Raw genomic sequence first — 125,000 nt, forward strand, 5'->3', positions numbered from 1 at the left:
CCCTAACCCTAACCCTAACCCTAACCCTAGCTCCAACCCTAACCCTAACCCTAACCCTAACCGTAACCCTAACCCTAACCCTAACCCTAACCCTAACCCTAGCTCCAACCCTAACCCTAACCCTAACCCTAACCCTAACACTAACCCTAACCCTAACCCTAACCCTAACCCTAGCTCCAACCCTAACCCTAACCCTAACCCTAACCCTAACCCTAACCCTAACCCTAGCTCCAACCCTAACCCTAACCCTAACCCTAACCCTAACCCTAACCCTAGCTCCAACCCTAACCCTAACCCTAACCCTAACCCTAACCCTAACCCTAACCCTAACCCTAACCCTAACCCTAACCCTAACCCTAACCCTAACCCTAGCTCCAACCCTAACCCTAACCCTAACCCTAACCCTAGCTCCAACCCTAACCCTAACCCTAACCCTAACCCTAACCCTAACCCTAACACTAACCCTAACCCTAACCCTAGCTCCAACCCTAACCCTAACCCTAACCCTAACCCTAACCCTAACCCTAACCCTAACCCTAGCTCCAACCCTAACCCTAACCCTAACCCTAACCCTAACCCTAACCCTAGCTCCAACCCTAACCCTAACCCTAACCCTAACCCTAACCCTAACCCTAACCCTAACCCTAACCCTAGCTCCAACCCTAACCCTAACCCTAACCCTAACCCTAACCCTAACCCTAACCCTAACCCTAACCCTAACCCTAGCTCCAACCCTAAGCCTAACCCTAACCCTAACCCTAACCCTAGCTCCAACCCTAACCCTAACCCTAACCCTAACCCTAACCCTAGCTCCAACCCTAACCCTAACCCTAACCCTAACCCTAACCCTAGCTCCAACCCTAACCCTAACCCTAACCCTAACCCTAACCCTAACCCTAACCCTAACCCTAACCCTAACCCGAACCCTAACCCGAACCCTAACCCTAACCCTAACCCTAACCCTAACCCTAACCCTAACCCTAGCTCCAACCCTAACCCTAACCCTAACCCTAACCCTAACCTAACCCTAACCCTAACCCTAGCTCCAACCCTAACCCTAACCCTAACCCTAGCTCCAACCCTAACCCTAACCCTAACCCTAACCCTAACCCTAACCCTAACCTGGACCCTAACCCTAGCTCCAACCCTAACCCTAACCCTAACCCTAACCCTAACCCTAACCCTAACCCGAACCCTAACCCTAATCCTAACCCTAACCCTAACCCTAACCCTAACCCTAGCTCCAACCCTAACCCTAACCCTAACCCTAACCCTAGCTCCAACCCTAACCCTAACCCTAACCCTAGCTCCAATCCTAACCCTAACCCTAACCCTAACCCTAACCCTAACCCTAACCCTAACCCTAACCCTAGCTCCAACCCTAACCCTAACCCTAACCCTAGCTCCAACCCTAACCCTAACCCTAACCCTAACCCGAACCCTAACCCTAACCCTAACCCTAACCCTAACCCTAGCTCCAACCCTAACCCTAACCCTAACCCTAACCCTAACCCTAACCCGAACCCTAACCCTAACCCTAACCCGAACCCTAACCCTAACCCTAACCCTAACCCTAACCCTAACCCTAACCCTAGCTCCAACCCTAACCCTAACCCTAACCCTAACCCTAGCTCCAACCCTAACCCTAACCCTAACCCTAACCCTAACCCTAACCCTAGCTCCAACCCTAACCCTAACCCTAACCCTAGCTCCAACCCTAACCCTAACCCTAACCCTAACCCTAACCCTAACCCTAACCCTAGCTCCAACCCTAACCCTAACCCTAACCCTAACCCTAACCCTAGCTCCAACCCTAACCCTAACCTTAACCCTAACCCTAACCCTAACCCTAACCCTAACCCTAACCCTAACCCTAACCCTAACCCTAACCCAGCATACCTGCAGTTCATAAAACATTCCACATGGTGGCAGCAGAGGACCACTTACAAATGCATTGTTCCCATGCGATGACCGTTTGGCCGTGTAGAGTGTAATAAACCAGCATACCTGCAGTTCATAAAGCATTCCACAGGGTGGCAGCAGACGACCACTTATAAATTAATTGTTCCCATGTGATGACCGTTTGGCCGTGTAGAGTGTAATAAACCAGCATACCTGCAGTTCATAAAACATTCCACAGGGTGGCAGCAGACGACCACTTATAAATTAATTGTTCCCATGTGATGACCGTTTGGCTGTGTAGAGTGTGATAAGCCAGCGTACCTGCAGTTCATAAAACATTCCACAGGGTGGCAGCAGACGACCACTTATAAATTAATCGTTCCCATATGAAGAACGTACGGCCATGTAGAGCACGGCATGAAATGACACGTCTTTTCTATTTTAAGGAATCCATATTAACACAGCGATCGTCAGCCAAATGGCTGATATAACTATATCGATGGATCGCTACAACTTGTTCCCATTTGTATTGAAAGATAGAAATCTACATTAACAACGTGCTCCACAAACGTTCGACATAGGCTATAGCTAGCGTCGCAGCTAAGCGAAGTGCAATATTTGTAGTTAGCATAGCCGCACAGTCACAAATAATATTGTGGCGATCCTGACAAAGACTAAGCAAGCTAGCTAGCTAGCTAGCTAGCTGGGCTGCAAAGCAATGTGGGGGGGGGGGGGGTTGCATGAAATGTATATTATTGTTGTAAATAGCCAGCGTCGCAGCTAAGCGAAGTGCAATATTTGGGGTTAACATAGCCTCACAGTCATAAATAATATTGTGGCGATCCTGACAAAGACTAAGCTAGCTAGCTAGCTAGCTGGGCTGCAAAGCAATGTGGGGGGGGGGGGGGGGGTTTGCATGAAATGTATATTATTGTTGTAAATAGCCAGCGTCGTAACTAAGCGAAGTGCAATATTTGTAGTTGGGTCATTCTACAGAAACGGTGGCATTCCTGTGTCTCACCTTTAGAGCAAGCAAAATACTTTATATTTATCAAAAATATATATTACATGTGATCATTAAGTCCATTTAGACTGTTCTTATAATAGTAAAACATATTTGAGTCATGTAATGAGCAATTCTTGTTTTTTAATCATTTATATAAAATAGCAAGTGCAAGTGTAACCCAGGGTTCCAAGACACATACTGAATAGATAGTGAAACAAAGAAAAATAGTAAATAACTAGTAGCAAGTAAATAAGTAAATTATAATTCAAAATGGAGACAAAAGAAAAAGACTTTTAATAAGGAAAAATACACTTTCTTTATGTGCAGAAAGATAAGTTGATAGAAGGATTAGACAACCAATGCGGATAATGATACTTGTTGTACATTTGTTGATTGGTCATGTCAGATGACAAGCCCGCCCTAACTTCCTCTGGTCAAGATGGCTTGAGCGACAGCAGACATGCGAAAATTTCTCTGAACAGATTAAGCTAATTCGAAGTGAATTACAAGTGAATTTAGGATACAATTGCAGATATTTTATTGAGGAGTGACAGTAACTTGAAAAGAAACAGATTTATAAAGAAATAACGAAGATTTGCAACGTTCTTCTATCGCCCTGTGTGACGACCGCGTGAAAGAAAATTTTCTGCATTCGCCATTAAGATCGTTGAAAACCGAACTTTGTACAACTTTGAAAATATTCCTTGGTGAGTCCGCATTCTAAGACTATCTATCTTATTTCACTGCCGTAGTATCAGTTAGCTTGGGTGTCTTCAGAAACGAAAATGTTAAACGTAGTCGTAATAAAAAAAGATCCGAAAATGACGGTTGCTAAGTAGCTAGCTTCATGTGATTTAAAGCTCTGGTAGTAGCAGCTAGCTAACTTGGCTAGCTATAGCAACTCGCGGCTAAACCGGCAAATGTGTATAATTGATGTGTGGGGTGTAGGCCGGGCTAACAGCAGGGCTGTTTCCTGCTTTGTGACTGGAGGTAGACGAACCAGGCAGTTCGCCACATAGCAAGCTGAAAATATATTGAAGCGGGGACAATGTGATGTAACGTTAGCTAGAAGAAGGACATTTGAAAATTCTCCGGTTGTGTTCTGAAAGTGTATCTCCTGTGTAATCGCATATCGCAGCCACATGGGCGTACTCTTTGTTAAATGTTATTTAAAACCAGGGGTCCTCAATCTTTTCCAGAAAGGGCCGGTGTGCGTGCAGGCTTTTGTTCCAACCAAGCAGTAACACACCTGATTCCACTAATCAACCACAAGAATCTCTGCTAAGAATTTTGATTAGTGGAATCAGGTGTGTAACCGCTTGGTTGGAATGAAAGCCTGCATGTTGTGGTACCTTTTATTAGAAAGCTAACGTAACTAGCTAGCTAGTTAGTGCTGCGAGGAAACGTCAGTGGGTGAGTTTGGAAGCACTGCAAGATATGAGTAGTGAATTGAGTGAGCTAATGGTGGCTAATTCTACTTCCAGTTAATCAGAATCTAGATATGCTGACAGAATGAGAACAGATTGACAATTGATATAAGCTTTATCCAAGTTTATTTCACAGAGTAAATGGAAGGTTACAAGTGTTATACAATTTAGATGTTCACAGTGTATACTATGTCTTAATCTGAATGTACAGACTACTGATGAGTCTTTGGCTTTGTGTTGCAAGGCCGGGTTTTTTTTTTGTTGGATTTGAACTGCTGTGCTGGATCCTGGATTCGTCTGCCCTGCTTGCCTTCCCTGGAGAGCTACAGCGGCGCGCGGACTGGCGAGCCACCCATGTGATCGACCTGAAATCTTAAAGAGAAGGAAAGAGTTCAATTGTGCTTTCTAAGATGGTGGTAGGACAAGAGTTTGAATTCTACAAACTGGAACTCAGCAACAAGTGGTCCAACAACCACACGGACTAAACTGATTTGCACAGATAGTGTTTTAGAAAAGTGTTTTGGTGTTATAGTGTGATAAGTTACCTTTGCATAGGTACTTTCAGTAGTACTACATAAGGGTCTTGGTTTCAAAATAAAAGTCCTAAAATCTAATTAGACAAATCATACTAGAACCAAATAACTAATAATAGGGATTAACTGAAACACATCAAAGAAATACTAAAAGTATGGTTAAGGTATAAAGATAGGAAAAATAGTCAAATTAGTGGAACCAGAGAAAATATAAATACAGACACAAAGTAAAAGGGCTTGGGACCAACTTGTATTTTTTTCCTTTCCCCATTTTGTAGATATGTGTACTGTTGTTGTTTAATGCTTTCTACTTTGTAATAAAAACAAAGGGTACAGAGAACCAAAAAGGGAAAATTTAAATTTAAAAGAAAAAAAATCATTCTCTTACCTTTGAAATATAGATCCTGCTTCCGTGTGCTTCATTCTTGATGTGCAAACCGCCTCTCTCACGCGAATCGAATCTGTTGTCTTCTGATCTGGTCCATACTTACCTGATTTTATCCATTCTAGTAACGGTGTTAATATTGAAGCACTTGTTACAGAGGAGAACCCCCTTACACAAGCAATTTGCTTGTCACTCAGACCATGTATCGAAGTTTAGTGCCATATTTTCAGTTAAAAATTTTTATTTTTCTCCAATTTAAATGTCATAAAGTAAACACAAATGTTACATTCATGGAATGGAGAACTTAAAAAGCTGAAATACAAATGAAATTATAAATAATATAACGGTAATAGTGGTCACCCCATATCATGTCATTGGTGTTGCTGCCTCACAACTTTTATTTTGAAAAAAATGAAATGACTTTTATAAGTAATTTTTGGTTCAAGAGGTCATTGGAAGAAGTGTGATCAACATATGCACATGGTGAGTCTGCTGTCTCTCTTCATTTGTTATAAATTTGATGATTTATGTGTTAATTCTACATGAGGCTTTTAAATATGTCATTGGTGTTAGTCATTTCATAGGAAGGGGAATTAGAAATATATAATTTAATCCATTTCTATTATCTATTTGAATGATTTTAATATGATTGAAGACATGTGGTTTGAGGTACTGCGGTGTCCATTTTGTAAAAAACCATTTGTTCGACAAATTGTCATTGGTGTTACCGTCATTGGTGTTACTACTCCTCCTGGTAACACCAATGACAATCAGTAACATCAATGACATTCTTGTGTAAATGAGCTTTTATAAAAGCTTCAACATAAGTGTTTAAAGCAAAATAGCACATTGTTTCTTTTTCATAACTTCCTATTATTATTATTTTTGTCAGGTATGGCGAAATTGAGTGCAGCTGAGAAGCAGAGGTTTTATAGACAGCGCAGGGATGCTGACCCTACACATAGAGCAGAGTATTTAGTGAAAAGGCAACAGGGTTATGCTAATGATATAGCAACAGGAAAAAGACAGAACATAAATGATCTCAGTGAAAGGGCAAAGAGAGGTCAGCGCAAGGCATGGCGAGTCAACCAGGCAAGACACAGGCAACACATGAGAGCAGGAGAGACAGTCTTGACCCCCCCCATCATCTCCAGGGAGTTAACCCAGCATCTCAAGGTAGAACTGAAGATATTGGGTCTCATTCACTATTATTGTAAAGTGGTTTGCATGTGCAGGTCATTTTCAATTAGCATAATACACGCTCCAGAAAAGCCCATATAAGGGCTTCTTGCTTAACCAAGATTCAAAATCAAAAGATAAACCAAAATAAACAATTGAATATCTTTGCATATACACCGTTAGTGAATGAAACCCATTATGTATATAGGAAATTACAAGCGTATTCAAACAAACCTGGAATTCAGATATCAGGACTGAAATATGTCACAGTACAAGGATTTATTTAAGCATAGTATGCATAGTACACAGTGTAGCTTTGAATAAAAAAAAATAAGCTGCAAGCTGCAATAATGTGGCCAAGCAGCTTATTATCATTATTATTATTATTATTATTATTATTATAATAATAAAGCTCTACACTGTGTAGTTTGGGGATTAACTGCCATGATTATGAACTTTGTATATCTATATTAAAGATATTGCTTTAATAAATACAGTGCTCCCTGACTACATTACATTACATTACATTACATTACAGGCATTTGGCAGACGCTCTTATCCAGAGCGACGTACAACAAAGTGTATAACCATAACCAGGAACAAGTATGACGAAACCCCTAGAGAGAAGTACCGGTCCAAGTACAGGGAACAACCGCATAGTTCAACTTGGACCCTGATGGTTAAACTGATTAACACTAACAACGAGAACGGCAACAACGCAATCTATGGAAAAATAAAAATAAATAAAAATACAAGTAGTCGTTAAGACGGGCGCATCAACTAAGTCACCTATGAAACAGCTGCCTAGTTACAACCCTAAGTTTAGTCATTTACAGGGGGGAAGGGAGGGATGGGGAGAGGTGCAGCCTGAAGAGGTGGGTCTTCAGTCGTCGTTTGAAATGGGTCACAGTCTCAGCTGTTCTGACCTCCACAGGGAGGTCATTCCACCATCGTGGGGCCAGAACAGACAGGATACGTGTTCTGGAAGTGCAGGTGCGAAGAGGGGGAGGTGCTAGGCGTCCTGAGGTAGCAGAACGGAGGGATCTGGCTGGCATGTAGGGTTTGAATATCTTCTGAAGGTATGCTGGGGCTGATCCCTTGACTGCCTGGTATGCTAGGACCAATGTTTTGAATTTGATGCCAGCTATAACAGGCAGCCAGTGGAGGGTAGTGAGCAGGGGAGTTACGCTGGAGTGTCTGGGGAGGTTGAAGACCAGACGAGCCGCAGCATTCTGAATGAGCTGCAGGGGTCTGGTGGCAGATGCCGGTAGTCCAGCCAGAAGAGAGTTGCAGTAGTCCAGGCGGGATAGAACCATTGCTTGGACCAGGAGCTGGGTTGAGTAGGTGGTGAGAAAGGGGCGGATTCTGCAGATGTTGTATAGGAAAAATCTGCATGCCCGGGTTACTGCTGCAATGTTCTTGGAGAGGGACAGCCTGTTGTCCATCATCACTCCGAGATTCTTGGCGCAGGGTGATGATGTCACTACGGTGTCCCCTAAGGAAATGGAAAAGTCGAGGAGGGGAGAGGTTGGAGCAGGAATAAAGATTAGCTCCGTCTTTCCCGGGTTGAGCTTCAGGTGGTGATTGTCCATCCAGCTCTGTATGTCCCTCAGGCAAGCGGAGATGCGGGCAGGGACCTGTGTGTCCGATGGGGAGAAGGAGAGAAAGAGTTGCGTGTCGTCGGCATAGGAATGATAGGACAAGCCATGGGCAGATATTACAGGGCCAAGGGATCTGGTGTACATGGAGAAGAGAAGGGAACCAAGGACTGAGCCCTGGGGAACTCCGGTGGTGAGGGGACGGGGTGGTGATACCTTACCCGCCCAGGCAACCTGGAAGGAGTGGTCAGAGAGGTAGGACTCAATCCAGTCAAGGACTGTGCCGCGGATCCCTGTTGCTGCCAGGGAGGACAGGAGGGTAGAGTGGTCCACAGTGTCAAATGCAGCGGAGAGGTCTAGAAGAATCAGGACAGAAGAGAGGGAGGCTGCTCGTGCGGCATGGAGTGACTCACTGACCCAGAGGAGTGCAGTCTCGGTCGAGTGGCCAGGCCTGAAGCCAGACTGGTGGGGATCAAGCAGGTTGTTCTCAGAGAAGAAAGCAGAGAGCTGGCTAGATGCAGCATGTTCAAGTGTTTTGGATAGGAAAGGGAGGAGAGATACCGGGCGGTAGTTCTGAATGACTGAAGGATCTAGTGTGGGTTTCTTCAGCAGCGGGGTGATGTGGGCCTTCTTGAAGGATGAGGGGAAACATCCAGAAGATAGGGATGAGTTCACGAGGGAGGCCACAAAAGGGAGGATGTCTGGTGTGATTGCTTGAAGGAGAGATGAGGGGATGGGGTCGAGGGCGCAGGTGGTAGGGCGGTGGGTGAGCAGAAGCTGGGAGACTTCAGTGTCTGAGAGGAGAGAAAATGTGGAGAAACGGGGCGGAGGACGCAGAGGGGGTGAGGGGGCAGAGGACGCAGAGGGGGCAAAGGAGCTGCGGATGTCTGCAATCTTTTCCTCAAAGAATGCTGCAAAGTCATCTGCAGTGAAGGAAGACTGGGGTGGAGGAGGTGGCACGCTGAGGAGAGAAGAGAAAATAGAGTTCTCTTCTTTTGTCACTGCCGCTAAGGCAAAATTCTACCAAACCAAAATTCATAACTCCATTTCTAACCCTCGTCAACTCTTCTCTGTCAGGAGAGACTGATAGGCTCAGAGGTCAGATGGGTCCCTGGATTTGGCCCACTTCCTCTCAGCAGCGCGGAGGCTGGCCCTGGAGGTGCGTAGGATGTCAGACATCCATGGACTGGGAGGGGATGAACGTGCTGGCCTAGGGACGAAGGGGCATAGGGAGTCGAGTGTTGAGGAGAGAGATGACGTCAGGGTGGAGGATGCAGAGTTAGTGGGGAGCTTGGAAAATGATTGAAGAGGGGGGAGGGAAGCAGTCACTCTGGGAGCAAGAGAAGAGGCTGATAGGGAGCGCAGGTTACGGCGGACAGTGACAGTGGGGATGGGAGGGGGAGAGGGAGGGTGTGGGGAGAGGGGGAGGGAGAAGGAGATGAAATGATGCTCAGACGTATGCAGGGGGGTAACCGTAAGATTGGAGCTGGAGCAGGTCCTCAGGAAGATCAGGTCTAGGAGGTTGCCTGCCTTGTGGGTTGGAGGAGAGTGTTGTAGGGAGAGGTCAAAGGAGTGAAGTAGTGCTAGGAAGGCAGCAGACTGGGAGGCTTCTAGGTGGATGACTATACCAAGTCATTGGTCTTATAATGTGTCACTGGTGTTACTGCATGTTTGTTTGCTGATTTGATATTAAAGGGGCCGTTTTTGACTTTATAATAATTTTGTGTTTGTTGATTGTTGCTTTATTTATGAGTTGGCATTTTAAGGATAGTATCATTCCATTTTGAGACTGTCCTTCGGTTATTGTTGATATTATAGCAAAAACCTGATGGCGTAAATGAAAACATGTCACAATATAACTTTACACATACCTGATTGAAATAAATAAATAAATGATAAAACATTTTTCTTTAAATTATTATCAACCTACTATGTCTTTGAGTATATGTGCAGATTGAATAGAGAAATACTATTCTGATAAGCTTTTAATGTTGTTTTTGGTATGAGTAATACCAATGACAAAAAGATGGCACAAGCATTCTTTGAGTCAATGTATAAAAATAATTAAAATACATTAAGCTTTCATTTTTGTGGATTGTTAAAGGCAAGAGGTTAATTCATATTGTACAATAAGTTTTGATTAAGTAAAATTAAATGCATTTCAAGACATGTTGCAATTCCAAATGCCACCGTTTCTGTAGAATGACCCAGTTAGCATAGCCTCACAGTCACAAATAATATTGTGGCGATCCTGACAAAGACTAAGCTAGCTAGCTAGCTAGCTAGCGGGGCTGCAAAGCAATGTGGGGGGGGGGGGGGGGTTTGCATGAAATGTATATTATTGTTGTAAATAGCCAAACTGTTTGCATGTAGGCCTACATAGCGCTGCTTAACTGTAAATAGCCTGTGGGATTTTGTACAGTAGTCTTGTGAATAATCATGTTCAAACGCACTTATGTATACCCTTATGTATAAACTGCTAAACAGCACACATTCATCAGGCAATACACATTCACACAACGACAGTCATAATCCACAACCGTTTCTTACGGGGACACATTTCTCACTTCCATAATAAAACTCTTTGCAAAAACACATGATATCTCATAAAAAACACGTTCTCAACATTCAAAAATGCCAAGTTACTCAAAACTACTGATATCACAATGACGCCATGTTACAGTACTACAAACAATATAGGCTACCTTGCCTCACACAAATGACATAACATGTATTTCAAAGTATTTCAATTTTTTCCTAGTCAATTGGCCCTGTGTTTTGTAATCTTACCGTTTCACAATGTCATGCAAACTTTGTAAACCCTAACCCAGCGCACCTGCAGTTCATGAAACATTCCACAGGGTGGCAGCAGAGGACCACTTACAAATGCATTGTTCCCATGTGATGACCGTTTGGCCATTTAGAGTGTAATAAGCCAGCGTACCTGCAGTTCATAAAACATTCCACAGGGTGGCAGCAGAGGACCACTTACAAATGCATTGTTCCCATGCGATGACCGTTTGGCCGTCTAGAGTGCAATAAGCCAGCTTACCTGCAGTTCATAAAACATTCCACAGGGTGGCAGCAGAGGACCACTTATAAATTAATCGTTCCCATATCAAGAACGTACGGCCATGTAGAGTATGGCATGAAATGACACGTCTTTTCTATTGTAAGGAATCCATATTAACACAGCGATCGTCAGCCAAATGGCTGATATAACTACATCGATGGATCGCTACAACTTGTTCCCACTTGCATTGAAAGATAGAAATCTACATTAACAACGTGCTCCACAAACGTTCGACATAGGCCATAGCTAGCGTCGCAGCTAAGCGAAGTGCAATATTTGTAGTTAGCATAGCCTCACAGTCACAAATAATATTGTGGCGATCCTGACAAAGACTAAGCAAGCTAGCTAGCTAGCTAGCGGGGCTGCAAAGCAATGTGGGGGGGGGGTTGCATGAAATGTATATTATTGTTGTAAATAGCCAAACTGTTTGCATGTAGGCCTACATAGCGCTGCTTAACTGTAAATAGCCTGTGGGATTTTGTACAGTAGTCTTGTAAATAATCATGTTCAAACGCACTTATGTATACCCAACTTTAGCATGAATGAGTGTCTCTGTCAGCTTGCTGGCTAGCACCGAAGCACCAAGCCGTTACCCTCAGTTCACCTGCTATTCTGTTGCAGTGAGTCACGTTGTTACAAAACACAGGGCCAAGTGACTTGAAAGAATTCAGGAAATATTGGGTAGCATTGCTTTCAAATACATCTTATGTATACAAACAGTGGCTGTCACAAAGCGTCTAAACGCAACAGAAACGCAGGTCAAATATGTTGTACTCACGGATTTGCCGGCCATCCAACGAGCCTTGATAGAGAAAACAATCAGCAAGCCCGTAGAATTAAAGCTTCCTAGGTCGCAATTTCTGTAGCCTGTTGTCCTGCTCCGTTGTCTGTTATTTCCTGGAGATGCACTTTCAGTCTTCCTAAGGTTTATAAGCCATTTTCATAGGCTTATCTGCAGGTGGGAATCCTCTTCGCTGTTTTGCTAAGCTACAACCGGAAAACTTGATTGTGGAGAATAGGAGCAGACGCATATGTCCCAGCAGGCTTTGCATATGAGGAAATAACAACAGTGTGAGAGAAATTAGGGCGAAATGATCAAATTGCGTAGTTGAAACAATATGTTTTCAGCAGGATGGGTATGTAGGTGAAGGTTGACATGATCACGGAGCATAGTGCCAAGTTAATGGAGTAGGCCTAATCTAACCATGAGCGAGCTTTTAATCCTTATCGAGCGGTATATATAACAGTCGCTATTGTCTCCAGTTGTTAAGTGGAAGGTTAAGTAACAAGAGAGATGTGTTTTTCTCATGTTCAGCACTAGTAGCTATACTTTTGGGTGAAACTTGATTTTAAATGTAATGTTTTAATGGGGAGTTGCAGAACGTACAGATAGATAGAGAACAGGGCGAGGTGACATAAATATAGAAACGTGGCGTTTGCCGATAAGGTTTTGTACGGTAGCCAAGTGAAGAAATGTAGTTAGTAGAAATGGCAGAGTGGTGAACTGGTAACTTTTTAATAAAAGGAATACGTTTGCCGTCATGAAATGCATATGGGTGGCCGTGAGTGAGTTTTGCTAAATCAAATATAAGCGTAAGAAAACCTTAGTGTAAAAGAGGAAATTATCTGCCTGAGTGCGAGGCGGGATTCAATCCTTCAACCGGAGGTTCACCAGACTGTCACTTTCTTATTTCAGCACCATGACATAGCTATGCAATGCGTCAAATATCATTAGCAAACCTGTCCGTGGTATTAAAGAACAACACAGGCCGGCCGGTAAGCGCACAAGAACTCCCGTTCAATCCACATGCCTTTGCAATATTGTAGCCGGTTAATAAGTCAACGCAATAAACATATCGTCTGCACGTCTCGCGTTCGCTGGGAAGTATGGCAAACACCTCATAGACACACAATAAACACGGATCTAGACTATGTCTATTATGGATCTATTTCAAATTACAACGACCCTACCTTATCTACCGTACCTCAGCAAGATGGCTGGGGGGGGACTACCCCAGCTTGTTCTGAGCGAGGGGCAGGAATACACTCAAAGTGTATTCCTGCCTCTAACTCACAACCGTGGCCGATTTAGTATCTCCGATTAACCTGTATGCATGTCTTTGGGATTGGGGAAACCTAGGTGGACACGGGGAGAACATGCAAACTCCGCACAGAGCCGAGATTCGATATCACGACCTTCATACTGTGAGGCGACAGCGCTACCCACTGAGCCACCGTGCCACCGATTACAATGCTTGCTTGGTAAACTATCAAGGATGATCAACGATGACGTGCCCTTAGCCTCATAGCTCCAGGCTAGCTCCCGTAATTAGTACTGCTCGGTTGTTCCCCGTTTAGCAATGGCGACCTTCTACACCCGCTGTCAATAGGAGCTCCCAAAGATAAACATCACTCGCCTTCATAGGATTTTCACAACGACTAAAGACTCAACCGGCAAATTGGAGAAAGGCTATTCATTACATGCCATGTGTATTTTTGCAACTACCAAGGTAAGGAAACAACTCTTAACTGACTCACTAGCTAATGCTAATTAACCTCAAATACTAGCCTCCGTTGTACATGGTCGCTAACATTAACTATCTGTCTAACGTTGGGTAATGCTGTGTGCTTCATCTGCTCTTCATTCTCTACCTACAACATTGTAACATGCTTTCTTAACCGCCGTTATATATCAGCCTTAGCTGTCCTTCAAGTTTTTGCTTAACTACGTAGTCAAAATTCCCTTCCGATATTGCTTGTGTCGACAGTGCTGCCACGGAAACCACGATAGATTTAGCTAGTCTAGCCACATCTATTCAAAATGTAAACGAGTAAGGCGTTCTTCACGGTCGGGAAAAATTTTATGACCACCTTAGTCTTGTTGTTAGCCACTCCTATGCATAACACTTACTAGGTAGCTACCTAACGTTATTTGCTACGCCAAAATTATCATGGATGTGTAAGATGTGTTCACCTAAGTAATACAGACATAACCCTAACGAGACTTTTCATTGCATCTCTTATTTTATTTATTCGGTGTCCAATAAAGACACACTGTCAGGGAGGTCGGCATGAGAGCGTGACAGTCTGTGTACTTTCCAGTAATGCACGCATTCACAAGGAGTCTGTTGCACACAGCTACAATTTCACTCAATCAACATGTCATATGCACCATTTTAAAGAAGAATCTTGCCGCCTAGGAGAACTTCGTCAATGTGGTCCAGGGTGTGCCTGTTGCAAGCTTTATATTGTATTGTAGCTGTCTGTCACAGTTATTGCTTTATAAAATGTCTTGATAATCAGAATGATTGTTAACAGCCTGATTGTTGACAGGATGCAGGAGAGATGTGACCCCTGAGATCGCAATTTCCACTATCTCTCTCTCTCTCTCTCTCTGCAGCAATCCGCCAGGCCGTCTCCAGATCTCTTGTGGCACGCTACCAGAAATGTGAGCCGCCCTTACATTTACTCATTTTTTTGTCATTCTGTATCTGTCTGTGTTTTTCATGTTCGCTTATGCCCGTGAGAGCTTCAAAGAGAATATTGCTATTGCTCGGCCTTTAAAATACTTCAATATTTTCATGCTGAAGGTTTACACAACAGGCATGGAATGTTGTCTGATACCTCCCTGGTTTGACAGTCAGGAGGTGGGCTTCCCTGGTTACAGAGTCAGGAGATGGGGCTCCCTGGTTAGAGCTGGTTTGCTGACTTGCTCTGGTCTGTTTCCAGATGTGGATGAAGCCTCTAGGAAGTAGATCTGACATCCTGATCCGGTACCGCGGGACCTTGTTGGTGGCCGACTCCCGCCGCTCCTGGTCCGACGAGTTTGCTGGACCCGGAGCTCGCCCTCGCTACCAAAAGTCTTACTGTTAAAAATGTTGTCTTTGCTTTTATATACAATAAAAATGGAAAATGACCTAAATCAGCTTCAGGCTCACTGTTTGTACTGGTCTTTTACTCTGCTTGCTTTTTATTTTCCAACCAGCCTTTTACTAAAGGTAGACTTAACATTCCTGATTTACTTTTCTGTTAGTTTGCTTTATTTTCTCTATGATTGCACCTGCACCTGACGTGTCAGATCTGGGCCCATCCTCAGAGCGCACGTTACTTTGGCAGAAAAAAATTATTTTAATCGTGCTTCGGACTGCTGTAATCAATGTTCTGTCTTTATGAACCTGCAAAGTGCTTCTCTGCTTGTTTCAGTGGTAATGTGGGGATGATGATGTTGAATTAAGAATGCAGTGATTGCTTGCTACTGATGTTGCAGACCAGTGCTTTTCAAACTCTATCCTGTCCGGTTAGGCACGTTGTTTGCAAAGCTCAAATGCAATACCGCAATTCTAACAAACTGTTCATTTTTATGTCAATATGTGGCTTTTTCTTCATCTACAGCCCTTTCTTGTCAGGATAACGAATCCCTCAGACCAACAAATGCACAATTAAGAAAAATTAACAATCCGTTAAAATTCTCCTACTGCAATTGTGGTTACTCTGGGAGCCAGGAAGTCAAGAGACTTTGTTTCGGCTAATATAAGATAGACTTTATTAATCCCCAGGTGGGGAAATTTGGGTGTTACAGCAGCAGATAAAAACAACATATCACACATATAGACATAAAAGGCAGTAATGAAGTCAGCTTTCGGGACAGCTGACTGACAGTTCCATAGTCCACCCACAACAGTGAGTTCCTGAGATGTGGACAGGGGTGGGTAGACCAGGTTAGATATGTTGCGCCTACGGTAGATGGCCCGTCTGGAGCGAGGCAATGCACACAAGGGAATCAGGATTAAACACATGACAAACTGACGACCAGATTGCGTACGCCTCTCAAATTCTTGCTATTAGCAAGACAATACAGGGCTATTTAGCAGTATCACGTGACTGCATACACTGTTCAACTAAAGCGCAATTATGTTCTCTAACTGACAACAACTGAGACAAATTAAAGAGCGATTATCTGAACTAACGCACAATTATGTTCTCTAACTAGCAACAACTGAGACAAATTAACGAGCGATTATCTGAACTAACGCACAACTATGTTCTCTAACTGGCAACAGCCGAGACAAATTAAAGAGAGACTATCTGAACTAACGCACAACTATGTTCTCTAACTAACAACAGCAGGAACAAATTAAGTAAAGATACGCTTACCTGAAACGCGAAGTAGTAGCGACGACACAATCAGATGCACAGTTCAGGAAAAGTTAGGAGAAGCGAAGTTCAGAATCTGCAGCATCCATTGTTGAATATTAGAAATATTGCTGTTCTCGGTGAAGTATTGCACAGCGTCAGTCAGAGACCCGTGTGCGTGCATCAGTATGTGAGTTTACTTCTATTCTAGACTAATGATTCGAATATAAGTTCGCGTTTATACGTTACGTTTATTCATTGTTGTCAGTTACTCTGATTATTATCTTAAACTGAGAGTGTTACTCGCTGATAATTGTGATCCATTGTACTGGTTAGTTTCAGAGCTTCATATTGCTTGTGTGTAATATTGGAGTTCACTGTTAATTAAATGTATGAATGACATGTAATATTCCCTTTATGTATGTTAATAGTAATTCTGGTAATGGAGCATTATTATTATAGTACATTTTTGATTGATGTAATGCCATTGTTTTGTATGTTTATAGAACCACACACACATACCATCTCTGAGGACAAAGGAAGCAGGTTGTATTCAACTTTATTGAAGAGACGTTTTTTTTTTTTTTTTTACATTTTTACCCCAGCCATTTAATTCAGCACAAAAGAATAATTTCCACATCTTGTCCACCTCAACAATCATTGTGTGCAGTGGCTAAAAAGATATGTCGGGAAGTAATATGCTCTTGCACCCCCCCCCCCCCCCCCCCCCCCCCCCTTTACCCACTGATTGTTTTGTTTTAATTCCCTAATCGCCCCCATCTCTAGGTTAACCCAGACTGGTACGTATCGCTCGTATCTGATCTGGGGGAGACTGGAGCAGGCCCCAAGATGTAGACCCTTCTCAGGCTTGACTCGGGTGGTTGGGCTACCTAGCGGTGTTAACAAAAACCACTTGGGTCTAGCAAGGTAAGTATCCAGCCCCCCTGGGTCCACTTGGACAGCACACAGGGTGTGGTGGTCTGGGGCCACAGACCTTAAATGGTGCCCAATTTTCTATCAGTGACTAGCACCACCCACACACCAGACCATCTTGCACTACACACGTGAATCTGACTAACCAAAACCAGTTTGGATTCTTTCAAATTTCTGCACCCCTCTAAATTGTCGCATTCGAATAGATGGTGTAATATATTGACTATTTTCTAGTTTTGTGCCTAATTAGGTGGTAAGTTATACTCAACTGTATGTGGCGCTTCCGTTTTTTTAGTTCTTTCAATCCAGCATAGAGTACAAAGAATCACGGAAGTTCAAGAGCTAGCTCAAATGCAGCAGCAACATGGACCCTGTAAAAGAAACAAAGAAATGTTAATAAAAACGCCTTAAATAGCTAACTAGTTGAGTGCGGTGAATACACAAGATTCAACAGATGGTTCTAAACACAGGTGGTTCAGTTAATGTAAAACAAGCTATTAAAACATTAAAGCTAAGAGAGCGCGGACAAGACTTGCAATATACTTAGACATAAACACAGTAGGATCTAGGCACATACAGTTAGTACGTGACGGGGAGCCGTGCATGCAAAGGGATAGAGGATGGGTCTTTGACTTCACCGATAGAGGATACGGCAACACTGACTTAAACCTCTAGCCGGCATTTATACAAGTAGCTATCACTCGGCCCACTTGTTCCAGCCACCATCTTTGTTGAAACAAAACCGTAAAGCCCTACCGCAGTGTATTGTGGGATTTTGGGCTCCCGGATAGTGTACAGAGCTTGTACACAACATTTTGCAGTGCATTGTGGGGTGGATGCAGTTCACTATTGTGTGCTACAATTTTGTTTCTCAAATGGGACACTTCAATAATGGCTGATACTAAAAGTAGTGCGCTATAAAGAGATTAGAGTGATTTGGGACGCAGCCATAGTTGTCGGTCTAGGGCTGCTGAGCACCACCCAACTCGCGTTACATTACAGGCATTTAGCAGATGCTCTTATCCAAGCGACTTGCACAACATTTACATAGCATTTTTTACATTGTATCCATTTATACAGCTGGATATATACTGAAGCAATGCAGGTTAAGTACCTTGCTCAAAGGTACAACAGCAGTGGCCTACCCAGGAATCGAATCTATGACCATTTGGTCACAAGCCCAGTTCCTTACCCATTGCTACACTGCTGCCCCGCATTTCCAACTGATATTCCCCACTCAATAACACACCTAATGAGAACTTTTAACATAGCGGATAGTATTTTGAGAAACGTGAAGCTAGAGACACCACCGACCGTAGTGCAGTGTATGCCTGGTGCTTGATCTACAGACGTTGAGGCTGATCTTTGTATTGGTGTGTGCAGTGGCTAAAATGATGTGTCGGTAAGTAATATGCTCTGGCCCGCTTCCAGCTAGTAGGAGCGACGAGGTCTACAGTAGGCTATCGTCGCTAAATCACTGGCTGTCGGAGTGGTGCTCGTCTTGTGATGTAGGGTTTATTAATAATTGGCCCGATTTCTGGGGAAAGGTCTGGTCTACTGAAGAGAGACAGACTCCACCCGAGGTGGAGAGATTCTTGTGTCCTATCTAGTAACACAGCTACTAGTCTTAGTAAGGCCAGATCCTGACACTCCATCAGGGCGCCAGCCAGGCCGCAGGCTTCTAACCCTACGTGTTTGCCTGCTCGTTTCTCTCTGCCCGTGTCTCAGACATATGGCCCTACGTCTTTGTCTGCAAGGTGCGTTTCAGAGCTAACTAACAGAAATAGCATGTTATCCAAAAGCCCCTTTAACTAATACTTCTGAACTAGAAAGTAGTATTTATTATATTGAGACCGTCTGCTTCACGCATCCATGCCAAATGAAAAGCTAACTGTGGTATTAATGTGGACAATATCACTGTTATAAAAACATGTCACATTGCTACTTACTGTAGTGAATCATTCTTGAAAATTGGACTATTAAATGTTAGATCACTCACTCATAAATTAGATCTTCTAAACATTGATCACAGACCATAATCTCACTGTACTGTGTCTGACTGAAACTTTGTTAAGACCTGATGAATATGTTGCACTTAATGAAGTGTCTCCTGTGGGTTTTATAAGTATTCAGGTATCACGTCCATCAGGCAGAGGGGGAGGCGTTGCAGCTATTTATCAGTCCATATCAGACTTGGGTCAAATACATATTTGTTTTGGATTCAAATACTTTTCTATGCTTTACTGGTCTTGTCTGGTGTATTGGAACAAATTAAATACTCTCAAAGTGCAAACCCCGCCTTCTGATCATATTGGCTGCTTCAATTACACCAGGCAAGATCAATAGAGCACAGAAAAGTATTTGAATCCAAAACAAATATGTATTTGACCCAGGCCTGGTCCATATTGAGTTGAACGCCTAAGCGTGGAAATACTTTTTCCTCTTTTGAAGTTCTTACTATGAACTCTCTACAGCCTGATCTTGCTAAAATAAGTGGTTGCAGGCAGTCCTTTTTTCTCGTGTCTGTTTACAGGCCAACTGGGCCTTATTCTGATTTTTTTAACCTGACAAAATGGAAAACTACAGACCTATTTCAAACCATCCATTTTTATCGAAATTATTGGAGAGAAATGTTGCTAAGCAACTTAGTGCATACCTTAGCTCTAACAGTATCCTTGAAATATTCCAATCAGGGTTTAGACCCTACCACAGCACAGAAACTGCACTTATCAAGGTTGCTAATGATCTACTGTTGTCAGCCAACTGTAAGTCTGTGTCGGTTCTTGTACTCCTCAACCTGACTGCAGCTTCTGATACAATAGATCATGAAATTCTACTGGACAGACTCCAGGCCCGTGTTGGACTTTATGGACAGGCACTCACATAGTTCAGATCATACTTATGTGACAGGAAACATTTGGTTAAATTAAAAGAAGAGTACAGCTACTCAACAATGAAATACGGTATTCCACAAAGATCAGTGCTTGGACCAGTACTGTTCTCACTATATATGCTACGACTTGGCAATATTATCCAGGCACATGATTTAGATTTCCACTGCTATGCGTACGATACACAGATTTATATTTCTATGAAACCTTGCGAAGCACTGCCACTTTCACAGTTAGAGGCCTGTATTGTAGATATCATGGTTTGGATGCTTTCTATTATGCTCCTGAACTTGGATAAGACCGAAATGTTGGTTTTAGGTCCCAAAATATTAAGGGAGAAAATGTCTACTCATACCCTAAACTGTGATGGTTGTTCTGCTGAACCAAACATGGTTTGTTAAAGACCTTGGTGTTACCATTGATCCTGATTTAACCTGTGACAAACAAACATATCCAGAATTGCTTTCTTCCAGTTATGCAACATGGCTAAAATCAGACATTTCCTGTCAGTGGGGGACGCAAAGAAATTGATCCATGCTTTCGTTATGTCTAGGCTAGATTACTGTAATGCCCTGCTATCTGGCTGCCCTAAAAACCTGTTAAAGATTCTCCATCTTGTGCAGAATGCAGCTGCTCGTATCTTGACCAGAACTAAGAAGTGAGCACATTACTCCAGTGCTAGCATCGCTTCACTGGCCACCTGGCTAAGCATAGGATAGATTTCAAGGTTTTGCTCCTGACCTTTAAAGCTCTGCATGGACGTGTACTAGTGTACATAACCAACCTACTCCTACTTTATAAGCCCACAAGGTCACTCCGTTATCAAGAGGCAGGCTACTTGGTAGTCCCAAGAATTTCTAAAAACCTAAAAGGTGGTAGAGCTTTCTCCTACAGAGCCCCACTACTGTAGAACACGCTTCCAAAATTTATAAGGGAGTCAGACACAGTCTCAATGTTTAAATCTAGATTAAAAACGTACCTTTATGCTCAGGCTTATAATCAGTTATAGTCTGGAGACAGGGTGGGAGAAGGCTGTAGTCATAGAGCGTTGTGGGGTGGCATCCTTTCCTTACTGTCACCTGTCAATCAGCTGTGACCCCACTTTACATGTGCTGGCTCTTGATAGGCAGGTATGGTTGTCCCCCCCTCATGACTGCATGGGTGCTTGATTCCTGGGTTGTTGCATGTAAACCTACCAGGAAAATCAACCAATGGTTATAATTTAGTCATAGAAAATCATGGAGGATTGTTTCAGACACACATTAAGATTGTTCTGATTGATTTAGCTCTGATCATGCTCTCACAATGTGTTTGCTTGAAGGTAATTCCATTTCCAACCACCAGGAGGCAGATGGAAATCAGACAGTACTCTGTATATTTCTACCAAGCACTTTTACTTGGACTCCTTGTCATATAATTGTGCTTTGTGAGTGCCAGGATGTATACAATTCAACACAATGTGTAGTAATTTTGTAATAATAATAATAATAATACTCAAGTATACTTGAGTTGTCATTCTAAGAGTGCAACACTCGCATTTGAGACTCTTAAACATTGGAAAAACCATGTTTCTTGTCTGCAGTGCTATCTGTTTTATATATTGTTCAATAAGAAAACACATCTCAATCATGGTTAACATGCTTTCTTTGTAGAATAGACTGTGCTTATGTCAAACTTAGTCTATATGCCCATTCTACAGAAAATTGATTGTTTGAACTATTCAATGAAAATTTGGTCATTTCTTTGGTGCTAGTGTTATTTTCTGATATGCAATGATTGCTGGGAAATATGTCTGTGTATTCTGTTGTCCATTGTCAAGTGTATATTGGTCATAACAGTTGGTGAGGTTTTGTGGTGAATTTTAATTCCTGTTAGCTAGATCAGGAAGAGAGCAAATAGTAGTCCTAGCTACAACTAAAAGTATCAAAATGCGTTATAAACACAAAAAGTGGATCTCAGAAGAGAAAAGAGAAAATGGAACTGGAGAGAAAAAGCCAAGTTGCCAAAGTTGGATGGCTTTTTAAAAAAGCAATCGCCAAACTTGCAACTTAAACATGTCAAACAGTCTGTCTGACCACGGATATATCAACAACCTTTCCTGCTCAATTGCTGTCCTTCAAGACATGTTTTAAAATTGAGTCAACAAGCACCTCAGTCTCCTAACTTGCGAGTGCTTAATGTGGAACATCATCATTAGGGGGCGATATGGCTCAGGAGGTAAGAGGGGTTGTCTGGCAGTCGGAGGGTTGCCGGTTCGATCCCCGCCCTGGGCATGTCGAAGTGTCTCTGAGCAAGACACCTAACCCCTAACTGCTCTGGTGAATGAAAGGCATCAATTGTAAAGCGCTTTGGATAAAAGCGCTATATAAATGCAGTCAATTTACCATTTACCATCATCTGTTAGCCTTTGGTGAATGTATAGACTACTGGGGTTGTTAAGACATCGCCTCTCACAGTTGCAAGAGCAAAATGCTTTAATAAATGAATAACTTCTCTTTTTTGACAGACACGGTAACTTTGGATGTTCCAGTTATAACTGGCAACAAAACCATACCAGCTAGCTAGAGAGCATGACATGATGTCATTTTCCACTTTTCATTCAAATTAAGACTCTTTGATTCTCGCAATGCTACCAACGGCTGTATGAATATTATAATCAATAACCAACACAAATGTCAGACAAGTATGTGTGCATCTATAGAATGCAGTGTATTTTTTCCCATGTGTTTGGCTCTTCTTATCCAAAACAAATGGCAGAATCCTGCCTAGCACATAATTGGGATCAAAATTAAACAGAAAAAATTGAGTTAATGCAGGCCTGTAAAAACACTGTGCCTTGAATAAAAGTTGCTCTCCCAAAATCTGTCTGCCTCCCCTAATCACTGCAGTCTATATCCGGGACTGCTCTCCACAAATGTGACGTGAAAACCTAGGATCGACTGTAAACTAGTGAGCCATTTTGAAAAAATACACAAGGACCACATAAATAATACAACAGAATACAGCTTAGCAAAATAACAAGACTACTGTGCAAAGAATATCAATAAGCACTATAAACAAAAAACGGAAGTGTAATCAGTTGTATGCAGGAGCACATCGGAAGCCTGAAGACCCAGCCGGCCTCCAGAATCACACATGATCATGATTTTGTTCTTCAAGGATTACTTTGTAAAGTATATGATTGGTCTGTTCCGGCATTGTTGTGAATTAATGCAGGGATTAGCATTAATGGTCAGTTAAAATACAAAGTGCAAGTGTTTTGCTTGTTCTTCATTGCTCACATAAATACATCTATGTTTTTCAAAGACTGGATTGATGGAAAGAGATAAAAGATGAACTGTTTGAATGTTCTAAATTTGATTATACATTTTAACATAATTATCCATTGTGAGGTCATTATTCATAATTGCATTGTTTTACGCATACTGTGGTCTTGGTCAATGTATTGGCTGTCTCATTAGTGCACTGCTTTATTACCTTGCATTCACTTGCTCTAATACATTCTGCCAGTACTTTGGAAAGGATGGTGAAATACAATAAGTAATGCTTCTTTGATTGATGCACTGTCATTGACTTCTGTATTTGTCTGCATAGTGCTTTGAACACTGCTGGCCTGATTTCTATATAGTTGAAAGGGAATTATTGTCTTGAGAGAACAGTTCATTGCTGACATGCTCAATAAAGGGAGATTAAGGGAACTTGTATGATTTTTTTTTCCCCTATTCATTAAAGTGATTGACAAAGTGAATTACAATACCTGTTTCTTTTTCAGTTCAGTCTGAGCAAGGGGTCATGCTGTAGGTGGAAATGAGCAAAAGGTAAATTTCACACATGGCAGGATGCAGTTCTTAACACGGCATTGCCAATGTGCAGAGAAGCTTGCCAGGGCAGAGAACCCCGTGCTCTTCATGCCCAGGTCTGCTGCAGTGAGCATGAATGGCATGTTCTAGGTGGGCCGAATGGCATGTTCTAGGTGGGCCGAATGGCATGTTCTAGGTGGGCCGAATGGCATGTTCTCCTCATTATGCATTCTGCTGTTCTAGGTGGGCTGAATGGCATATTCTCCTCATTATGCATTCTGCTGTTCTAGATGGGCTGAATGGCATGTTCTAGATGGGCTGAATGGCATATTCTCCTCATTATGCATTCTGCTGTTCTAGGTGGGCCGAATGGCATATTCTCCTCATTATGCATTCTGCTGTTCTAGGTGGGCCGAATGGCATATTCTCCTCATTATGCATTCTGCTGTTCTAGATGGGCCGAATGGCATGTTCTCCTCATTATGCATTCTGCTGTTCTAGGTGGGCCGAATGGCATGTTCTAGATGGGCAGAATGGCATGTTCAGCTCATTATGCATTCTGCTGTTCTAGGTGGGCCGAATGGCATGTTCTAGATGGGCAGAATGGCATGTTCAGCTCATTATGCATTCTGCTGTTCTAGATGGGCTGAAAGGCCCAGACTCATTATATACCATGTAGTGTTACTGTGGCTCTGAGGGTTAGGGTGCTCTGAAAATGCACTTATAAATGGGTCATTTGTGCATGATCCCCTTCATTTCCACTGACAGACCTTGGCTTGTTCATACTGGGCATCAAGGTCCCCCCTCAGACATTTAACAAAATAACATTTTCAAAATGGCAGGATATGAACTGGCTGCCTAATTTGGATTTGTGATCTTTTTTTTTTATACAGAAAACTCTAACAATCCTTAGAATATACATGGCAAATTTTACTCTTCACTATTTTCTTAAGTACCACATTTAACCAGAAAAATTGTGCTGGATGCTATAAATCTTTGGCTTTACATAGCCAATTAGAATACATTTAATACAGTATTCCCATACTGTATCGCTGCTTTTATATTAGGACACCTTAAGGTGCTTCTTTATATTGATTATACCTGTAATGGTAATGAGTACCAGACTGCTGCCCCTTCAACAGGTTTCCTATAAAAGACATTTTAATCTGAGACAACTTGCATAAATAAAGGGTGATAATAATAATGTTATTGTTGATTAAATACTTTACCTGATGAACATAATGACACAAGACTATTCTTTTTCATGACCAGCTGTGCATATATTTTTTAGGCAGAGGTGTACACTGGGATATGTGCCAGGAGACTGCTGGGGACTGGTCTGTGTTGTGCAACTGCAGTCTTTTAGGGCGGCACACTGGTGCATCGGCTTAGCCTTGGAATACCAAGTAAGGTATTTTCACCTGGATTGTTCTCAGAAGAACAGTGTTTTTCGGTGAAGGCGGACAGGCAGACTGTGGTGAAGTGTAATTGTTAGGGTTTAGGTTCTGTGCTGGTTGCCCCACCCACTGCTGTGAAAGAGGTGGATGTTTGGGCTGCACTTTTAAAAACAATATTAAATCGTCTTCATTTCTAGCGTTTCTTTCTCCTTTTGTATTATTTCTGAATTTTTTCAGCTCCATGAGCTTCTGCGGGAGTTTACTGAAGTGCTCCCTCTGTCTAATTCCAGGATGGTCAGTACACATGACTCTCACAAGATCGAGCTCCAGCCTTCTGTCTGGGTTTCTTTCCTCTTCTTGACAATACTAATGGATGCAACTATTACCATCATCTTGGAGCAGTCTTTAGATGCACCCCAGGCAGTGGCTGGTCCTGTGTCAAACATCTGCTGACCCATGGGGAAGAAGGCACTGTCACTGATTTGGGTTCCAGCCGCTGGTGGTGCTATGTCCAATCATGCTGTATATGGAGGTAATGTCTGGCCAAAGAGAGCCAATCAGAATCAGGGCCATTCCCTCCCTCATTCGCTCTGTGCTGCATGTTGAGGGGGTGGGGAAACAGGCAGCAGTGCACTGCTCCTCCTCCCATGGGTGTGTACTTATCTCAGCTCTGCTCCGTCACACACGCTAGCAGGTCTGGCTGAACGAGCAGCGTCTGACTCACCGCTGGGGGGGTGGGACGGCACACTTGCCCCTGGGGAGGGAGGGGGCGGGACGGCACACCGGCCGCTGGGGAGGAAGGGAGCGGGACGGCACACTCACCCCTGGGGAGGGAAGGTTTGGGACGGCACACTCGCCCCTGGGGAGGGAAGGTTTGGGACGGCACACTCGCCCCTGGGGAGGGAGGGGGCGGGACGGCACACTCGCCCCTGGGGAGGGAGGGGGCGGGACGGCACACTCGCCCCTGGGGAGGGAAGGTTTGGGACGGCACACTCGCCCCTGGGGAGGGAAGGTTTGGGACGGCACACTCGCCCCTGGGGAGGGAGGGGGCGGGACGGCACACTCGCCGCTGGGGAGGGAAGGTTTGGGACGGCACACTCGCCCCTGGGGAGGGAAGGTTTGGGACGGCACACTCGCCGCTGGGGAGGGAGGGAGTGGGACGGCACACTCACCGCTGGGGAGGGAAGGTTTGGGACGGCATAATTCAGATTGTCAGCTGCTCTTTCTGGCAGCAGTTAGTGTGTTTGTTACGGTGAGGCTTTTTCTTACAGCTGCAGTCTTGGAGTACTACTGGGCACAGCGTTACTCATTTAGAGAATCTATGGAGCAAATTTCCGTGTTTTAAAAATGTACATTATTTGTAGGGGAGGTCAACAGGGCTGAGTAACACAATCTTTTTAACTACTTGAGGATTTTAAATACATCTGGTGTGACTTCCTGAATGACTTGGAACTCAAAAAATTGCATTGAACAAAGTGTGTATGCAGGTTATTAATTTATTAATGCAGGTCATTAATGATTAATTTATGCAGGCGAAAAAGACATGAGATGATTAACATATGAATGCCACATTACCGGAATTTCTGCCATCCATTCCAGGACTAAGAGCAATAGCTGAATGGTTTTTGAAGCTTTTCAAAAATTTCAGAGAAATTGTCACATTATACCATTTATCAAGTATAAAATGCTAGTTGGGTGTGGCACACTGTACATGCACTATATATGACCAATTCATGCATTGTTGACTTGCAGTATTTACAGAAGTACATGCATCTTAACAAATTGTAATTTATTGAATTGTTTTTGGGATATTTCTTGGGACTATGCCCAAGAATTATACATTCTAGAAACCATGCAGCTTGGCCTAACAGTCCAGGAGAAGTTTGAAGTTCACTTTTACAACTGCTAGCAGAGCAAGGGTCCCCTGCCAATTCAGCTGGAAGTGTGCTAACCGTGCGCTCACAGTGCAGATTTGAGCCGTCTCAGTCCTGTCTAACCGTGCGCTCGCAGTGCAGATTTGAGCCGCCTCAGTCCTGTCTAACCGTGCGCTCGCAGTGCAGATTTGAGCCGTCTCAGTCCTGTCTAACCGTGCGCTCACAGTGCAGATTTGAGCCGTCTCAGTCCTGTCTAACCGTGCGCTCGCAGTGCAGATTTGAGCCGTCTCAGTCCTGTCTAACCGTGCGCTCACAGTGCAGATTTGAGCCGTCTCAGTCCTGTCTAACCGTGCGCTCGCAGTGCAGATTTGAGCCGTCTCAGTCCTGTCTAACCGTGCGCTCACAGTGCAGATTTGAGCCGTCTCAGTCCTGTCTAACCGTGCGCTCACAGTGCAGATTTGAGCCGCCTCAGTCCTGTCTAACCGTGCGCTCGCAGTGCAGATTTGAGCCGTCTCAGTCCTGTCTAACTGCGCTCACAGTGCAGATTTGAGCCTCGTCAGTCACGTCTTATGCCGAATAAGACTGAAAGTTTACAGCCTTGCACGGGCAGAGGGTTTTAAGCCTGCTAAAGTCCTTGCCGCTAAATTAGTTTTCACATTAACGCAGCACCTGCTCAGAGGCTACCAGCTATGTTCAGTGAAAGGAAAATCTCTAGGCTTCACCTATAGGCCTGCGCCGCCTGTTGGTAGGGAGGGCAAAACGGAGCTTTAGAATGTCGCCAGCAGTGTATGCGCGTGAGCTTGACAATACATTTCTCACAGAAAAGGTCATTTGTCGCTTTTTTTAGTTCATTACAGTGGTGATAGAAGTGACTAGAATTAAGTGGTACTGTGCTGTTAGCCTTTATTGATCGCCATCCAAGGTTGATGTGAAGTAGCTAGCACAATCTGACAGTACTAACCAATAAAAATGTACTTTGAATGGTACTTGGTCAATCAAACGGTAAATGTGAAAAACATTCGATTATAGTCAGCGGCACTGAAATTTTCTGTCACAGCCTCAATAAACGGCAAAAGTCCCAGTAGAAGATTGAATTAAATCTTTAAAAGTTATATATTTTCTGAAACCTTATCGATTCCGCTTGGCCATAGTGAGTGAAACTAGGCGAACTGAGCATACAGTCGCTATGTAAATGGTAAATGGACTGCATTTATATAGCGCTTTTATCCAAAGCGCTTTACAATTGATGCCTCTCATTCGCCAGAGCAGTTAGGGGTTAGGGATTAGGTGTCTTGCTCAAGGACACTTCGACATGCCCAGGGTGGGGTTTGAACCGGCAACCCTCCGACTGCCAGACAATCGGTCTTACCTCCTGAGCTATGTCGCCGCCAGCTATGTAAATTACGTCAGAAGGATTCAGCCCTGTTTGCTACCAAAACTTCACAGCACACTCATTTCCGTTAGCATGCTTGTAACATGAAGTGTCTACTTTCAAAATCCATTGAAACCATTCACAAATGACTTGGGACTTTGAAGTTATAAAGCGGGATGTATCAAGTGTCCACTGAAAATACTGACCTGGTTATCAGTCAGAATTCTGAGAGAACCAACTGCCATAAATGACTGCGTAAAATCAACCAGTAAGAGTTATGATCTCACTGGTTCAGAACCCCATAAATGTAAACAGTTGAATGTTCAGTGAAATCTATCAGTTTTCGGGGCCGTCGGAGTCCCGATCTTATCATTGATGGAATTTTGGGAAAGTGCGAGCTAAAAGGCCACAAAAACAGCCAATGTATCACATTAATATTCCATATGTACGATCGCTGTTCACTATGTTAATTTAAGGCTAAACTGGTATTTTAATCACAATACTTATGTTAATGTCCGGAAATACATTTTCCGATTGTTCTCTCCACTGTTGGGTTTAAAATGGTGACTTGCTCTCAGGTACGTGCTTTTGGTGAGTACACACACTTCTGCTGTAGAGTTCATTTTGGGCATATATGATGGTGCATTGACTTCAAACACCATGGGATTCCAAATACAGGGGCCAGATGGTGTCTGGTCTTTCTACAATCATCCATTTTCAAAACAAATTGAATATGGCCATTAAATGCGGAGTTGCAATAAAATTGTGTCACCAATTTCTAAAGTGTAGTGTGTTGGCCACAGTCAGGTGAGCATTACCAGTTAATACCTTTGTAGATTTTACAGCCATATGAAAACTTTAGTTTGAGCTTATAAAAGGCAGAGCTTGTGTCTCTGCACGTAAATGGATATCTGAATCTTGCATGGTTTGATAAAGCAAAGTTGCCTCCACAAGTGAGAGCATTTCCTTCCTTACTGTTAAATATATTCTTACACAATTCAGACAAAGTAAAAGATTGCATGACTAATATGTAACGTATATGAAACATGTTAATGTGTAAAGTGATATATGGTCAAATCTAATCCTCAAATTCATTGGCTTTTAGTGGTCATGTTTAGCCAGGGAATTTACTTGCTTGCATTTTCTTTTTCATTGAAAAAGTGATAAGGGCTCACATACTCACATAAGAACCAGGAGCCCCGCCAGACCTAACCGTCAGGATAAGCACTGTGGTTGACTGACTGAATTTCTAGCCTCACCTCTGTACTTCTAAGAAGAGTGCTGGTCAGTAAATTGGCTGAAATGCAGAGCATTTATGCCCATTTGGTAATGCAAGGTGATGTAAAATTGTTTTATATTTTCATGTGTTGTGCTGTTTTAAATGATTTTCTTTGCTAAGGGCTTGCCAGTTGTCACTGAAAGACTACTTTCCTCTGAAAATCATTCAAACAGCACCCTTCCAAGTTTCCGTCAAAGTGTTTTACTTGTAATTTGAGAAATTACTTTGTACAAATTCGCCATGTTCAGGAAACACATTGTGAAACTTATGAAGCAAGCTTTTCAGGAACACATTACCAGTAAGTAAGAACGTGAAGTTAAGCACTGCTATGGAATTTCATTCGTCAGTTCTGAGAAATAAACGTAATGCATGCTTTGGTAAGAAGTCAAATGCAGCAATATCCTTCCTAGAAAATGTGTCTGGTTCTCTGTGACAATTATCATTTTTCCAGTTGAAATTATACAAATGATCCGTTTGGTCATTTAGGGAAAAACAAAATACAAACTTCATGTGGAATTTGAAACCGTACAGATGTCCCTTGAGTTTGTAGCATCTGTGGCCTCAGCAACTAAATTATAACTGAACAAACGTGAACTGCTGTTGAGCGCTCTTTGTAAATGTATTTCCTTGTTTGCAGTTAGCAACAAACGTATTTCAGTCCTTTGATTTCTTGGGATCCTAATCTCTTACTAGGATGCTGTCTTGGTTTGCCCTATTGAAACTGGTGGCTGATTTTTATTCAAAAAGGAAGAAAGTAATCTTGACATTGAGACATTGTTCACCAGAGGACTCAACACCAGCATTGGAGCGCATGAATGACATGATCCTGTCAGTAGGGGCATGCATTAGAACCAGCTCTGAGAAGGAAGGGCTTCTGCAGTTGTGCTGTCATCTTCATCAGACCTATAAAACACTTCTGCAGTTGTGCCGTCATCTTCATCAGACCTATAAAACACTTCCACAAAAATATCCTGCCCGGTGAAGACCCCCTCCCCTCCCCTCCCGTCCCCTCCCCACCACCTCACAAAAACACATCTACAAGTGAAGTCAACATTTCAACATTTTCTTTATTTACTAATATTGTTCTTGTTATATTTCTTTTATTTTCTTAAATCATTTTTCAAAGTGGACATCTTGGAAAATCAAACCTTAAGCCCTTAGCTGCAGTTAGCACATTGTACCTCTTCTCTGTTTGAGAGGAGGAGAGAAGTGGACAAGCGCTCGCCCTCTCTACATGTTCACACTTAGCGAAAGAGTGTTCATGTGCAGAGAGTGTGTGTCCTTGTGATTATATGCTCCTGTTATATTTATGCTTATTCTCCTCCCGTAGTGCCCCTCCCCTCCCTTCCGCTGCCCTGTCATCATGGTGCTTTTCTGTGTTGCCTCGCCCCTGAACGCTCTGAATCATGGACCTAGATCTCGGGGGGACAGGGGGGACACGTATCCCCCAACTTTGGGATGACGTCAAATCTCCCCCCCCCCCCCCCCCCCCATATTATCATGTATTTGGTGGCACTGTTAGTATTCTCCCACCCCCCACAAAAAAATCCTATTTCATATTTCCTGTTTGTTGTCCCGCCCAAAGTTGAAACAAGATCTATGTCCTTGCTTTGAATTACATGAAACAGTCTGTGTAATGTGTAAATTCTTCCAAAGCCAATCCAGCATTTTCCTTATATTCCTATATAGATCATATTCATATGTTAATTAATTTGTTTTCAATAAATACCTTTCAGACAATAACTGTACAATCGTACACAGTGTTTGTTTGATACCATATTTTTTGGGAGATTTCGTTTCTTAGGAACTAAAACTGAATAATAATGGTAAAAATCCTGACATCATGCATTATTCTCCTCTCACTCAATAAAAAATGAAAAGAACTTATGCTTTTTTATTTACACTGAAATTGGCACTCTTGTCATTTTTAATTCTTTTTTATTTTGTATGTAACTTGGGATGTGAGTAGAAAGTATGAATAACTTAATACCTGCCATCAGCTGCATGGAAAATACTCTCAGTCAAATAAACACTTGCAGTAAAAGGCAATTTTGCACATCCAACTTTTGTAAAAATAAAAGCAACAATAAAAAATAAAATGTCCAAGGACAAAATAATCTTTAGAGCTTTTCTACCATCAACCCAAATCGGCCACACACACACACAGACATCAGTTTATTTCAGTTTGTGGCAGTTTGGGGAATGGAACCCTGTCAGATCCTCTTTCCCAGGAATTTAGTTTCTCTCTCTCTCCACTCCCTCCTGCTGTCTCTCTGTATGGTTATTTATGTTATTCACCAGCAGATAAAAAGCTGTAGACCTAAGTTTGAAAAACCTTTCTGAGAGCAGCATGGTTTGAAACAGGTAAATTAGACTAAGAAGAAAAAAAAAAACAAACTTAAAAATGGATGAATGGACTTGTTAAATCCAGTGATTTAATTAAAGAAGGGGGGCTGGGCCCAATGTTTCTACATCAAACCGGCGGCTGACATTTGATCCCAAATCCCAAGGTTTTGCATGTTAACAAAAGTGTGTGTGTGAGTGTGTGTGTGTGTGTGGGGTTGTGTGTGTGTGTGTGTGTGTGTATATTCAGCGCAGAGACATTTATTCCAAACTCCAGGCTATTTTCCAGACATTTTTTTTCATTAAGTCTGTTTGCATCTGTAATCCCCCCAGATAAGCCCCTCCCTGGCTCACAAAGCTGTCCCTCCCGTCTGACCTCCAGGGGCGTGGCTTGCGGTGTGTGGGCGGGCCCCGCCACACCCAGACTCCGGGCCCTAGCACAGCCCGATGTACTTGAGATTGTTCTGGATGATGACGTCCGTGACGGCGTCGAACACAAACTGAATGTTGCTGGTGTCCGTGGCGCAGGTGAAGTGGGAGTAGATCTCCTTGGTCTCCTTGTTGCGGTTCAGGTCCTCGAACTGGCGCTGGATGTACACGGCCGCCTCCTCGTAGGTGTTCTGCCCCTTGTAGTCTGCAAAGCAGACGGTCAGCGGAATGCGCTTGATCTTCTCGGCCAGCAGGTCCTTCTTGTTGAGGAAGAGGATGAGAGAGGTGTTGACAAACCAGTTGTTGTTGCAGATGGAGTCGAACAGACGTAGGCTCTCCGCCATTCGGCTCTGAAGGAGAGGAGAGAGGGAGAAGGGAGAGACAGAGACAGAGGGAGGAGGTAGGGGGAGAGACAGAGGAGAGAGAGGAGATGGAGGGAGGAGGAAAAGAGGGATACGGAGGGAGAGGGAGATGGCAGAGCATTTGAATTTGGAAATAAACCTATTGAACAAATTTTCCATCCATATAATCACATCAACAACAAAGCAGGAATCTTCTGCATCAGAATGACATGAATCAGAATCTCACACCTAGGAAGGGGAGAGAGGGAGCTAGAAAGAGGGAGGGAGAGATGGAGAGACCTGGTTATTGAAATGCAGACATTCATTTCAAGAAAGGACGAAAGGTGGTACATCCACAAAAGCACACAAACACTAAAACCCCAACTTCAGTGATTCTTCAACCTCTCATGAAGGGAGAGGGAGACTGATTTTAAAGATTTGTTTGTGCAGCCAGTGATCGTGTCAGCATTAGTTGTGTCGATAACTGCAAGCAGCGATGCAGATCAATTTTCCAGTCAGGTTAGTCCACATGGAGTCCCATGCCTGACACCAAGTGCCTGCACCAGTAGCAGTGAATGTGCCACATTGGTACATGACCAGAGAAAGTTCTGCCCCATAGTGGTTAAGCACTCGAGACCCCGGGACGGAAAGAGAGAGGCGGGAAAAGAAACTGATTATGGAGTCTAATGTCATTCTCCCGAAATTTCCCCAATGGGACAACTTTTCATTTTGAGAGGAATTAGAAATATGATAGACATGTTTTCCAGCCCATGAAAAACCACTGGCCACACCTCTACAGACAGATGAATTATTCAATACTGTTAAAAGCTTCATCTGTAGCCATTTAGAGTACTTAAAAGCACCGTGACCGCAAATAGAATAACTGAACACATCAAATGTATGGGATTATAATTCTTCGCTATATTTGTCTTGGAGTAATATTGATTAGTTTTTTCTTTTGTTTTACATAAATGAATATGTACTTATGACTTGGAAGTATTGTATTTGTTGGTTTATCATGAAAACTATACAAACACTGTCGAGTGTTCAGGTACAAGTGATGTTTGGTGTGAACATTTCTGCAGATTTCAGTGAAGGTGGATAAGGTGCAGACTGCTTGATAACTGCCTGCATGTGACTCACGAGTGATTCATTCAGGGAGTCTGAACTCGCTGCAGATTCACACAAACCTTGTGACTCACGAGTGATTCATGCAGGGAGTCTGAACTCGCTGCAGATTCTCACAAACTTTGTGACTCACGAGTGATTCATGCAGGGAGTCTGAACTCGCTGCAGATTCACACAAACCTTGTGACTCACGAGTGATTCATGCAGGGAGTCTGAACTCGCTGCAGATTCACACAAACCTTGTGACTCACGAGTGATTCATGCAGGGAGTCTGAACTCGCTGCAGATTCACACGAACCTTGTGACTCACGAGTGATTCATGCAGGGAGTCTGAACTCGCTGCAGATTCACACAAACCTTGTGACTCACGAGTGATTCATGCAGGGAGTCTGAACTCGCTGCAGATTCACACAAACCTTGTGACTCACGAGTGATTCATGCAGTGAGCCTTTATCTCATTTTCTAACTGAATTTATTTTCTCGACCTCCTAGTTGGCACATCCAGATTAGACTCTAGTCGTCAGTTCAGAGATCACGCCCCCCCACACACACACACATGATGGGCAGCCTTGATCAAGCCAGTGTCCACAGTCCACACACTCTCTGCACCCTTATTAAAACAGCATATGCACCAATAATCAACAATAATACAATAATAATCAAAGTGACCCTTCATAAGGTGCTTTGGAGGATGCACAAGCTCCGATATGACTAAGGACATCACCAAACAGGATGGGTTAGGGTTCAGGTCAGGGTTAACCCTGCTAATAGACTTCCAGATTGGGGGCAAATAAAACGTTTCCTTCTAACAAAGAAAGGACTGTTCTGTGACCCATCTTTACTGAAACAAACACAAATTCTTAGTTCAGACTTTTTTGTTCTTAAGCCACACCTCTGAGATCTCAGCATGTTTGTTCATTTCATTTACCCATTAACTCCTCCTGTCTTTCTCCTTTATCCTGTTCCTCCATTCTTTCTTTCTTTTATCTGCTTTTCTCTTTTCTGGCTAAACTGTTTCACTTTGGTCTTGTTCCCCTCTTCACCCTCCCTGTTCTTTTCTTACTGCAGCGGTGTGAGCATCACTGTGAGCGGGGTGCAAACACGCCTCCAACTTCCACATGGACTGGCTCAGTGTGCTGCTCTCTGTGTAAACGCTGTCTGTCTGTTTCACATGGACTGGCTCACTGTGCTGCTCTCTGTGTAAACGCTGTCTGTCTGTTTCACACGGACTGGCTCACTGTGCTGCTCGCTGTGTGAAGTTATTATAACGGAGTTAGGATTGTGGAAAGTTCCCTTGTGTTGGCCCTGTGAAGTTAAATGATACTGCAGAGTGAGAGAGAAGTGTTGTGTCCAATGCAGATATGATCTCATCGGTGTCTCCAGCCAAAATGAAAACCTTTCTCTTGCCAAAAAAAATCTGTTAAATTTTTTCACGCTTGGAGGACCCTGGTGATAATATTCCCACGTGCACGTGCAAGAGAGTCTCAAATATGCGCATGGTCTCCCAGGACTGTCTCCTGTGCCTCTCACAGAGGCTCATCTGTGAGGACACACTGACCATTTCAAGCTGAAATCCAGCTTTTTATGTTTGGAAATGGAACAGAAGCACAAGGTTCCAAATTTATCCACCTTTTATGGGAAAAGGCAGAAAACGATTCCACTGTCAGGGAAAAATAAATCTGTTGTACCTCATGCCTTAGGATCTCATCCCTCGCATTTCATGTTCACTTTTTATCTGGAAATCAGATACAGTTGTATCAATATACCATAGAAGAAGGACGTGTGATCTATCAAATAAGTATTAGAGATAATCTATATAATTGTGTGCTTATGCTCATAAAATAACATGTGCAATTATGGAAATGCTGTGCTTATAGAAGTTTACTACTCTTAAAACGTTTATCTGTACCCTTTTTTTCTTGTTTCTCAGAGGCAGCTTTAAAAAATATTTGAAGCACTTATGTTCTTGACTAGGAGTGGTAATGACACTTTGATCACCCAGTAATTTGAAATAAAGTATACAAGCCAAAAAAAAAGGGAAAATGGTTTTCTTTGCACAAGTATTTTCATTTTATGTAGCAAAATTCTGGACAAAGAAATACATTCAAGAAATGTTGAAGCTGATTAAAAGATTTCCAACAGTAACATATATTAGACTGCTGAATTATGTATTCTCAATTATGGGACAGTAGAGAATGTATTTTGTGATGGCTACCTCAATGAGTAAAACAATGGACTGTTAATTATGAAAACCAGCTAATATCAAGCGCAGGGTGTACGCTGAGAAGGGTAAGAGGAGAGTCGGTGTGAACCTGGAGCTGAACTGTTCACTTTGGGGGTAGAGGAGCGAAGCGGGGGTGACGGTTCTCTCCCCCCCCATTGTCTGGCCCACCGGTGAATAAGCATCAAAGGGTGGTCCGATGAGTGACCTCTGCCACACCCCCCAGTTGGCCACCTGAATTCAGTTCTCTCCTCTGGACACTGTCTGACATTTTGCAGCCTTTGTACTTCTTAGACAGGGGATCTTTTAAACACCAACGCCTCAGTCGGCAAACAATGTCCTCTTGCCACCAGTGAGGATGAGGGTGAGACCACCACCACCACCACCACCACCACCACCCCCCCCCAATCTGTGGAATGCTATTTCCAGTTGTTCATTGGCTGGCTTTGAGCGCGTCATTCTGCTGGTGACACAGGCCAGCGGTGAACAATGCTACGGCAGTGTTACGGCAGTGCTACAGCAGTGCTACAGCTGCACTACAGCAGTGCTACAGCAGTGCTACAGCAGTGTTATGGCAGTGTTACGGCAGTGCTACGGCAGTGCTACAGCAGTGCTACGGCTGCACTACGGCTGCACTACAGCAGTGCTACAGCAGTGTTATGGCAGTGCTACAACTGCACTACAGCAGTGCTACAGCTGCACTACGGCAGTGCTACAGCAGTGTTACGGCAGTGTTACGGCAGTGCTACAGCTGTACTACAGTAGTGCTACAGCTGCACTACGGCAGTGCTACAGCAGTGTTATGGCAGTGTTATAGCAGTGTTACGTCTGCGCTACGGCAGTGTTACGGCAGCGTTACGGCAGTGTTACGGCTGCACTACGGCAGTGTTACGGCAGTGTTATGGCTGCACTATGGCAGTGTTACGGCAGTGTTATGGCAGTGTTACAGCAGCACTACAGCAGTGTTACGGCAGTGTTACAGCAGTGCTACGGCAGTGTTACAGCAGTGCTACGGCAGTGTTACAGCTGCACTACGGCAGTGCTAAGGCAGTGTTACAGCAGTGCTACGGCTACACTATGGCAGTGTTACCGCTGCACTACGGCAGCGTTTCTGCAGCGTTACGGCAGCGTTACTGCAATGTTACGGCTGCACTACGGCAGCATTACTGTAGTGCTACGGCAGTGTTACGGCTGCACCACGGCAGTGTTATAGCAGTGCTACGGCAGTGTTACAGCTGCAGTACGGCAGTGCTACGGCAGTGTTACGGCTGCAGTACGGTAGTGTTACAGCTGCACTACGGCAGTGCTAAGGCAGTGTTACAGCAGTGTTAAGACTGCACTATGGCAGTGTTACTGCTGCACTATGGCAGTGTTACTGCTGCACTACGGCAGTGTTACGGCAGTGTTACGGCTGCACTACAGCAGTGTTACGGCAGTGTTACTGCAGTGTTACGGCAGTGTTACGGCTGCACTACGGCAGTGTTATGGCAGCGCTACAGCAGTGGTACGGCAGTGTTACGGCTGAAGTACGGCAGTGCTACGGCAGTGTTATGGCTGCACTACGGCAGCGTTACTGCAGTGTTACGGCAGTGTTACAGCTGCACTACGGCAGCGTTTCTGCAGCATTACTGCAGTGCTACGGTAGTGTTACGGCTGCAGTACGGCAGTGTTACAGCAGTGTTACAGCTGCACTACGGCAGTGTTTCTGCAGCATTACTGCAGTGCTACGGTAGTGTTACGGCTGCACTACGGCAGCGTTTCTGCAGCATTACGGCAGTGTTACGGCTGCACTACGGCAGTGTTACGGCAGGGCTACAGCAGTGTTACGGCAGTGTTACAGCAGCACTATGGCAATGTTACTGCAGTGTTATGGCAGTGCTACAGCAGGGCTACAGCAGTGTTACGGCTACACTATGGCAGTGTTACTGCAGTGTTACAGCAGGGCTACAGCAGTGTTACGGCTACACTATGGCAGTGTTACTGCAGTGTTACGGCAGTGTTACAGCAGGGCTACAGCAGTGTTACGGCTACACTATGGCAGTGTTACTGCAGTGTTACGGCAGTGTTACAGCAGGGCTACAGCAGTGTTACGGCTGCACTATGGCAGTGTTACGGTGCACAATTCCCACCGGCCGCCTGGCTGCATACAGCTGATGACTCATTGTGAACACAGCTGTGTGAGAAACGGCTCGCCTGCTCCACCCACTGCCTCTGGAATCGGGTCACAGGAATCTCCACAGTGCCTTCAGAGATTGGGTGGGGGGGTCTGAGAATGGGTGGGGGGGTTTCTAACCTGCTGTTCTGTGGGAGCCTCACTGCTGGCTCATAGCTTATTACCCATTGTGATTGGATGAAACACACAGCGAGGGGGGTGAGGGGGTTGCATTGTGATTGGAGGGGTGGGGGGCTGCATTGTGATTGGAGGGGTGCAGAGGGAGAAAGCGCTGCTTTTAGCCCAAAGCCCACAGCTAGCAGTACCCAGCATGCAGCCTCCAGCTGCCTCCACACTCCCTGCACAGTCCCCACACACAACCCTTAATTAAGCTTCAGTATTAATGAAGAGGTTCAGCAGCCTGCTAATTCTTTGTTTCCAGTAAATACAAATCACTGGAGCATCAGAGCCTCCTGCTTCCAACAAGTCAATTCCATTCAAATAGATTTGTCTTCTATCCATCCCCTCTCCCTCTTTCTCTTTCCCTCCTTCCCTCCTCTCTTTAGTTTAGCGGACTGCCATAATGGTCGAACGCAGCAAAGGCTCATCTCATGGCTTGGCTTTCTGCCAGCGAACAAACCAACAGTTCGGTATTCTAAAAAAAAAAAAAAGAGAAATAGGCAGCTTTTAAGAGTGAAGGATGATTCTTCTTTTCTAAACTGAATTTACATTTACATTTCTACATCTGTAATTTGAGATAAAAGGGATTTTAATTTGTATGTATGATTGCTGAAAAATATCCCATCATCTTTCCTTGGTAGCTTACTGATTGGTATGTTACTCAATGCTAGTAAGCCTTACAATATTATTAACTACTTACTAAATTAATTAGTACTTATGATTAGTAGTATTCTTGTTATAGTATCCCAAGAATGCAAGGTCATTCCTGAAGAGTGGTCTGTTTAAGCCCTCACCCCCGGTGAGTCTGAGTATGCGAGAGAGAGAGAGAGCGACCACCATGGCAGTAGAACAATTAGAAGTTTTACATTTTTAGAGTGTGTCTGTCCCCCATGGAAATCACACAATTTGTTGAAAAACAAGCAACAGTTTTTCTAACCTATATTCCTGGATTCCTGCAGCAGGCCGTTAGTCTGAATCATTCAGGTAACGATTCCTGCAGACTTAATGCATTTGGTCAGAGCCTTTTATAAACAAGTTGGAACAACTGTTGATTGTGTCTGTTGAGCAGGAACGCAGTCCGTTGGTGACAGTTTGGAGGTAACTGGCCGTTGGTGACAGTCTGGAGGTTACTGGTCGTTGGTGACGGTGGTATTTTTATTTTTTCTTGTGGAACACACATCACAGCAGCCTTGTCAACTTTCTATACATTCTATGGTCTGCAGTGAAACATTTGGTTAAAAAGTAACCAGCGTTTGCTTAACCCTGAACCTTCCCTTTTTCAGAATGGTCAATGTGTGGTCAGTAGACCCACCACTCCAAGGTACAGTTAATCATTAGCTCAACTTGCCTCAAATCATAATCTTATAATAACTGTGTGAAGGTGTGCAAAAACTGTCGGATAGGGGCAACTCTGAAAACTGGCGGTAGAGGCAACAAACCCAGGTGGCAAAAGCGGGCTATCTCTTGATAGAACAATCAAAAATAATATTTTTACTTGAGTGAAGTGCAGTAGTTATAAATGGAAATGAGTTCTGTCAAAATATTACAGATGACACTAATTCATATCTGTCAGGGTCATCTGTAATAATCTGCTAGAACATTACCTCGTATCTCCATGTCAATTGGTGAAATGTCACATCAAACAGAAACTTATCTCCATTTTCACTGAGCCAATTTCCAATTTTTTATTTAAAAAATTATTTTAATCCAAAGTTGTAAGACAAGAAAATAAAGTCAGGCTGTGAACTTGACTAAAATGATGTTTTGGGAAATTTACTTTTGTTTAGATGATTGATGTCTACACTAAAGGCTCTGGGCCTGCATTCATAAAACACATGCCCCATAGCTCAATGGATAGGGTTAGGGTTAGGGTTAGCTTACTGGCCGTTGGTGACAGTTTGGATAAGTATCTAGCTATTTGACATAGCTCAATGGATAGGGTTAGGGTTAGGGTTAGGTTACTGGCCGTTGGTGACAGTTTGGATAGGTATTTAGCTATTTGACATAGCTCAATGGATAGGGTTAATATATTAGCACTCATGCACCAAGATTCTAGTGATCTAGGGTCAGTTTGCCTTTGTTTCATTTACTTTTAGTTTTAAATAAATTTGGGACTCCGCATATCCAGTTCCCACCCCAATTTGGAAGGGCTAATAGTCTGCAACTGCATATGTGCCAAACTCCGGTGCTGATTCAGGAGTGGGTAGACATCCACAGTTCTCTTCTGAAACGCCTGGCAGCACCACCACCTGCCTCTTTCACACTGCAGACTACAGCTAAGCTCACACAGAGTGGAGGCAGAGGAAGACCTTTTATATGCAGCTTAGACTGTAATCTGCAGGTACTCGATAGACCAGCAGGAGTTGCTAGATAGTGATGCACATGGAACCCTATCCAACTACCATTTTGTCCTTATAATGGATGAGGTGTATTCAATACTATATATATCACTATTTGATATATGGACAGGGACAGCAGCTCCTAGATCACCACCCCTTTTTTTGAGAGCCCTAAAGGATTTAGGCCCAGGTTTGTTCTCAAAGCTACAAGTCCACTACCTGCTAATGAAACAGTCCTTACTCTCCTATAACCAAGCGATTACAGACATTAGAGCCAAATTTTTATGATCTAATTACTGCTCATCAACATAATTCTAGATTCCTATTTAACACAATTGATCACCTTGTGAATTCTGCTCCTGTCACTGTTTTTGTTCCATCCCATACAGAGTGAAATTTTTCATCCTTTTTTGTTGATAATATTATATCTAATATTGCCTCTTCCATACCTTTTTTTGAAGTCTATTGACCTCAGCCTAACTTAGTGAATTATTTTAACTCCATCTCTACTCAAAACCTTTTTGATATTGTGTCTCATTTCAAACCCTCCTCCAGTCCATTGGACATTATACCCTCTAGCCTCTTTAAAGAGGTCATTGTGGCCATCAGCACAGACCTACTCCCTATTGTGAATAGTTCACTCTACCAGCTGCATTCCAAATAGTTTAAAGACTGTGGGTGTCCAGCCATGAGTAACTACAGACCCATCTCCAAACTACCATTCATTTTCAAGATCTTGGAGAAAGCAGTCTTTAAGCAACTTTTAGAGATTGAAGACAATAACATCCTTTCAGTTTGGTGTTTGAAGCCTCTACAGTACAGAAACTGCCCTCCTCCTCCTCCTCACTAATGACCTTTTGAAGAATGCCGACTCCGGTGACTGCGCTACGCTGGTGCTCCTTGATTTAACCATGGCATTTGAGAGAGCTGAAATGGTTTTCATCTTGTCTAACAAGAGCTTCTCAGTGTCTGTTAGAGATTGATTCCTTTGGTGCAATGTGGTACTGTGGTGTTCCTCAGGGCACAATTCTTGGGTCAATACTGTTCTCTCTTTACGTGCTACCGCTGGGCCAGGTTATCTGTCAGCATGGAATTTCCTTTCATTGTTATGCAGATGATACCCAGCTGTATCTATCAGTAGGACCTAATGATTTAGATATTTTACATGACTGTATTGCTGATTTTAAGAAATGAATGTCTAGTAAATATTTTATCAACTAAACTCAGACAAAACTGAAGCTCTTATCATTGGACCTGAGTGCGTCTCCAGGCACATTCGCTGAAACCTAAGGTCTTAAACTCCTAGTGTTGGGCCTGAATCTAGAAACTTGGGTATAGTTTTTGATTCAATTCTGAGTTTCAAGCAGCACACAAAACAACTGTCCCAGTCTTGTTTTATCTGAAAAATATTTAGAAATTAAGATCGGTCCTGTCATTTGAAGACACTGAGAAAATTGTACTTGCTTTTTTATATCTTGCCTTGACTACAGCAATGCTTCTTCTGTTTCCCCAAAAACTTTGGCTTGGCTTCATGATATACAGAATTCTGCCTCTAGGCTCTTAACTAGAACAAAATGCACTTCTCATTGTCCCGGTGGTCTCACATTACCTTACACTGGTTACTGCTGATATTTAGAATTGATTTTTTAAATTTTAATGTTTACTTTTAAAGCATTGCATGAGCCGGCACTGCTTACATTGCTGAATTATTGGTTCCCTATAGGACAACGAGACCTCTTAGGTCTTCTGACGAGGAACTTCTAGTTGTGCCAGAGTCTAGTTTAAAATGAAAGGGTGGTTGTGCCTGTGCAGTAAGGGCCCCTACGCTCTGCAGCAGCCTTGTCCGGAATGTTAGGTCTGCTGAATTTTTCTCTATTTTCTCTTCTTCTCTTGCTTTGTCTGAAACTGTAAACCATTTAACTTTTATTCCTGTGCTTTCTTCTTTTAATCTTCATTATCTTATACTGCTTTTACTGTGTTTTGCGTTTTTCTTTTTTGTTTTTTTTTACTATTTTACTTCATTTTTTTCTTTATTTAAAGCACTTTGTGCTTTTTGCTGGATAAGTGCTCTATGAATAATAATAATTATTATCACTTAAAGAAAATCTTTGAATGCACAAATGGTTCTTTTTTAGTTTGGATAAACTGACAAGCTTTGCCACTGTATTTCTGAATGTAATATCCAAACTGCGTCCAAAATACCAGTTTGTTTTCCTTTTTGCTTTTGCCATTATCTGTTATCAAGTAATGATCATCCAGCTTTGAGCGCACTGCTGTATAAATGAGCTGGGAAATTTTCTGGAAATTATTAAATCAAAATGGCTTCATTTGGCAAATCTGTATAGATGTCTGCACAATGAAATAAAGGACATCTTCATTAAGAGCAAGAAATAAGGAACATATCCTGTCAGTCATGAATGCAGCCAATTAAATTGTATTATTTGTATTATTATAAGGATATTTAGTAATACTGTACTAATTTGTGTCAATGAAATATGCATGGTTGCACAATGTTTTGGTAATAAAATAAAAACATAAGAAACTGCAATTGTTGTAATATGAGAATAATTTAAGCTCAAACGCAACCCTGGGTTTTTTTTTTGTTTGTTTTTTTTTGTTTGACTGGCATATTTCCAGGCTTTGAACGCTACAGTCAAGACGATAATTTAATTGAATTCAATGTTCATATTTTATTTATGAATGCAAGTGGGCATTGAAATATGTGCTTACCATACTCCTTTACTCAAATGAAGGGCTTTCATAGATGCAGAAATTCATTTAACTCTTCAAACTGAATGCGTAACATGTATCTTCCTTCGATGCATTGCTTTCCTCTATTCCCAGCTCCTTTTGGGCCAAAAGCTAATCCTCTCACACTAACTCTGGTAGCCCTTAGCTAACGCTCTCACACTAACTCTGGTAGCCCCTAGCTAAGGCTCTCACACTAACTCTGGTAGCCCCTAGCTCCTTTTTTCCCTCCTTTCTCGTTTTCCCCCTCTTCTCTTTGCCCCTGCGGTTACAGTCTGCGGCAGGCGTGCTGCAGGTGTGCCCATCACTGCTGTGCTGTGACGTAGCACTATATGAACACTGTGAAACCAGCCAAATCTCTACTGCAGATGTGCCCGTCTAGAGTAGCTGAGAGGGCAGTTCTTAAGAGCTCTTTAATTTGGCTGTGCAGACTCTGTAAACAGCTTCTCTCTACACCTTTCCCCTTGCCCCAGCTCTGGGGGGGGGAGTGCAGCCCCATAAACCTCCTGTTATCCTCCAGCCCTACCTGCTGCTAATAGCTGCAGAAAGTAGCTCAGCAGCAAGACAGACGGTGAGGACAGACTGGCCTGTTTTTTTTTCTGGTTGCGTGATGTCAGAGATGAATGGGTCAGCCTCGTGATGGTAAACAGTCTGAGATCTCAAGCTTGCACAGTTATATTAACCACCAGCTCAAGGATTCCAGCAAAGTCACTATGTGCTGTTTTGTTTTCATGTGATGTGGAATGCTGGCCATGCATGATGTAATGTAAAAATCATTGGCTGTTTGCCAGTAAGATAAAAAGAAAATGTATAAACTGTGTGCAAGCCACAGGGCTGTAAACCATACTGAGGGAAGAGGCAAGTGCACCATATTGCATGTGAAATGTGTATGTTCATGCATTCATGCATTACGTTGCTGAATATCCACTGCCGCTGCACTGTCCTGGTTCACACCCCTTCAGAATGTGTCAGATCGGAATGTTTCAGCCTCAGTGTTAGGAGACCGAACATGGAGCTGAATATCCGCTCAGTCTGTGACATAATCTGTGGTTGTATCACTTTATGAAAATGACTCAAATTACAGCTCTCTGGCATGGCAGCAACACTCCCCCCTCACCATCAGAGACAGGTCACCTGACCAGGCTCTCTGTCAGAGACAGGTCACCTGACCAGGCTCTCTGTGGGCCATTATCCCCCTCCCTGCCAGGGAATAATGCAGTCTTCCTCCAGGTCTGTCTGCTGCCTCTCCGTTAGCGTTAAAAAAAGGCCAGCGCTCGTCATCCCCGAGCGTTCCACAGCAGCAGCAGGGGCTACATCCCCCCTTTTACAAAAAACACAAGCTCTACTGTATGCCTATTCTATCCTTCAGAGTATGTTTCACACTTTCTAAAAGCTTTTTTAAAAATGTTTTTGTTTTGCTCTAGCCTGTTTCTGCCATATCAGCCCCACCCCCAAACACACGCCTGCACATTCTCCATGTAGCCCTGTGCTATATTTCCCCTCCCCCTCCTTTTTCTCAGTCACAGCTCATTGTCAACAGCAAAGGATTAGATGCGTGTGACTGGCTTGTTGCTAGGCAACAGTCTCCATGGCAACTGGCTCAAATTGAAGAGAGGGATGGGAAAAAGGAAAAAAGCTGAAAGGCTAGGAACCGGGATAGAGAACTGGACTGTATGTGTAGGGTGTGGGCCAGAAATGAATGATTATATAATAAGTTTAATTTCTTAATGTAGCTAAAAGATTCAGATTAGATTTGACATGCTGCATGTATGTCCAGTAGATGTCTGTAAGCATCCATGATTTATAAATTAATTTGTTTAAAAACAGCAATAATGAATAAGGTTTTGCCCTGCCTTACCATTCTCATTAACCAGCTGCTGCATAGATGTGTGTCTCTCAGCGCTTGCTAACTCTGACCGCTCTGTTTGTACTCAGCCCCGCGCTCGCTGTTCAGGCTTGACCTGCTGCCCTGCTGTGGCCTAGTTCTGTGGCAAATTGACCCCAGGCCCCTGCCCTGACCACGCCCTGCACCATATCGCACCGCAATGCTCCATGCCCGACCACGCCCTGAACCGCACCACACTGCACCATAATGCACCACACTGTACCACACCATACGACACCACACCATACCACACTATACGACACCACACCGTACCACACCATATGACACCACACCGCATCACACCGCCCTGAACCACACCACACCGTACTACACCACACTGTACCACACCACCCTGAACCGCACCACACCACACCGCACCACACTGCACCACACCACCCTGAACCGCACCACATCACACCGCACCACACCACCCTGAACCACACCACACCACCCTGAACCGCACCACATCACACCGCACCACACCACCCTGAACCGCACCGCACCACACCACCCTGAACCGCACCACACCACACCACACTGCACCACACCACCCTGAACTGCACCACACCACCCTAAACTGCACCACACCACACCGCACCACACTGTACCACACCACCTTGAACCGCACCACACCACACCACCCTGAACCGCACCACACCATACCACACCGCACCACACCACACTGCACCACACCACCCTGAACCGCACCACACCACACCGCACCACACTGCACCACACCACCGTGAACCGCACCACACCACACTGCACCACACCACCCTGAACCGCACCACACCGTACCACACCGCCCTGAACCGCACCACACCATACCACACCACCCTGAACCACACCACACCACACTGTACCACGCCACCCTGAACCGCACCACACCATACCACACCGCACCACACCACACTGCACCACACCACCCTGAACCGCACCACACCGTACCACACCGCACCACACCACCCTGAACCGCACCACACCGTACCACACCGCACCGCACCACACCACCCTGAACCGCACCACACTGTACCACACCGCACCACACCACCCTGAACCGCACCACACTGCACCACACCGCACCACACCACCCTGAACTGCACCGCACCGCACCACACTGTGCCACACCACCCTGAACCAATTAATTAAATTAATTTGTTTAAAAACAGCAATAATGAATAAGGTTTTGCCCTGCCTTACCATTCTCATTAACCAGCTGCTGCATAGATGTGTGTCTCTCAGCGCTTGCTAACTCTGACCGCTCTGTTTGTACTCAGCCCCGCGCTCGCTGTTCAGGCTTGACCTGCTGCCCTGCTGTGGCCTAGTTCTGTGGCAAATTGACCCCAGGCCCCTGCCCTGACCACGCCCTGCACCATATCGCACCGCAATGCTCCATGCCCGACCACGCCCTGAACCGCACCACACTGCACCATAATGCACCACACTGTACCACACCATACGACACCACACCATACCACACTATACGACACCACACCGTACCACACCATATGACACCACACCGCATCACACCGCCCTGAACCACACCACACCGTACTACACCACACTGTACCACACCACCCTGAACCGCACCACACCACACCGCACCACACTGCACCACACCACCCTGAACCGCACCACATCACACCGCACCACACCACCCTGAACCACACCACACCACCCTGAACCGCACCACATCACACCGCACCACACCACCCTGAACCGCACCGCACCACACCACCCTGAACCGCACCACACCACACCACACTGCACCACACCACCCTGAACTGCACCACACCACCCTAAACTGCACCACACCACACCGCACCACACTGTACCACACCACCTTGAACCGCACCACACCACACCACCCTGAACCGCACCACACCATACCACACCGCACCACACCACACTGCACCACACCACCCTGAACCGCACCACACCACACCGCACCACACTGCACCACACCACCGTGAACCGCACCACACCACACTGCACCACACCACCCTGAACCGCACCACACCGTACCACACCGCCCTGAACCGCACCACACCATACCACACCACCCTGAACCACACCACACCACACTGTACCACGCCACCCTGAACCGCACCACACCATACCACACCGCACCACACCACACTGCACCACACCACCCTGAACCGCACCACACCGTACCACACCGCACCACACCACCCTGAACCGTACCACACCGTACCACACCGCACCGCACCGCACCACACCACCCTGAACCGCACCACACCGTACCACACCGCACCGCACCACACCACCCTGAACCGCACCACACTGTACCACACCGCACCACACCACCCTGAACCGCACCACACTGCACCACACCGCACCACACCACCCTGAACTGCACCGCACCGCACCACACTGTGCCACACCACCCTGAACCACACCACACCATCCTGAACCGCACCACACCACACCACCCTGAACCACACCACCCTGAACCGCACCACACCACACCACCCTGAACCGCACCGCATCGCACCACACTGTGCCACACCATCCTGAACCGCACCACACCACACCACCCTGAACCGCACCACACCACACCACCCTGAACCACACCACCCTGAACCGCACCACACCACCCTGAACCACACCACCCTGAACCGCACCACACCACACCACCCTGAACCGCACCACACCACACCACACCACCCTGAACCGCACCACGCCACACCACACCATACCACACCACCCTGAACCGCACCACACCGCACCACACCACCCTGAACCGCACCACACCGCACCACACCACCCTGAACTGCACCACACCACACCACACCACCCTGAACCGCACCACACCACACCACACCACACCACCCTGAACCACACCGCACCACACCACCCTGAACCGCACCACACCACACCACACTGCACCACACCACCCTGAACTGAACTGCACCACACCACACCACACCACCCTGAACCGCACCACACCACACCGCACCACACCACCCTGAACCGCACCACACCACACCACACCACCCTGAACCACACCGTACCACACCACCCTGAACCGCACCACACCACACCACACCACCCTGAACCGCACCACACCGTACCACACCACCCTGAACCGCACCACACCGCACCACACCACCCTGAACCGCACCAGACCACACCACCCTGAACCGCACCACACCGCACCACACCACCCTGAACCGCACCACACCACACCACACCACCCTGAACCACACCGCACCACACCACCCTGAACCACACCACACCACCCTGAACCGCACCACACCATACCACACCACACTGCACCACACCACCCTGAACCGCACCACACCGCACCACACCACCCTGAACCGCACCACACCGCACCACACCACCCTGAACCGCACCACACCGCACCACACCACCCTGAACCGCACCACACCACACCGCACCACACCACCCTGAACCGCACCACACCACCCTGAACCACACCGCACCACACCACCCTGAACCACACCGCACCACACCACCCTGAACCGCACCACACCACACCACACCACACCGCACCGCACCACACCGTAATGCTCCGTGCCTGACCACGCAGATTGCGCATATTCTCTGAACCCAGGAGGTCACCTCTGGAGACAATGACCTTTCCATCTGGGAACAGCGCTCACTGCAGCAGCGGCAGACAGGCTTCCATGCTGGCTGCTCAGAGGGGCAGTTTGCTCGGACACTGTCAGAAGCATGCCTCCTCTCGCAATTCAACCGCATCCCTGCGTTGCATAAATTATGTTTTAATTACCACTGTCAGCCTGAGATATCCCACCATTGACTTGATGTGATTGGTTAGAAAATATTTTCACATCAGGTTCACAGTCGAGAGTAGGAAAGCCGCGCCCTAACCCTAACCCTAACCCTGTCCACCTCAGCTGGTGCGTGGTGTGCATTCTGGTGCAAAATGGCTGCCGTGCATCACCCAGGTGGGTGCTACACATTGGTGAAGGTTGAGATGAGTTTCCCCTCATCACTGTAAAACAGTTTGCGTGTCTGGAAACACGCTGTATAAATGCAACAGTCCTTTTGTCGTCAGGGAATGCTGGTGTCTTCAGACGAATTTGTTGCTAAGCATTTGTGGGTTAATCATTTGCTGTCTGTGTAAAAAATGGCCACTGTGTAATTGGGTCCATGAGTGTCCTGCTAAGGGAAATGGAACGGACAACCTCAATGTGTTGTAACTGCGTCATTGTTACTAGCGGCCACGTAAAAGTGTGTGTGTGCATGCGTACGTGTGCGCATGTGCATGTGTAATACAGGGATGCAGTTATAAACAGTGGGCGATGTAGGGTGACGAGGGTCTTAAGAGTAAATAAGTCGTACATACTGTAAATAGTAAATATTCATTTTTCAAATGTGCATTTGTAGAGTGTGAGATGACTGGGGATTCAAATCTGCCTCAAAAAAGTTGCCTGTCTCTGCCCCGGTCTGGCACCCACTCTACCCCCATGTCTTCCCTTGCTTGACCACTTCCTGTCTTTGCCTGTCCTCCCCTTACTGTGCTCAGCCCTGGCTTACAGCTTATGTAGCCAGCCATTAAAAATTCTCAGGCACATGTTCTGCTCCTTCACTGGTCTTGCCTCGTGAACTCAATTATTACGTCTGCACTCCATCCCTGATGATATTATCAAATCTATTTTTGGTTTATCTGCCAGACATTAATACCAGACTCGCTTTTTTGTTTTGTGAAAATGCCAGAGAATCTTGTGCACTGAACGAAATGCTACCACTTCGACAACGACACTTAAAACGGATGCACAGTGAACTTTTAGGCTGCAATAACAAAATAAGGAAAATGCTCTCACACTAACTCTGGTAGCCCCTAGCTAACGCTCTCACACTAACTCTGGTAGCCCCTAGCTAAGGCTCTCACACAAACTCTGGTAGCCCGTAGCTAACGCTCTCACTCTAACTCTGGTAGCCCGTAGCTAACGCTCTCACTCTAACTCTGGTAGCCCCTAGCTAACGCTCTCACACTAACTCTGGTAGCCCCTAGCTAACGTTCTCACTCTAACTTTGGTAGCCCCTAGCTAAGGCTCTCACACACAATGAAATAAAACACATAAGCAACTTCAAAATGGTGGAGGTGGAGTTTGTTTTGCAGGTGGCACTGATGTAATAAACTTGCAATATATGAGGTGAGAAACTAGTTTTACATAAAATGCATTAATGCAAGTAGAACAGGTATATTCAAAATATTTGCTTGCATTCTGATTTATTCTGTGCACCCTGTACAACTACCCAGTCAAACCACTTCTGGTGCTGTCAAGGGATTCATTATACACACAAAATATCATAAAACACAATAAGGATGTGTTCCACCAGGAAGGAAGTGTCACCAGGTTTGCTTCCAGGATTCTTATAATGTGTGTTGGGCTCTGGGATGTCCCCCAACAATAATAAAATACCGAACATCAGTTGGGTGTGGCAGAGGACATGAATTAAGTGGGAAAACCATCCTGCATAACTGCATGCCATATATCAGTCAGATCTGCCCCTGTTAATAAGACTCACTAGGCATTTAGCATAGTGATTTATCAGGAAAACTGTCACCTTGTGCATATTTAAGTTTTTAGAGGGGTGAAAGCTACAAGAAGACTAAACCTAGTCTTTCAGTAAATCATTTTATTGATGGGTGTCGGTGATGATGATGATTATGGTCTATACTATACTCCTGATGATGGTGATTTCGATTTCATCAAGCATGTGGAATGGTGATGTATTAATCTGAATGACTGCACAAACCACTCTTTAGCTGAACAAGAAGCACATAATGACCCCCCAGGACATTCCAGGGCATACTTATGTGAACCTGTTGATGACTTTATTATCCTTAGCAGGATAAACTTAATAACAATATTACATTTATAATATTTGCTTCTGAACGGACCACCAAAGAGTCCATAATAAATCAATTTACTGACAATTGTAGCTGCTGCCATTACCTGTGTGATCTTAAAGCAGAGTGATACAAACCTTGAGTAACAGAGAGCTTAGTGTTACTGTTGGTGCTTTTAGTTTTTTAGAGGCCTAGCAGCATGCTAAATCAGTGTGGGTATTTAATGCTAGTTTGGATTTATACAAAGTGAAATATACATTTATGGCTATGTACACTGTGACCAAAAGTATCTGGACACCCCTTGGTCTGGGGCTATTTTTCATACTTTGGGTTAGACCCCTTCGTTCCATTGAAGTCATATCTTATGCTATAGCATATAATTACATTCTAGACGATTCTGTGCTTCCCAAACAGTTTTGAGAAGGCCCTTTCTTGTTTCAGCTTGACAAGGCCCCTGGGCACACAGCAAGGTCTTTACAAAAATGGTTTTGCCAAGAGCGGTGTTGATGAATTTGGATGGCCTGCACAAAGCCCTGACTTCAACCCCATCCAACACCTTTGTGATCAATTAGAAAACCAACTGCGAACCAGGCCTAATCGCCCAATCAGAGCCCAACCTCACTAATGCTCTTCTGGCTGAATGGAAGCAAATCCCAGCAGCAATGCTCCAAGATTTAATATAAAGCCTTCCCATAAGAGTGGAGGTTGTTATCGCAGCAAAGGGTGGACCAACTCCATATTAATGCTTATAATTTAGGATTAGATGTTGGATGTCAGGTGTCCACATACTTTTGGCCATGTCATATTAGCACTGAATACTGTAGTACTGTAACAAGCATGTTCTTTTCCTCCTAAACATGACCCATAAACGACAATGAGAACTTAATTCTGAAGCTCCCTAGTCAAACTAGACATTTTATGTCTTGGTTACTTAATTACATTTAATCATGTAGGTGTCAAGTTAATTGTGGAGAACCAGCAATGTTTGGTGTATAAATAACGTATCGATGAACAGTCTTTCAGACGCCTGGTCTGGGTTCCCTATCTTTATGTCTATATCCCTATGGCTTAACTACCTTCTCGCCCTAATATGGTATCTTGGCCAGGGAACAAGGTAAAAAGTGGATTCTGGAAACTTAGTCTGAGTGATCTGAATTGGCTGAGAAGATCATTCGCTGTATCTGCACGCTCTGGGACAGGGCTGAATACGTCAGATCACACGCTCTGGAACAGGGCTGAATACGTCAGATCACACGCTCTGGAACAGGGCTGAATACGTCAGATCACACGCTCTGGAACAGGGCTGAATACGTCAGATCACACGCTCTGGGACAGGGCTTAATCTGTCAGATTATACGCTCTGGACAGGTGAATCCATCAGATCACACGCTGTGGGACAGGGTAGTAAGTCGATCCATTTTCTGTGATCCATCCTCCATGGAAATATTTTAAGTTATGGTCAATTATGTTAAAAAAAATATATCTTTATTCCATAAGTGAATGACGTTGCACACTGTCTATTGTAGGGCTATGTTGGTGATGTTTGTGGATCTAGTAAGATGCAAGGTAAATTTTTGCAGGTTATTTTTTTGCAATGAATAACCCTAGCCTAGCTAGATCTAGCTTGGTACTGAGATTTAGCAATTCGCTTCGTCAAAGTCATTTGATAGTGTACATCCATTCCCTGTTACCATAAAAGATATAACTGATACCAAATTCTCTTAAATAGTGCTGAATTCTGTACAGCTAACAGGAAACCAGTCATATGAGAGAGGATGCGTGACTAGTGTCTGTAAGCAGCTTCATGCCTAGTTAGCTAGCTCCTGAGATTTGGCCATTTGCTTTGTGAAAGTCATTGTCATTGTTGCATTGTTCACATTTCTTTTGCATGCAAGCTAGCTGAAGGAAAATCACTTTGCTTGACTAACTGAAGTAGGCCGGAAACTGTATTGGACCCGCTATGACCAGAAGAACATAAAAGCTCATGATTCCAACAACTTTGAGTGATGAGCTGTAACCCCAACATACACAGCACATCCCCAGGAGGAGGGAAGGGAGCGTTCTTACCGTCTGGTTGTCCTCATAGAGCTTGAGGTCATACCCGCTGAGCTCCACGCAGAAGATGATGGCGGTGACGCCCTCGAAGCAGTGGATCCACTTCTTGCGTTCGGAGCGCTGTCCGCCCACGTCCACCATCTTGAAGGTGAGCTCCTTGAAGGTGAATTTGTTCTCCACAATGCCGGTGGTCATGTCCCTGGACCGAAGGATGTCCTCCACAGTGGGGATGTACTCGCCCGCCGAGATGCGGTCCAGGTCATTGAGATAGTAGGCCGTGTTGTCCTCTAGGTGGTACTCGTTGGAGCGGCAGAAGCACTCCTGCACGCCCGAGTCAGCCCACAGGCGCTTCATCACGCCCAGGAGCTCCGGCGTGATCTCGCCCTTGCTCTCGGCGGGGCCTGTTAGGGCGAAGAGTTGGACAGCATCGTAGGCCCGGTCGGGGTTGTGGAAGTCGATCTTGAGGGTGGCCAGGGCACGGATTATACGGGTGAGCGAGTCGATGGCGTTGTACAGGATGAGGGGCTTGTACTCCTTGCAGGCCTCCAGGTTGAAGCCCCCGCTGTGGATTATCTTCATTTGCTTGACGATGGTGCTCTTGCCCGAGTTGCTGGTGCCCAGGAGGAGGAGCTTAATCTCGCGCCGCTGACGCTGGCTCTCCGAGCGAAGGTGGCGGTCGATGCGACGGGAGCGGCGAGCCGCTTCCTTCTCCTCAGAGCTTTGGCGGCATCCCATGATCCTTTGTTGGGTGGCAGAGGAGGAGCAGGGACGTACTAAGGGGCGGGGGGAGGGGGAGGGGAGGAGGGTGATGAGGTGATACAAAGGGGTCAAACCAAACAGGAAAAAGGGAGGAAGATGGGTTAGATTCCTTCTCCAGGGGCAGGGAGGGGGAGGGTGATGGGGCAGGACTCTTTGGCAAAAACAAAACCGTTGGAAGGAGCCAGAACAAGGTGGGCGTGTTCTCTTTTTTTAATCCAGATTTGGAAGGCGGGACTCAGGGCAGCGTTGCAGCAGGGTGGGGTCCGGTAGGCGTGTCCAGGCGGCCTGCAGGCATAGCAGTGAGGTGGAGAGGAAGTGTGGGCCGGGGGCCTCCCTGTCCTGTCAGTGGGCGGCGGGAGGACCAGCGAGCAGCAGGTTCGACGGAGCTCCCTCGCTCCCCTGCCTCATGACTACCCCAGCGCCGCTCCTGCTCTCTCTCTGGCTGCACTCATCCACCCCTCTCTCGCTCTTCCCCTCCCACTGGTTTCCGTGGAGATGAGGGGGCTTTGTGCTTCGGTGATTCGGCGAGTCTTCTCCTGGGCTCTCTCTCCTTTTCTTCAGCTCCCTGTTCCACCCCTCTGGCCTCCCTTTAAAGGAGCTCCTGCGTTTACTTGCGCTGTCCGTTCCTGCCAATAGAAAGAGGAAAGGAAAAAAACAAAGACAGGGAGGGGAGAAAAAGAATAAATGAGTCATGTAAAATTGTGAATCAGACAGCCCTGACAGATGTGACCAAGGTGCATTGTGGGACAGTGGAGGACCCTCCCTCTGGCTCCACACACACGCGCGCACACACACGCACACACACACGTACAGACACAAGCACACGCACACACACACACGTGCACATACAGACACAAGCACACACACATGTTCACACGTACAGACACAAGCACACACATGTTCACACGTACAGACACAAGCAAACAAACACACGTGCACACCTACGGACACAAGCACACACACACACACACATGCGCATGTATGGACACAAACGCACACACACGCTCACACACACAAACACGTGCGCATGTACGGACACAAACAAACACACACACACACACATGCGCATGTACGGACACAAACAAACACACACACACACACACATGCGCATGTACGGACACAAACGCGCACCCACGCACACAAACATGCATATACACACACACGTGAGCACGTACGGACACAAACGCACACAAACATGCATATACACACACACACGTGAGCACGTACGGACACAAACCCGCACCCACGAACAAAACGCGCACATAAGATACACTTTTATTGAACGCCGTGGGGTAATTTGTCCTCTGAATCTGACCCATCCTAATTACTAAGGAGCTGTGGGCAGCCACAGTGCAGCGCCCGGGGACCAACTCCAGTTCTGAGGCCAGTGCCTTGGTCAAGGGCAACTGCAGGAGCGCACCTAACATGCATGTCTTTGAGTGTGGGAGGAAACCGGAGTCCCCGGAGTAAACCCACGCAAACATGGGAAGAACATGCAAACCCCGCACAGAGAGGAACCGGTCGGACCGGGAACCTCCTTCTTCTATGCCATCATGCCCGCCCTATATACATACACATACACACACACACAGACACACGTGCGCACGTATGGACACAAACGCCCACCCATGAACACAAACGCACACACACACACACACACACACGTGCGCACGTATGGACACAAATGCACACATACACACACACACACGTGCGCACGTATGGACACAAACGCGCACGTATGAACACAAAGGCGCACATACACACACACAAGCAGAGTGCTGTGAAACGGAAACAGATGCAAGACACTCGTCCTTCCCCACACTCACCCCCCCACCTCCCCACTCCCTCTCTTTCCCTCTTCCTCCTGCTCCACAGCCTGTTCTACCAGCCAATATCAGGTGTAATGTTTATTTACTATCAGAGTGGAAAATTACTGGCTCAGACCGGCAGACGCCATCAGTTAGAGTCCACAGCAGGGCTGCAGCTCTGCCCTCCGCCTATGCCTTTTAAGGAAATACATTTATAATATTACATTCCATTACATTCTATTATACTATTATAATACATTTATAATATTACATTCTAATGACACTTTGTCTTATGGGAAGGTTGTGAAGATGCATTAGCTGCTTTCGAGATTGGAGCAAAGCATGGCCTTTCTCTTTTTTAACAGCTATACTCATGAGAAATGCATTAGACGCTCACTGAATATGTTTAATAAGGAGCCGCATTGGGGTACTGATGTCTGATACTTGGGTAGCTTTTACTGGTTGTCTATGGAGACTACAGTTCCCAGGCTGCATTTCCCTTTCTGATTGTGCAGCAAGGCCTAGTTTTTGGAATGTAAAAGCAGCTGTGATAACCCTCATCCCCACAACCCCCCCCTTTTTTTATTTTATTTTAAAATATAAATATAAATTAACAATCTATAACATCCAAGCCATGTGCTCATTTCAGGGCAACCAATCTCCACGGTAACACAGGAGGCGGTCGATCGATTCATGGAAACTGCACCCTGCCCTGGAAAGGAAGTAGCGAAGGAAGTTGTCTGCAGAATCGTTTGTTTCATGCAGTTCTAATACCGCCTGCCAAAGTCACAGAGAACCTTCTGTTTTTTTATTTTTTTCACAAAATGAACTAAATGCCCGGCACCTTTCAATGTAGGCCTCTCTATTTTGTGCAAAGTAGTCTAGCCTATCGTGAAAGGGTGTGACCTCACAGTTCTGCTCTCACTGTCAGCGCACGGCTCAACAGAGACACGCCCAGAGGAAAGAGCCCCACACACACATCCCACAATGCTGCAGCTCCACACACACATCCCACAATGCTGCAGCTCCACAGACACATCCCACAATGGTGCAGCTCCACAGACACATCCCACAATGCTGCAGCACCACACACACATCCCACAATGCTGCAGCTCCACAGACACATCCCACAATGCTGCAGCACCACACACACATCCCACAATGCTGCAGCTCCACACACACATCCCACAATGCCGCAGCACCACACACACATACCACAATGCTGCAGCTCCACACGCACATCCCACAATGCTGCAGCACCACACACACATCCCACAATGCTGCAGCACCACACACACATCCCACAATGCTGCAGCTCCACACACACATCCCACAATGCTGCAGCTCCACACACACATCCCACAATGCTGCAGCTCCACACACACATCCCACAATGCTGCAGCTCCACACACATCCCACAATGCTGCAGCTCCACACACACATCCCACAATGCTGCAGCACCACACACACATCCCACAATGCCGCAGCACCACACACACATACCACAATGCTGCAGCACCACACACACATCCCACAATGCTGCAGCTCCACACACACATCCCACAATGCTGCAGCACCACACACACATCCCACAATGCTGCAGCTCCACACACACATCCCACAATGCTGCAGCTCCACACACATCCCACAATGCTGCAGCTCCAGGTGCACATACCACAGTGCTGCACCACCACACACACATCCCACAATGCTGCAGCTCCACAGACACATCCCACAATGCTGCAGCACCACACACACATCCCACAATGCTGCAGCTCCACACACACATCCCACAATGCCGCAGCACCACACACACATACCACAATGCTGCAGCTCCACACACACATCCCACAATGCTGCAGCTCCACACACACATCCCACAATGCTGCAGCACCACACACACATCCCACAATGCTGCAGCTCCACACACACATCCCACAATGCTGCAGCTCCACACACATCCCACAATGCTGCAGCTCCACACACACATCCCACAATGCTGCAGCACCACACACACATCCCACAATGCCGCAGCACCACACACACATACCACAATGCTGCAGCACCACACACACATCCCACAATGCTGCAGCTCCACACACACATCCCACAATGCTGCAGCACCACACACACATCCCACAATGCTGCAGCTCCACACACACATCCCACAATGCTGCAGCTCCACACACATCCCACAATGCTGCAGCTCCAGGTGCACATACCACAGTGCTGCACCACCACACACACATCCCACAATGCCACAGCACCACACACACATCCCACAATGCCGCAGCACCACACACACATCCCACAATGCCGCAGCACCACACACACATCCCACAATGCCGCAGCACCACACACACACATCCCACAATGCCGCAGCACCACACACACATCCCACAATGCTGCAGCTCCACACGCACATCCCACAATGCCGCAGCTCCACACGCACATCCCACAATGCCGCAGCTCCACACGCACATCCCACAATGCCGCAGATCCACACGCACATCCCACAATGCCGCAGATCCACACACACACATCCCACAATGCTGCACTGTGAACAGAAAGTTAATTCCATTAAACCCGACGGTAATAATAGCATGTGATTACTGGGGCAGTCATCAGTAGGCTGATGCAGGGCAGCAGAGGTGGCGTTTCCAAACGAACACACTGCCAGGGTTTCGCTCATAATATCTTGTAGATACAGAGGTATGTCTTTCCTGTGGAATTCAGATTTTTTGTCGGTTGTGTGACGTTTGCCCGTTGAGGCTTGAGGGCACGCATCAGATCTGTGTTTTGTTTTGCCACGCTCTTCAGCGCTTTCTGTCAGTGTGGTGTTTCCACTACAGGGCGAGAGCCGTTGCCATGGCAAAAGGGGAGGGGCTGGTGACTGACCGCCATGGAGACTGGGGTGTTGGCCTTCCAGCAAATAATCAAAGCAGATATATTAACGGCGCTCATCTCCAGCCATCAACTTAAAGGTTACAGCAAAGAAATTAATAAATAATCATATCCAAGCATCACCTCACGCTCTGTGTCCTGCATTTTCTTTTTTGATTTTTTTCCCCTTCCCAAACACAAGGTCAGGGAATTTCCCAATCACCAGAAACCAATGAAAAATAAATTACGTCTTTAAAAATGCATAATGCTTGCTTTTTTTCATTGAAAGACAAAGCTAAGGATAACTGTGAATCAAATGGAAGGCATTACTACCTTCTTAGATTCCTTGAATCATAATGAAAAATTCTGCGGTTTAATCTATAAGCGAGTTACTGGCCACATCAGGAGAGCCGGCTGTAGAGCCATTTCAGCAGGGCATTTTGCTCGGGATCACACCCTTCTGAAGCATGCACAAATAAATAAATAAATTCCTATGTGGCCAAAATGTATTGAAGTGTTGAGCCAAGATTTAGCAACAGATATGACCAGAGACAGTCACTGTACCCCTCAAAACATCACGAACAATGTCCCAAAGTTGGACAAAAAATGCATTAATCTCAAGGTCGTACAATCAAGGAAACGCAGCTTTCAGTGATAAAAATCAGCAGCCTTTTCCCCACGTGATGAGGGCAGACTGAGTTTCCCTTTTATTTATGTCCCGCTCTTCTGCTGAATCACAGGACTTTGAGTTAAACTGAGCTTGTGCTCCTGGAGAGTTAGGCCTCGGCTTGTGCTCCTGGGGAGTTAGGCCTCAGGTTGTGCTCCTGAGGAGTTAGGCCTCAGGTTGTGCTCCTGGGGAGTTAGGCCTCCGGTTGTGCTCCTGGGGAGTTAGGCCTCAGGTTGTGCTCCTGGGGAGTTAGGCCTCAGGTTGTGCTCCTGGGGAGTTAGGCCTCAGGTTGTGCTCCTGGGGAGTTAGGCCTCGGCTTGTGCTCCTGGAGAGTTAGGCCTCAGGTTGTGCTCCTGGGGAGTTAGGCCTCAGGTTGTGCTCCTGGGGAGTTAGGCCTCAGGTTGTGCTCCTGGAGAGTTAGGCCTCAGGTTGTGCTCCTGAGGAGTTAGGCCTCGGCTTGTGCTCCTGGGGAGTTAGGCCTCGATTGTGCTCCTGGGGAGTTAGGCCTCGATTGTGCTCCTGGGGAGTTAGGCCTCGGCTTGTGCTCCTGAGGAGTTAGGCCTCGGCTTGTGCTCCTGAGGAGTTAGGCCTCAGGTTGTGCTCCTGAGGAGTTAGGCCTCAGGTTGTGCTCCTGAGGAGTTAGGCCTCGGCTTGTGCTCCTGGGGAGTTAGGCCTCGGCTTGTGCTCCTGGGGAGTTAGGCCTCAGGTTGTGCTCCTGAGGAGTTAGGCCTCGGCTTGTGCTCCTGAGGAGTTAGGCCTCAGCTTGTGCTCCTGGGGAATTAGGCCTCAGCTTGTGCTCCTGGGGAGTTAGGCCTCAGGTTGTGCTCCTGCGGAGTTAGGCCTCAGGTTGTGCTCCTGGGGAGTTAGGCCTCAGGTTGTGCTCCTGGGGGGTTAGGCCTCAGGTTGTGCTCCTGGGGAGTTAGGCCTCAGCTTGTGCTCCTGGGGAGTTAGGCCTCGGGTTGTGCTCCTGGGGGGTTAGGCCTCGGGTTGTGCTCCTGGGGGGTTAGGCCTCAGGTTGTGCTCCTGGGGAGTTAGGCCTCAGCTTGTGCTCCTGGGGAGTTAGGCCTCAGCTTGTGCTCCTGGGGGGTTAGGCCTCAGGTTGTGCTCCTGGGGGGTTAGGCCTCAGGTTGTGCTCCTTTGGAGTTAGGCCTCAGCTTGTGCTCCTGGGGAGTTAGGCCTCTGGTTGTGCTCCTGGTGAGTTAGGCCTCAGGTCACTCTTCCTGTCCTAAAGGAAGATATCTGCCCTGTGATCGCTTTGACAGAAGGAACCATCCGTTTAACATTTGCATCCACTTTTTATGATTCAATATTCCCTGGAATTTAAATCAAACAGTTTTCTCTAAATCATAAACTTGGTCTCTTTTCATTAGACTCTAGAGCAGGGCAGTGCAGAAAGCGTTTGAGGGGCAGGTGCTCAGACTGAGTGAGAAAAGGGCGCAACCAACCCAGAAAAACTGTTTTATGGCACCAAGCTATTGTACAGAATATACTTTACCAAAATGAATTAATGGAAATTAATAACAGCAACAATAATAATACAAATATTAATTTAAATTTTATTTAAGCATCCAAAAAAACACTCCCCATCCTGTCACTCCACAAACTAATAATCTGTTAATTTCACATTGATTTATTAAAAATGATCAGTTGGAACCTTAGAAAATATCTATTCAGTGAGCAACGGTATAGGCAGAGAAGAAACACATGCCCTACAAATTGTGATCTTTTGCACTGTAAGAGATGTACTGATCTTCCTGCTACAACGCGGCAGTCTTACAGTGACCCGTCTTACGCCTCCGAACACGGAACGATGTAACCGGCTGGCTTTACTACAGGAGCGGGCTTTACTACAGGAGCTGGCTTTACTACAGGAGCGGGCTTTACTACAGGAGCGTGCTTTACTACAGGAGAGGGCTTTACTACAGGAGCGGACTTTACTACAGGAGCGGGCTTTACTACAGGAGCGGACTTTACTACAGGAGCGGGCTTTACTACAGGAGCGGGCTTTACTACAGGAGCTGGCTTTACTACAGGAGCGGGCTTTACTACAGGAGCGGGCTTTACTACAGGAGCTGGCTTTACTACAGGAGCGGGCTTTACTACAGGAGCGGGCTTTACTACAGGAGCGGGCTTTACTACAGGAGCGGACTTTACTACAGGAGCAGGCTTTACTACAGGAGCGGGCTTTACTACAGGAGCAGGCTTTACTACAGGAGCTGGCTTTACTACAGGAGCGGGCTTTACTACAGGAGCTGGCTTTACTACAGGAGTGGGCTTTACTACAGGAGCGGAATTTACTACAGGAGCGGGCTTTACTACAGGAGAGGGCTTTACTACAGGAGCTGGCTTTACTACAGGAGCAGGCTTTACTACAGGAGCAGGCTTTACTACAGGAGAGGGCTTTACTACAGGAGCGGGCTTTACTACAGGAGCTGGCTTTACTACAGGAGCTGGCTTTACTACAGGAGCGGGCTTTACTACAGGAGCTGGCTTTACTACAGGAGCGGGCTTTACTACAGGAGCGGGCTTTACTACAGGAGCAGGCTTAACTCGCTAGACCAGCGGCTCAAGCTCCTCCCTGCCCTCAGCAGACCGACCTGCCCTGGTGTCAGCTGCCCTGACTCCTGTAAACAGCCAACGCTGTACCGGACTTTCGCACCGCACGCTTGCTATAGCATTGAATTCAGATTCAGTTTGACGTCACGCCAACGCGTTTCCCTGGTGCCTCCAGGGAAAATGCGGCCCCAGCTTTCCTCAAAATGTCCTGGATATAATGCTTAATTACAGCGCCATGTTGTAGTTTGTTATCGCTCCCCTAACTGCTCAAAATGTGCGAAGTGACATGACACGTGCTCACGAGTTCCTAACGACAGCCTTCGATAATCATGAAAACGCGACGCGGCGATTAAACTCACACACCTTCCTGTCACCCCTCCGTTCGTTCCGCAGCGCGGCGATCTGCTCTGCGTGTCGTGCACTGATTGGCCTCCGCTCGCCGTTCGGTTCACCGTTCGGTTCGCCCCGCGCTGCCTTCCTCATGCACACTGTGGCTCTACTGCCCAGCCATGACATTCCCAGGCTTCTGTCTCCGTGTCACTGCCATCTGAGCCCAGCCCCCAGCACCCAGCACCCAGCCCCTTAGCTTGTTGTGTCAACAGAGCAGTCCGGAGGATTGCGTCTGCCTGAGGCCAAACAAAAGGGGAAGGCAAACAGCAGGCCGACGTTATCAGTGCTCAGCGTGTGTGTGTGCGTGTGTGTGTGTGCGTACGCGCAAGTGTGTGCGTGTGTGCGTGTGTGTGCATGTGTGTGTGTGTGTGCGTGTGCGTGAGTGTGTGTGTGCGCGCGTGTGCATGAGTGTGTGCGTGTGTGCGCACGTGTGCGCGTGTGTGTGCGCGTGTGTGGGTGCGTGTGTGCGTGTGTGTGTGTGCGTGTGTGTGTGTGTGTGTGTGTGTGTGCGTGCGTATGCGTGGGTGTGTGTGTATGTGTGCGTGTGTGTATGTGTGCGTGTGTGTGCGTATGCGTGAGTGTGTGTGTGCGTGTGCGCATATGCGTGGGTGTGTGTGTGTTTGGGTGTGTGCGTGTGCGCGTGCGAGTATGCTTGTGTGTGTGCACGTGCATGTGCGTGTGTGTGCATGTGCGTATGCGTGAGTGTGTGTGTGCGCGTGTGCGTGAGTGTTTGTGTGAGTGTGCATGCTTAAGTCTGTCATGGATGAGCATTTGTGAGTCTGTGTCTGCTGATGTAGACATGTGTACACAAATAGTTATTTGTGAGGGAGCGGGTTTATGCACGCTAGGTGTGTGTGTTGGTATTGGCAGGCAGACTCTGGTGTGTCACGCGCACACACCTGTGTGTGCACTGTGTTTGTAGGTCAGTGTGTGCAAGGTGGGAGGAGTGTGATATGAAGAGGAGAAAGACATGACACCTGAGCTCCACTCTGCCCCGCCCCCCCTCCCCCACACATCTGAGCAGGAGGTGGAGGACTGTCCTCCAGCCTTGAGCACCCCTGTCGGCTCCCTGACCCCCCTTTTCGCCAGGGGTGCAGGGTAGCATCCGTGCCCCTCTGCCCTACCAAAAGACAAGGTCTGCATTGTGCAATAAATAGGGCATTACATAAGCTCTGACAAAATACAATGGAATCTCTCCCGTATTGATGAATGCCTGTGTGTTACGTAAGGCCGTTTGCCAACAGTCACTTCCTGCAGTTTGCTCTGTCCCCTCCTCCCTGTCTGCGTGTGCCTGTGCACACGATTTCCCATCATGCCCCAGCCACAGGTACGGGAAGAGATCATGCCATCCAGGCCACGAGTGGGGAAAACCCAGTCAGGAACGTGACGGTTTTCAAAAGACCTTTTCACACGAGAATGAGACTGCAGGCCAACCCTGTACCCGCAGAGTTCACTGTCCCAGCCTAGCCCTGCCCTGACACAACGCTTAACACCAGCCTAGCCCTGCCCTGACACAACGCTTAACACCAGCCCAGCACTGCCGTGACGCAGCGCTTAACACCAGCCCAGCACCGGCCTGACGCAGCGCTTAACACCAGCACTGCCCTGACACAACGCTTAACACCAGCCCAGCACTGCCCTGAAACAGCGCTTAACACCAGCCCAGCACTGCCCTGACGCAACGCTTAACACCAGCCCAGCACTGCCCTGACACAACGATTAACACCAGCACTGCCCTGACGCAGCGCTTAACACCAGCCCAGCACTGCCCTGACGCAGCGCTTAACACCAGCCCAGCACTGCCCTGACGCAGCGCTTAACACCAGCATTGCCCTGACACAGCACTTAACACCAGCACTGCCCTGACGCAGCACTTAACACCAGCCCAGCACTGCCCTGACGCAGCGCTTAACACCAGCACTGCCCTGACACAACGCTTAACACCAGCACTGCCCTGACGCAGCACTTAACACCAGCCCAGCACTGCCCTGACGCAGCGCTTAACACCAGCACTGCCCTGACACAGCACTTAACACCAGCCCAGCACTGCCCTGACGCAGCGCTTAACACCAGCATTGCCCTGACACAGCACTTAACACCAGCACTGCCCTGACGCAGCACTTAACACCAGCCCAGCACTGCCCTGACGCAGCGCTTAACACCAGCACTGCCCTGACACAACGCTTAACACCAGCACTGCCCTGACGCAGCACTTAACACCAGCCCAGCACTGCCTTGACACAGCGCTTAACACCAGCCCAGCACTGCCCTGACACAGCACTTAACACCAGCACTGCCCTGACACAGCATTTAACACCAACCCAGCACTGCCCTGACACAGCACTTAACACCAGCACTGCCCTGACACAGCATTTAACACCAGCCCAGCACTGCCCTGACACAGCGCTTAACACCAGCACTGCCCGGACGCAGCGTTAAACACCAGCACTGCCCTGACACAACGCTAAACACCAGCGCAGCACTGCCCTGACACAGCGCTTAACACCAGCACTGCCCTGACGCAGCACTTAACACCAGCACTGCCTGGACGCAGCGCTAAACACCAGCACTGCCCTGACACAACGCTTAACACCAGCCCAGCACTTCCCTGACGCAGCGCTTAACACCAGCACTGCCCTGACGCAGCACTTAACAACAGCACTGCCCTGACACAACGCTTAACACCAGCCCATTACTGCCCTGACACAACGCTTAACAACAGCACTGCCCTGACACAGCGCTTAACACCAGCACTGCCCTGACACAGCACTTAACACCAGCCCAGCACTGCCCTGACAAAGCACTTAACACCAGCACTGCCCTGACACAGCGCTTAACACCAGCACTGCCCTGACACAGCGCTTAACACCAGCACTGCCCTGACACAGCACTTAACACCAGCCCAGCACTGCCCTGACGCAGCGCTTAACACCAGCACTGCCCTGACGCAGCGCTTAACACCAGCACTGCCCTGACGCAGCGCTAAACACCAGCACTGCCCTGACGCAGCGCTAAACATCAGCACTGCCCTGACGCAGCGCTAAACACCAGCCCAGCACTGCCCTGACACAACGCTTAACACCAGCACTGCCCTGACGCAGCGCTTAACACCAGCACTGCCCTGACGCAGCGCTTAACACCAGCACTGCCCTGACGCAGCGCTAAACACCAGCACTGCCCTGACGCAGCGCTAAACATCAGCACTGCCCTGACGCAGCGCTAAACACAAGCCCAGCACTGCCCTGACACAACGCTTAACACCAGCACTGCCCTGACACAGCGCTTAACACCAGCACTCCCCTGACACAGCACTTAACACCAGCCCAGCACTGCCCTGACACAGCGCTTAACACCAGCACTGCCCTGACGCAGCACTTAACACCAGCCCAGCACTGCCCTGACGCAGCGCTTAACACCAGCCCAGCACTGCCCTGACGCAGCACTTAACACCAGCCCAGCACTGCCCTGACGCAGCGCTTAACACCAGCCCAGCACTGCCCTGACGCAGCGCTTAACACCAGCCCAGCACTGCCCTGATGCAGCGCTTAACACCAGCCCGGCACTATGGGCTCAAATTAATGGCAAAAGTATTTTGTATTTGTAAGCAATGACTTGTGGTTGCAACTCATGGTTCGTGTTTGTACTCTGCAAGTTGAACCTGTAATAAAACGTTGTGTTTGTGGATATAGATTTTCATGAGGATGGAGGGTCACGTTTGTAAATTAAAATCTACATGTGTTTTGTGATCTGAAGTGGTTTATTAACATTTGTGAACAGGAAAAGTACGAATGCAAAACAGTTTTTTCGTGCGACACTCCCTCTACATGCAACTCTCAGTTTACAAGAAGCAAGTTACACATACAGACTTTTGGCCAGCTTTTGGCACTGTTTTTACACATCCGGTATGGAGAGCCAATCGTTCAAGGCATTTTCAACTATCCAATCAGCGCTCCAGTAGAGACAAGAGTTGCCATGTTGGGTAATTTTCCCCCATTGAGTATCCAAGAACGTCATTATTAAAGAGTATATTGCAGGTTGGAGACCCCAGTGAATCACTGTGTAGGAAAATGATGTGGGAACTAGATTTCCATAAAAATATATTTATATGTACACTACAGTGACTTCTGGAGTCGTTTTTGAGAGCGAATTTTACTTCCGCATCTTTAAAAAAAAAAAAAAAAAAACACCAAACCGGAAGTGACGTAACAAAAGGGAGAGCCGGTCAAGACGGTTGAACAATAAAGAAGAATGGATCTCAATGGTAGTTTTGACACTGAAGACACTGAAGAGGTTGTAAATGTTTATGCAAACGCATATGAGGGACCACAACCATATAATTATGAGCCTGCTAGGCGTCCAAGAGACCAGGAGCAGACAAGGGTTACAAGGAATAATGGTCAGAGGAGAGATATTGAGTTGTGGGGTGAGGAGAACCAGTGGAGAACTGGGCAGGTGTCTTGGTGAGTGACCAGCGTTAGCTTATAGATATATCCACATTATATAATACCACTAACCTATTTAAATACACCCAATTTCACAAATAACGTATATACCTGAAATATTTTGAACATTAATACTTACATAGCAATGATTAAATCTTATGTTTTCGGTAGATAGAGACAGAGACAGTTAAATCAATATCCGCTTGTCTTCCTCCAGAAAACGATGTCAGCTGGGTCTATCACAGCAAACAAATGGCTTAGCTATGCCCAGAAGTCCTCAATAATAATAGTATTTTCTAAGAAATTAAGAAAAATTGTTGACGTTTCGTTAGGTGCAGCGTCTTTTTGCTACCACGGAGTATGTGTAAGTGAATGCGATGATTTTGGTTACGCTGACCTATAAAACGCTATTCCAAAAGCAAAAATAGACATGTTATACATCGTTAGAAAGCTTATACTCTCACCTGCTGAATAAATTAATTGTCAATCAAGCCAGACCATACTAAAAAGGGCGACAACGCCATAATCAACACGTGTGGTATTACACACAGCTATTTGGAAGGTGCCCAGGCGTCACAAATGCGCGTATGTTTCACAAACGGATTGTCCACGACAATATATGACCACTCAGTCTCAACAGCGACATCTCTACGCGTAAAACCAATGGTAAGGTTGTATAGCCTATTTAATCAATATTTAGTCACAGATATTGACTGTAGAATGACATGGTATCATTTTGTAAAATGTTTTAAAATTGTTTTTCGTTATTCAGTGAGCAGCGTTTTCACTGCTGTATTGGCATATTTTAGGGCTATTGCCGGGTTTATCTTGTTGAGGAAATAGGACGGAATACGATTTTTGAGTGGCCCTCAACCGGAGCCTATCAGCCAGGTGGGGGGCGGGGGTACACTGGCCTGGTGGGGGGCGGGGCACTGCTTAGTTGCTGTTAGCACTTTGACCGAGCAGATGCATCGGTAAAAGACAATTGGGGGGGGGGGGGGGGGAGTCCTTCAGGCCTTGTCTGCTCATGATGGCCCACTAACCCCTCGTACTCCTGAGCCTGCAACAATGAGAGTGGGAACACTGATATCTCCGGTTTCCTCCAGCCCTGGTCTTAAGCTGACCCGTGTATGCGGTGCTGCATCAGGGCCTTGAGTTCACAGAGTCTGGGAGAAGTGCTGGTCAAGTCATGGGCAAGCGGCCAAAACTAGACTTCGTTTTTGAAGCTCATTTCCTGGTCTTGTTGTTCCTGGTTGCTCACTAGCGCCACTACAGTTGGCTCCAGTATAGGTGTTTTCATATTCGGTTTCCATGTAAGTCTACAGTACAAATGCGGTCAAAATACAAAGTCAATAATTTTTTCTCATGAGTACAAATAGTCACAGTATGTGTATTTTATTTGTCTTATGACTGTCCATGGGTAGATTTCATGATTTATTGTGTCATTTGGGCACTGTTATAATATTTGTTGTGGACCAATGAGGTACAGTTTGCGTCACTTCCTGATTACTGCGGAGGATTAAGCTACAGTAGGGGCTTACAGTCTATGGTCACTGGGGTGGGAGGTGGCGCCTCTTGGCCTTGACATTGCGGCTCCGACCACGGTCCACCTGTAGGAAGTCAGAAAATGCAGGCATCCCATTTCGTAGTGATTTCATTATGGCGTGTGCTATTTACAGCTGCAGTAGACGACTATAAAATAATCATCCTCTGAAGTTTTTCGGTAGCCGAGTCATTTTTACAATTTCCCTAAGCCTACTTAACCAAATAATTAGTTGGCAGAAAGCGTAATCAGGTTGCTATATTTGGTGGTCCAGTAGCCTACGCTAAAGCAGTTCGCAACTTCGGCTACCAAGCCATTTGACTAGCTAGCTAACCCTAACCGGCAAATATTCAATCTGTCAAATGTGTTTGACGGCTTGTCAGTCGTGTACATTCCGTAAATGTCTACCTGGGCCTTGCTTCACGCATGTGACACAGCTACTATAATCCCGATTTTGGGATAAAAACAGCAAAATTTTCAGTTTCACGAAGCGAATTAAGAGTCTTAAGGTTTATTTGCTGAATAACATACAACACACGATGAAATCACACACACATAATTTAACGAAATTAACCATCTTTGTAAGACTGGCATTTAGAAAGGAACATGTTTTTAACATTTAAGAGACCGACAAGAGCATTTAAGACAGTGGTTCTCAGAATCAGTCCTGGGGGCTCCTTGCGTATATTGGCTTTTTTCCATTGGTTATGATGATTTACAAGAGAAAAAAAAAAATAGCCTAATAATAATTAGAAATTCAATGTACATTATTTTTGTCTTCATGCACCAGGTGGAAAACTTGCTGTACAAAGTGCATTGTCATATTTACACGCCTGCAGATCAGTTATTAAAATACTTGGTAGATTTGTTAATCACCGCTGACAGTGTTAATTCTTATTCGGTAGAAAGTGACTTGCGAACAATCGGTCAGCTAGCGTCACCCAGCAAGTGAACACCACAAACGGCGATGGAGTAGGCTAGTAGCAGTTACTGGCTCATTAACTGACTGTGGCGAAAACCTACGACGATAACTTGCTCGGTTAACAGCAGGTCTACCAGACAGTTGTACGAAAATTATCCTAGTCAAATCACCAGTAGCCTACACATCTCTGATTGATTGACCATCAGTGTAGTCGATGTTCTTCCCCCGTGGTTCATATTGCTAATGCATAAGCTAACCACGGATAGCCTACCCAGCTCACTGGCAAGCTGATATGCTAGCTAAGCATATTCGTTTTGCTGAGAAACATAAATCGAAGATAACTGAACATAATTGTATTATTAATGTCATACATATAACGTATGTCATACATATATGGACGGAGTGTAGCACAGTGGGTAAGGAACTGGGCTTGTAACCGAAAGGTCGCAGGTTCGATTCCCGGGTAGGACACTGCCGTTGTACCCTTGAGCAAGGTAGTTAACCGAAATTGCTTCAGTATATATCCAGCTGTATAAATGGATACAATGTAAAAGATGCCATGTAAAAGTTGTGCTCTGGATAAGAGCGTCTGCTAAATGCCTGTAATGTAATGTAATAACGTGATTACATGACACAGTACAGTCACGGATGGAACTTAAACTTCGTAAACATTTGATAATATATTTTAAAACATAACGGCAGACAGTCAGCTAGTCTCAAGTTCGTTCTGCAATCGTTCGTTCAGGTTGATGGGCTGTCAATCACATTGTAAAAATCACAAGACCGCTTAACTCTATGGTTTTGGGTCCAAATCGACAACATGGCCGCACCCGCCATTGAGCTTCAAAACGTGTTTTAGAGACCCACGGAGAGTCATTGGGTGACGTCACAGTAGCTTTGTCCATATTTTTTACCGTCTCTGGTCATGGGTCAGTTTAGCCTCATCCCATTGGACAAGGAGAAACGTGTTCCTACAGCAGCACTGTTCCTTTCACTGTTGCTTTATGAACATGGGCACTGATCAAGCATAATTTAGCCTTTTAGCTAGCTCATAATGGGTAGGGATAGGATTTGGTCGGGGAACACCAACTGCAGATCAGCACTTTGAACGGAGATGCTTTGTTGTGTGTACAGGCTCAGGGCACTGAGGTGGGGAGATGCTAGAAAGTTAATTTCATTTCAAGGCAGTAAATTTGGGAAATGAATTTCAGTTAAATTTGTGGATTGATAAATTCGCATAATGTTATCTTCTATGATGGTATTTCAATTAATTTCCTGAATTTACAGAATTTAACTGGATTTAGGCCAAACAGTGATATTAGCTGAGAAAATTAGTGATGGAACAATCACTTTAACAGAGTACATGGAAACAGTGTTTTAGCATATCATTGAATAATCCGGGTTCAAACAAAGCTTTTAGACATTCCCTCAGTCAGACACGCTCGTGTTCACTGACACAATCCCACAATCCTACAAAAATCTCATAATCCTAGGAAAACTAGGGGTTTCCATTTTTTTTCAATCTGGCTTTAATTAATTTTTCTTTTAAAAATAATCAGTAAGCTTACTTCTCTTAAGTAATCTCTTGCATTGCCCATGAGCTCCCCCCCCCCCCCCCCCCCCCCCATGTTCATATGAAAATGAAAATACCAAGATATGAAAATGTTGTATTGGAGAACATGGGAATGGCATTGCACAGTTATACTCATTTTGAATGACATTTTTTTTTCAGAATGCACAATACTGTTATGGAGAATGCAGCTGTTGTTTACTATTTCCATTTTCACCAACACATTTACTGTATTTGTCGAAACACGGTGAATTATACATAGATAATTATTAAACTTGCTGCTCATTGGAAGGTCCTTTCGTGGTTATACTGTATATTCCAACGCTGACTATTGAATGTTTATCACAAAATGCACATGTTGTATATTCCTTTATTTCCCCACTTCTAATCTGGAAAAGGACTGTTGTGGGGAAACCTGAATAGATTGGTCATGCTGTGCAGAACCTTGTGTGTTAGAAAGGGCCCTTAAAAATAATTAGGTTTTTTGCCCAGGGACCGTTTGACCTTTCGCCCCCCATGGACACATTTTAATTAGGAGCTCCTAGGTTCCACCAAATCTGCATGAACTGGCACTGAAGGATAGAGCAGAGAAGAGGTGATGAAGCAAATGAATATAATCCACAGATGTGGCAGATTAACAGGGATATGTCAGCCTCTGAGGCTGCACAGTGTGTTGGATTTATTTGTATTTAATCTGATATGGTCTTAGGTCATCCAGCTCATTGTTGATCAGAATCATTAGAAAAGTAGGATCAGCTGTACATTATCAATAATAACAATAATAATCATAATAATTATTATAATGTTCATGGCAACAACAAAACAAAAACAATAATAAGTGTTGTTGCCATATGAATCATAATGATAATGCCAGAGTTCTCAGGGGCATGTGGGATATATACTCTGCCGTCGCTCAGCAGTAATCACTCAGTTTTTAATGTTATTTTTTCACATTGATAATAATAATCAGTTATGTATAGTTCATGAAGTGCACATATCACTGCAGTAAGAAATCTGTCATGCAGCAGCAATCCCCAGAGGTGGGAAACCTTACTGACTATTTAAGCTGGAGTAGGTGTGCAATGTACAAATTCACACACGCTGCTGTTCAATAGGCCTTTCCAGTCTGTGGTCAGAAATATGCTTGTTATTGAGAAAAGGATCAGGCCTTGCTTGGCTTATTCTGTCACTGCTTTCTGGAATGCTCAGTTGTATGTTGGTTTCATACACCTCATGCGTTTCAAACTGCAGGTTCCTGACTAACCAGATGGAGGCGCTACTGTGGTATGAACCCCCACTTCAATGAAAAGGTCTCAGTTATATCTGAACCCTTTCTCCGGGGCTCCAGCTCCACTCACAGATATTTAAAGCAGTTCTAGTATTTAGTAATGACACAGGAAATGGGCAGAGCAAAAATCAGCCGTTATTCACAAGCTCTTTTGAATTAATCAAAAGTTTTCTCTCGTTGCAAGGTAAACACAATAAATGGTTCAAATCAGTGACTGGTAGCGTATGTTGCACAGGTGTCAGGAAAGCCACATCCTCCAAAAATTAATATTTGCACATGTACAAGATATTACCTGGTGAATTGATGGACTTTGGGTTTGATTAGTAAAAGAAGTCTGGCCTTTGGCATTGCTATACCCAACTGGAATGTCTGCACCCCTATAGAATCCATCCCTGAAGCAACCAAAGCACTCTGGTGTGACTGTAGTCTGTGGATTTGGACATCATTTCTGGTGTGAGTCACTGAGAGAGAAAAAGGAGTCTGAAAGCCTCGCTGTCTCTCTTCTGTGCATACAATGGGCTGGACAGGATATCGCTCTCATGGATAATCTTTAAAAAGAAGGAAAATACATTTTTCAGGGCCTAAGTTTCCCACTGCCCAGGCCTATAGCTGCTGCCATGGATAATAGCCTTTTCTACATGTCTGTCCTGAGATAAGACCAGCTGTGGCCAAAGTGCAGTGTCAGGGCTGTCACCAGACAGCTTGTGGCTGTGAATTTCAACCTGCTCTGAAATGATAGACTGAGCTGTTGAATGGAATTGTGTTGTTTGATCACAGGGCAGGTCTTTTAATAAACAAATGAATTGCACTTTATCTACTGGTCATGAAGTTCGGAATTCATAGTTACTGCCTGCTGCAAATCTAAATACTGTCATCTGGATTGAAAGCAAGGCCATTTTGCCCCCAGAATTTATTTAAAATGTGAAATAAAAAATAGAATAATTCTGTTATTTTTATTTCTAAAGCTTTTTATTTTTAAAGTGATCATCAGGCTGGAGATCTTCTGTTCTGTCAGATAAATTACTGGTGGGCTATTACAGTCATAAGGCAATTGTATCAAATTTTATTAGATCAAATTGCATTGAAATAAAAGAAAAATCAGTAAGTGCCTTGTTTTCCTATATTTAATTGTTTAGATCTGAAACTGAACTCTGTGGGTTTAAATATTAAATTTAATTTTTGTAGATCATGGTTTTTTTTCCAGTTGGTTCTCAGGATAAAAGCACAGGAAAAAGGAGGCACTGTAAAGCACTAATTGAACTGAACTGAAGGGTCTCATTTTTACCTGTTGGAGAAACAGGTCTAAGGAAGATGTGGATGTAACGTTTCCTGTCTACTGGGTATGTGAATGATTCATTCATTCACATTCTGTATTTATGAAAATAAGCACAGTAAACCCCATGTCCATTCATCGCGTAATAATATATTTATTAAAATGATTATGCAGTAGTTTTGTATTTAATTGATTTTTTTTCCCAACCCTGTTTTTGAGCCAAACATGCAGGTTTTTTTTAAGGAATCTTGGATTTGGGTCACATTTGGCCCATTTTTATTTTTGATGCTGCTGAGATGTGAAATGCATGCAGACAGAAAATGAATAGACATGGATATGAGAGGGGGGGGGGGGGGACCCACACACACACGCGCACGCACACCCACGCACACCCACGCACACACACACACACACACACACACACGCACAGGGTTGGCACTTAGCTGTTTTTCATTAAACAGTATTAAAAAGGCCAGGGCTGCGATTGGCCTATGGGCTTTTATCTGCCTGCTCCAGGAAATAAATGATAAGACAGTCGTCATGGTTGCAGGTTGCTGGGAGCGGAAGCCTTTGGACAGGAGCTCCAGTCTTTCGGTGTGTAACAGAAATCCTCAATGGATATCTCCAGTTAAAGGGCTACCTTGGCTTTTACCATGTCATTGAGAGCTACATTTTCAATGTAAAATTAAATGGAGTACTTTTTACTCTAATGGAATACAAATGGTTTCAACTGAACACAAACTCTGTGTGTTGATTTAACAGTTAGATTTTGCTGGGTATTTCAGACATTTGCCATTGACTTAGTCATAGCATTGCTATCTTCATGCCTTCAACAAAGCTGTTCTTTAATTTCACTACCACTGGTGGCCATAGACCGGTGACTGCAGTGTATTGTGGGAGTGGAGATTTTTTTCAGCAGAGCACACAGTAATGATCTCTCATTACCAGCCAGCATACATGAAGGCTCCACTACCTGCCCAGCAGCAAAATGCCATCGATACGCTATTGTTTTTTTCCAGTCAGCACAACAGCGGCCTATTAGAGGACATTTTATACTAAGCAGCTGATGAGGATCAGGTGTTAAAAATGCAATAGATAAATGAATAATAGTAAAATAAAAATAGGTGAAAAAGAGTGTGAGTGAGTGTGTGTGTGTGTGTCAGTGTGTGTGAGGTGTGAGTGAGTGTCAGTGTGTGTGTGTCAGTGTGTGTGAGGTGTGAGTGAGTGTCAGTGTATGTGTGTGCATGTGTATTTATGTGTGTGTGTCAGTGTGAGAATGTGAGTGTATGTGTAAACGTGAGTGAGTGTGTGTGTCAGTGTGTGTGAGTGTCAGTGTGTGTGTGAGTTTGTGTGTATGTTTGTGATAGTGTGAGTGAGTGTGAGTGTATGTGTGAGCGTGAGTAAGTGTGTGTGTCAGTGTGTGTGAGTGTTTGTGTCTGTGAGTGTGTGTGTATGTGTGTGTCAGTGTGTGTGTGTGTGAGTGTATGTGTGAGCGTGAGTGAGTGAGTGTGTGTGTGTCAGTGAGTGTGTGTGTATGTGTGTGTGATAGTGTGAGTGAGTGTGATTGTGCGTGTGTGAGCGTGAGTGAGTGTGTGTGTCAGTGTGTGTGAGAGTGTGAGTGTGTGTATATGTGAGTGTGAGTGAGTGAGTGTTTTTGTCAGTGAGTGTGTGTATGTGAGAGTGTGAGTGTGTGACCGTGAGTGCGTGAGTGTGTGTGTGTGTGTGTGTGTGTGTGATAGTGTGAGTGAGTGAGAGTGTATGTGTTTGTGTCAGTGAGTGTGTGTGTGTGTCAGTGTGTGTGAGAGCATAAGTGTGTGTGTATGTGTGTGTGAGAGTGTGAGTGAGTGTGTCAGTGTGTGTGAGAGTGTGTGTGTCAGTGTGTCAGTGTGTGTGTGTGAGTGAGGTGTGTGTGTCAGTGTTTGTGTGTGTGTGTGTGTGTGAGTAGGTTGTGACTGCCCCAGTCAGAGTTGTGTTGACGGTGGCAGCAGCTCCAGTGAACTCTCTGCCATTAGAGCCCTACCTGAATTCCACCCTGCAATCAGCAGTGCAAGTCATTACCACACTGCCGTATATATCATTTACTCACAGAGTATTTATTCACCTTTCAGTCTTCACCTGGGCAGCGAGGAAGTCACATGACACGCAGTGAGCTCGCCAGTAAATGATCAGAGTGTGTTTGGGGTCCTTTTTATAGCTGTAATTTAGAGCTACGCTGAAGAGAAGGGCGTGCCAACAACACAAAGAAAGAGAGCGAGGGAGAGGGAAAGGGAGAGGGAAAGAGAAAGGGCAAGGGAAAGAGAAGGGAGAGAGTCACGCACTCAATGCCCTGTTACCGTACAGAGCCAGCCGTTACCGTACAGAGCCAGGCCCCAAAGCCCCGTTACCGTGCAGAGCCAGGCCCCAATGCCCCGTTACCGTACAGAGTCAGCCGTTACCGTACAGAGTCAGGCCCCAATGCCCCGTTACCGTACAGAGGCAGCCGTTACCGTACAGAGCCAGCCGTTACCGTACAGAGCCAGGCCCCAATGTCCCGTTACCGTACAGAGCCAGCCGTTACCGTACAGAGTCAGGCCCCAATGCCCCGTTACCGTACAGAGTCAGCCGTTACCGAAAAATAGCCAGGCCCCAATGCCCCTGTTACCGTACAGAGCCAGCCCTCACCATACAGAGCCAGCCGTTACCGTACAGTCAGGCCCCAATGCCCCGTTACCGTACAGAGCCAGCCGTTACCGTACAGAGTCAGGCCCCAATGCCCCGTTACCGTACAGAGTCAGCCGTTACCGTACAGAGCCAGCCGTTACCGTACAGAGTCAGGCCCCAATGCCCCGTTACCGTACAGAGTCAGCCGTTACCGTACAGAGTCAGGCCCCAATGCCCCGTTACCGTACAGAGCCAGCCGTTACCGTACAGAGCCAGCCGTTACCGTACAGAGCCAGGCCCCAATGTCCCGTTACCGTACAGAGCCAGCCGTTACCGTACAGAGTCAGGCCCCAATGCCCCGTTACCGTACAGAGTCAGCCGTTACCGAAAAATAGCCAGGCCCCAATGCCCCTGTTACCGTACAGAGCCAGCCCTCACCATACAGAGCCAGCCGTTACCGTACAGTCAGGCCCCAATGCCCCATTACCGTACAGAGCCAGCCGTTACCGTACAGAGTCAGGCCCCAATGCCCCGTTACCGTACAGAGTCAGCCGTTACCGTACAGAGCCAGCCGTTACCGTACAGAGTCAGGCCCCAATGCCCCGTTACCGTACAGAGTCAGCCGTTACCGAAAAATAGCCAGGCCCCAATGCCCCTGTTACCGTACAGAGCCAGCCCTCACCGTACAGAGCCAGCCGTTACCGCACAGTCAGGCCCCAATGCCCCGTTACCGTACAGAGTCAGGCCCCAATGCCCCGTTACCGTACAGAGTCAGCCGTTACCGTACAGAGTCAGACCCCAATGCCCCGTTACCGTACAGAGCCAGCCGTTACCGTACAGAGCCAGGCCCCAATGTCCCGTTACCGTACAGAGCCAGCCGTTACCGTACAGAGCCAGGCCCCAATGTCCCGTTACCGTACAGAGCCAGGCCCCAATGTCCCGTTACCGTACAGAGCCAGGCCCCAATGCCTCGTTACCGTGCAGAGTCAGGCCCCAATGCCCCGTTACCGTACAGAGCCAGCCGTTACCGTACAGAGCCAGGCCCCAATGTCCCGTTACCGTACAGAACCAGCCGTTACCGTACAGAGCCAGGCCCCAATGCCCCGTTACCGTACAGAGCCAGGCCCCAATGCCCCGTTACCGTACAGAGCCAGCCGTTACCGTACAGAGTCAGGCCCTAAACCAGGTTAGCTGATGGCACTTACGCATTTCTGTCCTGAAACAAGGCTTTGCTCTGGATTTATTAATCCCTTGAAATGCTTTAGAGTGAGGCTGAGGGGGAACAGGCAGTGCATTTTATATCACAGGAACACACACTGTGTGTGTCAGGCTGCAGCTGTCTTTCTCTTCTTTTTCCACTTAATTTTTTTGTTATGTTACGTTATGTTATTTTCAACAATGGGCAGGGGCACCACCAGGGATTTTGGGCCCCGTGAAAAAATCTAACTTTGGGCCCAGCCACACGAGGTCACCCCATCCCTGCACAATTACAGCACAATGAGGGCCCCTGTCTGTCAGGGCCCTTGGAATCATCCTAAACCACCCCCCCCCCCCCCCCCCCATCCTAATACTGCACCAATGCCAATGAGATTTCTTTATTCTTCTTCTTGGTCAATTCTTCTTTTGGTTGTCATTCAACTCCTGTTCTGTAGGTTCTCCTGCCTTAACACAGTTGGTGTTATTTGAGGATGTACGAATGGGCTAGTTTTTCCACTGATAATTGGATACTACATTGAAAATGTACCAGATGTGTGACATGAGCCCTGTTTCAGTTAGCCTATCACACACTGCATAGAAATGTGATCTTCAATGGATTCCGCAAGGGCAACGTCACTGTAACACCTCCAGCAAGCAATCTGCACAGCATGTGCTGTTCAGCTGCAGGACATAGGCTCGCATAACCAAGACTGTGGGTATGAACTGAACTTTTCCCCCACAAATTTGGTTGTTCCAATGAATAAATCCGGTTACTTCATTGTATTTGAATGACTAGCTAGCAACACATTACATTACGTTACATTACAGGTATTAAGCAGACGCTCTTATCCAGAGCGACGTACAACAAGTTACATTACATTACATTATAGGCATTTAGCAGACGCTCTTATCCAGAGCGACGTACAACAAGTGCATAGGTTTCATGATGTAGAGGCACAAAAGAAACACTAGAGTGAAGTAAGGATCGTAGTGCCAGAAGTGACCACATCGATCAGGACTCCAACCCTGTAGAGTAAGCTTGTTCAGCAAGCAAGAATCCTACCAAGTACAAACTAGCACTGGAATCACACCTAATCATACAAAAACAATCCTGCCAGATACACTAACATAATCAAATTATCCTAGCTAGATACAGTGAGCTGAACTATAGGCTAGAGAGGGGTGGGGAGAGGTGCAGCCTGAAGAGATGAGTCTTCAGTCTGCGTTTGAAAGTGGTGAGATTCTCTGCTGTTCTGACCGTCACGGGGAGGTCATTCCACCAGCGAGGGGCCAGGACAGACAGCAGACGGGAGCGGGAAGTGCAGACGCGAAGAAGTGCATTAGTTCAAGGTGCAGAGGTGCAAAAGAAACACACTAGAGTGAAGTAAAGATCGTAGTGCCAGAAGTGACCACATAGATCAGGACTCCAACCCTGTAGAGTAACCTGTTCAGCAAACAAACAACAATCCTGCTAAGTACAAACTAGCACTAACATATTACATAAATATGCATACTATATCAACTAAATGTAAGAACAAAATGTGAGGACTTCTTGTGGTTGGTTGATATGAAATATTTACATGCATATTCACTGCTTGCTAGTTGTTTGATATTTATGATGAGGACAAATCTCCTTTGAAAGATGGCCTACTACTCAAATTCCGTACAGAAAACTAAATTTGAAATAGTTGTCTCTGTAGGGTGACCAGTTTTTTTAACTGAAAACCAGGACAAAAAATAAGACTAACATTTTGTACAATAGACCTTCAAGAAAACAATGTACTATGGGGACTTCATTGGGGACTACTGTGGTTAAAAAAGTAAGCAACACTACTGCTCGAAATCTCCAGTGATCACCTATGTCTGGTTATCGGTTCATGGACACTGATGTCAGCATGGCCACCATGAGCGAAGTAAATAAAGACTTGCATTGGGAACAGTAATTGTACTGTTCTTTACGCTCCATAAAGGGGTCATTGGGTGCTGTAATTGTACTGTTCTTTACGCTTGGTAAAGGGGTCATTGGGTTCTGTAATTGTACTGTTCTTTACGCTCTGTGAAGGGGTCATTGGGTGCTGTAATTGTACTGTTCTTTACGCTTGGTAAAGGGGTCATTGGGTGCTGTAATTGTACTGTTCTTTATGCTCAGTAAAGGGGTCATTGGGTGTAGTAATTGTACTGTTCTTTATGCTCAGTAAAGGGGTCATTAGGTGTAGTAATTGTACTGTTCTTTATGCTCAGTAAAGGGGTCATTGGGTGTAGTAATTGTACTGTTCTTTACGCTCCGTAAAGGGGTCATTGGGTGCTGTAATTGTACTGTTAATATGCTCCGTAAAGGGGTCATTGGGTGCTGTAATTGTACTGTTCTTTACACTCCATAAAGAGGTCATTGGGTGCTGTAATTGTACTGTTCTTTACGCTCCGTAAAGGGGTCATTGGGTGCTGTAATTGTACTGTTCTTTACGCTCAGTAAAGGGGTCATTGGGTGTAGTAATTGTACTGTTCTTTATGCTCGGTAAAGGGGTCATTGGGTGCTGTAATTGTACTGTTCTTTACACTCCATAAAGAGGTCATTGGGTGCTGTAATTGTACTGTTCTTTACGCTTCGTAAAGAGGTAATTGGATGCTGTAATTGTACTGTTCTTTACGCTCAGTAAAGGAGTAGGCTGGTTAGGGTCTGCTGCTGAATGTACATTTTCTCTTTGCCATTGTTTTGAAAACAGCTGGCTAGGCTGTTCTGCTTCTCAGCACAATATGGAGGGGGGGCAGCTGAGTGACAGCTATCACCACAGGTTATGACAATGTTTCTATGATTAATTGACAGGCCAAATAATTATCGATGAATCAGTGTTTTGTCTGCCCTTAGGAGCATGCTAATGAGGGGGACCAAAAGGACCTTATTTCTGTTGAAGCTCAAAAAAACAAAAACCGGTTTGCTATAGGATGTTTTAACTGCCACTGGGGTGTTTTTGGGTGGTGGAAATGGGAAATTTAATACTTTTTTCAGATATTAGTTGGGGTTGCTTAAAACTAGTGTTTTCCAGTCAAGCTGGCATGATATAAAAGCCACATATTTATGTTTATAATTCTGAATACATTCTAAAAAATAAAAATAAAAAACCTCTGGAAACATCATTAATGTCCAAGCTGCTTTGGGGTTACTTGAAATGTATTTTCTTGCTGTAGACAACAAACTATATATATATATATGCAATATCTTTAATTTCACATATAAACTGTAAGGGCCAATTGAAAACAAGCACTAAAACTGAAACAATACTTTTAAAAAGTCCTTTCATCGGTAGGCCAATCTAACCTTCCAAGAACGGCATTGTAAATAAATGGCCCGTTTTGGTCACAGACAGAATCGCTGCTCCTGATTGGCCATTGGCTGAGCCTGTCCTCAACATGTTGGTCACTAACCTGGCTGGTGGTCTGTGTATCTGGCTAACACCAGTATATCTGAGAGTATAGCATAACTTTATAGCATGACTCTTCGGCCTGAACTTGACAGTTAAACTAAATAAATGAAAAACAGTTGTGTTTTCTTATAGCTAAGTCTAGGTTGGACTTATGATTCTACATGCATATGATTCTAGATACTGCTTATGCTTTTTTCTGTTTGTTTTTGTTTTTTAGTCAAGATTTATCCATCAGATGTTAAAACACTGAAATGGAAAATGTGAAGGTAAATTCTCCTGAGATTTGTAGGCAATGTGATAATTCTACGGTGGGCCTCCTTCCTCAAAGTCTGAGGTGCTGAATTTTGCCAGAGAATGATACTGGAGGTTTTGTTTTGCCCAAGGTTTTAAGTAAGTCAGGCTTTTAAGTAAGTCAGGCTGGTTAAGACATTTGCTTAATACTTTGAGTGTTAAATTGGATATTTCTTGTCTTCAGTCTACGGGTCCTTTCAGTGAGAAGTACACTTCTGGAAATGCTTCTGTGCTGATGACAAGTAAAGACATTTTCTTGATCTGTGCATTGCAGTTTTGTTTCTCCCAAAATGTAGTCCTGCCTTGTGTTTATATTTCTCACATGCAGAACTGTACATTTAACAATATTACATTTAATTTGCCAAGTTTCTGTCCACTGCTGGATTCTGTTTAAATCTTGCATTACTTTATATAGAGGCGGAAAATATGGTAAGCATTACCCTGCTTATGTTCACAGGCCTTTTGGTAGCCATCAAAGGATGCATTTTGAGGACATTATGAATATCAGATTATGAATGAATGCTTGAAAGTCTTCAGCTTTTTAAAGCCAGAACCACAGGGCTGGTTTTTCTTCTGTCTCAGCGCTTAATTGATCAACACATCTCTCCTGGTTTCTTTAGTCTTGATTTGTCGCTGATTTTGAGGTGAAAACAGAAACCAGTAGACCCTGCAGCCCTCCGTAACCAGAGCTTCCGACACCTGCACTAACACAGTATTAACTAATCTCAAAATGGTTCAATCAAGCAAAATTTGAATCTAAAAAGCTTTCGAATCCAAATTTTACAGCATCCTAAACAAGAACCAGGAAGGGGGTATGGACCCACCCTCCCCACCACATACCCGTGTGAGATCATTACACCTCAGCGACAGTTATACCAAATGCCCCTTGTTTCCTCTCAGCTCTTAGGCAGGCACGTCTGCTGTGGCACCTTTACAGCACACTACGCCGAACCCAGACAGTGAGGCCACATCCATTAACAACCTGTCGTAGTCAATATGGCGACAGGCAGCCAGATTCACCAAACCACTCTCTCAAACCCTACGCTTGTAAAACCAATGTTCCTGAGGCAAACGGGAACCCGGAAAGGATATTCCTGACCAAATATTTTTTTGTGTTCTAAACAGCTGTATGTGCTAATGTTCGACTGGACCACAGTCAAATATTGAAGACGCATGCTCAGTCTGCAGCTGTAGCTGACACTTAAAAAAAAATGTCAGATGAAGATACAATTAACCTAATTAAATAATTAAGTTGGCACAAAATCCTGAAACCCTACTCTGAATAAGACAAATGCCAGTTGGAAGTGACAGATTTTGACATAATGCATCAGGGTTTTTCTTCACAAGCACAGCTTGGTGAACGAAGGCAAAATTGTGATGGAATTCTGGCAGGAGCAGAGGTGGGCATGGAGGGCCAGACAAAAGCCAGAGAGTTTACGGGCAAACTTAGCTTCTCCTTCCAAGGTCTGTCTAAAAGGGAGGATGTGGCTGTGACAGAGAAAGAAGAACAGGGTGGGTTTGGGGAGGCGGGACCACCTCCTTACTCTAATTGAAGGCTTGTGATTTTGGCCCAATCATCCGAGACTCACAACCACTCCACACAAAGAGCTGTTTTAATTTCCCCTGCCTTGGCCTTTTCCAAGAACATAATCACTGAAGGAAATGCCTTCCCTCATTTATCCCACCCAATCAGAAGCCACTAAATACTTCAAAAGGTTTAACCCTATGTACTGTGGCTCACTTCAGAGAAACATAAGTGGTACTCCACTCCAGGTTCTGTGGGCCTCAGTGTCTGTAGTATTTGCTCCAACCATGCACTACACCACCAGATTTCACTAATGAGCTCACTTCCTGACGGTGGTGGTTGCTGAGCTGAAAATAGATGGGGCAGAAACCTTCCCTTTGAACTGATCATTGGTGTCAACCTTTTTTCATTCATTTTAATTAATTAACAAGTGTGCCAACAATCTGAATAATCCATTGGCAGGTAAACATACAGTTTCTTTCGTTACATCTCTGGGAGATTAAATGATAAATTTAATTTAGGAAAATGAGTTTGTCATTAATTAAATGTATAGAAAAAAGATACCCACTCTGTTAGCTACTGCATTTACTTTGCATATAAACTCACACACTGCAGAAGCACTCACAATGCAGAGGCACTCACACACTGCAGGGGCACTCACACACTGCATAGACACTCACACACTGCAGGGGCACTCATACACTGCATAGACACTCACACACTGCATAGACACTCACACACTGCAGAGGCACTCACACACTGCATAGACACTCACACACTGCAGAGGCACTCACACACTGCAGAAGCACTCACACAATGCAGAGGCACTCACACACTGCAGGGGCACTCACACACTGCAGGGGCACTCACACACTGCAGGGGCACTCACACACTACATAGACACTCACACACTGCAGAAGCACTCACACACTGCAGGGGCACTCACACACTGCATAGACACTCACACACTGCAGAGGCACTCACACACTGCAGAGGCACTCACACACTGCAGGGGCACTCACACACTACATAGACACTCACACACTGCAGAGGCACTCACACACTGCATAGACACTCACACACTGTAGAGGGCACTCACACACTGCATAGACACTCACACACTGCATAGACACTCACACACTGCAGGGGCACTCACACACTGCAGGGGCACTCACACACTGCATAGACACTCACACACTGCAGGGGCACTCACACACTGCATAGACACTCACACACTGCAGAGGCACTCACACACTGCATAGATACTCACACACTGCAGGGGCACTCACACACTGCAGGGCCACTCACACACTGCAGGGGCACTCACACACTGCAGAAGCACTCACACACTGCAGGGGCACTCACACACTGCATAGACACTGACACGCTGCATAGACACTCACACACTGCAGAAGCACTCACACTACATAGACACTCACACACTGTTCTGTTGTGCAAGACTTAGCTTCCTGAGAGATTTGGCAGGTCCCTGCAGAGCCGTTTCAGGCCATTCAGACAGGGCGGTGTGTCCAGCGGTGTGGGGGGGTTGTAGATCGCTTCTGTGATAAGCGTAGCTGTCAGGCTGGATGAAGGAGAACAACAGGGCTTTGCCTCAGCGCCTCTGTGTCGTTGGCTGGGCGGTCGGGGGGTGGGGGGGTCGTGGGGGGAGGGGGGGCGTGAGGGGCGTGTGGATGAAAGGGGAGGGGAGCGCACTCTGAAACTGTAGGTCACACAGTCACATGCTGGAGATCCGCTGACAATAGCATGCTTGTCTGGGAGGCAAAGGCAGCGCGTGGTATTTGTCTGAAAAAGGGAACACTGCCCATTGGGAGGCTGAGGGGGAGGGACAGAGTTCAGCGGCTCGTTTTGCGCCGGACGGGTGCAGTGCTTGCCTCCTCCAGCTCCGGCCGCTGTGACCCGGCGCTGAGTTCGTATCCAGCAGCCACCGTGCTCACCATGTGTCCCTGGGGTCCTGCAGCTCGGAACAGTCTCCTCCAATCGCTGAGCTCAAAAAATGTTACTACCAATCGCAGAACACAAAAGAAGGTTTACCCCTTAGTTACAGCCAGTTCCCATTTGTTTAGCCCCGAGCGACCAAGGCACAGATGTTCCATTTAGCTGCATTTTTGGGGACCTGCGCCCAGCTGCACACACCCTCCTACTCATCTGCAGCATTGTGCACTCTCTACACACCCTGCACCCTTTTCAGCAAAAATTAACTGCTGCTTCAGTGAGTAATAATAGTCTATAGAGCACAAATGAATCACATTGTGTTACACTTCCAATATAATAACAAAATTAGCTATTAAATTAAATGACTAGCAAGACTAGCATTTTGTTCAATATGTTGATTTCAATCCTCATTTAACCGAAGTGTTATTCCTTTAACCAAAATTGGAGTCTGTTTTACCTTGTGTGGGTTCATAGAGTTAAACGATTATCTGTTATAGTAGCTAGCTAGCTGGCAAAATAGCTGTAGCTATGCAATCTGCCTTTGACGTGGTACATAAACAAAGGTAATCATTAAATACAGGTTTTCAGGGGAGCTGACAGGGAGGCTCACACAATGTGAACGCCTCGTGTAGTTTGGGTGGTCTACCCCTAGCAATTACCTGGGATTTCACCAGCATCTGTCTGTAGTGTGTATGACAATGAGAGAGTAAGACCACCTTTGTGGAGCGACACATCGCCGGTGTGTTTGCCGTCCTATGATGTGAGAGGGATTTACCATGTCACTAATCACATTTGAGCGCTTCCATTATGGACTGACACCTATGATCCCTCTGTGGCTGATTGTCCAGTGATACATTACATTACATTACATTATAGGCATTTAGCAGACGCTCTTATCCAGAGCGACTTACACAACTTTTTACATAGCACTTTACATTGTATCCATTTATACAGCTGGATATATACTGAAGCAACGCAGATTAAGTACCTTGCTCAAGGGTACAACGGCAGTGTCCTTACCCGGGATTCGAACCTACGACCTTTCGGTTACGAGCGCAGTTCCTTACCCACTGTGCCACACTCCGTCCCTACATACCGTAAACGAGATGAGATCCTTTCTGTTGCACTCAATGTCAGTTATAATTATGCAACAGAAAGTATCACAAGCACCAAAAATCTAATGGGAATGGCTCTAGACATTGGCCAGACCAGGCCAAGCTAAAGATATGGGTAGTATTTACGCAACTATCAGGTCACTGATCAGGCTCATAGTGCTGTAAGGTTATGAGCAGCCTGTTCAGGCTCATAGTGCTATAAGGTTATGAGCAGCCTGGTCGAGCTCACAGTGCTGTACGGTTATGAGCAGCCTGGTCAGGCTCACAGTGCTGTAAGGTTATGAGCAGCCAGGTCAGGCTCATAGTGCTGTAAGGTTATGAGCAGCCAGGTCAGGCTCATAGTGCTGTAAGGTTATGAGCAGCCTGGCCAGGCTCATAGTGCTGTAAGGTTATGAGCAGCCTGGTCGGGCTCACAGTGCTGTAAGGTTATGAGCAGCCTGATCGGGCTCATAGTTCTGTGAGCTTATGAGCTCCACAAGTGATTCTACTAATGTAGCAGTGGGTAATGTTGCAGTGTGTAATGCAGCAGTGAGTAATGTGGCAGTGTGTAATTCAGCAGTGAGTAATGTGGCAGTGTGTAATGCAGCAGTAATGTAGCAGTGTGTAATGCAGCAATAATGTAGCAGTGTGTAATGCAGCAGAAATGTAGCTGTAATGTATCAGTGAGTAATGTAGCAGTAATGCAGCAGTGAGTAATGTAGCAGTAATATAGCAGTGCGTAATGTAGGAGTAATGTAGCAGTGAGTTATGTAGCAGTAATATAGCTGTGAGTTATGTAGCAGTAATGTATCAGTGAGTAATGCAGCAGTAATTATCAGTGAGTAATGCAGCAGTAATGTATCAGTGAGTAATGTAGCAGTAATATAGCTGTGAGTTATGTAGCAGTAATGTATCAGTGAGTAATGCAGCAGTAATTATCAGTGAGTAATGCAGCAGTAATGTATCAGTGAGTAATGTAGCAGTAATGTAGCAGTGAGTTATGTAGCAGTAATGTAGCAGTGAGTAATGTAGCAGTGTGTAATGTAAGAGTAATGTAGCAGTGAGTAATGCAGCAGTAATCATCAGTGAGTAATGCAGCAGTAATGTATCAGTGAGTTATGTAGCAGTAATGTAGCAGTGCGTAATGTAAGAGTAATGTAGCAGTGAGTAATGTAGCAGTAATGTAGCAGTGAGTTATGTAGCAGTAATGTAGCAGTGAGTAATGTAGCAGTAATGTAGCAGTGCGTAATGTAGGAGTAATGTAGCAGTGAGTAATGTAGCAGTAATGTAGCAGTGAATAATGTAGCAGTAATGTAGCAGTAAGTAATGCAGCAGTAATGTAGCAGTGATTAATGTAGCAATAATGTAGCAGTGAGTAATGTAGCAGTAATGTAGTAGTGAGTATAGTATTAGCACTGTGTAGTACTAATACTGCACTCTTTATTGTGCACTAGTGAGTAATCTTAATGTAATACTGTGAAGTGGTAAGAGTGTAAAAGCAAGGAAGAGAAGTGTATAGTGAAGCAATAGCTCAGCATAATGAAGTAGTAAAACCTTACCACCGTTGACCAACAACAGTTTAGATTAGTAACAGTGTAAAAGTGTAGTAGCAGAAAGTAGGCCGGCTATCAATACAACAGCCTTAAAGCAATGAGTGGTAGCACTGTGGGTTCACAACCTTTAGGCGCAGGCTCAGAGAGAGGTTGACATTTTGTCAATCTCTCTCTGACAAATGTATCCTGTTAGATCTAAGGGATTCCTTTGTGTGTAACTGCCAGCCTGTTGGTCAAAAGTACTGTGCATCCATGACTTCAACAACACACTGGCTTTACTCACATTCTGTTTTCTTAATGGCCAGTTAGCCCTGATAATCTCTTTCTTGTTGATAAATACTGAATTACTAACTTACTAAAAAAATGTTTATAATGATTCATTTGAATTTGAAAAGCAGCTAACTGCTTGGCTATCCTACAGGCACTGATATATTTCTGGCCTTAGTTTGGATTCCAAAGATTATGTCCAATCACTTTGATTCAGTTTACAATCGCGACTGCTTTGGCTTTTCTGTTTGGCTCACATTTCTTGGAGGGGGGGGGGAGGGGAGGAGAGTGCCATACAGGTGTCACCCCAGCTCCAGTGTCTACACCTTCTGCCCAGTGCCTCCACTCATCCTGCTTTGCTTTAAGACACGGACTAAGCTCACACATCTCCTGTTGATCATGTGACCAGAACAGCTTTCCCCTTCATCCTAACCCCCACGACTGAGACTGCATTCCCAGAGCAGGACCAGAGATAGAGAGAGAGAGAGAGCACGGGGAAGAGAGAGCAGGAGAGGAAGGGAGGAAGAGAGAGAGAGCAGGGAAGAGAGAGCAGGATAGGAAGGGAGAGAGAGTGAAGGTGGCAGGTAGACAGAGAGAAGAAAGAGAGTGTGAAAGACTGGGCACCGCCCTCTTCCTCAGAGGCCATCCCTCTGTCATGTGACTCGGGTCATGCGCGCAGCTGAATACAAAGATGCCCTGTCCCTTATTGGCCCCGCCCCCTTCTGTGCACACTTTTAATAAGCATGGGGAAGAATCATTGTTAGCTGTGCATTGCTGGCATAGAAACAGTCTGTTTTTGAGCTGGGGGGGTGGGGGAGATCATTAAGATGGATAGTATGAGACCTGCCGATTGCTTCGTCCTGTTTTCTTTTTTTAACAGCAAAATGACTGCAGCCCTGCCATCCTCTTGTTCAGTTGTTAAATGCGTCTCTTATTCTTAATCAAATCAAACCTGAGTACTGGGGTACACCCTGTGTGCCCCAAACCTGTACCCCTGTGTGCCCCAAACCTGTACCCCTGTGTGTCCCAAACCTGTACCCCTGTGTGTCCCAAACCTGTACCCCTGTATGTCGTAAGTGGCTCCTGTTATTCCACATTTCCCAGTACTAAATACTCTAGTATACCAGACTTATTAAATAAATATAAATTAAATAAATATAAATGCTCTAAATAAATATATAATATTAATTATTATTTTCAATGTTTAATGTTATGTAATGTTTCTTGTTATTTTATTGTGTATGATTATGATGATGTTATTATTATTATGATATTGCTCTTGTTCGCTTCATCATCCTCCTCATTGTAAATGCAATCTTTCCCTCAGATGTATGGAGCATTAGCTGGTGTGCACCGGACTGTGTGACCTAGATCGGGTTGGGCGTAGCAGCCTGCAGGTCCGCTGCAGAGAGGCGGTAAGCCTATGAACGCGCGGCTGAGCTACTGTCCTCGTCAGGAACCGCCCAGACACCATCGATCCACCCCACCCCCCCCACATCCCACGCCCCAATTGTGTGTGACCAGCTGCGTCAGGATGAGATAGTTGTTTGTGAAACCATGGAGTACTGAATTTCTTTATTAATTGAGTTTGAGGGCCATTATTCATTGACATCCTGAATAGCACCCCAAAACAATATGTGCAGCGCAACTGAATGAAAATGAATGAACACTGTATTTCAGATTTGATTTATTAGAACCTGAAAGTGTCTCACTGCTTGATGAATATAATTGAATTTTACAAGCGGTTCCATTGCCCTTGTGCAACCTTCATATTCACCCCTATAAGCACCTATTCCATGATGACTACAAAGGTCGGTCCTTTCGGTTTACAGGCCTGTTTTTGTCCTATCAGTGGTGTGTTATAGTGAGTCTCTCACCCTGCCTCTCAGCCCAAGGCCTGTGGATGTGTGCCCAGCAGGGCATCTATTCCTCTATAGGTCACATGACCGCATCGGTCCCGCTTACAGTCTCTCGCCCTCTCACTGCACGGGCACTTGCTCTCTTTGAATAGTGCGGTCCCTGTGTTCACAAAGCATCTGAGCCATGATCTAGGATCAGTTTGCCCCTGTCCATATCCCTGCCTTATACAACAGGTGTAAAACCTCAAAAATGATCCTGCATCAGTGGTGTAGGCACTTTATTAATTAAAGGCCCTGGTCTTTCCCCCAGCACATTTATCAAGTGGACGTAGGAATACAAGCTCTAATAGAAGGAATGAACTTAAAAAAGGAAACCCGGCAGGCGGCCCCTGAGAAGACAAGGCACCTTATTAAGATTAGGGAACCTATGCAGTGACACAGCAATAATGAGTCGGCAATAATGAGCTGCCAAGCCCGTTAGATGGTACCTGCCTTAATGTATGCAGACATGAGGGCCTGTGGGAGAGCATACAGTGGCACTCTAGGCACAAAATGGATAACTGCCCCAAAAATCGCCATTCCAGATCCACACAGGACGCCATTTTGAATCCACACAAGGCGCCATTTTGAATCCACCCAGGGCGCCATTTTGGATCCACACAGGGCACCACCCTTGATCCACATTGGTGCAAAAATGAAAGGCAAGAGCCCATGTTTCAGAATGTGGGAGACAGGGCAATGAAATAGAGTCAGTCTTGCCCAAGGAGGTACACACAACAGAAATAAGATGGAAAACATATTACTAAACGGTTTGCTCAGAGACCAGTTAAATCGAGTCAATGGAAATATGTATTGCATACCCAATCTACACGCCAGAGTATATGTCTGTGTGGTAATCAGCTTTTAAATGAGTAAAACATGGAAAATGGCAGTATCTGATCATAAAATTACAGAGCCCCACACTTCCTCTCTCACTATTGCTGTCCTGCAGTGTGACCAGTCAGTCCACAGTTTCTACAGGCCACTGTTTCACCAGACTCTTTAATCTCAGCTGCTATTGTCTGAACAGTACAGGACACTGTTTCACCAGACTCTAATCTCAGCTTCTATTGGCTGGACAAGACCACTGTGAGGCTATGATACATGATCAACTAATAAAGACGCTCAATGTTTCGTCATTTGAGGATTTTGGACGATGTAATGGCATTCAGCAAAAATTGAGATCATTAAGAATGAAAAAAAGAGTGTACGCACTTCTCTTTTTTGAGCATTTCCTTTGCAACACATGAAGGTCAAACAGAAACTGTTTGTCCCTGTCTGTCCGAGGACAGTTCAAGACTGCACACTTGATTGGATTGGACTTTTTTATAAAGAGGCTTTGTCTCTAAGAGGGCTTGGACTACATTAACCATTTTATCTGTTCTGCAGTATAAACATAACCCATTCATGCAATCGGACTTATTATTATTGCCACATTATATATTGCTTCTTACTGCTGTAATACGACCTCAGTTATCTCTCTTAAGGCGATCAGAGATCCTGTACAGGAAAACACCCTTGTGATCCTTCTGGAAGGGTCAGTTTGGTCCTTCCATTTCCTGTTCTGGAACGTGTTTTGCATAGGGTTGAGGGAAGCTTCTCTTCAGTGGCGAGGCCTGTACTATGCAGATTAGTGACAGGGCTGTAGCCAAGGCTCCCCCACCCCCTCCCCTTAGTGCCACCGCTGGGCTGGACTTACAGTCACACACTGAAGAGTCTTAATTATGCTACATCCGTCATGCGCACGGCTGTATGTGAAGGCACTCACCATGGAAACGCTCTGAATGTGGGACATGGCCTGGCCCATACATGTCCTTTTGTTTAGACCGCACAAGGCAGAATGTGCTTATTAATAAGTGCAGTTATTGAGTTACGAGTGACTGCTCGCTGGCGTCAGGATGACGTCGGCTGGAGCACACGGTAAATTTAAGGTCAGCCCTGCGATGGCGGCTGGGCAGACACACGAGGGCTTGGTCTGGCGCCTGGAGCGCGTAACACACAGGGTGCAGGAAACATCTCACACATTCGTACTTTAGAGAAATTTCACTGAACTACACTAAAAATGGATATGGAGATTAGATTAAGGGCTATGATGGCTACTGCAGCTTGCTGTTTGCACAGCACCGTTGTGCTACCTTTTTTCCCAACAGGTTGGGATTAGTTGCCTGCTGGGACATTAAGCACTAGAAGTTTAAATAAAATGTAGCTAGTGAGGACTGGAATGAGACTGTAGTTTTCTGTCATTCGCCATTGCCATGTGTTTTCTTTGTGTATCACATGCAATGCCTTGTTTGAGAAGAGGAAGAACTGAACCATAACTAATTATTTTCCCAGTCACAGGGAGGCTCCACTTTTTGTGACGTTAGCTAGCTAACCAGAATACCCAGCTAAATTAAAATGGGCATGGTGGCTAGCTAACATTGTTAGATAAGATTACAGTCGCAGTAAACTAAATTATCCTCTGGCGCCTGTACTGATGATAGTCCTTCTAAGACTCTAGTCTAAAGAAAAGAAAATCATCAATTTGAAGAAAAAAGTAGTGTACTTTAGGATTGGGCTGGCATTCAGAAGGTAAAGCTACAAATGATTGGTTTTCAGCTTCGCGTTCGGGTGGTTGGGCCAAAAGTGAAACACATAAGCAGTGTCCTGGGTGTTCTGAGCTGAAGGAGAGGCCAGATTGCCAGGCCCAGACTGATCCCACTTCCCAGAGTAAGGCAAGTTCCCCACTGCCCTGCCTCATTCCTCCAGTGCCGATTGCTCGCTAACTGTGTCATTCATTAAAGCTACTGCTGGGTCTCCTATCGAATCCGGACCATGCCAATGCCGACTGTGGATAGACGCTCCAGAGGTAGAGGCAGGATTGGCGATTGCATTACCCGCAATATGTGTGGGTTCGGTCAGTTAGCAGACTGCATTCATCACTATCTAGCTGTCCCATGCTCAGCCCCACGTTGGGTGCCAAATAATTATTTTTTATTATTATTAATAATAATAATAATAATAATAATAATAATAATAATAATAATAATGGCTACCCTTACATGACCTTATTCATGTATGGCTCCAGCCCCCCAATGTTAAAGGCTTCACGGGGCTTTTCTCTGAAAACATTTTCTGTAGATTCACTAGCAAATGACTTTATTGTACACATCTCATTAGGCCTCGGGAAACTAATTTTCAACTTAAAATAAGTGTTTGTTTGAAGACAAATTGCAGGAACAGGTTTTTTGGTGGAGCTGGCGAGTCACTGGTACCTCGCAAGGCTCATTGATTAATGTTTTTATGTGGCCAACTGAACATATTCGCTGGGTTTTGGAGTTCATGAAGTACAATACAATAGTGCTCCCCGATGGTGCATGTGGTGGTTGAGCCGCTTGTTCTTAGTGCACTGATGCCCATCCTTTGGTCTATTCCTGCTCCAGGAAGTAAGGTGAGACCGTCTGGTGAGCTGACTGTCTGAGCTCACAGACCCCTGATGACTGCACTATTTCTTTACAATACTGGCTGTACATTCATTACATTACATTACATTACATTACAGGCATTTGGCAGACGCTCTTATCCAGAGCGACGTACAACAAAGTGTATAACCATAACCAGGAACGAGTATGACGAAACCCCTAAAGAGAAGTACCAGTCCAGGGAAGTGCAGGGAACAACTGCATAGTTCAACTTGGACCCTGAAGGTTAAACTGATTAACACTAACAACGAGAACGGCAACAACGCAGTCTATGGAAAAAATACAAGCAGTAGTTAAGACAGTTAATGCACCTAAGTCACCTAAGTCACCATTCAGCAAGTCAGAGAGGGTTTCCCACCTCTTTTTGTATATGTCGCCTTACTGTCATAGAGCGCCCTCTCTGGTTAGTCTAGCACCTGCTGTCTTACAACATGTAAAGTCCTCCGGCACAATCGATGTGCAACCAAAACGTCCAATTTAATGTTGCAATTGCAGCTGCATTCATGCCTAATCCCCCCTTCCGATTTGGGAGAGTGCAGAGATCTGCGGTTCTCCTCTCAAACATGTGGTGTCGCCAGACTGCTTCTGTTCGCTGCTCAGCCCGCAGCCAAGCTCACATAGGAGCGGAGTCAGAGGAAGACCTTTCACATGCGGCTTTGACATATAGTCCACAGGCACCCAAATGACCAGCAGTGGTGCCTATAGAGATTGGAAACGTGGGCTCAATGCACCTTTCCGTACCCTGGGCGACGCTATCGCCTTTGACACCCTATGGAGCTGCCAGACACAGCCACCACTGGCATGGTCCAGATTTGATACAAAACCGTGGGGCTCATCCATGCACTACAGTGTAGTGCCTTAACCGAATGAGCCACCCAGCAGCTCGTTAATGTGTTTTTAGAAATATTTTTAATTTCAATTTTTATTCAGCTTGGACAACTGCTTAATGCGTTCCATGAACAGCACAGTTGATTCCAACATTGTTGCTTATATTTAAATTTTACACTGTTAGATATTTAACTTAAATAAGTAAAGGATACATTGATTCCTTGATGGTAAAATGTACGAGTTTACATTGTCTGATTACTAATTGCACCGTATTTAATGTTCTCCTTTATTATGTGCAAGCAGTTTTTATATATTTATACCGTACATATTAATAGCTACTATGAAATATACAGGGTAAACTGTAACTAAAATTATAACTGTTTAATGAAAGCATAAATTCGACTTGTCACATTAACCAACCACTGCGACCCTGACTTGGACTAAGCAGTTAGAGAATGGATGGATGGATGGATATTAACCAGCTAGTAGCAGAGTTGGTTATCTTATGTAACTAGTTTACACATTCTGGACTGCCTTTAGCCAGCAAAACAAGTGGAAAATTGTAGTCCATAGGCAAAACTAGATTATTTATGTAATAATGTGTCTTCATAGGAACCAAAGATTCCTGGAATTTTAAAAACTTTTAATAAAAATGTTATTATCAGATTTCTAGTGCAATTCCCTTTATCCTGGTAATTAGGTACATATTTCAATGGCTACAGTTCATCCTTTACGAAACATTTGCAGAATTATAAATGCTTTGATCTGTCCAATAAAATAACGATTTTTGAAAATTTTGGATCAGAAGGATCGTTTTGTCTGTTTAGTTATTATAGAATCCTCATTGTTTGGCCGGATCTAATCAAAACCTGAAACTTATAAATCCATAAATCCATGTCCAAATCTATTAGCCTCACTAAGATGTTGAAATGAGATCCTGATTAACTGAATCCCTTTGAAGTCCAGTTTTGCTTCAATTGCCCAGTGTTTCTTTACAGCCACTGGTCAACGGTTTCTAAACAACTGTACGATGTTAAAGCAGTTGAATCGCCTCACTCACATTCAGTCCTGTTGCTCCTTTACCACATTTCCTGAGAAATGACCACATCCATCTGTACGTGTATCCAGGATGATGTGACTAAAGGGTGGATTTGCCTTGTTGTTCGCCCAAGCAGACTCTACTAATAAAACCAATAGGAAAAATTGATTTTCTGAGACCTTTTTGGTCGTGCTAAAACCATTAGTAATTTTGGCCTTTAGATGCAAAAACGGAATACATGGTAACAGTGTATATGAGGACAATCACTGTGTTTTACCAAGCCAGATCATGACAATGGTTTAAAAGAAGGGGAAAAAAAGGAAAACTCTGCAAATACGTTTTCTCTTAAGTCATAGGCCACACCAAACCAGCTGCAGCATTACAGACAAACGAGTCGTTTCATTCGTCAGGAGTCTCGTTTTCACCATCTCTCCTTTCCTGTCATCCGCCTTTATTTTTTCTCCGAAGGCCCTGCTGTATAGGGTGCTCTTTTTTTTCTTTTTAATCGCACGGCCATTGAATAATTCAGAGTGCTGAAATGTTTGCCATTATATAACAGTGCTGTCATGTGCCATCTAGCCTCTCAGCTACACGCCTTCCTCCACCGGTAACCGCATGGCCTGTCTTCTGCTCTCCTTTTTCACTTTCTCTCGCTCTCTCGCTCTCCCCACACCGACCCCCCTGCCTCTCTCTCTTGCTTGCTGTTCTTCCCCTCTCAGCCCTTTGACCCACAACCCCCCCCCCCCCCCCCCCCCCCCGCAGTTACACACATTCCCCCAGCCTCGGCCTCGGCCCCTCCCTGTTTCACTCTCTGCTTAATTTAAGATGCCTGGAATTTTAGAAGCAAATGACAAAAAGACCCTGGGAAGCACAGCCCAGTGGAAATGTGGTCTGTCTTGTGTGAATACGCACACCCTCATGCACACACACTTGCACATACTCTCACACACACACTTACACACACTCACACACACACTTACACACACTCACACACACACTTACAAACACCGTCATGCACACATACTTACACACACTCACACACACACTTACATACACACACACACACACTTACTCACATATACACACACTTACACACATACACACACACCCTCCTGCACACACACTTACACACACACTTACAAACGCACACACCTCACTCACACGCACGCACACAAAAATGGATACAGTCCCAATATCAGTGCAGTGACAGATGGATGGGATGCTGCTGTTGCTGTTGGCGAAATGCCGATGCAGACACACAGACACAGACAGACAGACAGACACAGGAACACAGACACACAGACACCGATACAGACACACGGACACAAATACAGACACATGGACACAGACGCACAGACACAGACATACAGACGCACGGACACAGATACAGACACACGGACACAGACATACAGATACAGACGCACAGACCAACACACAGACACAGATACAGACACACGGACACACAGACACACGGACACAGACACACAGACACATGGACGATCTGCTGAGTGTATTCCTCCTGTACCACATTCACACACTGGCGAAGCATGCAAGCCTACACCACAGACCTAGCAGTATGGGGCTATGTGTTGACGTACTCTCTCTCTCTCTCTCTCTCTGTAGGACTGAGGAATGGCTGGACGCCCATGCATACACACACACATCTAATCCCTCATACACACCTGAATTTATGATATAAATATATACATTATATATCTATGACTTGGCCCAAGTGTCCGCGTACATGGTGGTGGTGTGCGTGTGTGCGTGTGTGTGTGTGCACACATGAACATTACACAGACATGTCCTGTATTTGTTCGCGGATCACACGCATCCCTAACCCAGAGCAGCAGCGCAGCAGCGCTTCGTCACAATCGCACCAAACGCAGAGCGGCCTGAGCCACGGGCAGAACAAACCTCCCTTCCGTCAGACGGGAAATTCAGTTAATCCCCCCCCCCCCCCCCGCACACAGAAAACAAACAGCAGCCGAACGAGGCTAGCCTGGCAGCGGCAGGCTCAGGAGGAAGCTGGAGCTCCGGCTGTCTTACCGGTTCAGCGGCCTCCTTCCAAACGCAGCTGATATGCAGGCAAACATTCGCTGGGCGAGCGGGAGTGTGTGCCTTCCGTCCTCAGCACTGATCTGCCAACATCCTCCTATCTCTGTCTCTCTCTGTCTCTCTCTCTGTCCCTCTCGCTCTCTCTCTCACTCGCTCTCTCTCTCGCTCTCTCTCTCTCGCTCGCTCTCTCTCTCACTCGCTCTCTCTCTCTCGCTCTCTCTCTTGCTCTCTCTCTCTCTCTCTCTCTCTCTCGCTCGGTCTCTGATTATTGTCTGTGTGCTATTTCCTCTCTTGTTAGCTCCAAGGCAGTTAAGACACGCCGCAGCGATGGGGGAGGAGGGTGTGTGTGTATATGCGTTGCGCGCACGTCTGAGAGAGAGAGAGAGAGTGAGAGAGAGAGAGTGCGGCAGAGATGGAGGGAGGGGTGAGTGAGGATGGAAGGAATGAAGAAGAAAAGCTGGGATTAAAGCAGAGAAATGAGTGACAGAGGACTGGGAGGGTTGGAGCAATCTCACCATTTTTTTTTTGGAAAACAGACAAATGGACGCAGGTCTTACCCCTGCAACAATGCGGTGGGTTCACGGATTCCACTTTCACAGCTCCTCCCAGCGAGAGCCGGATCTGACTCCTCTCTCCAGCACCTCCGATAGCTCAAGCAACCAATGGATTTCTTCATTGATTTAATTGATAGCTGAGACAGAGAGTAAGGTTGGGGGGGGGGGGGTTGAGAGGCAGAGAGAGGGGAGGCCAGTGGGAGGAGAGAGAGTGATGACGACAGGGGACGAGGGGGTTGGCTTGTAGTATAAAATTCTGTTTCCGTGCCAACTGTCTCTGTGACAGAAGGACCTGTGCCCATTGGCCGATTGGCTTCACAGACAGCCTCACGGGGAGCTGCTATAGCTACTGCATTCTAACTACACTTAAAAAGCACAGCCTGTCCCCAACCCTGGAGGGGTGAAACAGAAAGGCTGCTCCTACCCCCGTGGGGCAGTTCAGCCAGGCGACTGACCAATCAGATACTGGGGCTGCACGGAAGCCCCCTCCCTGGGGCAGTAGGGCACTAACGGTGTCGCACTGTGGGGATCGTGGCACTTCTACATTAGAGAAGCTTTTCGGTGTTGCTGCAGCAATGTGAGTGTGTGCGTGTGTGTGTGTGACTGTGTGACTGTGTGCATGTGTGCGTAAGCGCGTGCGTGTGTGTGTTTGTGTTTGCATGTGAGCACGTGCATGTGTGTGCGTGTTTGTGTGTGTGTGAGTGTGTGTGCGTGCATGTGAGAGTGTTTGTTGGTGAGTGTGTGTATGTGCACGTGTGCATAAGGACGTGTGTGTGTGTGCGTGTGAGAGTGTTTGTTGTGTGTGCGCGTGTGAGTGTGTGTGCTGCATGTGTGCATAAGCGTGTGCGTGTGTGTTTGTGTGTGTATATGTGTGTGTGTGAGTGTGTGTGTGCACACATGAGTGTGTGCTTGTGTGCGTGTGTGTGCGTGCATGCGTACGTGTTTTTAAGTGTGTCTGAGCGTGTGAGTACGTGCATGTGTGTTTGCGTGTGTGTGCGTGCGTGTGTGTGCATGTGCATGCGTGTGTGTGTGTGTGTGTGTGCATGGGTGAGCGTGTGTGTGCATATGTGTTTGTGTGCATGTGTGTGCATACGTGTGTTTATAAGTGTGTCTGAGCGTGTGAGTGCGTGCGTGCGTGTGTGTGCGTGCGTGTGTGTGTGTGCGTATGTGTTTGCGTGCGTGTGTGTGCATTCGTGTGTGGGCATGCGTGCGTGCGTGCATGTGTGTGTGCGTGTGTGAGCGCGTGTGTGTGTGTGTGTGCATATGTCCGTGCATGCGCGTGTGTGTGCGTGAGCGTGTGTGCGTGCGTGCGTGCGTGCGTGCATGTGTGTGTGTGTGTGTGTGCGTGAGCGCGCGTGTGTTTGCATGCTTGCGTGCGTGCGTGCATGTGTGTGTGTGTGCATACGTGTGTTTATAAGTGTGTGTCTGAGCGTGTGAGTGCGTGCGTGCGTGTGTGTGTGTGTGCGTATGTGTTTGCGTGCGTGTGTGGGCGTGCGTGCGTGCATGTGTGTGTGCGTGTGTGTGCATGCGTGCGTGCATGTGTGTGTGTCTGCATGTGCATGTGTCCATGCAGCCCTGTGGCAGGAAAGAGAGAGTTGGAAGAAGGCAGAGGAGAGTGTAGAAGAGAAGAGGGTGTGCAGATGGAGAGAGAGAGAGAGAGAGAGATGGAGAGAGGGGAGAGTGTGTTTTGGGACAGTGTGGAGGGGAGAGTGTGTGTTTTGGGACAGTGTAAGGGGGAGCAGTGTGTGTTCTGGGACAGTGTGGGGGGGAGCAGTGTGTGTTTTGGGACAGTGTGGGGGAGAGCAGTGTGTGTTTTGGGACAGTGTGGGGTAGAGCAGTGTGTGTTTTGGGACAGTGGGGGGGGAGCAGTGTGTGTTTTGGGACAGTGTGGGGGGGGAGCAGTTTGTGTTTTGGGACAGTGTGGGGGGGGGGAGTGTGTATTTTAGGAGAGTGTGGGGGGGAGCAGTGTGTGTTTTGGGACAGTGTGGGGGGGAGCGGTGTGTGTTTTGGGACAGTGTGGGGGGGAGCAGTGTGTGTTTTGGGACAGTGTGGGGGGGAGCAGTGTGTGTTTTGGGACAGTGTGGGGGGGAGCGGTGTGTGTTTTGGGACAGTGTGGGGGGGAGCAGTGTGTGTTTTGGGACAGTGTGTGTTTTGGGACAGTGTGGAGGGGAGCAGTGTGTGTTTTGGGACAGTGGGGCCTGCTCGTCTCTCTGAATGGCTCATTAATCCTGTGCTGCAGGTGAGCGGGTGTCAGGCTGAGGTGCCATTGTCTCTCACTCACTAATCTGCACTGAGCCACAGATTATTTATGACCTGCTTCTCTTATACAACCCACTAGGGTTCCCTCTCCCACTTCTCTCTCTCCTCCCTGCTTCCTCTCTTTCTCTGCCTTTCTCTCCCTCCTCCTTCTCTCTCCCTCCTCCATCTCTAACCCTCTCTTGTTCTTTTCTGTTCTCACTCTGTAACACCACACAGATTTAAATTCATTTTAAATTCCCAAGTCAAAGCCTGTGCAGAATTCATTGATGCATATTGCATCTATTCATTGATGAATTCTCTGTGTCTATGATGTCTCATATTGTACTGTGTTAAATTGTCTGGGATGTTCCATGTTGTACTGTGTTAGAAATGATCGTGATGTTGGCGTTAAATGTTGGGACTCTGCTGTTTTTACTATACTGTACTGCTAACAATTTCCACCAGCCTTGGCTGTGTGGTCATTAAAGAATCTGAATCTGAATCTGAATGTACAATATATAAATATTCATTTTGATGAACCATCATATGAGCTGCGGGTAAATATGAATGAGCTTTCTGAATAATCCAAACTAGAACTGCCAGTCCAACTTTTTTTTTCTTGTAGGAGAAAATGTGTGGCCCGATAAATGTACAAGGCTGACCAAGAAACATGCATGTATTTGCAACATTGTGCTTTATGATATAAATGCAAATAGGCTAAGCTAAGAATGACACAGAACAATATTTTTAAAGGCATGAAAATGATCCACAAATAAAACACTGTTTATCTGAACCTGTAACAGGCCTACGGTCAGTATTCATGTGGAAGTGCTCTGTCATACTGAACTGATTGTCTGCTTCCAATGAGGACACCTGTTGGTTCATTGTGTTACTGCATGGTGAATCAATCCTGGTCTACGTTGCACAGGGTCATGGAAATTGAGGGCTTCCTTGCACATTAACTTGAAATGAAATCTTGTGAACCCAGTGAAAATACTGGTTTATTTGGGGGACTTGTGGACAACATCATTCATAACCAAACCAAACCATAACCAAAAGTCAAACATACACCAGGTAATACACTGTTTATTAAATCTGACCGATGGTTTCTGTCACGGCCGGCTCGAAGTCCAAATTCACCAAAAACACACAATCCAGAAAGTGATTTAAAAACAAAACCCTGACATTTATTAATATAAATTACAAACTAACACGCAAACTACAACACACGAAAACCCTACAAAGTACACAAAACAAAAAGATCTTCACAAAACACAAACCACACACAGCCCCAAAGAAGATCCCCCTCCAGCCTTCTACTACAGGGCTTATATTGGGCCACAGGCAGGTGGAGGCAATCAGGCAATTAGGTAATTAGGTAATTATCTCTACCTGCACTACCCAGGCAAGCAGAGGCAGGGGACGTAACAGTCTCATCCAGAGTAACTACCTGGGCATTATAAAGCATTACAGATCATAGCATTATAGGGCATTAAAGATGATAGAATTATAGGGTATTATAGATTATAGGGCATAAATCATAGCATTATAGGGCATTGAAGATGATATAATTATATCGCATTATAGATCATAGCATTATTGGGCACTATAGATCATAGTATTATAGGACATTATAGATCATAGCATTATAGAGCACTTTAGATTATAGCATTATAGGGCGGTATAGATTATGGCATTATAGGGCAGTATAGATTAGGTGTACAGAATTCAAAGAGCAAGCTGGGTTCTGTACTAGCAGCTCCTTATATACTCCTACCTGGGGGGCAACTTTTTATGAAAAGTGCATAGAGACCTAAAATAATGAATGAATCGGATGTACACATGGTTATTGACTTGAAATATTATTCTGTAGCTAGTGGGAAATATACAGCCACTATGATGAGAACTTGGACACAAACACAAGGTGTGATGCATCTGAATTAAGGTTTGTTTATGACCTTCTGAATGACCAAACCCTCAGGTGGCAGTGCTCAGGTGGCAGGGTTCAGTGTAGTGGAGGCTCCAGGTTGCAGTGTTCAGTGTAGTGGAGGCTCCAGGTTGCAGTGTTCAGTGTGGTGGAGGCTCCAGGTGGCAGGGTTCAGGTGGCAGGGTTCAGTGTGGTGGAGGTTCAGGTGGCAGGGTTCAGTGAGATGGAGGCTCCAGGTGGCAGGGCTCAGGTGGCAGTGTTCAGTGTGGTGGAGGCTCCAGGTGGCAGGGCTCAGGTGGCAGTGTTCAGTGTGGTGGAGGCTCCAGGTGGCAGGGTTCAGTGTGGTGGAGGTTCAGGTGGCAGGGTTCAGTGTGGTGGAGGTTCAGGTGGCAGGGCTCAGTGTGGTGGAGGTTCAGGTGGCAGGGCTCAGTGTGGTGGAGGTTCAGGTGGCAGGGCTCAGTGAGATGGAGGGCCCTTTTTACAGGAAGCTGGTGAGAAAGTGTTGCTGAGGGCGACGAAGGACTGGTGAGGAAGCTCGAGAGAAACTGACCTTTTTTTGCCGCTAAGAAATGAGGTGCAGTGGTCAGCTTTCCCAGAACATCTGAAGTAACAGACAGTATGCATTTAACAAGTTCTGCTTTCTGTAAAAGCTCTGCTTCCCGTCCAAGGTTCCTTAAAATATGTCAGTAGTGAGACATATGCTAATCAGTTCTTTCAGAAGCCGTTTGTAGAAGATAGATAACATAAGATAATGACAAGAACAGACAATTTAGCACAATAATACTTGCCATTTTCTTGACTAAATTGTACCTAGTGCTCTGATTACCTACAGACTAGATAGTATCTAACACCTTATCAAGACTGGTCTTGAAAAATCGCCTGAGTTTCTGCCTCTACTACATGACTTGGCTGGTTATTCCACACATTGACTACTCTTGGCATGAAAATATTTGTCCTAATATCTGTATGGAATTTACGTTTTGCTAATTTCCATTTGTGTCTGTGGCAAACAAGCCTGCCACAGGCCACTGAAGTGGCTTTCCTAGGGGCCCTTCAGCACAGAGACACAGGGAGATGATGTTCCAACAGTCCACATTTATTTACAAGGGTCAGCAAGATGTTACAGTCAACTGAGCAGATGTAAAACAGTCATGACAGAGGCTCCCCGTGTGAGTGGGGATGGCAGATTTAACCTGTGCGCACTGATTACCTCGCTACGCACAGGTGCAGCCACTCCTGTTCCCGGGTCCAATTAGCCTGGCCAATTATCTAATTCTTAACCAATTATCCAATTGGCCAGGTCTAATTACCTTGACCCAGGGCAGGTGTGGCTGCTTAAACCAGCTATCCTCACACCACAGTGTCCCTTCAATCTACCCACAGAACTCAACCTGAAGAATCACTTGTAGTTTACTTTGTTGATTCCCTTTATGAATTTAAAAACCTCAATCAAATCTCCTCATTACATTACATTACAGGCATTTAGCAGACGCTCTTATCCAGAGTGACTTACACAACGTCTACATAACATTTTACATTGTATCTATTTATACTGCTGGATATACAGTATACTGAAGCAATGCAGGTTAAGTGCCATTTTGGTAACACAGACTAAAATGCTCAGTGCAAACCAAGAATCCCAGTCATCTGCTAGGCAGAAAACAGTCCCTCAGAATAGCAAGAAAGCTTTTTTCTATTTCTATCTTATCAGACTAATATGGGCTAAACTTTCAACCACACAGCCAAAGAGTGCAGCAGTATTCAAACTGAACAAATGAGGGGACAGGGCTGGAGCTGTATTCATTCATATTTTCATTTGGATTTGATATGAATACTCTTCTGATGCAAATGATAACACTGAGCTTGTGTAGCAGTGAGCACTAAAACCAGTGTGACCATGTATGACCTTGTGTGTCATTGTATTACATTGGCGATCTCACAATATGCTGTGCTCCAGATGTGGTGGAATCTGAAGATTAAAGGCATAAGAGATTCTTTGAAGTAACCTTCATTTTACAAGGCTGGTCAGTTAAATTCAGAATCGTATTTACAATGATGGCCTGGCAAGAGTCAAGAGTGCTTTTCAGGAGGCACGAGGAGGGGGTGGGGGAGGGGTTAAAAGGTTGAAAATAAAAGAAACGTCTTAAAATAAGGATGAACAGGACCACAATAACAGACAAGAGAGACAGAAAATAGGTGAGCATCAGTCAGTTAACAAGCCCCAGACAAGCCACATACAAGGACAGACTGCGTATGAGATTATTATCGAGAAAAGAAACTGAAAATAAGAAGTGATGCTTTTTGGAGCACGCCTCACTTTTGCATGCACCCAGTAACCACTATATTAGCCGACTAAGTCTCTATAAAATATATTTGCCCCTTTGAAGTGAAGGACCCTACAGTAAAAGAAAACATTCATATACATATCACAACATCAGTAAGCAATGAAATATCACCATTATATTAAATATATAAAAATGTTTTGTGTTTATACATTTTGGCAGCAAAATAGAAAGGGAACCTGAAGGGACTGTGATTCATTTTTTCATTTTCACCAGTCATTCAGAGCATCTGTCCCAACTAGCCAGTGTGCAAGAGTACAAGTGTGCCAGTGCACAAGTGGGCCTCCAGCAGCCGGCTTCCAAACCTCTCTGAATTACTGCTCCTTCCTTATCTTGAGCTTGTGTGTCACAGGGGTGTGGTTATGGGGTCAGCCTTTCATTGCATTACATTCAGTTAGTAGATGCTGTTCTCCAGAGTGCATTGCACTGTATGAGAACATAAGTGCATCTACCTGCTCGATGTGAGCGGCAGTGCCACATGTGGCTAACAACTATCAGTTGGCCCTGCAACATCACTAAACATGAACTATCTAACCAAGAACAAAAATACAAATGCAGGATGCATGCATGCAAGCAATATGAAAGCATGAATATATCATAACCTGAAGAAGGAGAAAAAGAAGAAAAATATGAAAGCATTAATATATCATAACCTGAATTAGTACAAATGGTGGGAAGTGCTAGAGAGGGTGGGAGGGGCACCAGTCTGAAATGGTGGGTTTTTACCGACGACAGCCCGTTCAGTTGAAACTGTTTCTCAACAATCATGTCAACATCTGGGGTATAATATAGGCCCTTGGGGAGTGTAGAGTGCATTTGGAAAAAATAAAACAGTGAAAAAATGTGTGTATGTAAGAGAGAGAGAGAGAGTGTGTGTGTTTGTGTGTGTGAATGAATTAATTTATTTGACAATTAAAAACTTTGATTTCATAAGACTGCATAACAGACAGTAATCCTCTAAAATTTATTGAGGATGGAAACACAAGAAAGTCAGCAGGCTTATTTCCATTGTGGTCCTCTAACATTCAAACATAGACATGACAAAACATCCAATACAGTATAGTTAATGCAACACACACAGATATGACAAAACAATACCTTCAACACAAAACAGACAGCATACTGGCAAATTGGCAGATTATACTATAAAAACAATGAGGGTTACACAGTATTTAATCTTTTATGAATTAATGTGTGTGTATGTGTATATGTTTATGTGTGTGTGCGTATGTGTGTATGTTTGTGTGCCTGCGAGTGTGCATGTGTGAGCTTATGTCAGTATGTGTGTGTGTGCACATTGTGTGTGAATTTGTGTGTGTGTTTGTGTGTGTGTGTGCATATGCGTGTGTGTGTGTGTGTGTGTGTGTATGCGTGAGTGTGTGCGCGTGAGTGTGTGTGTGTGTGTGTGTGTGTGTGGATGCATGGTGCAAAGAGGAAGTATGAATGCAAAGTCATTCATCATCATATTTGAATATTCAGCAAAAAGCATCTTATCAGAAACCTTAATCTGTGCTCAGAAACATTCACAACATACAAATACAAACTGCAAAGCTTTCAGGTTTTTTCTCATTCTGATAATATCAGCGGGGTGCAGAATATTATTTTCACCGAGCACGCATTTATTTTTGCGCTGGAAGAAGTGAAACCAAAGAAACCAGAGCGTGGATGGATGTTGGCGATGACTGTGTGTGCGATCTGCGGGTGGCAGCTGCACCTTGGACATATTCCTACTGTGATGGCGTTGCCGGAGATGCTAGCACAACATAGTGATGTCACAATCAGAAAAAGAGAACCGTTGACAGCAGCAGCAGGTCACACAGGAAGTGTTTCACCGCAGAGAGCAGCTGCAGGGTACACAAGAAGTGTTTTTTTGGAGCAGAAGGGGAATCAAAATTCCTGTGTCCCCAAAGACAGTTCATACCATTCTTATAAACTGACTGAGCAGCATTGGGGTCACTAATCACTCACTGGCTTGGTTCTCTCACTATATCTCTCACCGGGTGCAACGTGTGAGGTTTGAAAACCTTCTCTCTCACCCTCTCCCAGTTACCAGGAGTGTCCCCCAAGGCTCCATACTTGCTCCCACACTGTTCTCCATATCCATCAATAACATCCCTCAGGCTGCTGGTAACTCACTCATTCACCTATACACTGATGACACAATTCTTTATGCTACTGGTCCTTCCCCTGACACTGTACTAAACACACTCCAGGATAGCTTCCTCCAAGTCCAACAGACTTTTACCCAACTTAAACTGTCTCTTAACACTTCCAAGACTAAGGTTATGTGGTGCCACGCCCCCTCCACCCCTCAACATCACCACCAGTGAGGGAGCTACCCTGGATCAGGTCACAGTCTATAAGTACTTGGGCATCTGGCTAGACAGCATGCTATCCTTCTCCCACCACATCTCTAAGCTGCAGTCTAAGGTCAAGGCCAAACTCGGGTTCCTTTATAGAAATTTATTCACTTTTACCTCTGCTCCCAATCTCACCCTCATACAAATGACTATTCTCCCCATGTTCGGTTACGGTGACATAATATACAGGTCTGCATGCAAAGGTACACTTTGCAAGCTTGATACTCTTTACTATTCTGCTATCCGGTTTGCCACAAATGCCCCCTTCAAAATACACCACTGCACGCTTTACTCTTTGGTCAACTGGCCTTCCCTTCACGCCCGTCGTAACATTCACTGGCTTACTCTCATTTACAAGACCCTTCTCGGTCTATCACCTCCCTACCTGTGTCACCTGCTGCACCCTATGTTTGTCACACACAACACCTGGTCCTCACTCCATATCCAATTAAAAATTCCCAAAACCAACACCTCCCTCGGTCTTGCATCATTTCAATCTGCTGCTGCTTGCGACTGGAATGCTCTGCAAAAAACCCTAAAACTGGATAAATTTATTACCATTTCTGCCTTCAAAGATGCCATCTCAGACATTTTCACTGATTCCTGCAACTGTTTTTCTGCCATGTAATTTTCCCCATAACACTCTTATGGGTTTTCTTTTTCCGCCCCCCCTATATCTCGTTTGCCGACTTGTTTGCTGGCCTGTGTTTTCATGTGCCTATGTTTAGTTTGTTATTATTGATGTATTTTGTGCTTTTAAAATGCTTTTATCTTCTATCCCACCTCCCCTTCCCTTAAGTGGCTTTTGTAGCTTGCCAGGCCACCATTGTAAATAAGAATTTGTTCTTAATGACTTGCTTGGTGAAATAAAATAAAATAAAAGTTCCCAATCAGGAGTAAGGATGCATATATGCAGGTGTGCTTTAATCCAGAGCTTCCCCAAGCATTGTCATGTTGGTTCGGTCTACACTGTCATCCCGGCATCCCATGATTAGCCAGGTTTGTACGCACAAGTTTCTCATGCAAAGTAGTTCCTAAGGTAGTAATGATGACAGTACATTGTATTATTCTTTCCTTTCACAGGCCCAAAGATACAAAGATTTGCAGATTAGGCTACTTAGGGTGGAGCATTCACAGGGTGTTGTTCCAAATGAGCATGCATGCTCAGTCAACCTCCCCTGTATAAAGGTTCATAAGTAAATAAGTGGTTTAAAGGCAAGTGATATCACCTGTGCGAGAACCTTAATAGGAATGAAGAGACACCATGGAGATGGACCTGGGCCTGAATACTAGACATGCTGGAACTCTGCTGGAGCACTACTGGAACACTGCTGTAGCACTACTGGAACACTGCTGTAGCACTGCTGTAGCACTACTGGAACACTGCTGTAGCACTACTGGAACACTGCTGTAGCACCGCTGTAGCACTGCTGTAGCATTACTGGAACACTGCTGGAGCACTGCTGGAACACTGCTGTAGCACCGCTGGTACACTGCTGTAGCACTGCTGGAACACTGCTGTAGCACTGTAGTAGAACCTCTGGAGCACTGCAGGAGCACTGCCAGACCACTGCTGTAGCACTGCAGTAGAACCTCTGGAGCACTGCTGTAGCACTGCTGGAACACTGCTGCAGCACCGCTGGTACACTGCTGTAGCACTGCTGGAACACGGGGGCGACATGGCTCAGGAGGTAAGAGCGATTGTCTGGCAGTCGGAGGGTTGCCGGTTCAAACCCTGGCCTGGGCGTGTCGAAGTGTCCTTGAGCAAGACACCTAACCCCTAACTGCTCTGGTGAATGAGAGGCATCAATTGTAAAGCGCTTTGGATAAAAGCGCTATATAAATGCAGACCATTTACCATTTACTGCTGGAACACTGCTGCAGCACCGCTGGAACACTGCTGTAGCACTGCAGTAGAACCTCTGGAGCACTGCTGTAGCACTGCTGGAACACTGCTGCAGCACTGCTGGAACACTGCTGCAGCACCGCTGGAACACTGCTGTAGCACTGCTGGAACACTGCTGTAGCACTGCAGTAGAACCTCTGGAGCACTGCTGCAGCACTGCTGGAACACTGCTGCAGCACCGCTGGAACACTGCTGTAGCACTGCTGGAGCACTGCTGTAGCACTGCTGTAGCACTGCAGTAGAACCTCTGGAGCACTGCTGGAGCACTGCTGGAACATTGCTGTAGCACCGCTGCTCCTTCCCCATGCCAGACCTGGGTGGCTCTTCCAAGATGGAGCACTGCTGTAGCACTGCTGGAACACTGCTGCAGCACTGCTGGAACACTGCTGTAGCACTGCTGGAACACTGCTGTAGCACTGCAGTAGAACCTCTGGAGCACTGCTGTAGCACTGCTGGAACACTGCGGGAACACTGCTGCAGCACCGCTGGAACACTGCTGCAGCACCGCTGGAACACTGCTGTAGCACTGCTGGAACACTGCTGTAGCACTGCAGTAGAACCTCTGGAGCACTGCTGCAGCACTGCTGGAACACTGCTGCAGCACCGCTGGAACACTGCTGTAGCACTGCTGGAACACTGCTGTAGCACTGCAGTAGAACCTCTGGAGCACTGCTGCAGCACTGCTGGAACACTGCTGCAGCACCGCTGGAACACTGCTGTAGCACTGCTGGAACACTGCTGTAGCACTGCTGGAGCACTGCTGTAGCACTGCAGTAGAACCTCTGGAGCACTGCTGGAGCACTGCTGGAACATTGCTGTAGCACCGCTGCTCCTTCCCCATGCCAGACCTGGGTGGCTCTTCCAAGATGGAGCACTGCTGTAGCACTGCTGGAACACTGCTGCAGCACTGCTGGAACACTGCTGCAGCACCGCTGGAACACTGCTGTAGCACTGCTGGAACACTGCTGTAGCACTGCAGTAGAACCTCTGGAGCACTGCTGTAGCACTGCTGGAACACTGCGGGAACACTGCTGCAGCACCGCTGGAACACTGCTGTAGCACTGCTGTAGCACTGCTGGAACACTGCTGTAGCAGTGCAGTAGCACTGCAGTAGAACCTCTGGAGCACTGCTGCAGCACTGCTGGAACACTGCTGCAGCACCGCTGGAACACTGCTGTAGCACTGCTGGAACACTGCTGTAGCACTGCAGTAGAACCTCTGGAGCACTGCTGTAGCACTGCTGGAACACTGCTGGAACACTGCTGCAGCACCGCTGGAACACTGCTGTAGCACTGCTGGAACACTGCTGTAGCACTGCAGTAGAACCTCTGGAGCACTGCTGCAGCACTGCTGGAACACTGCTGCAGCACCGCTGGAACACTGCTGTAGCACTGCTGGAACACTGCTGTAGCACTGCAGTAGAACCTCTGGAGCACTGCTGGAGCACTGCTGGAACATTGCTGTAGCACCGCTGCTCCTTCCCCATGCCAGACCTGGGTGGCTCTTCCAAGATGGTGGCAGCACTTAACACTGCTCACTTCAGTCGATGTAGCCCGAGGGCAGGCTGCAGTAGGGAGCTGACTGTGAAGTGACTGGACCACATTGTAAATTTTGAGCTGCAAGACGAATGCCAGGCTAGTCAGTCTGGACAGTGCATTATGTGTGCATAATCAATGGCCTCTCCGTGCAGTTAACAGCAGCCTTCGCATCACACAGCAACCCAATGAACAATGTTCAGCCTCTTAATAAGAAAACATGACTGTAAGAGCTTCCAGATTAGAGTACTGGCACCTTTGTAGATGGTTTTAGAGATGATGGATTTTAGTAGCGTCATGCAGTGGCTGTAAGCTGAAAAACAGGCTGCATTTTTGTTTTGTTCTATCTCACTAATCTCTCATTTCCTGTGCAGCAAAAACGAAAACCTAGCACTCATCTGCCTCCTGCTGCACACTTGCTGAGTGAATTATCTTATCTTCATGAAATCATGAAACCAATTCTGAAAACTTTGATAAACAAGCCAGTGGGTGCCACTGAAAAGGTCTAGCAACAGTAACCAAGACCTCTGGATCCAGCTCTTCGTTAGACCTCTGGATCCAGCACTTCGTTAGACCACTGAATCCACCTCCTCGTTAGACCTCTGGATCCAGCACCTCGTTAGACCACTGAATCCACCTCCTCGTTAGACCTCTGGATCCAGCACTTCGTTAGACCACTGAATCCACCTCCTCGTTAGACCTCTGGATCCAGAACCTCGTTAGACGTCTGTATCCAGTCATAGACTTGGCATAACACTTGTCATAACTGTCATAACACAATCATACTGTGTGCAGTGATGGTTCTGCATACATTTTGACAGTTTTATGCAATGTACTGCCATGCCTGATAATGACACATTATAACACATTATGTTATGCTTATGGCAGGCTTATGAAGGGTTATTGTTATAGTTACAGAGTTAGCAAGCCCTGGCTGGCATATGACAATGGTAAATCCAGGCAAAGGCATGCTGAACACTAAGATGTCTAAAATTGTTCATAATAAATTGGTTTAGTAAAAAAAAAAAAAACTATATATATATATATAGTAAGCAATATCTGTATATGGTGAAAGTGCAAATCATACTTTAATATACACTTGAGCTTTCTGTTCAATTTTGGCTCTACTGTGGCACCATACAATGAAATCTATGATTCATTTGATGTCACAGTGATTACCTACATCAAATATGAAGCCTATTCACTTCATGATCTACGGTGCAGATAAAAATCAAACTTATCTGGTATTTTATTGAAGGTTTGTAGGCCTTCCTTCATGAATATGTATGTAAATTTACTTTAAGCCATTTAAACAGAACCATGGAATTTAACCGGGTGTCATGGCCAGTACCCTGTGACACAGCACTAACTCAGGAGACAGAACCATGGAATTTAATCGGGTGTCATGGCCAGTACCCTGTGACACAGCACTAACTCAGGAGACAGAACCATGGAATTTAACCGGGTGTCATGGCCAGTACCCTGTGACACAGCACTAACTCAGGAGACAGAACCATGGAATTTAACCGGGTGTCATGGCCAGTACCCTGTGACACAGCACTAACTCAGGAGACAGAACCATGGAATTTAACCGGGTGTCATGGCCAGTACCCTGTGACACAGCACTAACTCAGGAGACAGAACCATGGAATTTAACCGGGTGTCATGGCCAGTACCCTGTGACACAGCACTAACTCAGGAGACAGAACCATGGAATTTAACCGGGTGTCATGGCCAGTACCCTGTGACACAGCACTAACTCAGGAGACAGAACCATGGAATTTAACCGGGTGTCATGGCCAGTACCCTGTGACACAGCACTAACTCAGGAGACAGAACCATGGAATTTAATCGGGTGTCATGGCCAGTACCCTGTGACACAGCACTAACTCAGGAGACAGAACCATGGAATTTAACCGGGTGTCATGGCCAGTACCCTGTGACACAGCACTAACTCAGGAGACAGAACCATGGAATTTAACCGGGTGTCATGGCCAGTACCCTGTGACACAGCACTAACTCAGGAGACAGAACCATGGAATTTAACCGGGTGTCATGGCCAGTACCCTGTGACACAGCACTAACTCAGGAGACAGAACCATGGAATTTAACCGGGTGTCATGGCCAGTACCCTGTGACACAGCACTAACTCAGGAGACAGAACCATGGAATTTAACCGGGTGTCATGGCCAGTACCCTGTGACACAGCACTAACTCAGGAGACAGAACCATGGAATTTAACCGGGTGTCATGGCCAGTACCCTGTGACACAGCACTAACTCAGGAGACAGAACCATGGAATTTAACCGGGTGTCATGGCCAGTACCCTGTGACACAGCACTAACTCAGGAGACAGAACCATGGAATGTAACCGGGTGTCATGGCCAGTACCCTGTGACACAGCACTAACTCAGGAGACATGGCTGAGCTTACAGAGGCCACAGGAGTCGCTCCGCTGGTGAGTAAATGAGGGGAGATTTATGAACATCACCCTGCATGAAAGGATGAACTACAAAGACTAAGGCTGATAGTGTAGCAGGCCAGGTCTTCTCTGGAGCCCGGCTGGTGAGACACAGCTTGCTGAACTCTGCCAGACATCCGTCTTCTCTCCCTAAAAGGAAGAAAAATATATCTAAGTAAAATTTAAAAGATAGGACTGTGCACCATGGGAGATTTTGGGGCAGTGGCACTGGACAGACTTGGACCAGGTCATATTTCACATTGTGTGCGGGCAGCAGCAAAGTGATCTGGACCGCGCCATTGTTCCGTCCTTTAGGGTTATTATTCTGTGTCTTTGTTTTCTGTCCTGGGTTCAAACTTGCCTTGTTTTAATGCCTCTATTTTATTGTAGACAAAATAAGCAAATTACACAATATTTGTGTTAACAGAACGCAAATAATCAAATGCATAACCAAGCCAAAAAAAACCATTATGGAACCTTTTAAAAAAGATGCTCCAACATTTCTATTTCCTTTTAGCCCTCTTTGGTGATTAGCCTAATATTATGTATGGTCAGGACCAATCACAGCATTAACCATTATTACCACAGATTCTTTAGACTCACCAGATACTCAACTCCTGTCTTCCCTTTGTCCTCTCTCCTTATTAACTACTGTAGATTCCAAGAGGCAACAGGAGTTTCTGAAGCTGTTGTACAGTACAGATTGTCAACTGACACAGTATTGAACTAGGTCAGGCCCTTTGATTAACTTTCAGAAGGCTAACTGAATTAGAATTATTTGGCTTTAACAGAACTGTCATTCACTGTTAAGCTGAGTATCTGGAGAGTCTATAGAATCTTTGATAATACTTAGCGCATGAACAGATCTAAGTGAATTGTGCTAATAGTTGTAACATTGTTATTTATGTGGATTAAAGCGGGGGTTGATAGCATGTGAAAAGCTTAAGGGATATTATAAGCAATCCTTCTAATCTTCCTATTTTTATCTATTGTTTTCTGTTTTAGTAGAATTTGCCCAAATTAGACTTACTCCAATGGAGTATAACAGTCTGGTATATAGCTTTAAGGCATTTGAAAACATTTTTTCCCATTTATTTAAAATTTGATATTTTCTAATGTTTTGTTTTTTAATTCCCAGCAATGTGACAAAAAAGAAAGGTTGATGACTTTGATATGATTTACTTTAAAAGAGTCATGGTTTAAATTCATGATTATCTAATGATGTAAAGGCATTAATAAAAGAGAGAGTTCATGGAACAAACTAAAATTTAAAAATCATACTTAATGCGAAGTGCAGATGTACTTTCCTGCCTGTTTTCAACGCTTTGCCCTGTCATAGCAGCAAGCTGGCAGTTTCCAGATGCAGATAGTATTTTTCTGAAGGCTGTATTTAACCCTTTGTGGTATGCTTATCTCCACTGTTGTACATCAGTACTGAGAGATTTGCATGGTATGAATATGAAAATTTGTCAGTCAATTGTCACAGTGGTCAGAACCCTCATAAAATGTAATTTACTGCAATCACGTATGGTACCAATACTAGAATAAGACACTAAGCACTCAGAGAGAGTGCTTAGTGCAGTCCATAGGGTGGCTGACTCTCAACCTACATACAATACCCCCCCCACAGAGTAAATAAAGAGGTACATTTGCAGCTTTCTCTGCTGGGCTGAGTTATTATGGGATGGCAGTCGTGGCAGCAGTAATAATGATGATGGTAGCGGTGAGAATGGATAATGATCATGACCGCCATTGCTCTGCTTGAAAAGCTCAGGGGCAGGCCAGGGTCCAAATCTGGGCTACTTAAAAATAGAGTCCCATTTACTCATCCCAGTGACATTGGCTTCTTATTTCTGCTGCGCTGCAGTCCTGGGAGAACATGCACAGGGTGCACAGAGGTGCCCTCTCATGGGGGAACGGATTCGGTTCTGTCCTGTTCCTCTGTGCCTGTCTGAAAACAACGGCACCCTCACCTGGATATTACAGGACACTGGGATTGTGCCCCACCACCTCAGATTGGGACAAGCCGATTTCAAGGTGCCACCCTTTTAAACGATGGGATGGGTCTTTCATTGTAATGGTGTCACATTAGCACACTAAGGGGCTGAGAAAGCAGCTGTCTAGAGCCAGTGGTCTTTGTGAGCAAGTTTACAGAAGAGTGCAAAACAGTAGCAGTGAAACCTACTGGATCAGCATTATGTAAAACTTAAGATTCTCCATAATACTGTGTAATCATGTCTTGTATCATTGGAAAGCCGATGTCATGGGGAACAAGTTGCTGTCTTTGGTGGTGGGGTGCTGATGAAAGATTGTGATACCTATGGGTCAGTGCCCAGCCAGATACAAAGGTCAACCCAGTGTGATATTCTTACAGAGATAGCACAAGCAGGATCATTAATGTACTGTTTTGTTATCTTTGTGTCTTTATTTGATGACTTTGTGTTTTGCTTTGATCTTTGACTATATAAGTAGAAAGATGCAATGATTTGGGTATATGAGTATAACCATCTCACTACACCCACTCTTTTGCACCATTGTATACTGCCATTATTAACGCACTACAATAAATTGCATTTACCCTTCCTCCAGTGTTCGGGTCAAATCTGACTGATTTACAACTTTCCTAAATCATAAATATTGTGTTTTTCACCTGATTGCCTCAAGACCTTATGTTTTCCTCCACACTAGGCATTTATACATATAAAATTGCTGATCACCACTTTCATTGAATTTTGAGTGGTTTAGTCAACTTTGTCACACCTGTGGTGTTCCGGGTCTAAAATGACCACCATAGGAAATGAATGAGTAAGACTATATTATGTTCATCCAGCAGATGACAAACATCCCAATACACACACCCACTCACCCACACATCCACAACCACAACCCCCTCACCCCCCACCCAGCCGCCCCGTACCATTAGTTGAAGACATTGTTTCACATCTTTAAAATGTGTTAAACTAAATTTGGTGATGATTTATGGTTTTTGTGTTAATATAAGAGCAGTTAAAACAGACCGGCCAACACTATAATAGTGAACACTATAATAAGGGGGGGAGCAACGAACACTGGAGAAAGGTTACTTTAAACAGGCATTTGGCACGTCCCCATCTACCAAGACAGATAATGATCTGTATAGAGCCACACTTCTGCTGGTAAGCTTCTCTATGCACAGCGGAAAGGTTAAAACATTATTTTGCAGTCAGATAATAAAGATATCATTAAATGAATTCTATTCCAATAGTATCAGGTATGATACACATGTTCCTTCCCCACTCAGATACTTATGAGGTTTGGTGCATCTGAAGAGTTCAAACACGAATTAAGAAACCAAAGAAAGTGAGTTTCTGTGTAATAAGCTGCTTTAACTGATCAGCTGACTCAGGCTGAAAAAGTTTGCATTGGTTTGAAAACTATTCAATGCTATCCATAGCAAAAGTGCATTCATTGGTAAGCTAGCAACCAGTAGAGGCCTGAACCATTGAGGCCTGACAGGGCGAGCAAACAGGCCTGCAGTCTGCATCTGTGGCGTGAGGCGTTAGGCTCAAACTCTTCAGCTTTTTGCTTGACTTGACTTAGCTGACTGGCTAACGGTCTGTATGGCGGTCACCTTCTGTTGCTACACTGGTTTTAGTTTACCAATGTTAGTCTCTGAGTTCAACAATAACAGGGAGAAAACAGCTTCATTTTTATTGTCACAGTAATTGGTGAGAAATTAAGAAGGGTAGTGATAAAGAAAGGTCAATAAAAAACAACTGTGGCTGGTTAATGTAGCAGCAGTTGAACAGCACCATATGGCATTATTTGCAACCTTATTGTGCACACATTACTCTTGTCTCTGTGAGGTCATTCCCCCCGATGCAAAGGCCTGGTGAGTGAGGAGATCATTTCAGTACTTTCAGGCTTCTTGTCTTTTCATCCAATCAGATGACAGAAGAGTATCATTGATGGAGTGCAGATAGGGCCGTGAGATTTAGGGATACCGTTCATGTGCACACTGTCGGACCGGGGAGGAGGGGGTTAAATTTGAGCCAAGCTGTGTACATGTGTATTGATAGAAGCTTTTATATATGTGTAAGCATGCTTGCATAAATGTTTGTGTGTGTGTCTGTGTGTGTGTCTGTGTATGAGAGACAGAGAGAGAGAGAGAGAGACTGGGTAGATATAAAGTCAAAGACATGGGGCCCTTTCTCTGGTTATATTTGCTATCGTCCAAAATAAAAACCCCACGCTGGCCCATGTGACTGGTTTGGCTTGGCCTGGCTGGGCTTTACCGCTCCGCCCGAGCCTGTCGGCATGCACACTGGTGTCTGCGTCCCCCCCCCGTCTCCCCCCCTCTCCATTTCTCTCTCAGCTTCCTGTCCCTCTAATCCCTAATCCTGTGAAAATCTGTCAGGCGGAACGGGTCCTGCTTTGATCAGGCTTTTATTGCAGGCGGGGATACTCTGTCAGCGCACCCAGCTCCCTCCGCACCCTGATGCTCCCAACAGGAACCTTGCGCCTACAAGCCTTCTGTCTTGCTTCTCTCACCGCTGTCCCTCGGCATGCTATCGTGCTATCATGCTATTGTGATCCTACTGAGAGCAATTGGAAAGAGTATCTCCCAGGATCCTCTGGGCTTACATCAGGGCTGTTCATCTGCAGACATTACTGTAGATTTTCAGCTTTGAGTTGCAAAGACTCTTTGAGAAAAATAGCACCTATCATGATATGACCTTATTTACACTTAAAATAGAAGTCAGCTGTATTTTACTTCATTATAGTATTCACCAAGCCCTTTAGACTGAGGAATTAAATCATTATTTTTCATTCATCCAAAATAATATAGAAAAAAACAAACCTGACCAATATTGACATTGCCTTTATGTGCTGTATGATTATAATTATGAAGCAGTATTGAGTTTGGTGCACTTCACCACTCTGTTTAAAAGTAGTTCAAAAAAATCCTGATTGACACTCATAAAAACTGTGTTTGTGGCTGTATTGGTGCATATAGCATGTATTTTTGGTCATTTGTGGCTTAAATAGCTGCAAACCAGTCCAGTTGAAAGTTGGCAGTAGCCTTCAGAATCTCTTGAGGCCCTTGTTCACAGTGTCTGGCTAATGCACATGCTAGATGGAAAAGGCATTGCTAGATTAGAGCACACATGAGTGAAAATACACTGAAATGTGCAAAATGCATCCCAGATAGAATGTGTCTATAAACTTCAATAAAAACAGTGGTGGTGGAGGTTGCTTTACTGGTGGTACACATACCATACAAATCATACAAAAAGAGACCAACATTAAATATGAAATTAATGCATGTAAATATGTTTCATATCCATGTATTTGAAATACTTCCCATTCCTGGTTGTGGGAAGGTAAAACATTGAAATATTAGGGAGAAACTGGTTTCCTTAAAAGGAACGAAAACGTGCATGGACTGCTGGGGAAAGACCTGTGTGAGGAGTGAAATATACCTCATAAACTCTGACTTTGTTTTCTGCCAGCAGACATACCACCACGCACTCTGCTCCTGCTGACTGGCTGAAGCTAAGCAAGTGTGGGCTTGGTTAGTACTTGGATGGGAGACCACCAGGGAATACTGAGTTGCTGCTGGAAGTGGTGTCGGTGGGCCAGCAGGAAGCAATCTTCACTCTGGTCAAATAAACCCCAATGCCCCAGTGCAGTGATGGGGACACTGTACTGTACGAGAGCCGTCTTTCGGATGAGATGTTAAACCGAGGTCCTGACTCACTGTGGTCATTAAAGATCCCATGACACTATTCGCAAAGAGTAGGGGGTTCCCTGGTTTCCTGGCTAAAATCCCAGATCTGGCTCTCACAAAAAACACTTGCCACTCAATCATCCCCTGATTTAATCGACTAAAAAAATGTTCTCTCCCTCCAGTGGAGCTGCTCAGTGGCCAACAATAGAGGATTGTGGTTGTGCTGGGCAGCTCCCAGGTGTGAATGTGTATTAGTGTGAAGCAGGGCGTTGCTGCAAATGAGCATCCATGCTCAGTGAACCCACCCTGGGTAAATAAAAGTTAAATAAAAAATGTAAAAAAATCAGATATCAGGACCCTTAAACCCCTTATATACACAGTGTTAAACACAGATTTATCCTTTTCTCCCGTGTGCAGTAAGCAGGGAGTCTCCTTGAGGATTGGGGGCCCTTGCCTTTTTGAACAGACGGTCTTTGTAATCACAGCTGGATTCCAGCTTTAGTTTAGGAAATGTCTGCTTGAACAGGTGAGAGCTCTCTGTGCGGATCTGAAGCAGACACCAGAAGGGCATTATGAGCAGTCGGGGGAAAGAATACTGTGCCAGCAAAAAGAATTGCTTTGTTCTTAAGGGATCTCACTCACACCAGGAACGCCAAAAGTCTTCCTTTTGAATGACAGTGTCCCGATGACCTCTATTAGACTTTGGTGTGGCAGCCAAAGAGTGAGATTCATTCTCAGCAATCTCTGCTGTAGCACTGCCAGGCACATCGAGATCTTCTTCTACGCATCCTACTGTTCAGTTCTTCAGTTGGGTTTATATCAGCTATATAATTTCTATTGCTACTGCAGTGCATTGCTGCTACAGTGGAAAAAATATGTTGCACTCAATATCTTGTTAAAATGAGAAACTTTTCTTGTTATGATAAACTCACTATAACATCATACCAACTTGTCTCATTGTAATGAGAAAAGGATGTCGTCATGATGAGAAACTTTATCTCGTTATAGCCTATCGAAAATGTTACGCAGAAAATAGACATAATGAAGTTGTATCTTAGTCATGTGTTGAGGCGTGGCAAGATTCTTCTCTCTTTGAGCACTTCACATAGTATTGGGATGAGAATGCATATGCCATGGATGTAGATCTCAGGGGGGACACGTCTCTCACAACTTTGGGAAAGCATCAAATGGACCCCCTGGTCCCCCCCCCCAATATTTATCATGTTGTGTTGTGTGGTACTGTTAGTGCTTCATATGTGTGAGTACCTTGGCATTTTTTTATGTTGAAAACTTTTTCTTCAGATCTTTCATTTACCTGTCAGTCAAAGTTAAGGACTAATGCAGACTACAGGCCATATCTCAGTGCCTGACTAGGCCCTCGCCTAGCTTTTTTGTGCCGTTTACACTGGGTGATGGTTGGCTGACAGCTCTGACCACAGACGAGCATGGCAACCGTGAACAAAACCCAAATGTGTGGGCAGCCATTAATCGTGCACAAGAATTACTCTGGACATTTTGAATGACATCAGAAGAGTTTTGTCTCATGTTAACGGATGTAGTGAAGAAACAAATGTGATTACACCCATCTCATTCCCACTGTAACCCTTTCTGTTCAATTTGTCACACACCGACAAGACTTTTATATCAGAGAATCATCCATCCGGCTGGGACTGTCGTGACCTTTGAACTGCCGAAAATGGTGCCCAATAAAACATGCATGAAAGTATTTTATTTATCTTTATTTGTTAGGAGCTTTTTACTGGGTAACAATACATGACAAACAAACTGAAAATTTCAAAAGGAACGAAATTATCATTGAGAGTGATGTTAAGTGACAGAGAGAGATGTTAAGTGACAGAGAGGGATGTTAAGTGAGAGAGAGAGATGTTAAGTGACAGAGAGGGATGCTAAGTGACAGAGGGATGTTAAGTGACAGAGAGGGATGTTAAGTGACAAAGAGTAATGTTAAGTGACAGAGAGTGATGTTAAGTGACAGAGAGAGATGTTAAGTGACAGGTGACAGAGAAAGATGTTAAGTGACAGAGAGGGATGTTAAGTGACAGAGAGCGATGTTAAGTGACAGAGAGCGGTGTTAAGTGACAGAGAGCAGTGTTAAGTGACAGAGAGCGATGTTAAGTGACAGAGAGGGATGTTAAGTGACAGAGAGAGATGATAAGTGACAGAGACAAGGCTTGAGTCCATTGAGTCAGAAACTATGACAGCTGAGCACCTGTAATGTGATCAGTAGTGTTTGCTGCAGAAGCCAGGATTCTTAATCGTGATATAAGATGCAGTCTGGAACTCCCCTATAAGCTGCTAACGTGCTAACTGGCAGCGCTAGTGCACGGTGCTGGTCAGGCTTCATGCAGGAAGTCAGCACTATCTGATTGTCTTCTCACCATCTCTGTCAGATAGAAAGAAAAAAAAAGTCAAACGTGCTTCTTATCTTGCCAGAGAGAACACTGAGCACGAATTAACAATATGACTATCAGTTTGCGTTTCCTGTGGAGGCTGGCTGGACTCATGAGTGACATGACGGTTGATTTGGGTTTCCTGTGCTATGGAGACTGGTGGGACTCTTCCTTTTCTCTCATGCCGAAAAAGGGTGAAAAAGATACAACAGAAAGGGGGGATGGGGGGTTGCAGGGGTACAGAATGCTGAATGTTTAATATCAGATTTGGCAAATGGGGCCCGGCTAAGTGTCAGAACACACACCGCTGTGTCTGACCTAGATAGAGCATCTATCGAGCAGCGGTCATATTATACTCTGTCACAAATGCACACCATGCTCATAGTCATAACTGAATGTGGGGAAATTATTCTCAAAGCACCCATGAAAAATACTTAATCTAGCTAGTTTAAGATGGTAATAAATTACAAGCTTCAACCTGAATGTATAACCTCATAATTGAGTAAAATGTCAAGGATATTTTGAGGCAGAATCAGGGCAATGGTAAAAAACGATGCCTCTGCTCCATCCTTTCCATTTATTTTGCATGTTGAACTCAGCATGAACTTCAGCCACTGAACTGCACTCAGGAACAAATCTGTTTCAAGAGCTCAGGAAAAAAACACAGCTGGCAAAAACACCCTCACAGATAATCAAATATACATTTGTTTTTTGGAACTGACTGCTTCATCATTGGATGTGATTCTGATTGGCTAATGCTTTCAGATGTCGCAGCTTCTGCTTTTCACCGTTAACAGAGCCTTCTGTTTCCTGCCTCTGAAAAGCAGCAGCAATGTCAGCACTTCCGACCTTCGATCGGACTGAAAAGCAGCAGCGATATCAGCTCTGAGACCTCTGATCGGACTGAAAAGCAGCAGCGATGTCAGCACTGAGACCTCTGATCGAACTGAAAAGCAGCAGCAATGTCAGCACTTCCGACCTCCGATCAGACTGAAAAGCAGCAGCGATATCAGCACTGCGCCCTTGATCGGACTGAAAAGCAGCAGCGATATCAGCACTGCAACCTCTGATTGGACTGAAAAGCAGCAGCGATATCAGCACTGCGACCTCTGATCGGACTGAAAAGCAGCAGCGATATCAGCACTGCCGACCTCTGATCGAACTGAAAAGAAGCAGCGATATCAGCACTGCGACCTCTGATCGGACTGAAAAGCAGCAGCGATATCAGCACTGTGACCTGTGATTGGACTTCTCCCTCACCACACATTTCTTTGATATCTTCCACATAAGTTGCATGATAAGGCAATAATAACGTTTACCACAGCAAGTTTTGTAAACTCTGTATGCTTTATTTTAATGCCTTTATGGAAAGCATCAGTTATTCTATTAGATATTGTTACTTCAGTATGAGAAATACACATCTCGTTATAAAAAATAATATCAAGTATTCAAATGTATAGTTTAAAATTTGTTTTGGGTACCCATTTCCTGACAAAAGTAATAAACAAAAGTGCTCATTACCTTAATTTTTATTGTTATGTTGTAATAGATTTACAGACTGTTTTCTAGTGGTATTAATAAGTTAGAAAAGGACACAAAATGCATGAGAGCTGCTTGCTTGTGCTGTGTTTCAGTGCAGTATTGTTATAATGATTACGGTATGATGCCAAGGTTGGCCATCTCCATGGGTCAGAGCTATTCAGTTACACAGACAACATGGCAGAAGAAAGCATTTCCAAGATTATTACCCACAGCGTTAATAAAACTGCCATCGCGGTGGTAATGTTTACCACAGATAGTCGGCTCCATAAATTTAATAAAAAAGTATTTACATTAAAGAATGAAATTATCACTCGTGTTGACATTAGCTTGTATCTTGACACTGTAACTCTACTGTGTAAAACTTCAAAGTATGTGTGACATTTTAATATTTAGACCTTATCGGGATGACCGATAAGCTATTTTAATTCAATAATAAGGTATTCTAAGCTTTGAAAATTGATTTGACCCCGAAATACAAAATAACCAAGCTGCAATTCAGTAGGAAGATACCACCATCAGAACCTCCTGAACAGTAGGTGATAAATATGTGTTTTTCCCAAGCCAAAAAGAAAATATAATTATGCATTTTTATATGTATGATCTACACTGATCAGCCACAACATTAAAACCACTGACAGGTGAAGTGAATAACATTGATTATCTCATTACATTGGCACCTGTCAAGGGGTGAGATATATTAGGCAGCAAGTGAACAGTCAGTTCTTGAAGTTGATGTGTTGGAAGCAGGAAAAATGGGCACGTGTAAGGATCTGAGCGACTTTGACAAGGGCCAAATTGTGATGGCTAGACGACTGTGTCAGAGCATCTTCAAAACGGCAGGTCTTGTGGGGTGTCCAAGGAAGGACAACCGGTGAACCGGCGACAGGGTCATGGGCGCCCAAGGCTCATTGATGGGCGTGGGGAGCGAAGGCTAGCCCGTCTGGTCCGATCCCACAGAACAGCTACTGTAGCACAAATTTCTGAAAAAGTTAATGCTGGCTATGATAGACAGGTGTTAGAGCACACAGTGCATTGCAGCTTGCTGCATGTGGGGCTGCTTAGCTGCAGACTGGTCAGAGCTGTTTTGGTGGCACGAGGGGGACTTACACAATATTAGGCAGGTGGTTTTAATGTTGTGGCTGATCGGTGTATATTCTGCATTATGAAGCTAAGCAGCTAGCTACAACAGTGATATTTCAGCAGCCAAATGTAATCTCATGTGTTCTAGATTTCATTGACCTTACCCAGAGTTTCTAACTTTAGTTGCTTACATCTAATTAAACTATGCTAGGGGTTCACGTGAAAGTACTGTACATAAAGCATTTTCTTTTCTGAAACATGTATTTGATGTTTAACTACATATATGTTATGTTATTCATTATCTAACCTGGCTGAGATGTGTCAGTGTGTTTTCTCAATCATGACTGCATGAGACAGCTAAAAGAGACTCAAGTTGCAGAATTTGTGCTTATAATGTGAGTGTGTGTGTGTGCGTGCACCAGACTGCATACTGCATCACACTTAAATATGACTCACTGTTTCTAGCCCCGACACACCCACCAAAACAGGAACAATCGTGTCTGACTGTACGCGTATTACGAAATGAGGGAACTTCCTGTTCAGAGGATGGAAGGTTGAAAATGTGAAATGATATTATGTGCCTGAATAAGCTTCTGGATTGGTGCAAACAGGGGGGGACCTGTAGGGGTGAGGGAGAAGGCCCAAAAAGACCTGTCAGTTTTTGGCTGAGATGGAAGGAATGTAGAGGCATCGTGTTTCAGGATGAATGAACAACACAACATTTAGCCCCTCCCCCACAACTGTGTGATGAGACCTACATTTAGCCCCGCCCCCACAACTGTGTGGTGAGACCCACATTTAGCCTCGCCCCCACAACTGTGTGGTGAGACCCACTTTTAGCCCCTCCCCCACAACTGTGTGGTGAGACCCACATTTAGCCCCGCCCCCACAACTGTGTGGTGAGACCCACATTTAGCCTCGCCCCCACACCTGTGTGAGCACAAAGCCCAAACTCCTTCCCTCCTTGAGCTACAGAAAGCCCAAACCCCTTCCCTCTCTGAGCTACAGAAAGCCCAAACCCCTTCCCTCTCTGAGCAAAAACCCCTTCCCTCTCTGAGCTACAGAAAGCCCAAACCCCTTCCCTCTCTGAGCACAAACCCCTTCCCTCCCTGAGCTACAGAAAGCCCAAACCCCTTCCCTCTCTGAGCTACAGAAAGCTCAAACCCCTTCCCTCTCTGAGCACAAACCCCTTCCCTCCCTGAGCTACAGAAAGCCCAAACCCCTTCCCTCTCTGAGCTACAGAAAGCCCAAACCCCTTCCCTCTCTGAGCTATGGCCACATGCTCATCTTTCTAAACCAGGCACTTTGTATGCAGCCAATCTTTTGATCAATTATGGGTGTTAAAACTGTGTCAGAATGCTTTATTTTTATGCTCACAGTACTCTGGTGCCTGTCTCTTGTATACTAGAATGTTTCGTAATATGAAGGTCTCATTTTTTTGCATATTTTTCTCAACAGGAAATAATCCATGGTTGATTTTCACGACATTGAAAGAGAAGGTTGCAAACACTTTGCTCTCCAATCTTTTAAATCTAGACCCGTGAGAAGCTTGCCTTACAGAGCATTTATGGAACTCACAAGAAGACCGTAGACATAATGAAACTAAAAATCCAGTTGTTTGGAGATAACAGAATTGTATTTCTAGTTTTATGGGTGCCTGTCTTGGAACAGTGTGCTTCATTCTTCTGAGATTATATTTTCCATTTAAATGTAAAAATGAGTGGGGTCCAATTGTATATTCATTTAAGAGCTTATGCTTGCACTAATAAAGTAATTGAGCACACCTCAGTAATCAGAAACACTCTGAAGCCACTTGTCTCAAACAATATGGTGCCCTGAAATGGGGAGACTACATTTATAAAGTGCTGTCATTTCATGTGAAAACAATGTGCACTTCAACCGCACGCAAATTGTTTTATTACAAACCTAAAATTGTGTACAGAGCAAAATCAAGAAAAAATATGGATTTGTCCCAAACATTATGGAGCTCACTGTATAGCTGCTGTATAGCTCTATATACTACGTGTTGTGCGTTTGTGTGTGTGCCCACGCAGATGTGTGTGTATGTGTGTATACACTTTTGTATGCTTTAAATAATAAATTAAGCAAGTTGCAGGTTTTTTAAAATCATATTT

The 125,000-nt window shown here is 45.3% G+C and overlaps 1 protein-coding gene and 3 long non-coding RNA genes across 7 annotated transcripts; 2 read left to right on the top strand and 2 right to left on the bottom strand.

The window, feature by feature from the left end:
* Positions 1-3,219: 3,219 nt before the first annotated feature.
* LOC118212466 lies at positions 3,220-5,123 on the top strand. The gene is made up of 2 exons (XR_004762234.1): positions 3,220-3,615; positions 4,580-5,123. It is a non-coding gene; the product is annotated as an uncharacterized LOC118212466 (long non-coding RNA).
* On the bottom strand, positions 4,445-5,316 carry LOC118212465. Its single transcript, XR_004762233.1, has 2 exons — positions 5,257-5,316; positions 4,445-4,700 (listed from the first exon to the last, which is right to left on the bottom strand). It is a non-coding gene; the product is annotated as an uncharacterized LOC118212465 (long non-coding RNA).
* Positions 5,317-13,461: 8,145 nt separating this feature from the next.
* Positions 13,462-14,995, top strand: LOC118213191. The gene is made up of 3 exons (XR_004762359.1): positions 13,462-13,613; positions 14,504-14,551; positions 14,833-14,995. It is a non-coding gene; the product is annotated as an uncharacterized LOC118213191 (long non-coding RNA).
* A 15,834-nt stretch (positions 14,996-30,829) lies between these two features.
* gnaz (guanine nucleotide binding protein (G protein), alpha z polypeptide) lies at positions 30,830-97,471 on the bottom strand. 4 transcript variants are annotated; one of them, XM_035390791.1, is made up of 3 exons: positions 97,357-97,471; positions 53,485-54,857; positions 30,830-32,904 (listed from the first exon to the last, which is right to left on the bottom strand). In XM_035390791.1, exons 2-3 carry the CDS (start codon positions 54,205-54,207, stop codon positions 32,560-32,562), a joined length of 1,068 nt encoding a protein of 355 aa, XP_035246682.1. In that variant the 5' UTR covers positions 54,208-54,857; positions 97,357-97,471; the 3' UTR covers positions 30,830-32,559. The 4 variants fall into 4 exon arrangements, with proteins under 4 accessions (XP_035246682.1, XP_035246680.1, XP_035246681.1 ...); XM_035390789.1 differs by lacking the exon at positions 97,357-97,471 and adding an exon at positions 96,791-97,152; XM_035390790.1 differs by lacking the exon at positions 97,357-97,471 and adding an exon at positions 62,509-62,718.
* Between the last annotated feature and the right edge of the window lie 27,529 nt (positions 97,472-125,000).

The sequence above is a fragment of the Anguilla anguilla genome, chromosome 14 (assembly GCF_013347855.1).
Source record: "Anguilla anguilla isolate fAngAng1 chromosome 14, fAngAng1.pri, whole genome shotgun sequence".
NCBI lineage: Eukaryota > Metazoa > Chordata > Actinopteri > Anguilliformes > Anguillidae > Anguilla > Anguilla anguilla.

Excerpts from the sequence above, each read along its gene's own strand:
- gnaz (XM_035390791.1), bottom strand. The coding sequence starts at position 54,207 with ATGGGATGCCGCCAAAGCTCTGAGGAGAAGGAAGCGGCTCGCCGCTCC. Across the intron at positions 32,905-53,484 it reads TCTATGAGGACAACCAGACG|AGCCGAATGGCGGAGAGCCT; the intron begins GTAAGAACGCTC and ends CCTCTCCTTCAG.